The 121,896-nt window shown below is 42.4% G+C and overlaps 4 protein-coding genes across 8 annotated transcripts in view; 1 reads left to right on the top strand and 3 right to left on the bottom strand.

Annotated features, from left to right (window-relative positions):
* Positions 1-807: 807 nt before the first annotated feature.
* Positions 808-13,267, bottom strand: LOC132867497 (uncharacterized). Of its 2 annotated transcripts, XM_060900446.1 has the most exons (8): positions 13,195-13,215; positions 11,866-11,965; positions 9,195-9,357; positions 7,036-7,140; positions 6,691-6,747; positions 6,461-6,562; positions 5,324-5,446; positions 808-1,172 (listed from the first exon to the last, which is right to left on the bottom strand). In XM_060900446.1, the coding sequence occupies exons 3-8, from the start codon at positions 9,351-9,353 to the stop codon at positions 1,143-1,145; spliced, it is 576 nt and encodes a 191-aa protein (XP_060756429.1). In that variant the 5' UTR covers positions 9,354-9,357; positions 11,866-11,965; positions 13,195-13,215; the 3' UTR covers positions 808-1,142. The 2 variants fall into 2 exon arrangements, with proteins under 2 accessions (XP_060756429.1, XP_060756428.1); XM_060900445.1 differs by lacking the exon at positions 11,866-11,965 and having other exon boundaries at positions 13,195-13,267.
* On the top strand, positions 13,236-21,517 carry si:ch211-269k10.4 (uncharacterized protein LOC100150242 homolog). Of its 2 annotated transcripts, none has more exons than XM_060900448.1 (6): positions 13,236-13,481; positions 14,231-14,404; positions 14,542-14,661; positions 18,716-18,772; positions 18,871-18,975; positions 19,797-21,517. In XM_060900448.1, exons 2-6 carry the CDS (start codon positions 14,243-14,245, stop codon positions 19,896-19,898), a joined length of 546 nt encoding a protein of 181 aa, XP_060756431.1. In that variant the 5' UTR covers positions 13,236-13,481; positions 14,231-14,242; the 3' UTR covers positions 19,899-21,517. The 2 variants fall into 2 exon arrangements, with proteins under 2 accessions (XP_060756431.1, XP_060756430.1); XM_060900447.1 differs by having other exon boundaries at positions 13,238-13,481; positions 14,236-14,404.
* A 363-nt stretch (positions 21,518-21,880) lies between these two features.
* On the bottom strand, positions 21,881-77,762 carry zgc:158766 (uncharacterized protein LOC100009641 homolog). 3 transcript variants are annotated; one of them, XM_060900442.1, is made up of 24 exons: positions 77,470-77,762; positions 71,384-71,581; positions 57,647-58,754; positions 48,365-48,598; positions 47,837-47,960; positions 47,290-47,383; positions 46,203-46,289; positions 45,275-45,391; positions 45,088-45,186; positions 44,801-44,943; positions 44,509-44,647; positions 44,200-44,322; positions 43,907-44,068; positions 38,933-39,744; positions 38,583-38,832; positions 38,337-38,426; positions 37,722-37,946; positions 37,455-37,625; positions 37,056-37,233; positions 36,058-36,174; positions 26,985-27,230; positions 25,969-26,183; positions 23,401-23,467; positions 21,881-22,209 (listed from the first exon to the last, which is right to left on the bottom strand). In XM_060900442.1, the coding sequence occupies exons 1-23, from the start codon at positions 77,518-77,520 to the stop codon at positions 23,420-23,422; spliced, it is 5,031 nt and encodes a 1,676-aa protein (XP_060756425.1). In that variant the 5' UTR covers positions 77,521-77,762; the 3' UTR covers positions 21,881-22,209; positions 23,401-23,419. The 3 variants fall into 3 exon arrangements, with proteins under 3 accessions (XP_060756425.1, XP_060756426.1, XP_060756427.1); XM_060900443.1 differs by lacking the exon at positions 23,401-23,467; XM_060900444.1 differs by lacking the exon at positions 26,985-27,230.
* A 38,271-nt stretch (positions 77,763-116,033) lies between these two features.
* LOC132867494 (NACHT, LRR and PYD domains-containing protein 12-like) overlaps positions 116,034-121,896 on the bottom strand; it is a 113,357-nt gene continuing 107,494 nt past the window's right edge. Inside the window, exons 21-23 of the mRNA XM_060900440.1 lie at positions 120,064-120,237; positions 119,136-119,182; positions 116,034-118,877 (exon numbers count right to left, since the gene is read on the bottom strand). Coding sequence (XP_060756423.1) covers positions 118,336-118,877; positions 119,136-119,182; positions 120,064-120,237 — 763 coding nt within the window. The 3' untranslated portion in view covers positions 116,034-118,335. The remainder of the gene's footprint in view (positions 118,878-119,135; positions 119,183-120,063; positions 120,238-121,896) is intronic.

The raw sequence follows: 121,896 nt of genomic DNA, 5'->3' as shown, positions 1-121,896 counted from the left end.
AATAACTCACAGATTGCTGAGACACAACATTTCTGACGTCTTGTTCAGAAGAAATTTGTTCAGTGACTGCACAGCTTCAACAATAACGCTTTTTCTGAGAGTCAATTCGTTTCTGATTTGAGAGATTATGTGTAGAGAATTGCTCTCAAAAGTTTTCTTTCTTTCTTTCTTTTGTTTCTGGTAAAGCACAAACCATTCCTAACCCTAGGCCTCTTGTAAAACCCTGCAGTAATATAACTGCTGCAACAATAGCTTTGACCACAAACAAGTGCAACACACACACACACACACACACACACACACACACACACACACACACACACACACAGAGTGAGAGAGAGAGAGAGAGAGAGAGAGAGAGAGAGAGAGAGAGAGCGAGCTGCAGCTTCACACATCGTCTGAAGTAAGTGTTATTTTCACGAAGCAGTCAGTTAATGTCTGAATGAGCCGATCTGTCGACTCTAATATGCAATAATGATATTAATACGCAGTAATTAACGCCTAACACATTTAAGCACAAATTTCTGTACATGCACTTGTTTATTGTTCTACATTCCTTCTATATTAAATCTTTAAAAATAGATTAAAACAGTTAAAATAGTTTGTGCCCTGTATGTTTATCTGGCCGCCATCTTACTTAAAAAAATACGCTGGAAATGTTGAGCTGATCTCCACAGACATTTTCACACTTCTCTCTCTCTCTCACACACACACACACACACACCTGTCCTGTACTCAACATACATTTTAATACTCAACACCATATAAAACTGAACAAGAATAAAAATATAAAACTCTAATTGTCAATTTAAAAATGTTGAAATGAGTCATATTTATTGTCTTTGCAATTCTTTCTTTATCATAGTTCACACTTGAATTAATATGTACAACATTTTTAAAATATATACAAGATTTTTACTTCACAAAATGTTAAATCAAACACAACAGGGTATTAACAAGCCGTTCCTCAAAGACACAAGTGAAAGCAAGTGCAAAAGCCTCGTTACGTTATACTTATTCGCTGAAACTCGGATGCCGGTAAATGATGAGTTGTTCAAAAGACGCGGCAAAGCTTATCTGATGTCAAAGTTCACTAAACATTTGCCTTATGAAGTCATCATCCAGTTTCAGTCCGTCGCAGCTCACATGTCCTGCTTCAGTGTGATCATGGGCTGAAGATAAAAGTAGGATAAAAAAGATTTTCATGAACAATAGACACATATAGATAAAGCATATAGATGTTTTGGATAAATGCGTCTGTAAAGAGCAGGACGTGTCCTTCTCAGGTCCTAATTCTACAGTAACGTAGCACTGCTGTACAATATTCTGATTAAATTGTGTATAATAATTGAATATCTCTGCATGTTTCGTAATATAAGTGATAATGTCTCAGTATAAGAACATTTTATTACATGTTTATATAAACACTCATCTGGTTGAGGGTTTGTAATTCATCTCCGCCAAGCACTTTATCAGCGCACAGGAAAATCATTTAATCTGAGGCTTTAATCTGAGGTCGTGCGATTTTATTTGATTTTCAAAGCACCTCTTTTCCTTTTTTGCATTACATTACATGCACATGTAAAACATGCCTGATTTCTTTTCTAACATGCAATTATTTAGTTTTCTCATCTTGTATTTTCAATAGTCCACATAAAAAAAATCAAGTGATGAAGCAATAAAATACACTACCGTTCAAAAGTTCGGGGTCACCCAGACAATTTTGTGTTTTCCATGAAAAGTCACACTTTTATTTCCCACCATAAGTTGTAAAATGAATAGAAAATATAGTCGAGACATTTTTCTGGCCATTTTGAGCATTTAATCGACCCCACAAATGTGATGCTCCAGAAACTCAATCTGCTCAAAGGAAGGTCAGTTTTATAGCTTCTCTAAAGAGCTAAACTGTTTTCAGCTGTGCTAACATGATTGTACAAGGGTTTTCTAATCATCCATTAGCCTTCTGAGGCAATGAGCAAACACATTGTACCATTAGAACACTGGAGTGAGAGTTGCTGGAAATGGGCCTCTATACACCTATGGAGATATTGCACCAAAAACCAGACATTTGCAGCTAGAATAGTCATTTACCACATTAGCAATGTATAGAGTGGATTTCTGATTAGTTTAAAGTGATCTTCATTGAAAAGAACAGTGCTTTTCTTTCAAAAATAAGGACATTTCAAAGTGACCCCAAACTTTTGAACGGTAGTGTAAATACCTAAATAACTGAATAATACACTAAAAATTAGGAAGCCTGTTATTACTTTAATTAAGCCTTAATCACATTCAATGTTGCTAAAAAATTATTTATAGTTAGTGACATTTCAGACACAATATGGCCAAATATTCTGTTTATTTTTTGCTCTGTGAACAGAAGGAACCCACACTCGCTTTATGACATGTCGGCTAGCTGGCGAGCTTGCTCATGTTGATTTATACTACACTCAGCATCCTTTCTTCCTTTTCATCTTCATTTGACAAACTTTCATATTTTAACTCAAAGGTTAAATTCCTGAATAGTATCATTTGGCATTTCTTTTTGCCAGCTACTATACAGAATTTTTCAAATGACCTACTATATCTCATCTCATCTCATCTCATCTCATCATCTCTAGCCGCTTTATCCTGTTCTACAGGGTCGCAGGCAAGCTGGAGCCTATCCCAGCTGACTACGGGCGAAAGGCGGGGTACACCCTGGACAAGTCGCCAGGTCATCACAGGGCTGACACATAGACACAGACAACCATTCACACTCACATTCACACCTACGCTCAATTTAGGTGGGGTTTACATTAGACCGTATCAGCGGATCATCAGATTAACGTTTTTAAAAACGATTAGCGTGCACACAGCAACGCCAATACACGGATACGCTAATCACATGACTAATTCGGCACGTAAGTTGAAATGTGTCAGTGCGGCTCATCGCTTCCTCCTCAGCGGCTGCGCTCCAAATCACTCCGCCCTGAACAGCGAGTGCCCTCTGGAGGGTGCGCACTCCGGCCCTGCGCAGCTCACAGAGCGCGCGAGTGAAGCGCACGAGCAGTGATTCGGGACTGAGCCGCTGTGCACAAGTCACTTACCACTTGCAAGTGGAAGGATGGCAAGCCTAAAGACCATCATAACTACACAATGGGCAGTATTTGCATCAGTATTTGCAGTATTTTCATACTTTTATACTCTTTAATGAAAGGTGATACAAGGCGGAAGTCCGCGCCGTTTTTCAGCAGTCGCGTCACATGACCAACGCCAGCGAATCAGGAAGGTGGATGTCACAGTGACGTTGTCCAATGACGACGCCAGCTAGAGCTCAGCACAGTGTATCCGCGTATCTCAATGTTTACACAGCACCGGACCAGACACGCTCTGGATTGAATACGTGGACCCTGGCGGATTCCCGTTTCCCGGCGTTTCCAGGCGTTTTAATGTAAACGGACAGTGCATCCGTGAAGAAAACGAGACAGATACGGTCTAATGTAAACTTGGCCTTAGAGTCACCAGTTAACCTAACCTGCATGTCTTTGGACTGTGGGGGAAACCGGAGCACCCGGAGGAAACCCACGCGGACACGGGGAGAACATACAAACTCCACACAGAAAGGCCCTCGCCGGCCACGGGGCTCGAACCCGGACCTTCTTGCTGTGAGGCGACAGCGCTAACCGCTACACCACCGTGCTGCCCTACAATACTGTATATAATAACAAAAAAGCTACTATACATAATTTTTCAAACAACCGTACTAACCATTTCAAAATAGGAAGTGGAGTTTTACCTGCCGAACACAGACAAGTGGAGCGATACACACAAGTAACACGTCTCCTTGCCGTTATAGTAAACATCGGCACTCTGAGAATGCTGCTCGACTAATCAGTTTAGTGGACTGGAACTGCCTGTTGTACTTTGTTGAAAGCTAACCCTTCCAGGCTTGTAGTACTCGAGTCCGACTCGTGCCCTAATTTTACGGACTCGTAACTTGACTTGGACTTGAGCGCTGATGACTCGGGCTTTAACTGCATCCGGACTCGTAAATTGGAGACGAGGACTCAGATTTTTTCTTTATTTTTTTGTAACATGCCATAATAATTTGGCATAAGATATTTATATCTACATTAATTTTTATACTAATTTTGTCCAAGAGAATGCAGTCACCTGTTCATACGTCATGTTCAGGAACAAACTAACGTTAATGGCGCTAAAACACCTGGAGAGACGCCGCTAGGATTGTCCGCTTTGCTTCTACAGACTTCTCGTGCAGTGGGAATAAATGCACTGCTGTGTGTGCCATATGTAGAAGAACTATCGAGGAGACGACGGGGACGACCTCGAACTTCAATTGTCATTTGGCGAGACTCCACCCAGAGAAGGAAGTGACACGCTATGGTCATTGCTCTGTTGATAGTGGGCGGGGCTTACTGAATGATGAACTAGCTTTTTATCTGTAGCCTGTTAACTAAAACGGGGCAGTCGAGCAGGAACGTTAGTCCAACACGGTAGCAGAGACGCTTTCACATAAAGGCAGCAACAGCCACCGTCACATGGTGCGGGTGGAGTCATGTTCTCAGACTTGACCCAGACTCGACTCGGATTTGACTCAAAATTTTCTTTAATGACTTGGACTCGGGGGCGGCACGGTGGTGTAGTGGTTAGCGCTGTCGCCTCACAGCAAGAAGGTCCGGGTTCGAGCCCCGTGGCCGGTGAGGGCCTTTCTGTGCGGAGTTTGCATGTTCTCCCCGTGTCCGCGTGGGTTTCCTCCGGGTGCTCCGGTTTCCCCCACAGTCCAAAGACATGCAGGTTAGGTTAACTGGTGACTCTAAATTGAGCGTAGGTGTGAATGTGAGTGTGAATGGTTGTCTGTGTCTATGTGTCAGCCCTGTGATGACCTGGCGACTTGTCCAGGGTGAACCCCGCCTTTCGCCCGTAGTCAGCTGGGATAGGCTCCAGCTCGCCTGCGACCCTGTAGAACAGGATAAAGCGGCTAGAGTTAATGAGATGAGATGAGATCAGACTTGGACTCGACTTGGACTTGAACACCGGGGACTCAGACTCGAGGTTTAGTGACTCGACTACAGCACTGAACCCTTTATTATACAACGAACAAACTCCAAATTATTGCTCATTATTTTCTTCTTAATTAACGCCTTCAACCTGCAGGAGTGTAATATTATTCTCTTGGTACTTTTCTTCGAAAAAGACATTCTTCAAGGGCTCTTTAGACGATTAAAGGTTGATATAAATTCCTTTTTTTTAATACTTCCTGTTTCTGCAGAAACTTAAAGTCTGAGTGTGTTTTAAATGAACATAAATAACTTTTGTGCATTACCAGGCTGTTGAAATGAGCTCGGCACACGGCTTTACTTTCCCAGTAGATCAGGATCGCTGAGAGGAGAAACTCAAACGCGTACAACCCGAGGATCACCACTCTCAGTCCGTAACACATCTCATTCTGTATAAAGGGTAGAAGATACAAATAAACAGTGTTGGGCACATTACTTTCAAAAAGTAATTAGTTATAGTTACTAGTTACTTTTCCCAAAAAGTAACTGAGTTAGTAACGGAGTTACTTTGTCATAAAAGTAACTAATTACCAGGGAAAGTAATTATTCCGTTACATTTTGTCCCCCCTCAAAAAAAATCAAATTCAATTAGTGTAATCATAATAAAAGTGAATGTTAAATGTGTTTAATGACTGAAATGGACACTTAACAGAACCAATTAGTAATGTTATCTACACTATATTAATATTTTTGTGGGACAATGTGAGATAAGACATCTATCAAATGTAATATATTTTTGCAGTTATTAAAATTATGTTACTAATTACTGGCCACTGACGAGGACAAACGCTTTGTTCCTCGACATAATGTGCATTGCACGTAAACACTCTTGCCTTTTATTTCAAGTAATGAAAAGTAATGGCTGTATTTCCAGTGTGAAAGCGCAGTGCTGGGCTGACCGCTCGCCATCGCTGGGTCTTCCGATTGAAAGAGCGCGCAGTAGTGCAGTAGGCGTGGCCTACCTATGTATGTTGCCCAAATCTACTCTGATTGGCTTACTGTGCCGTTGTCTCGTGTCTCCCCGCCCCACACGAAAGCAGAGTAAAGAAAGGCTGAACGAGCAGCGTGCCAGATGAGAACAGCGTTAATAAAGTAACGCATAGTATTTTATTGTAAGTAACGGGAACGGCGTTATAACGATGTAAAAAGTAATTAGTTAGATTACTCGTTACTAAAAAAAAGTAACGCCGTTAGTAACGCCGTTTATTCTAACGCCGTTATTCCCATCACTGCAAATAAATGATAAAGATAATTGAGAAATGCCTCTTTGTTGTACAGTAAGTCACGTGTATTGTGCTGATTACAGAACTGACCATGCGACAGAGGGAAACTATATGATGGTTCAGAGGTTCAGAGTGATCTTCTCAGTGTGATGAACTGAAATTGCTATTATTAATAATTACCTTAGTGTTATTCCAGCACGGTGGAGAGATGATCAGACACATGGTAACTGTGATAACCGCAAAGCAAAGGCCCATGATGTTGAAGACAAACGACCCTTTCATCTGTTTTCAAAAACAAATACAACATTTATCAAATTCCACACAAACTCAGTGCTGACTGGCAAAAAGCTTTCGATCAAATCCGTCACCAAATCATGAGAAATAAAAAGGAGGGTGGTGTTTGTACATACCACAGGCATCAACGGAGTGTGTCCGGCGGCGATCGCCAGAGTGCCACACACTATATACTGGAAAGAAAGAAAAAAAAATCTGTTTGTGGTATGTGAGACAGGGTAATCGATTCAAAACAAAATCTGCAGTTAGCGAATAATCTGTTTCTTAAATTCGGCTATCCATTAGCTATTCACTAGCACTGAAGAACTGCGTATAAACATATTTACATGGCTGTTTAACCTAAAATCATTAAGTTATTCACATATCTTTTGTTAACAAATACTTCAAACCAGACTCTAAGTGAGAGAAGTGCTTATGAACGAGGTCTTCTATTATAAACTTGGACAACATCACTATCTCACCAGGATGCTGGGAAGAACAAAGACAGTATTATGTGGACCGTCATTCGATTTGAGAACGATTCCTCCCAAACACAGGATAAAGACCGCGGTGATGATCTGAGCCGCCTTAAACACAAGAGAACCAACAAACACAACTGTAACGGTGCTTATTATACCAGAGACCATGTTTCATGAAAGGACATGCTCATATATCCAGTGAATGTGGATAGAATACTCTACTACTAGGCTATCAGCTCTCTCATATACCGTGAGTAGAGAAAAACAAAATGGCGGAGTGTGTTGCTGAACCAACCAAGGACGAAATAAAAACTACTCGAAAACAAAGCCCCAAAAAATAAAAAAGAGCAAGAAAATATGGAATAAAAGTATTTGATGGTAAGAACATATCCTTTTTTATTTTTCAAGAATTATTATTATCGCGTTTTTCACAAATTGCTCCTGTCATTTCAGCAGTTTGTTTACGGAAATTATTCTGTCGGATGTTTTGTATAAAGTTTTTTATTTATCGGATTTGCAAAAAAAAATAAAAATAAAAATGCTCTGGTTCTCAAAATCCAGTGAATGTGGAGAGAATAAAACAGTTATTCCACTCAATCTTGTCGTACATGGTTTATAGACAACTCGGTGCTACGCGCCTCATCGGCTATCAGCTCATGTACGACTCGATTTTGTGGAATAACTGTTAAATATCTCATTACAGTGGCACCTGTCGAGGGGTGGGATATATTACACAGCAAGAGAACAGTCAGTTCTTGAAGCTGATGTGTAGGAAGCAGGAAAAATGGGCAAGTGGAGCGTAAGGATCTGAGCGACTTTGACAAGGGCCAAATTGCGATTGCGAGATGACTGGGTTTGAGCATCTCCAAAATGGCACGTCGTGTGGGGGAACACCTTTCTGTTTTAGCCAGCAGTAACTTTTTCGGCAGTTTGTTCTACAGTAGCTCGTCTGTAGGATTGAACCATATGGACTGGCCTACATGCCCCATGCGAATCAATGAGCCTTGGGCACCCATGACCCTATCGCCGGTTCACCGGTTGTCCTTTGGATCCTTGGACCACTTTTGGTCAGTACTGACCACTGCATACCGGGAACACCCCACAGGATGTGGCATTTTGGAGACACTCAGACCCAGTCATCTCACCATCACAACTTGGCGCTTGCCAAAGTCACTCAGACCCTTACGCTCGCCCATTTTTCCTGCTTCCAACACATCAACTTCAAGAACTGACCGTTCAGGTGCCACTGGAATGAGATAATTAATGTAATTCCCTTCTTCACCTGTCAGTGTTTTTAATTTTATGGCTGATCGGTGTACACAGATAAATAGTTATAAACAATATCTAGAAGACAGAATATGATGATAATATACAAAATCTTTAAATATAATAAATAGTTCTAAAACATGCAAACAGAGTTAGTAACTGAGTGTCTTTCACATGAACAAAATAGCATGCACTGTCTCGTTTTGCATGTCTGCCTTCATGAATATGTGATTTGATATGAAACACAGGGCGGAGTCAATGCAAATTACTCCGTTTAGCATGTGCAAGGCGATTTAGTAAAACCGAATGTTTAACGGTGTGAATAAATACAACCCGAGAGCATGTATTACATTTTGCGGAAGACCGGTTTGAGCAAAAAAAGTCTGTAAAGATTACGCCTCGGTGTCGCAACATGATCAAAATGTCTGACAAAATGAAGTGTAATTAATGTTTTGAATCGATATTATCTGCATGATTTTTAAATTTGTCTTCATACCGTTCTGAGTACAGTACACTCACCACATTTGACCTGCATGACTCGATGCGTGTGAAGCGAGATTTATTTTCATTTTGACTCTTGAAGGAGTCAGTTAGAGATCTGAGCTCACCACAGAACAAACATCAGACGCAAAAGCCTATATCTTCACACATTTCCTCTTCTCCGACTTATCAATCTTAGATTTCCTCATGACTACTGTAAGTGTGTGCTCTGGGTATTTACCACTCACACACATCTCTCCTCAATCATAGCTGTAATTCAGTATCGAGAGCTTCAGTCATGTCTCTGTGCATGGATTGGCTTCGGATTCACTTCTAAGTCAATAAATATGAATGTAAAAGAAAAAATAAAAAGGAAATCTGATACACATTTCGAATCGTGTCGTGAGTCCTCCTACCCCGAATGCTTTGGGGTAACCCTGCTGAAACACTTTGTAGGTGTCCTTGAACCTGCAGGTGAATTTGTCGGGCATGAGCTGTCCCTCTCTGGCGTTCCTGATGCTGCCGAGAGGGATCGTGATGACCATGCAGTCATCCGCTTTGAATGTGTACCTCATGGTTCTGGAGGAGAGTCAAGGGAGAGAAAGCGAATTCATCTGTAAACAGTAAACAGCAGGAGACAATAGCAAGTGTCCAGAAACACGGCACTATTTTAGAGATGGCACAAGACTACTTTTTCTTTTCCAAGACAAAAATCAAAACCTTGGGTATCAGCTGATGTACAACCCTGATTCCAAAAAAGTTGGGACAAAGTACAAATTGTAAATAAAAACGGAATGCAATAATTTACAAATCTCAAAAACTGATATTGTATTCACAATAGAACATAGACAACATATCAAATGTCGAAAGTGAGACATTTTGAAATTTCATGCCAAATATTGGCTCATTTGAAATTTCATGACAGCAACACATCTCAGAAAAGTTGGGACAGGGGCAATAAGAGGCTGGAAAAGTTAAAGGTACAAAAAAGGAACAGCTGGAGGACCAAATTGCAACTCATTAGGTCAATTGGCAATAGGTCATTAACATGACTGGGTATAAAAAGAGCATCTTGGAGTGGCAGCGGCTCTCAGAAGTAAAGATGGGAAGAGGATCACCAATCCCCCTAATTCTGCGCCGACAAATAGTGGAGCAATATCAGAAAGGAGTTCGACAGTGTAAAATTGCAAAGAGTTTGAACATATCATCATCTACAGTGCATAATACCATCAAAAGATTCAGAGAATCTGGAAGAATCTCTGTGCGTAAGGGTCAAGGCCGGAAAACCATACTGGGTGCCCGTGATCTTCGGGCCCTTAGACGGCACTGCATCACATACAGGCATGCTTCTGTATTGGAAATCACAAAATGGGCTCAGGAATATTTCCAGAGAACATGATCTGTGAACACAATTCACCGTGCCATCCGCCGTTGCCAGCTAAAACTCTATAGTTCAAAGAAGAAGCCGTATCTAAACGTGATCCAGAAGTGCAGACGTCTTCTCTGGGCCAAGGTTCATTTAAAATGGACTGTGGCAAAGTGGAAAACTGTTCTGTGGTCAGACGAATCAAAATTTGAAGTTCTTTATGGAAATCAGGGACGCCGTGTCATTCGGACTAAAGAGGAGAAGGACGACCCAAGTTGTTATCGGCGCTCAGTTCAGAAGCCTGCATCTCTGATGGTAAGGGGTTGCATTAGTGCGTGTGGCATGGGCAGCTTACACATCTGGAAAGACACCATCAATGCTGAAAGGTATATCCAGGTTCTAGAGCAACATATGCTCCCATCCAGACGACGTCTCTTTCAGGGAAGACCTTGCATTTTCCAACATGACAATGCCAAACCACATACTGCATCAATTACAGCATCATGGCTGCGTAGAAGAAGGGTCCGGGTACTGAACTGGCCAGCCTGCAGTCCAGATCTTTCACCCATAGAAAACATTTGGCGCATCATAAAACGGAAGATACGACAAAAAAGACCTAAGACAGTTGAGCAACTAGAATCCTACATTAGACAAGAATGGGTTAACATTCCTATCCCTAAACTTGAGCAACTTGTCTCCTCAGTCCCCAGACGTTTACAGACTGTTGTAAAGAGAAAAGGGGATGTCTCACAGTGGGAAACATGGCCTTGTCCCAACTTTTTTGAGATGTGTTGTTGTCATGAAATTTAAAATCACCTAATTTTTCTCTTTAAATGATACATTTTCTCAGTTTAAACATTTGATATGTCATCTATGTTCTATTCTGAATAAAATATGGAATTTTGAAACTTCCACATCATTGCATTTCATTTTTATTTACAATTTGTACTTTGTCCCAACTTTTTTGGAATCGGGGTTGTACAATTCGATCTGATATATTTTTCTTTAAAAACTCTTAAGCTTTAAAGTGTTTGTTTTTCTTCTTCAGTGAACTGAAGCCCAAAATACAGGAAAAACACATAAGCTGAAATCATTTCAAATATAAGAACAAATCTAATAAAAAATAAATCCTAACAAAAATTATAATCAATTCTCTTGAGACGTAAACCTTTCCAGCTCCAAAAATAAATCTTTTCCAAATCCAACTCCAATCTTTTCCATTTGAATTAATGATGGATAATAAATGAAGGTGGGATTGATGTTAATTCTATTTCTGCTCATTTAGCTGACATATGGGCGACTCAACAGAGTGAAGATGCCGAATGTGTGTGTAGCGCTTCATAACAGTGTTATAAATGTGAAAAATAATTCAGTTGGCTGATATATGAGCTTCTTAAGTAAGTAAATTATTCACTTTTTTATTAAAGCGTTTCTGAATAGGTTTGAATGAAAACGCCTGGGTGCAGATGTGAAAAATACGTAAACGTAAAATGAAAGATAAATGCTGAGATAGATAGATAGATAGATAGATAGATAGATAGATAGATAGATAGATAGATAGATAGATAGATAGATAGATGGATGACATTTTTATTGAGAGATAGCACTTGATATCCTGTAGATAATATAAACGTGGCTCTCAGTTAACAAAAAAGGAAAAATAAATGACAGTAGTAATAGGAAGAAAAAATCTGTCATAAAATTGAACAAGAATTATTTACGAATTTTCACAGAAAGCCAGTCCTGGCGGCGCTTGTGAACGGCGTGAGAGATTTGCACTCTTTTACTTCCAGACGCAGTGAGTTCCACAGTACTGCAGCGCTGAAAGTGAACATTTTATCACTGAAAGAGCGACAAAAACGTGGCAGGATAACGTTCACGTTCTCACGAACACACTACAGAAAAGAGTCTTAAAGCTTCATAGACGTGTTATTAATAACCTGTAACAGAATATATAAAGAAATTTGACATATATAATATGAATTGAGCTTTCTTCACTCTTTTCTCTTTAATGTTAAGACAAAGTTGCATCAAACCTCCATTTTTACATTTATTTTAATATCAGCTCATTAAAAAAAATAAAAAACACATAATAAAGGAGCCACACAGTGCTTATTAATGTGTTATGAATTAAGGCTCCTTCAAATAAAGTGTTCCAGTTTATTATATTCACACTTCGGTAAAATTAGGACGTTGAATGTGAACTTTGGAGAGAGAGAGAGAGAGAGAGAGAGAGAGAGAGAGGGAAGGAAGTGAGTGCAATGTGAACTCTCAAATTGTGTATGTTTTTATCCTTCCTGCAAAAATGGGTAGCTGTGATTAAAGTGAAAAAAACTTATGTATTATATATATATATATATATATATATATATATATATATATATATATATATATATATATATATATATATCTTAGATTTATGTAATAAAAAAAAACTGTAAGCACCTTGCTAAATAAATACACTCAAAACAAACAATATTAAATAAATAAAAATAGTAAGCCATATGTAAATTCAATAAAACATGACATCGATCTTATGTTAAATATATTATACTGTAAGTTATATGATGTTGTTTTTATGCATATGATAAGACTTCAGAATAAACACTTTGATATTAAAATATGACAATGAAAAAAACAGTAAACTACAAGTTAATTTAATAAAACTGAACATGCGCGGTTCAGTCCATTGCAATTGTGTGTATAATTAAATATTATATTATATTATATTATATTATATTATATTATATTATATTATATTCCATTTTGTGTGATATAAATGTAACAGAATAATCTTGAACACAAATATACAGAAACATTAATTCATTAAACCTGTGCAGCTACAGAATGTAAATCTATAGAATATATATAAATAATCTTACATTTTTATGTAAATAATAAAGCAGCAAAAACAACACACGGATATTAAAATATTTATCTGAAAAAGTAGTAAGCTGGAACACACAAATAGAAAAAAAACCCCTGCGTCCTCCGAATTGTATAAAAAGTAGATAGTGAGATGTTTTGAAAGAGAAGTGTGTGACACTCACGGCTGTTGTCCAGCGCCTGGTCTGAGAGAGTGTGAGTTCAGTTGAACCGCCTCGCTTCTTTGTGGTTTCGTCAGTCCTCACTCCATTTCCTTGTTCATCAGAAGTGCAATCGATGAGGATGGAAATTATTTTCTCATCAGCTTCCCTCTGAACAACACACACACACACACACACACACTGAACCGAGGCTGCTCAGAAAGAGAATTTTACTGAACTGAATTAAATTTGACAGGATTGTTTTTGGCTGGCGGACGTTTCTCTGAGGACACGGGACGAGTCCTGATACGGTGAGACTCTGAGACAGAGATCATGATTTCAGTGTTTAAGTGTGAATGGATGGAGGTGGTGTAAATGTTTTTGTGTGTGTTAGATTATAATTAGAAAACTAACAGGACCAAATACTGACATAAAGGAAATCAAGACAGCAGAGACGATGAATTATTGACTTTAAATCATGTTACTGTACACAGCAAAATCCCCAGTGTTGAATTAACACCCAGAGCGTTTATATAGGTCCAATTGGACCCAAATTAACTCTGAAAGTGTGAATTCAACACTGAGGAATTTGCTGTGTATATTTATATTCATGCAAAGAAAGAAAGGAGGAAAGGAAAGAAGGATGGACGGATTATAATCTTGTATACAGAGCAGAAATTTTACACTTTTTCTTATGATTATTGATAGGAAATGGAACTTGGTCATAAATTTGACTAGTGTGTAATGTGACCTGTGTGTTGTTTTTTTTTTTCTTCTGCCAACCTTGTTGGAGGACGTTACCGTATGTTTTTGCCTACATTTTGTTCTCAGTGTAACTCAAAAAATCGTGAACATATTTTGATGAAATTTGGGGGAAAGACGGGCCATGGGCCAAGGGCCAACTGAGTAGATTTTGATGCAAATCCGAACACATGGCTTGGCTTGGCGGTGGGATGAACTCTACCGAGTGCCCTTTGAGTAACTGCGACCTGGTAAAAAATGACTTGTTTGTAATTCTTTGTTTATAAACGCGACTTGTCTGTGCTGAACTCCTGTTTAGCGTAGCTGTGTGATGGCGAGTGTTAATTTTGCTATGGACACGATCGAGGATCACCCACGTGGACATCGGGATGATGACGGTCCGCTGATTAAACATTACAGAGTCACTGAGCTCATTCCTGCAAAAAAGCTTCCTCTGCACCGGCTTCTGAAGAGAGAACCAGCTGTGTGGGCCGTAAGATCACTGACTGTACCAGTAACACTCAGTGATGGGTGTTTTCTGAAATAGAGACCTTCTTCCTACTTATTCTTCATTTCTTATTAATGAGTTAATCTCTCTCTCTCTCTCTCTCTCTCTCTCTCTCTCTCCAGGCGGTTCAGATCAGCAGTGGGATTTTGAGCATCGCACTTGGAATCATGTTTGCTGTGTACTTCCAGATTCAAGACATATTACTCACCTTGTTCAGAGTCCCAGTCATGAGCGGCATCCTGGTAAAATTACACACACACACACATACACACATACATACATACATATATATATATATACCATATATATATATATATATATATATATATATATATATATATATGAGTGATTCCACGCTTATGGGTACTGAAATGGGGACATGAACTTATTCACCTAAAACCATTTCTTTTTTTACCATCAGGTCACAAAACATGTAATCTTTAATGAATGATATGTTAAAAGATAACTTTAATTTTCTGAGATGTAATAAAAACATATTTATATGCCAAAGTCAAGCCTATGAGTTCCAAAATGATGTCTGTTACATTACTTCTGTTACGATTGTCCATCTCGCGTCTGTTACAAATTAATTACAATCTAGCTCTATACCATGTTAATCTTATTGAAAGAATGTGTATGTTTATTCTACTACACATGTTTATTAATTATATTTGCTAAAACATCACCTTCCTATGTTTCAAAAAGTAATTCTACATTGTTAAAATTGAGAATATATATGTCCACAACACTTCTGTTACGTTCTGACTTTGGCATATAAATATGTTTTTATTACATCTCAGAAAATTAAAGTTATCTTTTAACATATCATTCATTAAAGATTACATGTTTTGTGACCTGATGGTAAAAAAAGAAATGGTTTTGGGTGAATTTTTAAAAATAAGTTCATGTCCCCATTTCAGTACCCATAAGCGTGGAATCACTCATATATATATATATATAAAACAAAACGTCCTTTGTATGTGTTAAATATCTCAGAAAAAAACTGAATGAAACAATTTATAAAACAACAACACCAAACAAATGGGCAGGTTTTGGTGTTTGGTTCTTGTTTTTGAATTTCTATGATGTGGTTTAGGGCGCAGGTTGAGACGTTCTGTTGTCTACATAGCACAGTTTGGTGTCACTCCTCCCCCTACACCCCCAGGCCCCCCTCCGCAGGCCCCGACTCACAAAGCTGCTGCAAAAAATGATGCAGATGAAGACAAACTGCTCTGCCTGTGAAAGTTCAGACAACAAATCAGGGCTGGGTTTCCCGAAAGCCTCTTAACCTCCTAAGGCCCAAGCTGTTTTTTTACATGCATTTTTTATTTCTCTTTGCTATTTGGGCTTATTAGAACCTGATTAGAATAAAAACTAAGCATCATCTTTTGATAAGATGTACTTTTAGAGAAAAAGTATGTCCACATATGTGGATTCTTGTTCCGAATTTCCATAAAGTGCTGTCCACGCATGTGACCGCTGAGCCCTAGGAGGTTAAGGCCAAGAGTGTCTCCTAAGGTCCATCGTCAAGCTAACGTGGTTTTCCCGAACAACATCGTAGCCAAAGTAGTCCTTTAGTTTGCTATGAATTTACAAGGGACCCGGACCACTTGTTCAAAACAAAGAGTGACTCACTCGCTGCCGAACACACAGATCCCCGACGGACTCTCACAGTCAATGGGGGAAACTGGTGTTGAATCTGCTGCAAGTGTTCAATTATTTTTCTTGTATATTGGAAGTACATCGAGTTAATTATTAAATAAGTATACACAAAACATTATGAATATATTTCAATATGGTATGGAATCACGTATGGATATCGGAACATCGCGTTGATATCACTACATTTTAATCACACACACACACACACACACATATATATATATATATATATATATATATATTAGTGCTGTCAAAAATGTTGCGTTATTAACGCGTTAACTTGACTCAATTTTAACGGCGATAATTTTTTTATCGCGAGATTAACGCTCTGTGACATGATGCCACGCCCCACACAGCCAGAGTCCTCTGCCCTCCCCCGAAGAGCCACGGTGCTCGGCTTAAGTTTCGTTTTCCCATCGGCGGCTCCAGCCCCACTTTGCAGTGGCTGTGACAAGACGTGTTATGCTCTGCAATAAAAAAAAAACAAAACATTGGTACAACCAGTGTTCGAACTATGCCGATATTTTCAGGGGGTCCCTTTTTTTTCCCTTGGGGGTGCTTGCGCTTGTCTCAGAGCTCGGCCCTCCATCGCGCGCTCACTTCGGATATGCAAATGCTTCCTGTTACACACGATTGCTATGTCAATAAACATCAGTTTGACAATATTTTAGAGACCCCCCAACATTTCCCAAATCATGTTTTCAAGGGATCTCATGTCTGTTTCAGGGGATCTCGGATCCCCCGAGTACCCCTGTAGTTCGAACGGTGAGCAAGCCCATTCACTTTTTTATGCTGATAAGAGAATTACAATGGTTTTTCATGTGACAAAAATGTGCGATTAAATTGCGATTAATCGCGAGTTAACTATGACAGTCGCGACATTAATTGCGATTAAATATTTTAATCGCTTGACAGCACTAATATATATACTACCGTTCAAAAGTTTGGGGTCACCCAGACAATTTTGTGTTTTCCATGAAAAGTCACACTTTTATTTCCCACCATAAGTTGTAAAACGAATAGAAAATATAGTCAAGACATTTTTCTGGCCATTTTGAGCATTTAATCGACCCCACAAATGTGATGCTCCAGAAACTCAATCTGCTCAAAGGAAGGTCAGTTTTATAGCTTCTCTAAAGAGCTCAACTGTTTTCAGCTGTGCTAACATGATTGTACAAGGGTTTTCTAATCATCCATTAGCCTTCTGAGGCAATGAGCAAACACATTGTACCATTAGAACACTGGAGTGAGAGTTGCTGGAAATGGGCCTCTATACACCTATGGAGATATTGCACCAAAAACCAGACATTTGCAGCTAGAATAGTCATTTACCACATTAGCAATGTATAGAGTGGATTTCTGATTAGTTTAAAGTGATCTTCATTGAAAAGAACAGTGCTTTTCTTTCAAAAATAAGGACATTTCAAAGTGACCCCAAACTTTTGAACGGTAGTGGAGGTCAATTCTCTCTCTGTCTCTTTTTCTCTGCGTGCACGCACATATAAGGGAGAACATTGCCAACTTGACATTGTAGGTCTGAAATAATCCTGACTGCATGACTGGGTAACAGTGAAATGAGCGCGCATGGGGAACACATTTACTTAGTTATTTAGCTTATTATGTGCTCATTCTTTCGTGTGAACGTTTATTCATTTAATTAAAAAACACTCTTGGAATAAAAAAAAAATTGCCCCAAAATATCAAATAGTTTCAATTATTAATTTCCACATTATTTATGCAATGCATAATGACGGTACAATATATTAACATATTGTAAACATGTTATTACCTCCGCCAAGGAGGTTATGTTTTCGGTAGCGTTGGTTTGTTTGTTGGTTTTTCTGTTAGCAACATTACGGAAAAAGTTATGAACGGATTGCTCTGAAATTTTTTCCAGAGGTGTGACTGGGCACAAGTAACAATCCATTAAATTTTGGCGGTGATCCGGATCACCTTCTGGATCCTGGAATTTTTTAAAGGATTCTTGGCGGAGGTCTGCGCTCTCCGAGTGCTTTTCTAGTCTTTCATTGTTTTTGTTTTGTAAAAAACGAACACCATGTGACCTCATTGACTGGATTTAGCAACTGCTAATGCCTTTCACAACTACTCATGCCTATATAGGAGACGCATATTGCAAAGAAGCTCTTGATAATGTTGCCCTAAAGACTCCTACTTACGAGTGAAAACCATGTACAGAGACAACGTTGGTTTCTTCAGAGAGTCTCATCTCGCTCTTTAGCCCTAAAGGGCAACGTTACCGGGAACCCACCCCATATCTATAATGTTCCTTAAAGCAAGTGAAGACAGATGGCTGTTCGTAGTTAGCAACATTAGAATCTTCGTACCGGTGATGAATGATGAAGCAAACTTTGGATATAAAAAACATCAAACTTGCTTTGCGTGTCTGGAAATTCCACAACATTAAAATGTAACTAAAACTGGATTAAAAAAAAACTATGAAAAGCTGTTCTTTTAAAAATAAATAAATAGTAACTGCTGGCAAATTGCTGTGCTATTATCAGAATAAAACACTTCGTGACATGCTTTTATAGGAAAATAATCAACGTATGAATATGAATATAAATATCAGAACGCTTGGTGCTATAAAGCTTGTTTATTTTTGTTCTGTTTCAGTTCCTGGTTGCTGGCGTTTTCTCCATGCTGCTCTACAGACACCCTGCACTCTTACAGGTTCACGTGTCTGCGTTACACATGTGTAATATCGCCATTTATTGCAATGTTTTTCTGTTTCTTTCTCAAACACGCAGCCTGTTTGTTTTCTCCTGCAGACGTGTTTTCACGCCAACATCTTCTGCCTGACTGTGGCTACAATCGGAGCAGTGCTGCTGTGTGTGGATTTAGCAAAACATAACATCAGCAAGATTCAGCATGAGGTATTCAGATTCAAACTGAATATTTCCAAAGATGGAAATTTTTTAGTGATTTATATGATGTTTGGAGAAAAATGAACTTTATCTGAAATACAGCTGATCAGCCAAAATATCAAAGGTTTGATGTCTGACATTGTTGTGCTTCTTTAAACGCACAGTGTATGACGTACAAGGCGAATGTGGCTCAGTAATGGAAGCTGATGACCTCCAGTTTAGCATCACACCATCTGCATGCATTTCGTCCATCACAGAATGCATTTCGTGGGACGAAATGCATTTTGTGATGGACAAAATGCGTTCTGTCATCGACGAAATTCATTTCGTGACGCATCATATGCATTCCGTGGACGAAATACATGTTGTGATGTACAGAATGCATTCTGTGGACGAAATATACTGTATGTCATGATTGACACCATGAATTTCGTGATATAGGGAATGCATTCCGTGATTGACAAAATGCATTTCATGATTTCACACACACAAAATGACATACTGTCTTCATCATTTCGTGGACATAATGAAAAATGATGTGTGCATTCCGTGGATGAAAGGCATCACGGTGTTTTATAATTTCGTCTTCATTTTCTCCATTTTGTCGGACGAAATGGGTCCGGTGACACTTGGCACCCCATAGGCAGTGTTGCCAGATATTGCTGACGTTTTCCAGCCCAAAATATGTTCAAAACCCGCCAAAATGCACTTAAAACCACCCAATGTGGCAACACTGCCCATAGGATTTTTGTTGTAGATTGCATCTTCCAGCTGTTCATACACACAGGATGTGGGTGGGAACTTATTTAATGTGTATGTGTTTTATACAGGTGGAGATCCTGGTGCTGTGTGTGACGTGCTTGGACATACTGGTCTCCTTCATCCTCGTATATTTGATTCACGCAGAGAGACGCCGGGATGAGAAGAAATGACTCCGCTCTCGGCTTTTACCCAGAGTGAAACTTAATCTGCTGCAAGTAATTGATCAAAGTCGAGTTATTTTAAATGCCGGTTTTGTTTTTCATCAAAATATTTTTCTGAGAACAGGCTGTAGACCAACTTGCAGAAGAAAAACAAAACATCTCAGGACTTTCGACGCTGATGCAGCGATGATGGACTTCATAATAAAACAGCTGAACAGCTTCAAAGTGTTATTTGCAAGTGAGTCGAATCTGAGTCGACATTTTTAGCTGAATTTTAACCTGAGAGCTGATTTGAATACATTTTTTTTTTCCTCTCTCTTTTACTTGTTACTCCTGCAGATGTTTGTTGAAGCATTTGTTCGCGCTTTAGCTTGGTCAGGGTCACTGTGAAATTAAATCTTTTTGCGAATTAAATAAAACAAAACTTGTAAAATATTTTCATCTGTTCAAATGGCATGAGTGTCTCTGAGGCTGGGACATGTCAACGTTTATTTAAAAGAAAAAAAAGTAAACGTTTTTGAGTTTAGGACAAAATGATTCGTTTGGCAGCTGAAAGAGTCGACGCTTACTGGTGAGCTGAGTCAAATAATTAAATGACTCACTGAAACAAACTGGAATTCTTATCATGAATATTACTGCAGATGTACGATGTGTAAATATGGAGTGAAACACTGCGTGTGTCGTGCTGTTACAGTAAAATAATCAGTGACGCAGTGATGTAATGAAACAGCGTTCCTGTTACTATCGTGAAGTTGATTATTTTCCTATAACAGCATGTGCCTGAGTGTTTTACTCCTTCACGGCAACTTGTCAACGATGAGAAAGTTTCATTTATGAAAAAGAACGACAGCTTTTTATCCATTTATAGTTATGTTTAATTCTGTGGAACGCCCATCGAAACAAGTTCCTGTCCTCACTGACGTTACAGCAGATATAAATAATCATCTATAACCTGAATACAGAGCCTGGAATGTGTGAAATGGTTTTCACAGCCCTTAAATGTGCAATCATGCTGAGGCTTCTGCTTTTTTAGTTCTTGCTGAAAGACTAAATGGAACTCTGGTGTTTCTCATGGAAGCCTGAGTGAAGCAGTTCCTAAAGTAGAAGAATTAGAACAAGTTCTATTATTACTTTGATCAAAGCAGAAGTGAATCTTAACTTTTTTAAGGTTTTTAGAAATGTATGAATATCAGCGAAACAGTGTGATCTGAAAACAACCCAGCGTCAGTTTTACAGTTTACAATGTTGGGTTATTATTATTATTAATAATAAAAAAACACATTAAACACTGTATAAGACTGAAGCGGCTAATTAAACAGGAGAATTGCTAGAACGTTCTTTAAAATGGACAAAAAATTGATCAGAACCACATACGGCCTTCTGTCATATTCTGACCTCTTTATAAAATAGAATATTGAATATATTTACTGGTAATTGAATATTAATTCTAGAAAAGAATATTAATTAAAATATTCATGATAAAATGACATATTATTTTAATATATTCACTTATGACTTAATTAATGTAAGATATATAAATTGTCTGATACTTGTTCATCCAGCCTGTGTATTTTTTTAGCATATTAATCACTCATAGACTTTAGTAAAAAATAAACTTTCTAAACTTCTGCTTCTGTATTTTCTTGCTGCAATTATGTTCTCTCTGAGGTTGCAGCCTGTGGTTCCAATCGTGGTTGGGTCGAATACAGAAGTGAGAGCAGTGTCATAGAGTTTCTCAAGACTTTTGACTTCTTTAATCGCTTGCAAATTAATTTCTCATGCACGCACGCACACACACACTGTGTCCGTTTGTTTGTTTCATCTCATCTCATTATCTGTAGCCGCTTTATCCTGTTCAACAGGGTCGCAGGCAAGCTGGAGCCTATCCCAGCTGACTACGGGCGAAAGGCGGGGTACACCCTGGACAAGTCGCCAGGTCATCACAGGGCCCGTTTGTTTGTAACCAGATTAAAAAATATAAAACACAGACAGAAAGTTGGGAAATGATTTTATTAGTAGTGCCGGCTCTAAAAATAAGGAACTAACGAGGAAACACTTCTGTACAGAACACGCTTACAGTAAAAACAAACAAACAAAAACTCAAATTGTGCTTTTCTGAAGATAAAAAGGAACCTTGAGCTCACTGATGCGCTGGATGCCGAGTCTGCAGCGTAGCAGCGGCGTGACGGGGTTAAGAACTGCATAACAATCCACTTAAAAATGTAGTGTGTGAATGAACGTGTTTATACAGCAGAGTTCAGTGTTTAAACCGCTGCACGCCGCCTCGCTCACGTCCCGCCGTGTGGAAGTGATGTCACAGCTTTGGAGAAAAAAAAGAAAATAAAGAAAACATTTATTTAACATAATTAATCCGCATTAATCTGTGTGCAGCCAGAAACTGCAGCTCTGTTGTGTGCATTGCTGTTTGATTAATTTTATAATTGTAATAAACTTCTCACGATGCATTCACGACATTACAGTCTTGTTTTATCTGATACTTGTTTTTTCAGCTATAAAAGGATTTGTGTAAAAACAAAAATGTAACAAACAAACAAACAAACAAACAAACAAACAAACTCCCCCCCCCAAAAAAAAAAAAACATGTTCTAGTTAACTTTGAGGCAGACAGAAAAAATATAAATAAATATATAGGTTTATTAAATATAAAACTACATTTATTGACTGAAATAATTATACATTTCAATGTATCTATTGCAAAAATTTAAATCACTTTCTTGCAAAAAAATATACATTTTAACATATTTGCTTTTTGGAGGATATTAAAAAATATTTAAATCTATTTGTTGCAGAAAAATATCGATTTGCTGCATTTAACATATTTTTAAAATTTTTTTATTAATATTTTTATGTCGAGTGGAGAATTCTGGTATAAATATTCAACTGCAAACTTTTGCATTCATATTTTTTTAAGAGTCATTATTGTTTCAAACTGGTTTATTTATGACATCATAAAATTAAAAATGACAAAGACGTCTTTTTGTCTCTGAAAGTCGTGATGATTTATAATAAACTATGAAACAGTGATATCATGTGATTAGTCATTATAATTACTCATGAAAATACACCTTTATGATGAAAAGTTAATTTATGATGCATTGCGAATTATTGATTTAATGCATAATAATAATATTAATAATAATAATAATAATAATGTAATGAATGTGTACAGACACTGATGTAACACTCAGACACAGGAGAAAGAATAAAACATGCACATGAAGCAGAGAAAGTGACTCAAACACAAGCACCATGACACCCCCTCATCCCTTTAATACCCACACACCAACACACTGCTGGAAAGCGCACACACACACACACAAGTCCCAGGTGTATCAGAGTCACGGCGGTGATCTAGGTACTGATTATCTGAGCCTAGATCAGCACTCATGCAGTCGGAGCTCTGATAAACACAGCCAAGATTAAAAGGGGGCAGAGGCTCAATGTTAAAGGGGCGGAGCTTCACAAGCTTCACAGCTCACGCGTTACTTACTGATCTATAAACGTGTCACTCACACCACTGTGCTGACGCCAAAACACACGACATGACACGGAGCGTTCTGGCAAAATAGAGCAACACACACCGAGTAAATGTGAAGTGTAGAAGAGTAACCACATACACACACCACACCACACACACCCCCTTATTAATACTTACTGCACACACATATCCACTTTCACAGACCTCGAAACACTCACACACTTTGATTTCTACACTCGTACACAGGTCACATGACGGGTTGCTCTCGTCTTTATTTCCATTTGAGGATCGGAAAGGTGTGAATCTGTTCTTCAGGAGAGAGCTCAAGCGTGTGACCTTATCTGCGAGCGATCATATAGCCTTCAATCAGAAAGTGGCGTAGTGGGTAAAACGAGCTCCACACCTCGCAGTAGGATGTGATGCATTCGAGTTAACTTGAAAGAAGGAAGTCAGAAATTGAAAATCATAGGCTGACATTTCTGATTTTTGGGTGTTCGAGCTCCAGAGTGGGGAGAAAAAAAAAATCACAGACGCCTCTATGTTCGTCTTTTGTACACCACGTGCTGGCCAACTAACTAACGAGTGATGAATATTTACTTGTGTATAAATACGTCTGATACGTGTGCGTATGGTATTTGAAGGTAAGAAGTGCTGCTGTGTTACTGCTGATGCTCTGAGCAGCCATTTTGATTCGAGGTCACTTTCTGAACTCGGAGTTGATGAGACCGTTCTGAGGTTCTGAGTAGAACTTCTGAGTTGAGGAGGATTTTCTCTGTTTTTTCCTGGTCAGAGTCTGGGTTTGGTCTCTATCACATGTGACACACACTCACACTCAGTGTTAATACACACACACACACACTGTGTGACCTGTGCGCTGTATATACCGTACAGTGGGGCAAAAAAGTATTTAGTCAGCCACCCATTGTGCAAGTTCTCCCACTTAAAAAGATGAGAGAGGCCTGTGATTTTCATCATAGGTACACTTCAACTATGAGAGACAGAATGGGGGGAAAGAATCCAGGAAATCACATTGTAGGATTTTTAATGAATTAATTGGTAAATTCCTCGGTAAAATAAGTATTTGGTCACCTACAAACAAGCAAGATTTCTGGCTCTCACAGACCTGCAACTTCTTTAAGAGGCTCCTCTGTCCTCCACTCGTTACCTGTATTAATGGCACCTGTTTGAACTCGTTATCAGTATAAAAGACACCTGTCCACAACCTCAAACAGTCACACTCCAAACTCCACTATGGCCAAGACCAAAGAGCTGTCAAAGGACACCAGAAACAAAACTGCAGACCTGCACCAGGCTGGGAAGACTGAATCTGCAATAGGTAAGCAGCTTGGTGTGAAGAAATCAACTGTGGGAGCAATTATTAGAAAATGGAAGACATACAAGACCACTGATAATCTCCCTCGATCTGGGGCTCCACGCAAGATCTCACCCCGTGGGGTCAAAATGATCACAAGAACGGTGAGCAAAAATCCCAGAACCACACGGGGGGACCTAGTGAATGACCTGCAGAGAGCTGGGACCAAAGTAACAAAGGCTACCATCAGTAACACACTACACCGCCAGGGACTCAAATCCTGCAGTGCCAGACGTGTCCCCCTGCTTAAGCCAGTACATGTCCAGGCCCATCTGAAGTTTGCTAGAGAGCAGTTGGATGATCCAGAAGAGGATTGGGAGAATGTCATATGGTCAGATGAAACCAAAACAGAACTTTTTGGTAAAAACTCAACTTGTTGAGTTTGGAGGAGAAAGAATGCTGAGTTGCATCCAAAGAACACCATACCTACTGTGAAGCATGGGGGTGGAAACATCATGCTTTGGGGCTGTTTTTCTGCAAAGGGACCAGGACGACTGATCCGTGTAAAGGAAAGAATGAATGGGGCCATGTATCGTGAGATTTTGAGTGAAAACCTCCTTCCATCAGCAAGGGCATTGAAGATGAAACGTGGCTGGGTCCTTCAGCATGACAATGATCCCAAACACACCGCCCGGGCAACGAAGGAGTGGCTTCATAAGAAGCATTTCAAGGTCCTGGAGTGGCCTAGCCAGTCTCCAGATCTCAACCCCATAGAAAATCTTTGGAGGGAGTTGAAAGTCCGTGTTGCCCAGCGACAGCCCCAAAACATCACTGCTCTAGAGGAGATCTGCATGGAGGAATGGGCCAAAATACCAGCAACAGTGTGTGAAAACCTTGTGAAGACTTACAGAAAACGTTTGACCTCTGTCATTGCCAACAAAGGGGATATAACAAAGTATTGAGATGAACTTTTGTTATTGACCAAATACTTATTTTCCACCATCATTTGCAAATAAATTCTTTAAAAATCCTACAATGTGATTTCCTGGATTCTTTCCCCCCATTCTGTCTCTCATAGTTGAAGTGTACCTATGATGAAAATTACAGGCCTCTCTCATCTTTTTAAGTGGGAGAACTTGCACAATTGGTGACTGACTAAATACTTTTTTGCCCAACTGTAAACTACTATGGCTTTGGGTCAAGCTACAGGAATGACATTTTTAGTGGTGTGTTTGGGAGAATAAATCTGTGTGTGTGTGAAATCTCACTGCTGTGATGAAGCTGTTGGTGTCGTTGTGCTCCTTGTGAAAGTGGTGTGACGGAGACGAGGAGACGGAGGAGGAACACAGGAAGGATGACTCGCTGCTGAAGGAGTCCATGATGAGGGACGAGTGACGAGGGACGGACAGAGTGCTCATGCTGTTCACACTGTTCACGCCGTCACTCGAGGTGCTGTGAGAGGACGACTCGGAACCCTCTGTGACTGTGCACGCAAAAACACACACAAAATAGAGAACACATTAAAGAATAAGCCTTTGTGTGTGTGTGTGTGTGTGTGTGAGAGCCTGCAGCATGGTGTGTAGCGCAACTCGTGCAGTGTGTCACATCTCCCACTGATCATTGTTGCGGCTCTTGTATAAACCACACGCTGAAAAAATAGGTATGGGTTCGGCCGTTGCTCTGAATGCCTCCTTTCAGTGTTCACTCAGTTTGCATCAGTTTAACCACACACACACACACACACACACACACACACACGCAAAGCATCACCTAGATCCTTCACAGAGTGTCATGGTTTATTTAGAAACAAAACCCAGCCACGGGTGTAGGAGGTGTTTCCTGTTACATTTCCTCTGCTGCTGTACCACACACACACACACACACACACACACACACACACACACACAGCCAGCTCTGACCATCACACCGCCCTTCATCTAGCTGTGCTCTACTCTTGGATTTTTGCATTCAAATTGACTTCTGTAATTATAAATATAATCGCAAGCGGCGATCCGTGGGGTCCACGCACGTCACAAATAGCGCCCCCCAGTGGCCAGTTCTTCCTACAATTCCTACACCATAAATTAATATACATATGAAATTTTGTGATGATAGTTCAATGCTTCAAAAATTAAATATGCACTCACTTTTGGACACTTTTTCCACTACAAAGCACAAGGGGTGGAGCCAACAGAGGACAAAATGCAAATGAGAGGGCATTTGCGTCGTGCTAATCTGTTCGCTTGAGGACTCCATTGTGTGTGAGATGTGCATGCGGACTCACTCATGGACGGCTGTGCGTCGGTGTCATGCTCCAGCTCGTCCTCCTCGATGCAGTCGTAGTGCCAGTGGGCAAGGGGCGGGTGGGGGGCGGAGCTAAAGAGCGGCAGGTTGAGAGAGCTTATGAATGAGGACGAGGAGTGGCTACTGGAGGAGGAGGAGCTGCTGTTGGAGATGGTGGAGTGCGGTCTTTTGAACGGGCTGGAGTGATCGTAGGAGGTGACGGAGATGGAGGAACGAGTGCGTGACTCTGCGGAGATAAATGCAACGATCCATCAATTTTACCATCATCTGTTTATCTACATTATCTCTCTCAGTCAGAATAAACTCTCTGGTTGAAATGGCTGCGAGTGATTAAACACGGCATCCAATGAGAACAGAGAAGAGGCGGGCTTACCAATGACTCACGATGCTGTTATCAGAATATTTTTTAAAATATTTTAATACATTTACTGGAAGAGCAAAAGTTGGCAGAGATAGAGATCATATTATCTTAAATCTATAAAACTCCTAGCACGCACGCGCACACACACACACACACACACACACACACACACACACACACACACACACACACACACACACAGTCAGGTCCAGGCATGAAAGCACTTCTTAGGAGCATTTGAAAAGGAGGTATTGAAAGACAGCAGAGTGATCTTCAACCCTCAGAGTGCATCTCTGTCTCAACCAGAGCAAGAGACGTAATTACAGAGTGTCTCACAATCAGACAGAGAAAGAGAGAGAGAGAGAGAGAGAGAGAGAGAGAGAGAGGTGAGTAAAAAGGAAAAGATCAAGAGAAACAGATAGGAATAAATAAAACAGAGAAAGGCAAAGTGAAGGAAAGAATGGACAGAGAGAGATAGGGAACAGAGAGAGACAGGGAAAGAGGAAGACAGTGAGTGACAGTTGGCAGAGAGAAGAGAAAGACAGGAAGAGACAGACAGGGAGATAGAGAGACAGAGAATGGAGAAAAACAGAAAGAGTGAGAGAGAGTGAGACCAAGAGAGAAACAGAGAATGAGTGAGGCAAAGAATGGACACACACACACAGAAATAAAAACAGAAGGGTAAATATTGGAGGGAAAGAATGGGCGAAAGACACACAGAGAGAATGGTTGTCATGCGTGACATATTTTTCTAGATTACTTTAATAGTACACAATAATAGTATGGGCGCTGTGTGAGACGGCTGCCTCTCCAGTAGCTCTGTAGTTTTTAGCTCTTTAAACCTCTTTTTTTCCACCTTTTTTTACTTTTCTGCTTTTCTTACAAAGACATAGTGTGTTTTACTTATATAACATGGATATTTTTAACTTTAACACGCAACCAGGGGCCAGTTTTCTTGTTTATTCGAGAGAGGAGCTGCTGGCCCTGAAAACAACGGGACGAGCCGGGATATGACACCCCATCCCAGCGGAGCTGAGGAGGAAACCCAGGGGCTGCAAAGCTGGAGCTAAGCTAAAGACTAGGCTAGCGGACAACCGGCGGCGCTACAAACCATCCATTCCCTCCGTTATCATGGGGAATGTGAACTCGCTGCCGAATAAAGTCGACGAGCTTTCCACTCTGAACAACCAGCGGATTTACCGGGAGAGCAGCTTATTTATCTTTACGGAGACATGGCTAACACACCTTGTACCGGATGCTAACATGAACCTGCGGGATTTCACTGCTGTGAGAGCCGACAGAGACACTAACACATGCGGGAAAAGCAAAGGTGGGGGACTCATCATTTATGTTCACAACCGCTGGTGTAACCCGGGACATATCTCTGTAAAGACAGTTTTATGTTGCCCGGACTTGGAGCTGCTAGCCGTTAGCCTGCGGCCATATTATCTGCTGAGGGAGTTCAGTCACGTGATCACCGTCTGTGTTTACATCCCTCCGAGGGCAGACGCAGCCGCTGCATGTGAGAGAATTCACTCTGTCACAGCAAGGCTGCAGACACAGCACCCTGAGGCATTTATCATCATTTCTGGGGACTTTAATCACGCTACTTTGGACTCTACTTTGGCTGCTTTTTACCAGGCTGTGGATTGTCCAACAAGGAACAACAGGACAATTGACTTGCTGTATGCTAATGTGAGGGATGCATACAGAGCCACACCCCTCCCCCCACTAGGGAAGTCTGACCACAACCTGGTTCTTCTACAGGCGAAGTACACCCCCCTGGTTCAAAGGCAGCCTGCAACAACTAGCTCCATCAGGAGGTGGTCCCCTGAAATGGAAGATGCCCTCAGGGACTGCTATGACATCACGGACTGGGATGTGCTGCTTAGCCCACACTGTGAGGACATAGAGAGGCTGACACACTGTCTGACGGATTACCTCAACTTCTGTGCAGACGTGGTCTCCCCCGCTAAGACTGTACGGTGTTACCCTAACAACAAGCCATGGGTAACACAGGAAGTCAAAGCTGTCCTCAACAGGAAGAGGGCCGCCTTCAGGAGCAGGGAGGCGATGAAAGCAGCACAGCAGGAGGTGAAACGCTGTGTGAGGGAAGCTAAGGACAGCTACAGGAGAAAGGTGGAGCAGAAGCTGAAGGAGAACAGCATGAGGGAGGTCTGGGAAGGTGTGAAAACCATCACAGGCCACAATACAAAGACCAGATGGCCCTTTTCCACTACCCTTTTTCAGCTCACTTCAGCCCGACACGGCTCGCGTTTCGACTACCTTAGAGCAGCACGACTCAGCTCGCTTCAGCCCTGCTTAGCACCCAAAACTCGCACGGTTTTGGAGTGGGGCTGAAGCGAGCCAAACCGAGCCGAGTGGGGCTAGGGGCGTGAGGAGACACTCCCCTGTGCACTGAATGGTGAGGAGGAGTGTCCTCACACGCCCCGCGAGCACGCTGGGATCTGTAAACACCGTAAACCCAGAAGAAGAAGAATTACGAATTACGAGAATTTCTGAAGCCTTATGCGCCTCGCCTCATCTATACGCTCTTGCCAGTATCTGTTGGCGTTGTCGGTGACAACAAGCCACAGCACCAAGACCAGCAACACTAACGACTCCATGTTTATTGTTTACTATCCGGGTCGTGAGACTACCGCTTAAAAGATCACTGATGTCACTGTTTGCGCCGCCTAATGACATCACGTGATGTCCACCCACTTTCGCTAACTCCACCCAATGTGTCCACCCACTTCCAGCCAGCACGGTTCAGCGCGGTTGTAGTCGAAATGCAACTCCAACAGCCCCACTCAGCTCGACTCAGCCCAACTCAGCACGGCACGGCTCAGCCCAACTCAGCCGCGTTGGTAGTGGAAAAGCGACAAGAGTCATTGAGGGGACAGTGGAGAAGGCGAATGAGTTGAATGACTTCTTCAACCGGTTCAACCAGCTCACGTCCCCCCCACCCTCTCCCTCACTGCAGCCATCTCTCCTTCTTCCCTCAACACACCTCCCCCCAGTCATCACAGCAGCTCCCTCCTCCCCCTCATCTCCCACCTCAATACAGACTCCTCCATGCATTACTGCAGACCAGGTCAGAGGTCAACTGAGGAAGCTTCACCCCAGGAAAGCAGCAGGCCCGGACAAGGTGTGTCCCCGACTACTGAAGACCTGCGCTGCTGAACTGGGTGAACCACTCCAACGCATCTTCAACCTCAGCCTGCAGTTGGGGAGAGTGCCCACCCTCTGGAAGACATCATGTATAGTTCCAGTTCCCAAAAAGAATCGGCCCAGCGAGCTGAACAACTTCCGATCGGTGGCACTCACTTCACATCTGGTGAAGATGTTGGAGCGGCTCTTTCTCAGCCTCCTCAGACCCCAGGTACAAGATGCCCAGGACTGTCTGCAGCTTCCGTCGGTGTGGAAGACGCCATCCTCTACCTGCTACACCGAGCCCACTCGCATCTGGATAAGGGAAACGGCACAGTGAGGATCCTCTTCTTGGACTTCTCGAGTGCCTTCAACACCATCCAGCCCCTATTGCTTCAGGACAAACTGAACAGGATGCGAGTGGACCCCTGCCTGGTCACCTGGATCTCCAGCTACCTCACTGACAGGCCGCAACACGTCAGGCTGAAGGACATCACGTCTGACACTGATTAGCAGCACCGGAGCACCCCAGGGCACGGTGCTGGCCCCTCTTCTCTTCACCCTGTACACCGCGGACTTCTGCTACAACTCGGAGCTGTGTCACATTCAGAAGTTTGCCGATGACACAGCCATCGTGGGGTGTATCAGGGACGACAGAGAGGAGGAGTATAGCAGGGTATCTGCACATTTTTCAAGTACAAATTTAAAGACTTTTAAGACCTTTTCAAGACCTCTAAATGGAAAAATTAAGACTGTACCATGGCAAAGAAAATGATAAATACGACAACTTAAAACTGTTTTCTGCAATAGTTTTTTTTACTAACTTTAAGAAGAATGCACACAGTTGGTGAACAACAGGGTGCATCAATGGCAACGGTTAGACATGCAAACAGCTGAAGCAAAGTCGTGTGTTCTGGGCTGCAGAACTACTGTAGCAGCAAGGAGAAGACTGGAGTTTACTGGAGAAAACACCATGAATCATTTCAAAAACCAAAACAATAAACAGCAAGTAGAACCAGCTGAACAACCTTAGCCGGCATTATTTCAATCCCCAAAGATTATCTTTGATGACGTGCGATTTTGTGTCCGACAGCAAAATCAGTCTGAGTGTCGTACAGCTGGCTGAGGAAGTTCTCGAGTATCTTCTGCATTATAGCAGGTAACAGCGTAAACCTGTTTATGCAGCCATACAATCATCAGAGCGTTACATTAAACACAGAAAAACAACTGTCACCTTTCATAACCATTATCAATATTAATCAATCAATGTGTTGTAATAACTGTAAACTAATTATCGTCAGTGCAATTGTTATATCAATGTTCATTATTCAAAAATAATCATTAATTATTATATATAATCCATGAATAATTGTTTGTATTACTACTACTAACTACTTTTTTAATAACAATAAAAAAATTAATTCAATTTTATAACATTTTAATAATCACTACTTATTAGCTATATTAATTAATAATTAATAGAGTAGCAATTATTATAATTCAGCATTATTAATTACAACTTAATTAATAAGCAGTGATTATCAAAATGTAATTTAATAATTAATAAGTAGTAATTATTATCAACTACTAATAATTAATAAGTTGATTATTAAAATGCTATAAAATTGAGTTATAAGATTAGTTAAAATTATTAAAAAAGTAGTAATTATTATAATTAGTAGTAGTAGTGATACAAACAATTATTCATGGATTATAGATAATTTGTTTTAATAGTGAACATTGATATAACAATTGTACTGATAATAATAACATTAACAACAAGTATTACTAGTAGTGTTATTGTTTTTTATTATTATTATTATTATTATTATTAGTAGTAGTAGTAGTAGTACAGTTATTTTATATCAATTTTCACTATTTAATTTGTTTGTATTCTACCAATTACTACTTTTTAATAATTATTTGTAATAATTTTTAATAACTTAATTTTAAAACATTTAATAATCCCTAGTACTTATTAATCACTAATTCATAAGTAGTAATGATTAATAATCAATAATAATTACTACTAATAATAATTATTAGTGGTTGTTAATATTCTTATTATATTAAAAACACTGTTGTAGACGATAAGTAATAAAACTAAAAAACTTTTTATACAAATTATTTATATTGTACTATATTTAGAATTATTGTATTTTCTGTAGTTCTTTTTAATTGAGTTTTGAAATAAAGGTTGTTTATATATTATATTAAACTTAGCACAATAAACAATTATGTAAAAAAATGATGCTAATCATTATTATTATTATTATTTCCTATACAGTAAGTCCCATTTTCCACCTGACTCTTGTGCGCATGCGCGAACCCCCCCTGCATTTCACTCCGGAGTGCTTGACCTCTAACACACACGCGCGCGCGCCTCGTGTCCGTGAAAAGCCAGTTTCTCAGTCCGCCGTGTCCCCAGCGCTGCGGTACCGGCTTTAAACACATTTGTGCGATCCAGCGCTTTTTATCACAAACGATTCTTCTCCTTATTTTGGGGGTATTTGTCATCCCCCAACCACTTGTCGTTAAACAGACATCTTCCCATAATTATCAACGCTTTCTAGCGCCCGCGTAAGCTACCCGCGCATCTCTCAGTCCACACCGCACCACACTTCCTCCAGTAGCCTCCTAACGTTAGTTCTTGATCTACGGAACGCACAGAACCAATGCTGCCGGTCACTTTTAAAATTACAGTTAAAAAAATACCCCAAACCGGATGGAGACATTTCACTCGTTCGGTCCAATATTAAATTTAATACCTCCCTTTCGAAAATTCCAGTCATTCCAAACAATTTAAGACATTTTAAGGCCTTAAAAACCGAAAGTTGTATTTAAGACTTTTTAAGGACCCGCGGGAACCCTGTATAGGAGCCTGGTGAGGGACTCTGCCGTTTGGTGCAACAGGAACCATCTGCAGCTCAACACCTCGAAGACCAAGGAGCTGGTCATTGACTTTGGGAGGTTCAGACCAAGGTCACGACCAGTTCTGATCGAGCGAGTCGAGGTGGAGGCTGTGGATTCCTACAAGTACCTCGGGCTGTGGTTGGACAGCAAGCTGGACTGGACTTGCAACACCAAACACTTATACAGGAAGGGACAGAGCAGGCTATACTTCCTTAGGAGGCTGCGGTCCTTTAACATCTGCAGGAAACTCCTGTGGATGTTCTATCAGTCTGTGGTCGCCAGTGTCCTGTTTTACACCGTGATGTGCTGGGGGGGAGCACATCCAAGAAGGGCACATCCAGGCTGGACAAACTGATCAGGCGGCCCGGCTCTGTGGTCGGCATGAAGCTGGACTCTCTGGTGACGGTGGCAGAGAAGAGGTCTCAGGGCTCTACATTAACTTTTGAAACCACTTGTCCTGTCGGGCAAGTTGAAAGGAAATTTACTTGTCCGAATGTGAAGTTGACTTGTCCGAAGAAAAATTTGAGAAAAAAAACCCACAAAAACTATTTGTAATAAACTAATTTCACTAGAATTACTTTAACACAATCTATTCACTGCAGAAAAAAATTGGACTCCATCAATCATTAATTTATTTATGAGAAATTGAAAACCAGAAGATTAAAATTATACAGTATATTTTCATTTTTAAATTATTAACTTTGAATATATATCTTCCACTGATTAACTGTTGTTGTCTAATTATTCATTGTGGCTCCTGTATGGTATTTAATGGTTGCGATGAAAGTTGCGGTGTTTTTTAGGTTTTTGTTGCGATTACATTGCGGGAGGAAGTGAAAGTTGCGAGAAATTGTTGCAATTTTCTCTTTTTGTGATTAAAATTGAGTGATATGTTAAATATTAAGTTATTACCGAAAAACTATTGATTAAGAAAACAAAGACACTGAGAAATGGTCCTATAAACAACTTTACCAATATAAAAGATTACCAGGACTACAAAAATGCAGAAAAATAGGCTTTACTTATCCAAATGCTCCTGCTGGTTCAAAAGTTAAAGTGCAGAGAACCTCACAGCACAACATGAAGTTACCTTAAAATATAATATAAATGCCTCAGCTTTCATGTAAGAAAAAAAAAACTATTAATACTAGTACTGTGTGCAGGCAGTCTCTCCTGAAGACTAAATTAAACAATAATTATAAACTAATAAAATAAATGGCTCAGGCTTCATAGAAGGAAAAAAAAACAATTTGAACAGACTCTCACAGTATGATGCTGAAGCTGCCTAAACAATGGAAAATAAAATACCATTTTGGCAAAAATGTTGGCATCCATTAATTTCTTGTATTAAGTAAAAAAAAATGTAAAGTGCACACAGTGCTTCACTGAAAACATAACACACTTTCAGTAACAGAATTTAAGCCTACATAAACACTGACTCGCACATGCTGCTTCTCTTGAACGGAAACACGGAAGTAAGGCGGAAGGTAGTTTGTCGACGTCACCTCAAGACGACGCCAACGATTGGTCAAGTTTGCGGGAAAGTTGCGGTGATTGGATATAATTGCAACACCGCCCTGAATTCACGGGGATTGGTTGAATTTGCGTTGAAGTTGCAAATCACAACATCGCAAAATCCTGGAGGGTCTGGTAAACAACCGTTTACTTTTCAGCTCAAATACACGAAGCGGTATTGGCCGGTTTCGCGAGCGGAATATTGCGCATGCGCACATCGCTCTTTCCGAAGAGAAACATCCGGCGATTCATCAAAACAATATGTCGAGTGAGATGCTTTGGAAATCGTGTGAATAAACTGATAAATTTGATATGTAACCCAAATATCGGCGTATTTTGGCATTTATCCGATCGGACAAGTAACTGAGACGATGAACTTGTCCGACATAAAGAATCATTTGTCCCAGACAAGTGGACAACCGTTAATGTCGAGCCCTGGGTCTAGGGACAAACTACTGAACAATCATGGACGATGCCAGTCACCCTCTGCACACTGTCATCAGCAACCAGAGGAGCCTGTTCAGTGACAGAATGCTCCTTCCCAAGTGCAGGACGAACAGACTCAAAAACTCCTTTGTCCCTCACGCCATCAGACTGTACAACTCCTCTCTGGGGGGGAGGAGGGGGAACAGGAGGACAGAGGACGGGAAGGAGCAGTAGCCTAGCCTGACAATAAGCAATACCGGACAATGTGCAATATAATGTGCAATATAAAGTGCAATATCTCTCCTGCCACCCCCCCCTTTTTTTTCTCCTCCTTCCCCCCTCCCCCTTTCTCTCTTCCCCATATCTTATTCTTTTTATATTTGTATATGTAAATACTTAATTTATTTTAATTTATCTAGAAGTTTTCCTCTATTCCTTTTCTCTGTTTATCTGTAATGATGCTGCTGGAATCTTAATTTCCCTGAGGGAACCCACCCAAAGGGATTAATAAAGTTCTATCTAATCTAATCTAATCTAATCTAATCTAATCTAATCTAATCTAATCTAATCTAATCTAATCTAATCTAGTAAACACAACAGTAAACACACAGAAAAAGAAAGCGAGAGAGAGAGAGAGAGCGAGAGACAGAGATTTGAGGAGAAGAAGGATAAGACATGGACGTACCTGTGCCTTTCATGATGTAATCAACAGCTCGGTCGCTGATGGCTGCGTCGCTCGGTTTGATGTCCATGAAGGGCTTGTTGCCGATTCCCATAGAGACCATCTCCTGCATCCGCAACTCTGATGAGCAGAAGAGGTGTGTGTGTGTGTGTGTGTGAGACAGAGAGAGAGAGAGAGAGAGAGAGAGAGGCCACAAATGAAATAGCAGGATAAATCTACGGTATATGATATCTGACAGAGGGAGATTAAGATATAATGTAGGTCTATCAGTACAGATGATATACTGTTCCTGTCCACTAGAGGGCGCAGTCTCTTGCATGCACAGTATAAAACCACTTTACCACTAATCATTGTGAATTGATCATATACTGTCATCTAAAATTAAATCTCATCTCATCTCATTATCTCTAGCCGCTTTATCCTGTTCTACAGAGTCGCAGGCGAGCTGGAGCCTATCCCAGCTGACTACGGGCGAAAGGCGGGGTTCACCCTGGACAAGTCGCCAGGTCATCGCAGGGCTGACACATAGACACAGACAACCATTCACACTCACATTCACACCTACGCTCAATTTAGAGTCACCAGTTAACCTAACCTGCATGTCTTTGGACTGTGGGGGAAACCGGAGCACCCGGAGGAAACCCACGCGGACACGGGGAGAACATGCAAACTCCGCACAGAAAGGCCCTCGCCGGCCACGGGGCTCGAACCCGGACCTTCTTGCTGTGAGGCGACAGCGCTAACCACTACACCACCGTGCCGCCCTCTAAAATTAAATGTAGCTACAAATCATATCACTTCCAACATAAAACTCTTTAGGCCACGCCCCCAGCTGAGTCTGACACCAAGCTTAACCTGATGCTGCTGTGATTGTTCTAATGTCTGTGACGTTATCTTGTTAAACCGGTGTCAAAATGCTTCTCCTACTTGTTAGCTACACTAACCTCATAGCCTCCAGTACAAAACCAAAACTTGCTAATGTGTACGTAGAGTTAGCTGACCTCTGTTTCTGAGCGCTTGTCTCCACAGGATCTTGCCGATGATGGAGGTCCAGGCCGCCTTGCTCTCGGCTGAGCTGGCCTGCAGGATGAAGGTGTCCTGGGACTTCCTGCGCCGGAACCAGATCTCGAACCGGAGGCCGCTGTCTCCCACGTTCTCCGTCATCCCAATCTCTGCGGTCTGCAGGAAAAGTTAATTCGTATAATGATCTATCTATACATTATAACCTACTAATGCTTTTTTGTGCTTTTTGAGTAAACCTTTCAGGAGTCAACCTTTTCACATTCAGGATTATTTCTGGAGTCATATTTCAGTCTAATCGTAGAAAAAAACCTCACCATTCCACCATCCTGACACAAAGCCAGGAAATACCATGCTTTTGAGAGGTTTAAACCCTTCACCTTAAAAGACTGTTTGTAGATGTAGATGTCATATCCCCCTTCAATCTTTTTGGTTTTGCTAAACAGGATGAGATCCTCAAAAAGGAAGACGTGCCGGAGGTTCTTCTTGCGTCCGCACCACACTATGAACTCGTCCTGACACCTGAGCTGGCCCTGTTCCTTCAGATTCACCTACAAACCGAACCAAAAAACATCGGTTTTGCGTGTCCTTGGAGTCTGAAAGGTCTGACGGAATCAAACAGGCACGATTTATATTGCGTTGCTTACATCACATCCTCGAATGGCGTCCATGGCGAGCAGGTCGTTGCCGTGGCGCAGCTGGAACTTGACCATCTCCTCAGCGGTCCTGAGGTCGGTGAGCTCCTGCTCCTGTGATTGGCTGCACTCTTTTATCAGGTCCTTCAGCAGCAGGGCGTATTTACTCATCCTCTGGATGGGCTTCAGCAGGTAGGATGCCAGGTCCATCTTGTCCTCCAGCTCCACCTGCTTATTCTGCATGAAAGACACATCAGGGACTTTTCAAAAATTATTTTCGACAAGTTGATACTCCACCATCTAGGTTCGTTTTTTGCTCAATCGAGAACAATCGATCTTCACATAAATATCGTGAACAAAATGACTAAAGATGAATTAGGAATATACAAAATAATAAATATTACTTGTGCTAAAATCAGTGTAACACACACCCTATAACAGCTTATTGATTTGTTTTCATACACTTGGCTTTTTATTAGCAAGCTTTATTATGGTAATTCATGTTAATTAGTGCTTTTGATAAATAATATTAAAGTGAGACGGTATGGAAGAAGCAGATCTCTGTCATGCTGCCTTTATTCTGTACCTGATGTGTTTTACGTAACGCCTCAGACAGGTGTGTCTCACCTTGAAGAAAGCGTTGCCGTGGCTGGTGAGCAGGGTGTCGGAGCACGGTTTATTCTTACTGTACAGAGCATACATTCCAAACTGGTCCTCCTGTCAGTTGCAAACACACATATGTTGTTTATTCTTAATGGCCTTCCTTACACGAACACACCCACACCACACATTCCTGTCATGCCTCTTGGATTTAGAATATTCCAGAAGAAGAAGAAGAGGGCTCATGATGGCGGATGTTTGGTAAAGACTCACGTGTCTCAGGAAGCAGGTGCTGACTGAAAGTGGGGAATGTGCACATTGCTCCAGATCCTTCAGGAAGTACTGGCTGTGGAAGTCGCACAGCTTCTCCACGTTTCCGAAGATGATGCTGCGCTTCCCTCGGAGGTCCTGCGGCAGGTCTGGCCTCTCCATCTCCGGGAAGTAATGCTCCATGATGTAGGAGAGGGAACGCACGTACTCTCTCTCTGTGGAGATCATCTCGTCCATGATGTGCTGGATTTTACTGCATGGAATAACAGTAAAAATTAATCAATTTGATCCATCCATCCCCTTGTACCGAGCGTGTGTGTGTGTGTGTGTGTGTGTGTGTGTGTGTATCCCACCTGCTGTGTCTCTTGTTCTCGCCGTCCCCTGATCTTCCCTGACTTATGGCGGGTGATGGGAGGCTCCTGCTCCGTGCCAGCACTGGACTCTTCAAATGTGGCCTCTGCAACTTCTTCTCCACACTTGTGCTGTTGCTAAGTTCCAGCCCTTTGATGTAGACTCCCAGGTAGCTATGGTGTCCTGAGAGCTCAGAGCTCATGGTTTTCTTCATCATCTTCTTCAGCGGAGGCCTGCGGTGCCTTGCTACGGGCTCCGAGTGACAGGAAAACGATGAGTCGATGGTGCAGTCGCTGTCTGTGTCGTCCAGTGGCAATGAAGAGAGTTTCTCTCTCTCGGAAGGGAAAAGAAAAGACCTGAAAGGAGAGTCGTTTTTCGAGAACGGACCCGCCGAGTGAGGTTTCTCGTCCTCGAACTCGAAGGCGTGTTTAATCTCAGGAAGAGAACTTCTGTTCTCTGCACATTGCAAATCCACACATATTACAGGTATATCCCGGGGTTTTGAAAAGTCGGAGGTAGGGTGAGAATCAGACACGGGTTCCTCTCGCACTGCCGCTCTCTCCAACACCTCCTCTAGCTGTTTACGGGTCTCCTGGCACTTCATCCAGATGTGGTTCCAGTGATGGAGCTGGCAGGGGCTGCCTAGCGTGGCCACTGTGTCATTCAGAGAGCTGAAATTCTCCAGGGAGAACTTGGTGGCCTCGTTGTGGTAGTCCTGCAGTGTCTGCAGAACTTCAGGAGAGAAGCTCATGACGTTCTCTTCCAAATTCAGACGCTCAAAATAGTCCTCGCAGTGCGCCATCCACTGCTGAGCCTGCAAGAATTCAGTTAGGTCCTTTTAATGCTTAATTATTAACGATTCGTTTCTGACTGTAACTTGAATTAAAAAAAAACAAAACAAACAAAACAAAACTGGTGACGTTTCATAGTGGCAGTTCATTTTATCACTTTTAACCAGTGCCATGAACATTTTATCTTAATGAAGTTTTAAAGTCGTAAATTTACAAGACAAGTCTCGGATATTGCGAGATTAAATCGTCATACATTTATGAGAAATCCTCAGAAAAATAATGGGTTATTTTTGCATTATGGAGCTGAGGGAGGGGCTAATATCCTGAGAAATAAACTCAGAATTTCTGAGATTAATAAGTCACAAATTTATGAGAAAAAAAATAGAAAAAATACTGTTTTTTTTTTTGTCAAGGAACCAGATCATTTCATGTTGCAAGGTTGTATCTTCGTCATCAAACCACAGACGCCAGGCGAGAGTTACAGGAAATGCAGTCAGAATAAAGCACTAAGAGATTGTCAACTACATTTCCCAGAATGCACTGCAGCTGGGAAGCATGTGATTGCTGTCTTTGAAAATATCAGAATTCTTTTCTTGTAAATGTATGATTTTATAATCTCTGAGAATATCCAAGTTTTTTCTCGTAAATTTACAACTTTAATCGCAGAAATTCTGAGGTTTTCTTCTGCAGAATGTTACCCCCCCCTTCAGCTCTGTATTTTTTTAACCTACAGTCATAATTGTCTGATACTCTTTCAACTGCTAATCAGCGTGGCATTAACCAGATGATGACGTTTGTAAGTTCATGTATGTGGAAGAGGGCAGATAACGCTTTTCTCCCAGAATTCGGCTGCCCTTCGATGTAGCATGAACGACAGTTGGAAAAGAGGTGTGGAAACAAAAATAACCAGTTTTGGAGAAAAGTAGGTAAAAAAACAGAGTTACTGAATGATGGTCATATTTTATCAGCTCTGCAACTAACTGTATTTCTTCAATTACTCGACTGAAATACGACCGAGTCCATATCTGGACTGTGTTCCATCAAACAATGATCCCCAAATTGGGCCAGTGGTTCCCAGTCCTGGTTCTGTGATAACTGCCCTGTATATTTACCTACTTTATCTCATCTAATTTAATTAACTGGTAAATTGATTCATTTCCATGATTTCCATCCTGACTTTAATCCTCAAGGCAGGGCTAGTCACGGACCTCGTTTATTGAATTACTGACCTTAACTCCATTTATTTTTTTTGCGGTCCGGTTTCCATCAAATCCTGCGCTCTGATTGGCTGGCGAGCGGGTCCGTATCCTACGGTACAGACCCCAGTTACGGACCCCGGTTACGGACCTCTGGTGACTCGCTCGTTCACAACAACAACAAATATAGTAGCAATTTTTGTCAACATTTATTTTCGCATTTCTCAGGAGAATAGCATTAATTTTACAGCATGGATAGCGATAACGACAGTGTTCACAGCGAAAGCGAGTTTTACTACCCTGAGGAAGAAGAAATAAAAGAAAACATTTCAGGAGAAAGCTAAAAACCTCTAACTGCTGCCAACGTCGAGCAAAAACATGGCTGAATCCTGAATGAATCCTCATCTCATCTCATTCTCTGTAGCCGCTTTATCCTTCTACAGGGTCGCAGGCAAGCTGGAGCCTATCCCAGCTGACTACGGGCGAAAGGCGGGGTTCACCCTGGACAAGTCGCCAGGTCATCACAGGGCGACACACAGACACAGACAACCATTCACACTCACATTCACACCTACGCTCAATTTAGAGTCACCAGTTAACCTAACCTGCATGTCTTTGGACTGTGGGGGAAACCGGAGCACCCGGAGGAAACCCACGCGGACACAGGGAGAACATGCAAACTCCGCACAGAAAGGCCCTCGCCGGCCACGGGGCTCGAACCCGGACCTTCTTGCTGTGAGGCGACAGCGCTAACCACTACATCACCGTGCTGCCCCTGAATGACTCCTATTTGTATAAATAGGGGACTACATAGGCGGCAAAATGTAGTTTTTTTCCTGCCATGGAAGTGCACTTGTATACCGAGGAGGAAGACATTTGCATCACAGCCGTGAATGAGGATTCAAAATGGCGGCTCGGCTCGGTTCTCCCTTTCGGGCGCTCTCGTTTTCTGTTAGAATTTGGTCAAGAAAAAAATAAATATATTATTTACCAGCTTAAGGTCGGTCCGTATGGTGAAATACCGTGACCTCGGCCTTGAATACTGACCTCAGCCCTCGGTCACGGTATTTCACGATACGGACCTCCCAGCTGGTAAATAACATATATCAGGGTTCTTACACTTTTTCACCAGTTTTTTTCCATGACTTTTCCAAAACCTTTTACTGAATTTCCATGACCATCGCTGGTTCATCACTGCTCATCGCATTTATAGCACAGCCCCCAACACTAGTTTACATAGCAGGCCCCCTCATGCACAATCGCATCATACACATACCTATTTCACGTCACCATTCACAACACTGTTGCCCCCTTTCTTCACACACACACACACACACACACACAGACAACTACAGTACTGTACCTCATGTCCCTTCACATCACATATGCAAGTACACACCCACAGTCCATGTTTCCCCAAATATCCAGTCCATCTGTCCCAAACCCATAGCCCATGCTCTCAGCAACCCACCCCCTGCCCAGGCCCAACCCCATAACTTTGTAATTTGTGCATTACAAGCATTTTGGTACTTTGGCACTATGACCCCCCCCACATATGCACACAGGCAGACTACTGAAATTTACAGGTGCTTTCACAATAGGCCTATATTGTAATTTAACCATTGCCTAAATGATATCGTAAATGCGGAAATGAAGAGTTACAATTTGAAGACAACATTGAATGTCTATTTATTTCTGTGTTCAATCAGTTTAATCAACAACATTTACATCCAAATCCAGCAAGGTCCTCAGGGCCCTACACTGAATATTAAGCATCGCCTAAATGGCATCATAAAAAAATGAAAACAGAGGGTGAAAATCTGAAAAAGTGGAATGTCTATTTCCATCCCTTTCCTATAAATTTAAGCAAAATAAAATCAATTGTGACATCCAAATTCAGAGAATACACAAGATTAAGAAATGGCTAGGCTAATATGGCTTCACCTATTATAAATTAAGTCTTTTTATCCTTTAAAACGCAAAACTCTCAAGAGTCATAAAACTGGGGATATTATCCAATCCAATATTTTATTTACCATCTGTACACGCAAAAAAAAAAAAAAAAACCCATCAAACATCAAACGAGAGCTCCAGGGCTCCAGCATCGTAATTCGCCCCGAGGTGAGCCGTGGCGCTCCGCTTAGGTTTCGTTTCTATCCCGGGCTCCAGCCCAACTTTGGACGCCCGTAGCTCGGGCAGGGGGGGGTCCCAGCCGTCCCACACTTGGCAGCCAGAGACCTCTGCCCTCCCCCCAAAGAACCAGCGCGGGCAGGGTGTGCTAGCCCCGCGCCTCGGGACGTAATTCGCAGCGGCGCTCCGCTTAGGTTTCGTTTCTATCCCGGGCTCCAGCCCGACTTTGGACGCTCGTAGCTCGAGCAGGGGAGGTCCCAGCATCCCCAAACTTGACGCACCACGCCTAGCACGCTACAATTACTAGCACGTCGCACGTTACGAGGAGGGTGTGGCCAGGGTTGCCAGATGTGACTGATGATTTCCAGCCCAAAAAATGCTCAAAAACCACCTGGAGGCACTAAAACCTGCCTAATTTGAAAACCGCCCAATCTGGCAACACTGGGTGTGGCAGTCAACAGGCATAGCCAGTAGGCTACGCAGACTGTGCTAGACAACATTTCCAAGACAACTCGTGGCGATTTACATTTTATTACAGCACATCAATTTTATAAAGATAATCGATGAAACACTAGATAGATTTCCATGACTTTTCCAAAACTTCTGAACAAAATACTTTTTTCCATAACTTTTCCAGGGCCTGGAAATTTAATTTTAAAATTCCAAAACTTTTCCAGGTTTTTCATGACCGTACGAACCCTGATATATATATGGACCTGTTTGCTTTCTGACAAAAAAATCATTTGTACTCAGTGGTGGTCCTATGGTGGTGGATTGGTGCCAAAACATTTTGGCACATAACTACAGTGAGTAATTGTACAGGTGTACGTGTCTGTCCACAGGCTGTGAGCGTGTTTACCGAGTCGTAGAACTCGTAGAGGTTGATCAGGATGTCCAGCTCGTTTCTGCGTGTGTGTGCTCGCTGGAGGACGGAGCTCATGTGTTGCTTGAGCTCCAGTAATGTGGAACTGGACACTCGTCTGGGGTCCTGCGTCAGCGCCATGGCCTGCTTCTGCTGGAGCTGAGCACAAATACGTAAAAACACACACGGTGACGCTGAGGTTAAAGAGAAGATGTACCATCTCTATAAAACAGCTGCATCACTGTGTATCTCTGTATCCTGCTGATACACACGATATGAAGATCTCTTACTGCTGCCTCCTCGGTGAACTGCTCCAGGCTCCGCCTCAATTCCTGCAGAGAGCTGAGGGTAAAACTGAGAGAGTCCAGTGGAGCCAGGTGTTTCTCTGCCTCCACGCTGAACCAGCGCTTAATCTGTCCAAACACATCAAACACAAATTAACACTGGGACTGGATTAACAGAACGATTCTGCATCCAAGAGGGTCTTTATCTGTCTTCAGCCTTTTAAAATACAGTTTAGCGCTACATTATTCCTCACAAGAATATCGCTCACAAATACGTGAAGTTAAAGAGTTATGTCTTTAATCCGGCCGTCTCACCCGCTCGGTCTCCTCCTGAAAGGTGCGCAGCTCCAGAAGGGTCTCCAGCTGATGGAGGGATTTGTTGGACAGGATGACGAGTTTATGAACCTCCTCGTCCATCTGGTTGTAGAGCGTGCATGCTGTGTCCACTGCGTCCCTGCGTTAATGTACAAGCGGGAGAGTTGGAATAAACTTCACGGTGATTTTAGATGAATGCGTGTGTGAGGTGTACTGTGTGTACGGGTGTGTGTATATGAGTGTGTGTGAGGTATAATGTGTATATGAGAGATGCAGTGTGTGTGTGTTGTACCTGTAGCTCTCGCTTTCGCTCGCCTCCTCTTTCCTGACACGTGCGAGGAACGTTCCTCCCTCCAGCCTGAGGCGGTTCAGCTGCGAGTCTTCCAACACACACTTCATCAGGTTCTTCTGCTGGCTGATCGTCTCTGACACGTCCTACACACACACGCACACAACTTGCAATAACTGGTGCCTTCTTTTGAATCCTAAATAAACATAATGTGCACTTGTACACGTATACTGTTCACTACTATCCAGTTTCTGTATAAACGTGACCTTATCGTCCAAACTGAGTCTGACCTTGACAGTGTCCAGGCTGCTGCTGCTGTTCAGGACGTCGATTGACCTCCGCAGAGACGAGATGGCGACGCTACAGCTGCTGCAAAACTGCTCTATTTTCTACACAACAGATACATGTTTAGCAGGATTTATCATTTCTCTCTCTCTCTCTCTCTCTCTCTCTCTCTCTCTGTGTGTGTGTGTATACCTGTCTGAACTGGATGTAGTGGTGATGGTCGTAGGGGAAAGTGCCGTCCAGGTCTCGTGTGAGCTGAGACAAATCGATGTGCTTCAGTAGGGCTTTCAGAGAAGTCAACACTTCACACTTATAAACACACACACACACACACACACACACACACGTACGTTACCGCTCGATTTAATCTTTTTATCTCTCTATTTTTTTAATCTCTGTATCTTTCCTTTCTGTCTGTCTTTCTCCCTTTTAATCTCTCTTTCTGATTTTGATCCCTGTCTTTTCTCTCTTTATCTCTCTCTGTCTCACATTTTCTCTTTTTTCTTTAATTATGTCTTTATCTCTCTCTCTCTTTTAAAATCTCTCCATCTTTTTGCTTTTATGTCTCTCAGGACTCTAAGAGAACTTTGATGAAGGCCCTCAACACCTAATCTCTGTCTTTGGAACAGGAACGTTCCCAGGATCCAAAAACTGGTCTGCGCGTTTTCTTCCTTTTAAGCTACAAGTCTAGTACCAAAGGTTCTCGCTATATAGGTTCGACGTGTGACGTAATAGTACTTGTCTTGTGGGCGTGGCTAGTAGCATGAGTACTATGTCATACAAACTGTAGTATCATACACACTGATAAAGCAGTGAACTATTAATTATGTTGTTTTTTGTTTTGTTTCTCAGCCTACTTAAATGATTACGTTTAATAATAAAAAACAAGAAAGAAAAAGGTAGCGAAAGGTTGTTAGCGCTTTAATAACATCCGTACAATACGATATTAATTAATTTTTTTTAATTTTGGTGAATTGTAGAATTTCATCCTGGCTTGGTTTATTGTTTTTCTCATCACTATGTCAGAGAAATGGACATTTTGTTCATGTCTTCCTCAGCAAACAGGAAGGGACAGTTCTATAAAAGCATCAGCTACGTGAATGCACAAAAATATACTCACTGGAACGGAGAAATCTCTCTCGAGCCTGACAGACGCCTCTTTGTCTGAGAGCAACAAAACCGAGTAAAGTGCGTTTGGCAGAGAAGCCTGCATGAGGGGAAAAAAAATCAATGATTAAAACACGATACGTGTGAATGAACTGTTATTGCTTAACGCATTATGAGAGAGCGTCACGGTAACGCCGTCTGATGCCTGTATGAGCCAGTATGATGCTGATTAGACAAGGTTACCGAGGGCTATGAAAAAAAAACAAACACAGTGAGGTTTGTCAATGCTCTGGATTTGACAGCTGGCTGTATGCTTGTCTGATCACTGATACGTGTCTCTGATCCGAGGACAAGCGAGGACAAGCCTGATCTCAAACGCCGCAGGACAGACTTCGGTGAAAATATGTGACAAATAGAGAAGAAAAGATATACACTCAGGGCTGATGGGTGTGAGCCAAAAACACAGACGACGCCCTACCTACCTGAAAATAGGGGCATGACGGGACACTGTAATAAGAACTGTAGGAATAGGTGCATCGTTAAAATTCGACGAAGCGATACACATTTCTAAGGTGTGGCCCACTGTTTCAAATTGCATAGCAGATTCTTAAGGTCTAAGGTTTATAAATCACAAAGCGAGTAATACTAACGTAAAAGACTCAGAAAAAAAATTAGTCGCTAACATAATCTAATTACATCTCACAAGCACATTTTCTAGCTAAATGCGTTAATACAGACTAAAAGAAACAAACAAATTCATGATTATTTTCCTCTTAGAACAAAGCTGCACAGTGTTTCGGATTATGATCTCTAACGTTCCTGCATAAAATATATTTGGCTTGTGCTCGATTTGTCAATCTCAATCTCCTCTTTTATTTCATCCATCATTTTATTCTTTTTCACTGTCTGTTTTTTGTACGATAAGCTTATGGATTTTCTACATTAGTAAACGTAAGGTCAGAGAATTAGATTTTGAGATGAAGCTCATGATGACAATCACGACAACGGCGGAAAGTTTTAAAAGAGGGACAGAGCCCGTCAGTGTGTTTAACGTTGTTGTGCATCTCAGGCAATGTGTGTGTGTGTGTGTGTGTGTTCACCTGAAGCTGAGACAGAGCTGAGAAGAGCACAGGACTGGCCTGCTGTCTCCGTGAGTCCACCAGCACAGTCAGACCCACATCCCTTTTCTCCTTCCTGATAACATGAAAGTACGTTACTAATCATACACTGTCTATCCCGCACACACACACACACGCACGCATGCACATGATACGCATTTTTACTTCAGCACAGCCCTCTGGCTCATGCTGACTTCAGATCTGTGTTTCTCAATCCTATGGCTTTTATTCTTTATCGCTAAGTGTAACGCTCACCTTATTAACCATGTAACTTCCTCTGCGAAAGTAAAGAAACTCACATCATTCACCAACCATGTGGCAACTGATCGACTATATTTAATGGCTGAGGTGGTCCGTATTAGTCACCTGAAGGGCGTGAGTTCAGATCCCAAAGAGGTAATGTTGAAAAATACCCTGACGTCATCACAGGAAGCTTCATGGTGATCTAAGTGTGTGTGTGTGTGTGTGTGTGTGTGTGTGTGTGTGTGTGTGTGTAGGTGAAGCTCCTGTCTGGATGTGTGTGTCTCACCGTAGTGTGGCGCAGTAGTAGCCCAGCAGGCTGGTGAGCTCTTTGGATGTGAAACGCTCGTCTGTCCACACTCGGTTCCTCATACACACCTGGAGAACGGAACGCCCACTGCGGTCTCGATTACCTGAGAGAGAGAGAGAGAGAAACACACACACAATGTGAAAATTAATTTATATTATTATTATTAGTAGTAGTAGCAGTAGTAGCAACGGTTGTACCGTAGTATTTACATAATTAACAATTATAACAATATGATAATATATGATAATATCTTATAATTATTAACAATTATAATAATAAATATAATTATTATTATTATTATAATATTATAATTATGATATTCATCATGTTCAGTAGAACATTTATCTTAAATGTAATCTGAATTATCTGAAATGTAATAATTAGTTTCATTATAATATGGAGTCCTTCAGTAATGGCGGTAAGCTGAGACCCACAGCGTGGAGGTAAAATGAGAGGAGTGAGACGCACAAGTCTCTCTCTCTCTCTCTGTCTCTTTCCATCACTCACCGGGCAGAGAGACGGCTCCGGAGGTGAGCAGCTCGGTGTTGAGATGTGTGAGTAATAAGGGCAGGGGCGTGGAACAGGCTGTGGGGGGCGCTGCAGGAGGAGGAGCTAAAGAAGAAGGAGGAGCTACAGGAGGAAGAGCTGACAGAGACGCGGAGTGAGACGAGACTTTCGGAGAGTCTTCACCAGGACTGCTGCTCCTCCTGGACTCAGAGATGGAGGGGGAGCTGGGAAGACCTGTTAAACACACACACACACACACACACACCGTTCCATCAGTATGGTATATTTATGATGGGAAGATCAAGATACGCATCATCCAGCAGTGAAGGAGGCGTGGCTTGTGTGTGTGTGTATGTTAGTCTCAGTGAAGTAGGCGTGGCCACCACTGATCAATGCTCACACTTTCTATACAATAAATATCAACTCTTTAAGCAAATGTAATCATTTCTATTATTGATTATATTGTAGTTTATCAAAAGAGCCTGAAATCATTTCAGACAGAATAACAGCTGCTTTAAATTGAACGTACACTCTTTCATTAACCATACATCAATATATGCATCACACACACATACACACCCTTAATTTCTACTTTAGAATCTGTACAAATTTAAAACACATGCTTTAACAGTAGACGTGAATAACACCGTAGACGTGTTGTTGGGTTACGGGATGTAAACACAGACAGACGTGACCTCAGTGTAGTCGAGATGTGGGGTCTCTAACACACACACACACACACACACACACACACTGTAGGCTTATGTGGGTGCAGATAAGACCTGCTCTATGCACTGACTCATCACAAACACCAGGTGTGCACCTGCCTGACACACACACACACACACACTTTACATTACATACGAGAGTCATAAACTCCACCTGGTGTGTGTGTGTGTATTTGTGCCCAGTAGCTTCAGCCTCAAGAACGCTGCTGAACTTTCTCCTGAACTCAGAGCCACAAGTCATTTCAGAAGCACAACACACTCCTCCTTCAATTCACATCAGAAAGCGACACGGAATAAAATACAGAACAAACAGCATTCCATGACCAAAATGATGAAGAAAACAGATGTCTTTTTCTAAAAATAAATCCTTTCTCTGTATTGTTTCAGACATTAAACAAATTCCATGAAAGGTACAGTGAGTGATTTTGGCAGAAGTTACCCAAACAAACTGTCAGATTAAAGACGCACTTTTAATATTTTTAGAAGATTCTTTTCATATTTTATATTAGTGCTCAGAATTAAAAATCACTGACTGCATCGTTAATCTGTGTGATGGAAAGTAGGGGCGGGCGATACGACAAAAATCTATATCGCAATACTCAAGAGACATTTCCAACATACACGATATGTACTGTAATATTTAGGTTTGATATCAAACTTCTAGTGAAGCAAATATAAAATATGCAAAAAATACGAGCTTGATACTATTTTTATTTTATGCTTAAAAGGATAGAAAAATAATAAATCCTCATAATTTAAACTTTGTTTTAATAATGTTAAATGTATCAAAATAATGTGAAAATCGATATTCGATGGTTGCGCGAAGTTTATCTTCGAGTGGTGAATATATTCACGAGTGAACAAAGCGAACAAGTGATATATTTTTCATTATATAACGAGAAAATAAACTTCACCACCGTGTAATGTTCTTTATATTATATAGACACATCCACAAAAAACCCCCCCAAAAAACCGCAAGTTAATCAAAATAATTTTAATTCTGAACCAGTTCGCCATTTTGACAACACACGTCCAGTCAGTAGGAAAACACTAGGAGTGACGTCATCGGAGTGAAAGATCAGGAATTATTATCCAGGGATCGAAACGGGCGGTCGCCCACTCGCCAACGCGAGTTGGAAAGGGTACGGGCAACTAGTGACAACATGTACTTGACCGAGTGGGTGACTGGCTCGCCACGCTATATATATCAAACTACTCACTGCCTCGATGGTTTCTATCAACGATTCTCGCCCATTTTAAGCAGAACTTGGTCTATTTTACCGTTTTTTACGATAATTTCAATAGATTTTGTGAGACATTTGTCAAGTTGGCATAGATGCGGGCGCCACCATATTGTTTACGTGCGCAGTATACACCGCTACATGCAGCATGGCTGCGCGAAGTTTCTTCCCGTTCATTTTCGTTGCTGCCCATGAAGACAAATATAACTTGAACCGCTATTGGTCATATAGATTAGACCCCCGCGAAGTTTAAAAGTCCTTGGCTTGACATTTCTGACAGCTATCAAAACAAACGGATATCGCTCAACAAGTATGATGAGCCAGAGCAGCCTGCAGGTGATGAGAGGGAGTATGTGGCAGGAGATGTAGAGCCCCAGGAGAGACAGAATGAGGAGGTGGAAGATGAAGATGACAAGGAGGCGCAGCATGATGTGGTGTATGACCCGATAGATGATGAATGATGATGATCTGGATGAGGGTTTCGAAGATTGTGATGATAATGAGATGACTGAGGAAGAAGTTTATAGACAGTTGAAATTGATCACTCGTATAATATGGTTGTATTATATGAATAAATATATAAAATCGGCTTGAAATTTGTAATTATAAATACGGACCAATGCTACTCCATTCGGACCAGTACCTTTGAGAGGCACTGGTCCAAATGGACCAGTGTTCCCAAATTCCCGTTTTGATCCCTGTTATCCCTACAGGACACTTTTTTGATGGAATAAAAACATTCCCTTCTAGCAGGTTTCATTCATTTGGTTCGATAGCATGCAATATTGTTAGCATATCGCTTATCCTACGTGTATTACGTCACTCTACCCAATGGAGAATGAGCGTTGAATATGGTTTACGATACTGCATGGTTGTCAAGACAACATGATGTCACACGTCAGAGACGTAAAACTTCCATGCTAGCGAGAGACTGTGACAATTTGTAAACAAACATGGCCGCCAGGTTTGCTTCGTTAAATACAGAAGAATTTGAGAGAATTTTGAAAGAGAAAGACGTGTTGAACACACGAAAGGAATGTGTATGTATTATAATAATAATAATAATAATAATAATATTGGCTGGATTTTTTCGTGGTATATCAGATATATTCCGTTCAGCTACTCGTCTTTGACTCGTTCAGTATCATGCTCGCTGAATGGAATATATCTGATATACCATGAAAAAAAGCCAGCCTCATATGTGACTCAGATCTGTGATGTATTTCGGATGAAAAATGCGAGTTTTTCAACACGAGAAGATACACTTCATATCTTCAAGCCAACGTGTGATTTTCTTTTCATTATATCGACATATTCACAAACAAAATGTACCGAAATTTATCAAAACAAAATTTATCGCTGATTTCCTCACGAGAGACAGCTAGAGATTTATGTCACGATTTTGGTTCTCCATGTCCCGGATGGAGCTCGGATGAAAAACACGAGTGGTGTATTTCCCAGTAAAACACTTGCGTCTATATAATACGTCATGATATCACCCTGTAGTGACACACGATGTTAATTCTGTGCTCCTCAGTCATCAGTTTCAGATTTTTTTTATAAACAATGAAAGAATCCCTACATTTCGAGGTTTACCTCATAACCAGCTTTTAAAAGAAGTTTATTTTAGAGAGTGATGAGTGAAGGAAATGTAGAAAGAGGAGGAGAAAAGGGCAAACCTAGACAAAGTTTGTATACGGTTGTGCTGTATACGAGATCTCGCTGCAGTCCAGCTCTCAGTCCCCTCGCTGCTGCCTCTATTGTCTTTCCCCGGCTCGGTTTCCTGTCTGACCCTCAGCGCCGCTACTGATGCACTTCCTACACGCCTCCGCTTTCGCACACAAGCCGAGACACGAAGATTAAAAAAGTCCCCAAACTCTCCAAGGGTCAAGTTCAGAAAATCATGCCCTCATTCTTGCATGCTTGATGTCATGCAGCTCCGTTCTGTTCATTTGTGTGTATAAACGTGCGCTCATTAGTGTGTCTTTACACTATATCAGACATTGAGCCTTATTTATCAATCTTTTACTAAAGTTGTGTGTAAATGTTTGCGTGAGCCAAACCAAAATAACATTTTCGGACAGATTTACAAACTTTTCAGAAACGCAGATTTTCTTCATACTTGCATGCGTAATTCCTGGTAAAAACGCAAAGTGCGTTCCTGACACACCTCATTTGCATTTCGAGACGCCCACAAAACTCCATAAAAGGTGAAATGCACAGTCAGCTAGGAGCACAAAATGAACAATCAGAGTAAAGGCTGAAAAACCGAAGTGGAAGTTATTTTGACTCACTTCTACGGCAATAAAAATATTTTATAATATATAATAGCAATAATAACAAATCAGCGTGACGTCTGTCATCAGCTGAGATGTTTATTTATAGTTTATGGCTCTATGCAGACAAATCGGCTCGTCCTCCATTTATACTGTGCCATTTCTTTTCTCATAATGGAATCATTGGTTTCATTTGTCTTAATTTACAGGTATGTGTTGGCTCGATTCCTTTATATTCTGTAATCAATGCCAAGAATATAGAAGGACTGGTTTTCACTAATCGTTCTCGATGGTGCTCTTACTCCCTGATTTAGTGAACTAGCATGAGGATGTATTTTAAATCGACACTCTAAAGCTCTTCTATAAGTTGCTCTGGATAAGGGCGTCTGCTAAACCCTGTCAAAAATAAACAGTTTAAACTTCACAGTATAATCCAGATATAAATGCGCTGTAATCCATGCAGATTATATGATATGAAGTCGATCGAGTCGAGGTTTACATTAGTTTGTCTTCTTATGTGTAAATTTATGCATGCTCAGGAGCACGAGTAGACTACGAACTTTTTTTTTTTGAATTTATGGGATCTAATTCTCCTGACGTAGACAGTATACTCATTATCTAATGCACTTGTTACATTAATTTGGCATTTTATAATCATAATCCGGGACACGCCCACAATTAAATCCCACAATGCACTGCAGTATGTTAGTGTCCAATATAGTGAGTGAGTGATAACTTAACTATCATATCATGATACAAAGGTTTGCAAGCAAAAAAGCTAAATTAGCCATGTGTGGGAGGGGCATACTCTGTCTCCTCTGTCAATCACAAAGACACCAACCAATAGTGTGTGTCTGTGACCGCATGTATGCGGAAGAGGGTAGATAGTGCTTTCCTCTGAGTGTGTACTTCTGCCCTGTGATGCAGCATGAGAACTGGCTGATATTATCTGTCATGCTCGAAAGGATCACGACACAATTCATCCCGATGTGGATATTCCATTTTTCAGATTGTCCAGCCCTATTGGGAGATCCCGTGCTCCTGTAAAGCACCTGGTAACTTATAGGGAGGAGGAAGACGTTTCGGCGCAAGTAGTCGACCTAGCAGACAAATGGAAAAGACATTTGACTTCAGAATAAAGTGTGTGAGATTTTAATGACTTTTTCAGAGAGAACAGACCTTAAATAATTAGAGTATGTGTGTGTGTAAGAAGTTTTTCTCTACACCCCCACCAAACTGACCACAGCACAAAGGCAGTCATTATGAGTGAAACGGCTGTGATTGTGGCACAACAGGCAACGATAGTGCACTGAGCCTCTCACAGTGGAGTCACCTGATCCTGCTGACTCTGTGGGAAAATCTCCAACTTCGGAGTTTAAAAGGGGGGGGGGGGGGGGGGGGGGGGATTCACCTGAGTCCATTGTTCCTGCGTGCGTGCGCGTGTGTGTGTGCGTGCGCGTGTGTGTGTGTGTGTGTGTGTGTGTGTGTGTGAGAGAGATGGAAATTATCACTAACCGAAACTAAAACTAGGAAGAAGCCTGCAAAATATAAAAATATACGAAAACATACGACTAACTCTGACATCTTCCTGACACTGAACCTGATATTGTCCTGACTCTAATATATCATCCAGACTCTGAATCTGATATCATGCTGACTCTGATATATCATCCAGACTCTGAATCTGATATCATGCTGACTCTGATATATCATCCAGACTCTGAATCTGTTATCATCCTGACTCTGATATATCATCCAGACTCTGAATCTGATATCATGCTGACTCTGATATATCATCCGGACTCTGAACCTGTTATCATCCTGACTCTGATATATAATCCACACTCTGAATCTGATATCATCCCGACTCTGATATATCATCCACACTCTGAATCTGATATCATCCTGACTCTGATATATCGTACTGACTCTGAATCTGATATCATGCTGACTCTGATATATCATCCTGACTCTGATATATCATCCACACTCTGAATCTGATATCATCCTGACTCTGAAATATCGTACTGACTCTGAATCTGATATCATGCTGACTCTGATATAGGGATGGCGAAAACTAAAAAAAATCTTGACCGACCACCGAGCCTCATTAGCCGGTTAAAGTCGGTTAACCTATGAGTTTAAACAGGGATGCAAACGGCGCGCCTTTTTCACGGCTCGTGCAGATCCGATTTTTTTTTAGGGGGGGCGTTGGAGTGTCTGAATAATTTCATCAGAGTAAATTCTGTATTCAAATTACTACATAAGCAAATGCCGTTACAGTCCATGAAAAAGCCGTGAAAAAGTCGGCATCTGCACCTTTAGTTTGTGTGGAGAGATATGATCTGCAATAACATGCATTGTTGGCTACAGACCGAAACATACTTTCAGAATGCACTGGCCAAGGCAGGACTAAACTCGATGTGCCTTCTAATAAAAAAAAAAAAAAAAAAAAAAAAACAATAGTAATTTGTAAGCTAAAAAGCCTGTGTCTACACTTTTTTCTTTTGCCGAGTGGCAGCTGTGTTCAACTGGGGCGGGACATGACTGAATGGGTGTTTCTGATTTGTCAGCTGTCTTTAACTGGGGCGGGAGGGCGGGACATGATTGAATGGGTGTTTCTGATTTGTCAGCTGTCTTTAACTGGGGCGGGGAGGGCGGGACATGACTGAATGGGTGTTTCTGATTTGTCAGCTGTCTTTAACCGGGGCGGGACATGACTGAATGGGTGTTTCTGATTTGTCAGCTGTCGTCCTTACACCCATGGCATGCCCCAAGCGTTTACAACACAGAATTCCAGGTTCTCCGCTCCAAAATCGGCAGCTTCAAAACGATTGATTTTATTTTTTTCACTGACAACCAAAAAAATTAACCGGTTGACGTTGATTTGGTCAACCACCGGTCAAACGGTCATCGGTTAACATCCCTACTCTGATATATCATCCAGACTCTGAATCTGATAACATGCTGACTCTGATATATCATCCACACTCTGAACCTGATATCATCCTGACTCTGATATATTGTACTGACTCTGAAATCATCCTGACTCTGATATATCATCCAGACTCTGAATCTGATATCATGCAGACTCTGATATATCATCCAGACTCTGAATCTGATATCATGTTGACTCTGATATATCATCCAGACTCTGAATCTGATATCATGTTGACTCTGATATATCATTCACACTCTGAATCTGATATCATCCTGACTCTGATATATCAGCCAGACTCTGAAATCATCCCGACTCTGATATATCGTCCACACTCTGAATCTGATATCATGCTGACTCTGATATATCATCCAGACTCTGAATCTGATATCATCCCGACTCTGATATATCGTACTGACTCTGAAATCATCCTGACTCTGATATACAGTATCATCCAGACTCTGAATCTGATATCATGCTGACTCTGATATATCATCCGGACTCTGAACCTGATATCATCCTGACTCGTTTTGACACTGAATCTGACATCATCCTGACTCTGATATATCGTTCTGATATCCATCCATCCATTATCTGTAGCCGCTTATCCTGTACAGGGTGGCAGGCAAGCTGGAACCTATCCCTGCTGACTATGGGCGAGAGGCGGGGTACACCCTGGACAAGTCGCCAGGTCATTGCAGATTGTTCTGACACTGAATCTGATATCATCCTGACTCTGTTATATCGTTCTGACACTGAATCTGATATCATCCTGACTCTGATACATCATCCAGACTCTGAATCTGATATCGTCCTGACTCTGATATCGTTCTGACACTGAATCTGATATCATCCTGACTCTGACATATCGTTCTGACATCCATCCATTATCTGTAGCCGCTTATCCTGTACAGGGCCGCAGGCAAGCTGGAGCCTACAGTCGTGCTTGAAATAATATTTGTCTCATTTGTTTAACTGGGTTCTCTTTATCTACTTTTAGGACTTGTGTGAAAATCTGATGATGTTTTAGGGAATATGAAATATATAAAATTCTAAAGGGTTCACAAATTTTCAAGCACCACTGTATCCCAGCTGACTATGGGCGAGAGGCAGGGTACACCCTGGACAAGTCGCCAGGTCATCGCAGATTGTTCTGACACTGAATCTGATATCATTCTGACTCTGATGTTGTCCTGAGTTTGAATCTGATATCGTCCCGACTCTGATATATCGTCCCACCCACAGGTTTGGGTTTCCTTCATCATATCAGACAGTGAGTCAACAGTTGCCCTTGATTTCTCCCCATCAATAGCAGGAAAAAGAAATACCAGCGCGTTTCCTCAGCGACCCACTCGCTGTGTTCTCGCCCGTACATCAACACATACTCAGGGGAAAGAAAAACGCCTGTGTACGTGTGTGTGTAAAGCCTCAAATCAACAGGGTTGGGGCATATCTTTCACGAAAACATCTCTGAAAACACACAGTATCGGCCCCGCACCCACACACACATACTGGCAGCGTGTAAGAAAATGAGTGGTGCATTAGTCAGAACACACTACGGTTGATAATTACACACTGCGCTGTGTCACGGAACATGAGATCGAGTTTTCAGAGCCTGAGGCTTCACTGATTCGAAACGAGAAATCTGGTAATGCAGACACACCTTAATGAGGGATTTAACACACTCTATACACTCCTTCAAACACAGCAGGTGCTCTACAGTATAACTTCATATTACATCAGATTTAAACAGGGCTTCACAAAAATCTTTGATTATTAAAGCATAAACATGGAAGACAATGTTTGTCTGGTGTACATAAACATGGCGTAATGGCAGTGCAGATGGATGTAGTACGGAGACTTTGCCCACCATATCGTCAAAACAAAACCTGGAGAGACTGTGAGAACTTGCACACTTGTGAAGGTATGTTTGATTTCATGAAAACCTCATCTCTGCACTGAGTATGCTGCGGCTAAGGATTCAGCAATTTCTTTCTAAATAGTCTTGGTAAATTTCTAAGAAAAACTTCTACGTAGTATTAACATATACAATTAATCATATTTAATATGGTAATATTTCTGTGTAACACGGTATCTACCTGCGTCTCCTTTGCTCCCGCGTCTCTCAGTGCTGTAAAATGCCATCTCAAGGTCGAGTCTGCCGAAGCGTATCGCGCAGCCGTTCATTAGCTTCTTGGGAGATCCTCCGCCAGAGGACGAGCGTATTCGGTGACCTTTGACCCCGCCTTTTCCAGACCGTTCCAGAGACTTGGATCGCCTCTCGGTCCTGATGCTGCGTTGCAGTGGGAGGAGGGGTGAGAGGTGGCGCTGGAAGGATCCTCGCCTCACCGAGTGTGTATCCGAGTCACATCTCGGCCTGGTCTCAATCTCGACCGCTGGCTCGCTGCCTTCCTCAGGGACTGACTCAGAGCTTGAGCCAAGGTTCATGGGGTTTTGCAAAGCTTCCATGTACGACTTGCGAAACAGTCGTCGCGTCTCGAAAACGGTCGAGTCTCTGGATTGGCGCCGTCTCGGCGTGCTGAGATCCGTGCTGCAGGAGAGACACTTGGTATTTCCTCCTCTCCTGTTCCCGCCCTCTATGTCTGTACTGGGGCTCAGGGCTTTTTCCTCTGACGGCAACGTGCCAGCGTTTGTGTACGTGTTGCTTTCGCTGGTTCTGTGGCTCAGGAGTGGCTCGGACACCGTGGAATCAGCTCCCTGCGAGCCCAGAGAGTCTCTGGAGCTCCTCCGGCTGTCCAACGTCCCCGTGGATCCATGGGTGCTGCAGGTGCCAAGGTGGCCGATGCTCAGCGCTCCTGGCTGCATGATGCCCTCGTTGGCGTTTCTCACACACACGGGGTTCACCACGTTCCTCCAGGGGGTTCGGTACACGGCAGCGCCGGCGCTCAGCAGACAGTTCTGGAGGGGATGCAGGTTCCGTTCGCGTGTCACATCCTGCAAGAAGTCGGCGGTGAAGACTCGGGGGTACATTCCCTCAGGCACGGTGATCTCGGCCAGGGCACGCCCGCTCCGCACCAGACATTTTATCACCAGCTTGGCGGCCTTGCGGCCCAGAGGCACCAGCTGCAGGTAGAAGTCACCCTGCCTCAGGCGCACTTTGTGCAAAGGGGCGAGTTGCAGGACAACTTTCTCGTGGATGCACAGGGGCCAGCCCTCGTGGTACAGCAACAGGCCTTTAAATCGCAGCTGAGGGACAGAAAACAGAAAGTTCTTTTATGAAGCCATTTTTCACTTACAAAACACCTCAATCAATGGAGGGTGACACAGGTACCAAACATCTCTGTTACTTCAGCGGTACCCTCAAGTGTACACCTTTTGTAGCTGGGAAGTTGCAAGTAACATACATTTAAAGTATCACTCTAAAACTCACAGATTTGAGAAAGAGCGCTTCTCTGAGGTTTCGAAATTTCTTTTTGTCTCTGTATGTTATGTTTTGGTTTCTGTTTCTGACAGCTAAAATCACTTAATCTGGTACCCATCACGTCTGGTACCATAAGTGCCGTCAGACGGATTATGAGGGACGAGAAAGAGAGGAAAAACAGCAGCATGATATAAAAGAAAGAAGATTAACAGTCATAACTAAGGTAATAAATTAACAGTAACTGTTATCGTACCAAATAAAGTAAATAAACTTGCACTTTTTTGTGATATGAAATTGAAACCACATTTAAAGACTTCTTAAATCTCCTAATTATTCAGGATTACACGCTGCGGTTACAGTCTGCTGACTCTTCAACACAACAAAATGAGCAACAATTTTCCAACACGCATGTGGCAACAGGGGGCGTGGCCAAGCGGCAGTTTGTGAATGGAGGGCGGGGTCGGGGAAGGTAAGCGGCTAAGTCATTACACCTGGTGTTGTTAATGTGTGTGGGTGTGTTTGTTGTTTGTCACAGGGATTGAGCATAAAAAGAGGGGGAGAGCAGAGAAGAGGAGCTCCCCGACCCCAACGCATGTGTGTGACCGAATGAATGAAGGAATGAATGAAGCAAGCTGAAAAGACAAAATAACAAAATAAAAAGTGTGTATGTGAACATCAACTCTCGCCTGTCGTGCTTCTGTGCTCCACCCACATCAGGAACTGTTACAGTGGTGCCGAAACCCGGGATGCACAGAAGGGAACCACCCCATGGAGCCCTCCCCATTCGAAGAGCTTATCCTTGGCCTTGCTACCGCCCAGCAGAACCCCTCTGACCGCCCTCCGAAAGGAACAAGAGCAACGCTTCGAAGCCTTGATGCTGGCCCAGCAGGAAGATCGCCAGGCGTTCTGGCATCTGCTCGCGTCAGCAGGGGTATCGACCATCACCGCAGCCGGCACCCTCACGAAGATGGGCCCGCAGGACGATCCGGAAGTGTTCCTCGCCCTCTTCGAACAAGCAGCCGAGGCGTGGGGGTGGCCGCTGGAGCAGCGCACGGCACGCCTCCTCCCGCTCCTGACTGGCGAGGCGCAGCTCGCAGCGCAGCAGCTCCCTGCTGACAGCCGACTGATGTATGCTGACCTGAAGAAAGCCATCCTGCAGCGTGTCGGCCACTCCCCAGAACAACATCGCCAGCGCTTCCGGACGCTGGCATTGAAGGAGGTCGGCTGGCCATTTGCATTCGGCCAGCAACTCCGGGACGCCTGCCGGCGGTGGCTGAGGGCGGAAGACCACGAAGCTGATGAGCTCATCAATCTGGTGGCACTGGAATAGTTCATCTCTCGGCTTCCAGAAGGAACAGCGGAATGGGTCCAGTGTCATCACCCAGCATCACTAGGACGAGCCATTGAGCTGAAGGAGGACCATCTGGAGGCAGCTCCAATGGCAGGCAGATGAGGCGTCTCTCCTCGCTTGTCCTCTCTCTCTCTCGCTTCTCCCCCTCTGTCTCTCTTTCCCCTCCCCACCCCGTTCCCCTACCACGGAGGCGGTGGCCAGCTCCATCCCAGCCAGCCCGTCGCACCTGTGGTGTCCTCCCATCTCCCTCTTCCATGTCTGTGTTGTCTCTTCCTCAGGTGAGTGACTCCCATAGCGCCGGTGCAGAGGGAAAGCCTGGGCCAGTGTGCTGGAGCGGCAGGGAGTCGGAGCATCTCCAGAGTCGGAGCTCTGCCAGGGAGGTGGGAGCTGTGATCCGGATCCCCGATGCACCAGAGACCGCCCCTGATCTGGCCGGAACGTATCGCATACCAGTAAATGTCCAAGGGGATACATATCACGCGTTGGTGGATTCCGGTTGTAATCAGACCTCAATTCACCAACGCCTGGTGCAAGGTGAGGCATTGGGGAGAGCACAAGCGGTGAAGGTGTTATGTGTGCATGGAGATGTTCACAATTACCCTCTAGTGTCCGTCCATATTCTATTCCGGGGCCAAATGCATAGAATTAAGGCGGCGGTTAACCCTCGTCTCACCCATTCCTTAATTTTGGGAACTGATTGGCCAGGGTTTAAAGAATTGATGGAACACATAATGAGAGGTGCGTCCTGCATAAATACGTCACGGGAAGCTCCCGGTGTGGCATTGACTGGGGAAGCTGTTGCAGAGCCGTTTACGTCAGCACCGTGTCAGAGCGATGCGGGGATTCCCTTGGGGATTTCCCGTTAGAGCAGTTGCGAGACAAGACGAGACTTTGTGGCATGCGTTTGACCAAGTGAGAATAATCGATGGTCAAACTCTCCAGCCAAATGCGACGCCGGCCTTCCCTTACTTCACTATTGTTAAGGATAGGTTGTACCGAGTGACGCAGGACACTCAAACTGGAAAACAGATAACTCAATTGTTGATCCCAAAGAGCTGTAGAGAACTCATATTCCATGCGGCTCACTTTAATCCCATGGCTGGACACTTGGGGCAAGATCAAACACTAGCTCGAATAATGGCCCGGTTCTATTGGCCAGGGATTCGCGGTGCCGTCCGTCGGTGGTGTGCGGCATGCCGTGAATGCCAATTAGTCAATCCCACGGCCACTCCAAAAGCGCCTTTGTGCCATCTCCCTCTAATCGAGACCCCTTTTGAAAGAATTGGGATGGATCTCGTCAGGCCATTAGATTGGTCAGCACAGGGATATTGCTTTATTTTAGTTCTGGTGGACTATGCAATGCGATATCCGGAAGCAGTGCCTCTCTGCAATATGTCAGCACACAGTATTGTGGAAGCGCTCTTCCGCTTTATCTCCCGGGTCGGGATTCCGAAAGAAATCCTGACAGACCAAGGCACTTCGTTTACAGTATGTCACGCACACTGCGCGAACTGTATGGGTTACTGGGGATTAAGTCTATCCACACCAGTGTCTATCACCCACAAACGGATGGCTTATTGGAGCGATTTAACCAAACACTCAAGAACATAATTCGGAAATTTGTAAATGAGGACGCACGTAATTAGGATAAGTGGCTCGAGCCCCTGTTATTTGCAGTACGAGAGGTCCCACGAGCCTCTACGGGGTTTTCTCCATTCGAATTATTATATGAGCATAAGCCGCATGGCATTTTGGATGTGCTACGAGAGAATTGGGAGGAGGGACCTTCACCTAGCAAGAATGAAATTCAGTACATTCTTGACCTGCGCGCAAAACTCCATACACTCATGCACTTAACCCAGGAGAATTTGCGGCAGGCACAAGAACGTCAAAGCCGTCTGTATGAGAGGGGTACGCGCCTTAGAGAGTTCATGCCGGGAGACAAAGTACTCGTATTATTGCCCACGTCGAGCTCTAAATTAATCGCCAAGTGGCAAGGAGCTTTCGAGGTCACACAGCGAGTTGGGGACATCGACTATGAGGTGAGGCGAGCGGACAGGGCCGGGGCATTGCACATCTACCACCTCAACCCTTTAAAACGCTGGAATGAGGGGGTCCCCATGGCGTTGGTGTCGATAGTTCCAGAGCAGGTGGAGCTGGGGCCGGAGGTAAAAAAGGTAACATCTCAAAACACTCCGGTCCCCTGTGGAGACCACCTCTCACTGATCCAACTCACGGAGGTGGCCAAGTTGCAGGAGGAATTTTCCGACGTGTTCTCGCCCCTTCCCGGCCGCACCCACCTCATAGTGTTAGGACTAGGACTGTTTTGGCCTCTAGAGGCCGCTGTTATTTCCTTTTCATGTCATGTTTATTTTGGCCTCTAGAGGCCGCCACTGTTCCTGTGTTTTTGTGTTTGTGTTAATTGCCTAATTATCTTCACCTGTGTCCTTAATTAGTTTGTCTATTTATACCCCTGAGTTCAGTCCTCTTGTCACGGAGTCTTTGTGCTGTTATGTTTATCTCCAGTTTCCTTTGTACTGTGTTTTTTGATCTTCTTAGCTTTTGTATTTTTGCACTTTGCTTTTCTTTTGGATTATACTCTTTGGTTTTTTTTTGTCTTTTGTTTTGCCCTGTATATAGTGTATTTAGTTTAAATAAACCTTTTGATTCTTTTTCTACTTCCGCCTCACGCCTCTGCATTTGAGTCATCCCCCTGGTGGCCTAGTGGGGGTTTGCTGGATTATCACACCAACGAACCAGGTTCGAATCCCAGCAAAACCCTAACAGAAAGACTCCGTCATGACCGACTCAGCAGAGGCTGCTTCAACTGTCTACCCGGCCAACCTTCAGGGAATTATGGCAGCTTTGACACGCTTCGGAGCGACCATGGACGCTCATGGACGTACGCTCACCAGCCAACGTGAGGCCCTCGCTCGCCACGAGGAACTGCTTCAGCAAATTGGGAAAACCCTGGCACAGCTGACATCTCTGCCTGCATCTCCTGCTCCTGATCCAGTTCCTGCTCCTGATCCAGCTCCCACTCCTGCTCCAGTGCCTCCTGCAATGCTGCCTTCTTCACCTCACGAACCCAGCCTTCCTGCACCACAGAGGTATGACGGCAAGCACAGTGAGTGCCGAGAGTTCCTTACCCAGTGTCAACTCACCTTTGAGCTTCAGCCTACCACCTACACTACGGATCGCCGCAAGATTGCCTTTGTGATCACCTTATTAGCTGGTAAGGCGCGAGCCTGGGCTACTGCTATCTGGCAAAGACAGGGACCTGAGTGCTTTGATTTCCAGCTGTTTTCTGAAGAGATGCTTCGGGTCTTCGATCAGGCAGACATCAGTACCGACGCAGCCCGAAAGCTCATGTCCATCCGGCAAGGAGGAAGCGTCGCAGATTACGCCATCTCGTTCCGAACACTCGCAGCAGTAAGTGGATGGAACGAGACTGCCCTGGTGTCAGCCTTCCACCATGGTCTGTCTGACCCCATCAAGGACGGTCTGGCCTCTATTGGATGCCCAAGTGACCTCGAAACCCTCATCTCACATGCTATTCGTCTGGACAACAGGATGAGAGAACGCCACCAAGCCTTGAGCCCCCCCAGCCTCCCTACCTCTACCTGGAGACCGTCTACCTCCTTCAGTGACTGTCCAGAACCCATGCAAGTGGGTCGTACTCGCCTCTCCGCATCTGAGAGGGAGCGCAGAAGGAGGGACAAGTGCTGCATCTACTGTGGCAAGCCTGGTCACTTCCGAGCATCATGTCCCGAACTCTTGGGAAAAGGACCGCCCCGTCCAGCCGAGGGAGGGTTGTGACGGGGCCTACCCTCTCTCCCGGACTCCCTGGCCAAGGAATCTACATCCCGGTCTCCATCTCCTGGGGTGAGTCTGTCCACTCTTGTCAAGCTTTGATAGACTCAGGGGCGGCTGGGAACTTTATGGATATTCACTTCGCCCAAAGCATCAATATTCCGACTGCACCTCTTGAAGTCCCACTGTCTGTGTCTGCCCTCGATGGCCAAGCGTTAGGTGATGGAAGAGTCACCCAAGTTACTTCTCCAGTTTTCCTCCAGTCTCAAGGTCACAAGGAAGAAATATCCCTGCACCTGATTCCTTCACCTGAGTTCCCAGTTATTCTAGGCCTTCCTTGGCTTACTCGCCACAACCCTCGCATAGACTGGGTAACAAGCCAGGTTGTGGAATGGGGCCCTGCATGCCATGCCTCTTGTCTGCTCTCTAGCTCTCCTGTGTCTCCTGCCGAGCCCCCTGATCTCACCGAGTTATCTCAAGTTCCCACAGAGTACTGGGATCTCAAGGAGGTATTCAGCAAGAGCAGGGCCGCCGTTCTTCCTCCGCACCGGGCCTACGACTGTGCCATCGACTTGCTCCCTGGGACTACCCCTCCTCGTGGCAGACTGTTTTCACTCTCTCAGCCAGAACGCAAGGCCATGGAGGAATACCTCAAAGATGCCCTGGTCTCTGGGTTTATTCGACCCTCCACTTCACCTGCTGGAGCCGGCTTCTTCTTTGTCGGCAAGAAGGATGTGGGGCTCCGACCATGTATTGATTACAGGGGCCTGAATAAGATCACTGTGCGCAACCGATATCCCCTTCCGCTGATGTCCACAGCTTTCGACCTGCTCCAAGGCGCCACCGTCTTCACCAAGTTGGACCTACGGAACGCATACCACCTCATCCGTATCCGACAGGGAGACGAGTGGAAGACTGCCTTTAACACCCCGTCTGGGCACTACGAATACCAGGTGATGCCCTTCGGACTCACCAACGCACCAGCTGTTTTTCAGGCCCTAATCAACGACGTCTTAAGGGACATGATTAACCTATACGTTTTTGTCTACCTCGACGACATCCTTATCTTTTCCAAGACCGTGCAGGAGCACCGCCACCATGTCCGCCAGGTTCTCCAGAGGCTGCTACAGAACAATCTGTTCGCCAAGGCCCAGAAATGCGAATTTCATGTTCCCGAGGTCTCCTTTCTGGGATTTATTGTACGGACAGGCCAACTCCAAATGGACCCTGCCAAGACCCTGGCCGTCCGGGATTGGCCTACTCCCAAGTCCGTTAAGGAGGTTCAGCGGTTCTTAGGATTCGCTAACTTCTACCGCAAGTTCATCAGGAACTTCAGTTCTGTGGCAGCACCCATGTCTGACCTCACCAAAGGGACAGGTGGATCTTATGGCTGGTCTCCTCAGGCAGAAAAGGCGTTCAAAGACCTCAAGGACCGCTTCTGCACGGCACCCATTCTGGTTCTCCCGGACACCTCCCAACCATTCATCGTGGAGGTGGACGCCTCGGACAGTGGTGTCGGCGCGGTGCTCTCTCAACGTTCGGAAGGAAAGCTGCACCCCTGCGCTTACTTCTCCCACCGCCTGAGTCCTGCTGAGTCCCGGTACGATGTGGGGGATCGAGAACTGCTAGCGGTCAAACTGGCCCTTGAGGAGTGGAGGCACTGGCTGGAGGGAGCACAACATCCATTCCTGGTTTGGACTGACCACAAGAACCTGGAGTACCTCCAGCAAGCCAAGAGACTGAACCCTCGACAGGCTAGGTGGGCCCTGTTTTTCAGTCGGTTTGACTTCACCCTCTCATACCGCCCCGGCTCCAAGAACACCAAACCTGACGCACTGTCCAGACTGTTCTCTGCCACTAACAGGGAGAATGAAGTCAGGCCTATTATCCCTGTGTCCCGGATTGTGGCCCCTGTCCGCTGGGGTATTGAGGAGGCTGTCCGACGAGCCCAACGCCAGGACCCCGGTCCTGGGACGGGGCCACCAGGCCTCTTGTACGTCCCACATCAAGCCCGGGCCAAGGTTCTCCAGTGGGGTCACTCTTCCCCTCTCACCGCCCACCCGGGAGCTCGGAGGACCCTGGACTTCCTGAAAAGACGCTTCTGGTGGCCTAACATGGAGAAGGAAGTAAGGTCATTTGTCCTGTCCTGTGAGGTTTGCACCAGAACCAAGAACCCACGACAGCGTCCCCAGGGTCTCCTGCATCCTCTGACCATTCCCCGGCGTCCCTGGTCCCACGTGGCAGTCGACTTTATCACGGGTCTCCCTGAGTCACAAGGTAACACGGTCATTTTGGTCTTAGTTGACAGATTCTCCAAGGCCTGCCGCTTCATACCACTGTGCAAACTCCCCTCTGCTCTTGAAACTGCGAAACTTTTGTTTAATCATGTCTTCCGAGTCTTTGGTCTTCCACAGGACATCGTCTCAGACCGAGGGCCCCAGTTCTCCTCCCGAGTGTGGCACGGGTTCTGCAAGGTCATCGGAGCCACTGCCAGCCTCTCCTCTGGGTTTCACCCACAGTCCAATGGTCAGACGGAGAGGCTCAACCAGGACCTGGAAACCACCCTGCGAGGCCTGGCTATGGATAACCCGACATCGTGGAGCACCTGGCTGCCATGGGCGGAGTACGCCCACAACACCCTGCAGTCATCGGCCACCAAGCTGTCGCCATTCCAGTGCCAATTCGGGTTCCAGCCACCTCTGTTCCCGGACCAGGAGGAGGACGCGGGGGTGCCCTCGGTCAACCAATATGTGAGACGGTGTCGCAAGACCTGGAGCAAGGTCAGGAAGACCCTCATACAGACCTCCAGAACCAACCAGACTCAGGCCAACCGCCATAGAAGACCTGCACACGCTTTCCGCCCTGGGCAGCGTGTTTGGCTGTCCACTAAGGACCTTCCACTGCGGGTGGAGAACCGCAAGCTTGCTCCTCGCTACATTGGCCCCTTCAAGGTGGTGCGCAGGGTGAACCCTGTCTCCTACCGGCTCCAGTTGCCCCGGACTCTGAGGATCAACCCCACTTTCCATGTTTCCCTGTTACGGCCCGTACTGACGTCTACGTATGCCCCTGCCCCTAGGAACCCCCCACCCCCCCGCATCTTCCAGGGGCAGACTGTGTTCACTGTGAATCGCCTGCTTGACTCCCGCCGGGTCCGCGGCGGGTTGCAATATCTGGTGGACTGGGAGGGCTATGGTCCTGAGGAGCGCTGCTGGGTTCCTGCTCGGGATGTCCTTGATAAAGAACTATGTCGGGACTTCCATTCGGCCCATCCGGATCGCCCTGGGAACGTCAGGAGACGCTCCTAGAGGGGGGGGTCCTGTTAGGACTAGGACTGTTTTGGCCTCTAGAGGCCGCTGTTATTTCCTTTTCATGTCATGTTTATTTTGGCCTCTAGAGGCCGCCACTGTTCCTGTGTTTTTGTGTTTGTGTTAATTGCCTAATTATCTTCACCTGTGTCCTTAATTAGTTTGTCTATTTATACCCCTGAGTTCAGTCCTCTTGTCACGGAGTCTTTGTGCTGTTATGTTTATCTCCAGTTTCCTTTGTACTGTGTTTTTTGATCTTCTTAGCTTTTGTATTTTTGCACTTTGCTTTTCTTTTGGATTATACTCTTTGGTTTTTTTTTGTCTTTTGTTTTGCCCTGTATATAGTGTATTTAGTTTAAATAAACCTTTTGATTCTTTTTCTACTTCCGCCTCACGCCTCTGCATTTGAGTCATCCCCCTGGTGGCCTAGTGGGAGTTTGCTGGATTATCACACCAACGAACCAGGTTCGAATCCCAGCAAAACCCTAACACATAGAACACCACATTGAGATGCCCCCGGGGGTGGTGGTGCGTAGCCGCCCTTACCGCCTACCCAAACACACAAAAAAAGTGGTCCGGGATGAACTCAAGGCCATGCTCGAGATGGGCATAATCGAGGAGTCCCACAGTGACTGGAGCAGCCCAGTGGTCCTGGTTCCCAAGAACGACGGGTCGGTTCGATTCTGTGTGGACTATAGAAAGGTCAACGCAGTGTCTAAATTTGATGCATACCCAATGCCTCGCATTGATGAGTTGCTCGATCGATTAGATGCGGCTCGCTTTTATTTGACACTGGATCTAACAAAGGGATATTGGCAGATCCCCTTGACTCCTCTATCCCGAGAGAAAATGGCCTTTTCCACACCGTTTGGATTACACCAATTTGTCACGCTCCCTTTTGGGTTACTTGGGGTGCCCGCTACGTTCCAGTGGCTCATAGACAGGGTCCTCCGCCCTCACACTGCCTACGTGGCCGCATATCTTGATGATATAATAATCTACAGCCATGATTGGCCGGGGCACCTAGAACATCTGAGGGCCGTTCTAAAGTCGCTAAGGCGTGCGGGCCTCACAGCTAACCCGAAAAAGTGTGCAATTCGGCGGGTGGAAGTACGGTATCTGGGGTTCCACATGGGTCATGGGCAGGTACGTCCCCAAATTAACAAGATTGCAGCGATTGCGGCCTGCCCGAGGCCCAAGACCAAAAAGGGGGTGAGACAGTTCCTGGGGCTGGCTGGCTATTATCGTAGATTTATACCTAATTATTTGGATGTCACCAGCCCTTTAACCGATCTCACTAAAAAGGGGGCTCCAGATCCGGTCCAGTGAACGGAGCAGTGCCAACAGACATTCTCTAAGGTAAAAGCTGCACTGTGTGGGGGGGCCACTTTTGCACTCCCCTGACTTCTCTCTCCCCTTTATTTGACAGACTGACGCATCGGACAGAAGGTGGAGGGCGAGGAGCGCCCCGTGCTATACATCAGCCGTAAACTCTCGATGCGTGAAAGCAAGTACAGCACCATCGAGAAAGAGTGCCTTGCTATCAAGTGGGCGGTCCTTGCCCTCCGATACTACCTGCTGGGGTGCCCTTTCACTCTCTGTTCGGACCACGCGCTCCTCCAGTGGCTCCACCGCATGAAGGATGCCAATGCGCAGATCATCCGTTGGTATTTTGCCCTCCAGCCGTTTAAGTTCGAGGTGGTCCACAGGCTGGGGACGCAGATGGTGGTGGCGGACTTCCTGTCCCGTCGGGGGTGGGGGGAGTCTGCTTCAGGCTGGACGGCTCCCCGGCCTGAGTTGGGGGGTGAGGGTGGGATCGGGGAAGGTAAGCGGCTAAGTCATTACACCTGGTGTCATTAATGTGTGTGGGTGTGTTTGTTGTTTGTCACAGGGATTGAGCATAAAAAGAGGGGGAGAGCAGAGAAGAGGAGCTTCCCAACCCCAACGCATGTGTGTGACTGAATGAATGAAGGAATGAATGAAGCAAGCTGAAAAGACAAAATAACAAAATAAAAAGTGTGTATGTGAACATCAGCTCTCGCCTGCCGTGCTTCTGTGCTCCACCCACATCAGGAACTGTTACAACGCAGTTACAAAAACCTCGGCCACGCCCACTACACAACTTCACTCCTTGCACCATCAGAATGACTCCCTGTATGACATTCTGTCAACATTTTTTCTCATAAAAGCTTCCATTTTAAAATACCTACATAAGGCCTTCGTAAGACATTCATAACCTGTAAGATGGCAAAAATTTACAGTGATCCAAGACAGAAGATGCCGTAATTCATCATGACTGTTAGAGCCTGCAGAATATGTGATGTTTTTATCTTATTTTCGAGATTATTTCATCATAATAGCTCATTAATCACATAAATCTACAAAATGTTCTCCTGTCATCTTAAAGGAACAGTCCACCGTACTTCCATAATGAAATATGTTCTTTTCTGAATTGAGACGAGCTTATCTGTACCTCTCCGAGCTTTGCACGACCTCCCAGTCAGTCAGACGCGCTGTTACTCCTGTTAGCAATGTAGCTAGGCTCAGTATGGCCAGTGGTATTTTTGGGGGCTGTAGTTAGATGCAACCAAACTCTTCCACGTTTTTCCTGTTTACATAGGTTTATATGACCAGTGACATGAAACAAAGTTCAGTTACACAAATTGAAACGTAGCGATTTTCTATGCTATGGAAAGTCCGCACTATAATGACAGGCGTACTAACACCTTCTGCGCGCTTCGACAGCGCATTGATACCTTCACTCAGGATTGACGGTATCAATGCGCTGTCGAAGCGCGCAGAAGGTGTTAGTACGCCTGTCATTATAGTGCGCACTTTCCATAGCATAGAAAATCGCTACGTTTCAATTTGTGTAACTGAACTTTGTTTCATGTCACTGGTCATATAAACCTATGTAAACAGGAAAAACGTGGAAGAGTTTGGTTGCATCTAACTACAGCCCCCAAAAATACCACTGGCCATACTGAGCCTAGCTACATTGCTAACAGGAGTAAACAGGAGTAACAGCGCGTCTGACTGACTGGGAGGTCGTGCAAAGCTCGGAGAGGTACGGATAAGCTCGTCTCAATTCAGAAAAGAACATATTTCATTATGGAAGTACGGTGGACTGTTCCTTTAAGCATATTTATATATTTACATTATCGACTTCCTGGACACAAATGGAATCGAATGTTCTTCACGTTTATGAAGATCATAATTCAGACAAAAGTCTCCAGGAAACGTCTTGAGAGCCGTGATTCGATTCTGTATGTTGTCTTGTTTCCTTCGCAAACAGAAAGCTAGAACAACATCGTACCAAGGCGTATGACTGGCTTCCACAACAGCCAATGGCGTTCGAGATATGCCACAGCCCCACCCACTATAAACAAACTTCATCAAGTGAGCTAAATCTGGACAACGAGTTTATAACGAGAGCCTTTTTTGAGCTGTGGAGGATTTCTCACCACACGCCTGTCCACTTTAACCAGGACGATATTCTAGATGTTTCTGGAATACGTGCTTGAGCCGAAGTTGAACGTCAGAAGGACGGGCGCAGAGAGCTGCAGGGTCATCACTGCGTCAGAGTGGTGGATTAAATATCGCCGACTCACGCTAATGGAGATGGGGTATAAAGACAGGATTCTCTTTCAGTCTGAGAATTTTGTAAAACACGCTTCTGAAAAGTCACATGACGGCACAAACTTTGCCCTCTTCCAAATGAATAAACTCTAAACTCTCAGTTAGACTCTCAGTTAGAAATCGTCCTACTGCTCGTTACTGCTAATGAGATTCTACTGTAAAGCATGACACGCCCCTGGATGCAGGATGTATATGCTCTAGAGAGCATTTAATTCAACCACCATGAAGATTATAATCGTTTTCCCTGGAATTTTCCAGATATACTGCAGTATCCAAGTCCATAACACGAAGGGACAGGAATAAAATGTTCATTGATTTGTGTGTGTGTGTGTGTGTGTGTACTCACACAGCTCTCTCTCTGGATGGTGTGTAAGATCCTCTTGGCAGGCAGGAGGAAGTCGATGAAGCAGCGCAGGCCGTCTCCACCGTACTGACGCTCCACCACGCTGAAGAGCTGCAGCAGCACCGTGGACGCCGTCGCCCCGAACGGAGCGTACACTGATGACAGAGCGCTCTGGATACAGCTGTCTAATGACTCTGAGTCCTAACACACACACACACACACACACAAACTTAAACAAGTAATATCACTTTTACATCATGTGGAGCAACTGGACAGAAATTCAGATGCATTTTTCTTCCAAGTGAAACAGCATATTTCAGTGGGCAGGGCTTTCGTTTTAATTGTCAGAATTTAACTGGCTTGTAAATAGTACAGATAGTACAGATTACTTCTGCTAAATTCAACCAAGGCCTAAGACTAACATCGAAAAAAGCTTTAAAAGGTAAAAGCAATAGAGGGTTTAGTTTCTATCCAGCATCAGCTTGCATAAATGTACGGTAACATGTTCACTTAAAACGTGCACATCTCTTCCTCTAATAATTACAACTAAAAAGATTTTACGCAAATATTTTTTGGCTAATTACTCTCACTCTCGCATAAAATAAATTCAGGATAAGCATCGCAGTCAATACATAAAAATAAAAAGATCTTCCTTTCATTAAAAACAAAGAAAGTGAAAAACACTGAGAATCTCATTTCTTCTTGAAGTGTTTAAAAGGCTAGCTCAATTGTTTAAGCACGCTAGCATCTTGTCATGCTAACCTCCTTTAGCCATCTTAGACATATTTCTTTATAATCGTTCTTATTAATGCCCCGCTAGCTTTCTTTTCCAGTTTGTATCATTAACATTTATCATTTTTAAGCTTTTCATATGTACACATTATTTCTTTTTCTTAGCGTTAAATTTTAACTCTGGTGCTAACAAGAATGAAACAAATATGAACGAGGAGAATTCATCAGAGTGGAAATGTGCAAAAGCGAGGCTAAGCGATGTGACAGACGAGTGTATTGTTGTAAATAATGAGTCAAAAGAAACTTGTGCATCGTTCTATTTGTTTTGGCGGTGGTGAATGTGAGAGGCATTGACTTTCCGACCCCTCCTGTGAAACAAACGGGTCGCATACATGTACACGCGTGCGCGCGCACACACACGATAGGATGTCAGGAGGTCGCAGGCCATGTCCCGTACTCTTAGCGCATGTCAGAGGAAACACCTGTCAAGTGACGTCATGGTCTGGACAATAACACAGCAAGAGTGGAAAGTCTGACTTTTTCCGGGATTTTCTGCCGCTTGGGCCGTGACCTCTGACCCCGACTCTGACAATGAGCCAAAGGTTGAGTTCATACAAGCATTTTAAGGAAGTTGACAACTCTGACTCGACTCACCTTGACTCTCAAAGTGACGAATCTGATTCGACTCACCTTGATTCGCCAAGTCACGATTCTGATTCGACTCACCTTGATTCTCAAAATGACGACTCTGAGTCAAATCACCTGGGCTCTCAAAGGCTTCCATGATTTAATCGCTACTTCTAATTATCATATCTATTATCTCTGTCTATCTAGCAAGGTAGCCATAGCATTTAGCTCTTGATCACATTCTCTTCACATTAACATTAGCGTTTTAAAAACGTATCCTGCTAAAAAAGTGACTCATGAATCAGTTCCTTGGCTCAGGAAGACTTGCTTGTGACTGTGTCCCTGTAAGGAAAGCTGGAGGTGATTACGACATCGTGACCCCAAGACATCAGAGAAAAAGTCGTAAGATTCTTACACTTGGCTCAGGTGTGTGTTTGATGTAACACAGTGTGTGTGTGTGTGTGCGCTGATCTGCATGCCACAGGGAGGAGGAAAACTCAGTGCTGTTTACTGGAGGAAGGACAACAATGGCAGGAAAGTCATCGCTACGCATTTTTAAAAGTCTCCGAGAGCCGTTCTTCGGGTTCTGCTGGCGCCGTGGATGAGAAACGCATGAGGGGAACCTGCTTTGATCAGGAAAATGTTTACAGAGCTGAGGAAATGCCTGCACACACCACTGAGCTTTGACCTCAATCAATCAGTCAAAATACTGAGACGAATCCTTTTTCACTTACAGATTACACATATATAGATTATACATATTCACTCACTCAAAGCCCAGAGACACACACGCATGCACACGCATGCACACATACTGCTCTAAAGCTAGACGTAAAACCCCTGTAGACCAAACATGAGGCTCAGAAGTGTCTCGTTTGAAGAAGGACTTACAAAGAGACGGAGATAAATAAAGCGACTGAAGCAGAACAAGTGCAGCTCGAAAATCATTCCTATAAAACAGAAGACGCTCTTTCACCTGGTCAGTCAGGAGTACCATGTGTGTGTGTGTGTGTGTGAGAGAGAGAGAGAGAAAGAGACCCCCAGGTGAACAGTGTGTCCCCTCTGCTGCACTGTATACACAGTGCTCTCTCATTAACCTCCTGAGTGGACATTAATCAATCACACACACCCTATTCGAATGATGTTTAAGCTCAGAGGCCATGAGAGTGGCTCGAGAACTCTTCACAATAAGGTCTGATGAAAGTTTCAACATGGGGAGGTGAGCACGATACACTCGATTATCAAGAAGTCGAACCATCAGCTGGGAAGAACTGGACGCAGATAAAAAGTGGGCGAGTGACTGAGTCTCTCATGCACACGGTGTAAACGTGAGTTCCACCGCAATCACGTCACAACTCAGGAACTCTGGGAAGCTCTGGCTCTTCTTGTTTCTTTAATATATTCAATCAAAGCATGCGCATAATAATTATTTTCCTTTTTATTTCTCATCAGCAGCTGCACAGTAAAAAATGGAGTGTCAATATTGCAGTGTAAACCTATTTTCCTCTGGATAGAGTAGTTATAACACTATGCAGAGTAAAATCGTCTAAATGGTAGTGTCAAAAGTGAGAGTTAATTCCCACTTGCACACAACGACAAAATCTACTCTGCAGGGTGATGATTCTCCGCGAAAATACAATATAGAGTCAGATTAACTCTGAAAATCTTACACTATCTATAGTGTTAAATATTTTTACACACCTCATTGTTAATTTTGACACAAAATAGAGTAAAATTAACTCTAAAAATCTTACACTGGCTATAGAGTAAATTTTACACTGATTTTGAGTGGGACCAAATGTTATCTGACAGAGAGTTAAATTCAACTCTTAAAGAGTAAAATTGACACTATGATTTTTACTGTGTGGTGATATTTTTAGACCACACAGCTGTATGATCCATATTCGTGTCTCTTTCTCTTCATTCTAATCGGCTTTCCAGCCATTACAGCATCTCAGAAGGCGGTACTACATTTCTTTGCCATTCTAGAAGGGTCCTGTGCATCAGCAGGTGGATGGATGCAGGGGGTCGGAAACCCAAAGCCGGTTGCGGTCCAGACCTCCAGCAGTGCGTGACTCTGTGACTGCACCGTTTCTGAGTAACGTGAGAACGACAGCATTGAAACCAGCCGAGCGACGGAGCTTTTCACTGCGGCACGGAAACAAAAAGTCACTTCAAGTCCCTGGAATTAGAGACATTTTCAAAAAGCGGCGCAAAAGACAGTCTTGGAAGGCACTGTGGAATAAACCTGTATGTGTGCTGCATTTACAGTAAAATAATCAGTGTAGCAGAGTTTCCGCTGGTGTTCTGCACAGCTCTGAGCGTTTTATTCCTCTAACGCTACAGCAACTTGAAAACTTATTAAAGAACAATATCATTTTTTAAAAATCCATTTGTCGTTACATTTCATGTCCTGAGAAACTAGTTCTCACTTATGTTATAGCGGTTCACTCTCTTTTTTTTCTTAAAGTTAAGAAAGAAATGTGAAAAGGAAACCACAATGAAGTGTAAACTTCTCAGTGGCGCTGACACTGGAGACTCCTTCCGTAAATACCAAATGAACACATTTCTCCTTACACAAAACTTCACTACATCAATGATTATTACAAGTGTTAAAGCTGAGCTGTTACTATAGAAACAATAATGTATTAGAAAGAGTGCATTAATAGAAACATAAACCCATAATTTGCTGCTGTTATACTTTAATCAACACTTTCCGACCAATCAGAACCCAAGAGTTCATCAGCGCTGTGCAATTCTGTCAGGTTCAAAGGCTCTGGAACTACTCCTGTTACGATCAGGGGCGTGGCATGTTCCCTCGGCGACAAAAGAAAAAGTGCTGACCCAAATAGATCAAAGACGGAACGGCGGCTGAGTTTCGAATGAAGCGTCGTTTTCCTCCATTAATGAAACGACTGGTTGATGAGATGATTCACGCAGCTGGTTGGGGGAGAAATGGTGAGAGTTGTAGACTACCGGCTGTGCAAAGTAATTTAATTAAATGCTTTTTTTCTGTGCAATTATAGTGATATGAAAGTGCAAAGTGTGCTAGATGTTTAGGAGAAGATATTTAGAACAGACTCCGCCCCCTCTGCCACCACACACACACACACACACACACACACACAGTACATGGACTGTAATTAGGATTTGGGATACGACCGTGCAACCGGCGGAGACAATTACGGCTTTTTGATTGAAGGATCCACTTCGCACTCAAGTAGCACTTCAGTGGCTATTGTAGTGTCTGCTTTCGTGTGTGTATGTGTGTGTGTGTGTGTATGTGTGTGTGTGTGTGTGTGTGAGAGAGAGAGACGTTTTCAGACTTTTTCAGAGGGGGGAGTGTGAGCAGATAGAGTATACACTCTCTTTAGAGGAAAGCAAGCAACAAAAGCTGCTGCACTGAATGATGGAGTGTAATATATGTGTGTGTGTGTGTGTGTGGGGAGTGGTCACTTAAGAGCCTTTAATATGTTACGGATTGAACAGCAGTGTGAATGCAAACACACTGTCAAGGCGCGAACACAGCAGAAATGTGAAATGCAAACAGATGGAAAAAAAAGTCTTTTCGATTCGTCTTTTCAGGATGCTGTAATCGCATACAAGACGTCAAAGTTTTATCCATAAACGTACAATTTTTAAACTTGCTTTGCTAAATATTTGGCAAACAAGTCATGGAAACCGAATGCCGAAAATGGTTGGAACTTAAGTTGAATCTTAATCACATGACTTCACCATCCAGTTGTTTCACTACAGCATGACATGTCAGATGCTTAGCTACGTTGTTATTTGCTCATCTAAACAGGTAGCTGGGTAACGATAATTTAGTTCCTCGCTAGCTTTTATATTCTCTAATTAAAACCTGTATGCATTAAATCAAACCTGACAATCTTAGTGGTGATATTCACATCCGGCTCGTGATTGGCTGGTCAGATTTAGTTTAAGCTCCGCCCCTGAGTTGACACAGGAGGGCTCATCAGTCAGCAACCTCAGGACATTAACACAGTGTGTTTCTTTAATTCTGTTCACCAGACAACCTTCAACAGGACTGTAATCTGGGATAAAATGTCGAGCAAATGTTACGATATAAAAACATTGAGATAAAAAAAAAAGCCCACACCCATGTGTTGAATCTGTGAAGGACAGGAAGCTTTGAATCGTTCCTTCTTCCATTCACATGATAATTAACAAATGCCTAAAACAGTTCATGAAAGCAAAGAGCTCTGATCTTTCCTTTCACTGAAAAAAATAAAAACTTCAGAAATACGTTTATTACTTTTATAATGATATTATGTTTATTTATTCCGCAGATGCGTTTATACAAACTGACAAAGTGCTGGGGTCGCTCTCCACTAGGCATGTGCTGATAATTGGTTAAGCGATAAATTGAGATATTGGACACGATATTGTTATCGTCACTACGTCACAGTATTGTAGATCTCCCTGTTCTTTGTTTGGGAGCAGGCTCCCTAAGTAGGCGTCATGCTTTAACAAATTTGTGGACTGATTTTTTATTTATTTTAAATGTACCAATGCTCTTTTGCTCACAAACCTTCCATAATCACATATAGTGCAATGTGCGACTTAAGTGGTACTTTTTCCATTTTTTGCCAAACGTACATACACACCCACACACACCCACACAGATCTATACCTAAACAGCAGGACTCGTACTCAGGACTCATAACATTTTGGTTGAATACAGTGGGATGTGACGCGGCGTGTCTCACCTTTATGCCCAGGTAATTGTCACAGCTGCGGGATTGGGCTCGCGTGTGCATGCCGTCCTCCTCAAATAAATAACGCACAGGGAATGAATAAATAATCCGAATCAGGACGAGTGCAGATTAAAATCCAGAGAGTGCTACAGATCCGTCATGTCTGGAGAGGGACGTGGGTCAGGATTGTCCATGGCTGGGACGGTGTGTGTGTATATGTGTGTGTGTCGAACTCACGCTCACAAAAACTCAGAGAGTCAGCTGTGCGAGTCGTCCTGAGGGAGTGTGAGAGCGGCAGTAAAACTCTCCTCCCTCCCTCCCTCTCTCTCCATCTCTCCACCCCTTGTTCACTCCCATTCACTCAGTCATTCAACTTCCTTCACTGCTGAAAAAACACACAATCTGACCTGCACACAACAATGACAACACCACCCACCTCCTCCCCCCCCACACACACAACACCCCTTTTTGCCCCGCAGGGTTCCCCCCACCTTTTTCTCTCTCACTCTTTACCCCTCAACCCCTCCCTCGTTGTCCGGGCCGTACCAATGGATTATTCTACTGCTTTTGTCAAAGGAAAGGGGGAGAAAGACACTAGAATTCCACTGGTGGAACAAAGGCACACTCCTGAATCTCATCAGGGGAATCCCTAACCCACACACACACACACACACACACACACACACACACACTCTCTGATGGATGTACGCGGCTTCCCGCCTCCCTCCTGAGTTTGAGAACGTCCCCAGCTTGCCTGTGGAATCTCACTTCCAGAAGAATTAATGAAGTATTCAGGATTAATCTGCTCTTCTGTTTGTCTGTTACAGGTTCTGTGTAGAACCCGACAACAGAGAGGTGACATTTCAGGGTAAGCTGGAACACTTTTGGATGATAGAGAAATATCAACAAGTTGTTTTTTGGGAAGGCGTGGCAACGTCTGATTTCGTGAGATGAACAAGCAAAAAAAAAAAAAAAGGTTTGTATCACATGGCACATGAACATATTTGTTGGCAAATTGTTTGCTGGAGCTTTTACACAAGAAATGTGATGCTCATGAAATCTAGTCCAGTCGGAAAAAGTTTAAATCACTTACTCGCAACTCACCATTCAATTAGGACAAAAGTAATGGCACCCTATAAAAGGAGGAAGAGCTGGCGCAATGGCTGAGCTACACTATTGAAAGATTTTACACACACCGCACTGAGGAGGCGCTCTTTCACTGTTTAGTTGCTGTTTTGTCATTTTCAGCAGATTTGTGGGCGTGGCTAAATGTAAATTAGCTTGGTAATTAATGTCTGATTGGTGTTTATGAGAATACACATGAGAATAAAGAAAATCAAACTTTTGTAAACATGGTGAGAATTTTTAATTCAGTTTGGATTCAAAAACATTTACACGCAAAAGTGATGAATGAGGAATTTAAACAAATTCTGTCTGTCTCTCTCTCTCCCTGTCTATCTCTCTCCCTGTCTATCTCTATCTCTCCCTGTCTGTTTCTCTGTCTCTCTCCCTGTCTGCCTCTCTCTCTCTCCCTCTGTTTCTCTCTCTCCTTGTCTGTTTCTCTTTCTCTCTACTTGTCTGTCTGTCTGTCTCTCTATCCCTGTCTGTCGCTTTGTCTCTCTCTCTCTCCCTGTCTGTTTCTCTGTCTCTTTCCCTGTCTGCCTCTCTCTCTCCCTGTCTGTTTCTCTGTCTCTCTACCTGTCTGTCTCTCTCTCTCCCTGTCTGTCTCTCTCTCTATCCCTGTCTGTTTCTCTGTCTCTCTACCTGTCTGTTTCTCTGCCTACCTGTCTGTCTCTCTCTCTATCCCTGTCTGTCTCTCTCTCTCTATCCCTGTCTGTTTCTCAGTCTCTCTACCTGTCTGTCTCTCTCTCTATCCCTGTCTGTTTCTCTGTCTCTCTACCTGTCTGTCTCTCTCTCTGTCCCTCTCCCTGTCTGTCTCTCTCCCTGTCTGTTTCTCTGTCTCTCTCCCTGTCTGTTTCTCTGTCTCTCTACCTGTCTGTCTCTCTCTCTGTCCCTGTCTGTCTCTTTGTCTCTCTCCCTGTCTGTCTCTCTCTCCCTGTCTGTTTCTCTGTCTCTCTACCTGTCTGTCTCTCTCTCTGTCCCTGTCTGTCTCTCTCCCTCTCCATCCATCTGTCTGTCTGTTTCTCTCTCTCTCCCTGTCTATCTCTCTCTCCCTGTCTGTTTCTCTGTCTCTCTCCTTGTCTGTCTGTCTGTCTCTCTCGATCCCTGTCTGTCTATCTCCCAGTCTGTCCCTCTCCATCCATCTGTCTGTCTGTTTCTCTCCCTCTCTCCCTGTCTATCTCTCTCTCCCTGTCTGTTTCTGTTGCTCTCCCTGTCTGTCTCTCTCTCTCTCTCTATCCCTGACTGATTCTCTGTCTATCTCCCTGTCTGTCTCTCTCCCTCTCTATCCATCTGTCTGTCTGTTTCTCTCTCTCCCTCCCTGTCTGTCTGTCTATCTCTCTTTCCCTGTCTGTTTCTCTGTCTCTCTCCCTGTCTGTCTCTCTCCCTCTCTATCCATCTGTCTGTTTCTCTCTCTCTCCCTGTCTATCTCTCTCTCTCCCTGTCTGCCTCTCTGTCTCTATACCTGTCTGTCTCTCTCTCTATCCCTGTCTGTCTCTTTGTCTCTCTCTCTCCCTGTCTATCTCTCTCTCTCCCTGTCTGTTTCTCTGTCTCTCTCCTTGTCTGTCTGTCTGTCTCTCTCGATCCCTGTCTGTCTATCTCCCTGTCTGTCCCTCTCCATCCATCTGTCTGTCTGTTTCTCTCCCTCTCTCCCTGTCTATCTCTCTCTCCCTGTCTGTTTCTGTTGCTCTCCCTGTCTGTCTCTCTCTCTCTCTATCCCTGTCTGATTCTCTGTCTATCTCCCTGTCTGTCTCTCTCCCTCTCTATCCATCTGTCTGTCTGTTTCTCTGTCTCTCTCCCTGTCTGTCTCTCTCCCTCTCTATCCATCTGTCTGTTTCTCTCTCTCTCCCTGTCTATCTCTCTCTCTCCCTGTCTGTCTCTCTCTCTATCCCTGTCTGTCTCTTTGTCTCTTTCTCTCCCTGTCTGTCTGTCTCTCTCCCTGTCTGCCTCTCTCTCTCCCTGTCTGTTTCTCTGTCTCTCTACCTGTCTGTCTCTCTATCCCTCTCCCTGTCTGTCTCTCTCTATCCGTCTTCCTCTCTCTCTCCCTGTCTGTCTCTCTCTATCCCTGTCTGTCTCTTTGTCTCTCTCCCTGTCCGTCTCTCTCTCCGTCTGTTTCTCTGTCTCTCTCCCTCTCTCTCTATCCCTGTCTGTCTATCGCCCTGTCTGTCTCTCTCTATCCATCTGTCTGTTTGTTTCTCTCTCTCTCTCCCTGTCTATCTCTCTCTCTCCCTGTCTGTTTCTCTGTCTCTCTCCCTGTCTGTCTCTCTCTCTATCCCTGTCTGTTTCTCTGTCTGTATCCCTGTCTCTCTCTCTCCCTGTCTGTTTCTGTCTCTCTCTCTCTCTCTCTCTCTCTCTCTCCCTGTCTGCCTCTCTCTCTATCCCTGTCTGTTTCTGTCTCTCTACCTGTCTGTCTCTCTCTATCCCTGTCTGTTTCTGTCTCTCTACCTGTCTGTCTCTCTCTATCCCTGTCTCTCTTTGTCTCTCTCCCTGTCTGTCTCTCTCTCCCTGTCTGTCTCTCTCTTTCCCTGTCTGCCTCTCTCTCTCTCTACCTGTCTGTCTCTCTCTCTATCCCTGTCTGTCTATCTCCCTGTCTGTCTCTCTCCCTCTCTATCCATCTGTCTGTCTATTTCCCTGTCTGTTTCTCTGTCTCTCTCCCTGTCTGTCTCTCTCTCTATCCCTGTCTGTTTCTCTGTCTCTCTCCCTGACTGTCTCTCTCTCTCCCTGTCTGTCTCGCTCTATCCCTGTCAGTTTCTTTGCCTCTCTCTCTTCCTGTCTGTTTCTCTGCCTCTCTACCTGTCTGTCTCTCTCTATCCCTGTCTGTTTCTCTCTCTCTCTGTCTGTCTCTCTCCCTGTCTGTCTCTCTCTCTCCCAGTCTGCTTCTCTGTCTCTCTCCCTGTCTGCCTCTCTCTCTCCCTGTCTTTCTCTGTCTCTCTACCTGTCTGTCTCTCTATCCCTGTCTGTCTCTTTGTTTCTCTCTCTCCCTGTCTGTTTCTCTGTCTCTCTACCTGTCTGTCTCTCTCTACCCCTGTCTGTCTTTGTCTCTCTCCCTGTCTGTCTCTCTATCCCTGTCTGTTTCTCTGTCTGTATCCCTGTCTGTCTCTCTCCATCTGTTTCTCTCTCTGTCTGTTTCTCTCTCTCTCCCTGTCTGTCTCTCTCTCTCTCCCTGTCTGTCTCTCTCCCTGTCTGCCGCTCTCTCTATCCCTGTCTCTCTCCCTGTCTCTCTCCCTCCATCTACCTCTATTCATAAATTGTTCGCTGGAGCTTTTACACAAGAAATGTGATGCTCATGAAATCTAGTCCAGTCAGAAAAAGTTTAAATCACTTACTCACAACTCACCATTCAATTAGGACAAAAGTAATGGCACCCTATAAAAGGATGAAGAGCTGGCGCAATGGCTGGGCTACACTCTTGAGATTTTACACACACTGCACTGAGGAGGCGCTCTTTCACTGTTTAGTAACCGTTTTATCATTTTCAGCTCCTTGAAGATTTGTGGGTGTGGCGAAATGTAAATTAGCTTTGTAATTAATGTCTGATTGGTGTTTATGAGCATACACATGAGGATCAGTAACAGTGTGGTATGACGAAGCTGATTATTTTCCTATAACACAACGTCCCCAAGTGTTTCATTCCTCTTACACCACAGTAACTTTTCTACTGTTACATTTTTATTAATTAAACAAGACACCTCCTACTTTTTATCTATTTATAGCTACATTTAATGCATTGTGAAACAAGTTTCTATTGTCCCTTACGTTACAGCAGCTAATCAACAATTTTCACTCTGATGAAGTAAAAAATGCAGCTTGTCAAATTACAGAGAAACTGCAAAGAAGCAAAGAAAGTTACAGCTTCAACTCTGACTGTTACAAAGCGATGACACTGGAGACTCGTTCCATCAATGTTAAATAAATGTCTCTTAACAAAAAAAACTTCTTGTTTATCCAAGCACAATAAACACACACATGGAAATCACACATCAGATCTGTGGTGGAATCTGCAGCAATAAAAACTTCAAAAACAGTTCATCATTTTCCTGTTGTTTGAAAAAAAATCACTTAAAATAACTTTTACTTGCGCAAGCTTCGAGAAAACTCCTGAAGGAGGAGATACAGTGCTCCCCGGAGAGACGCTCAGATCTGATATCAGGGATTGATGCTAATTAGGCCGCCAAGTGTGTGCCCTTTGGTCTGTTCCCATAATGGTAACTCAGTTGTATGTTGGAATAAAAATAAGTGCTCTGTGTGTGTGTGTGTGTGTGTGTGTGTGTGTGTGTACAGTTTGGACTCACTGAGTGCTTGCAATAAACAACACGCTCATTTGCTGTTGTGTAAGGAGCTTGTGACGTCTGCTGTAAATATTTTTCTCTTGAAATGACAGAAGTACGATGTTGAACATTTTACTTTAAACTCTTTAAATTGATCAAACACAAATGTAATCGCTGAGCCGAGTGAGCGTTTGTTTTGAACTGGAGCTACGATGCTAGTGCAGCTAAGCTAGCCCCTGACAATAGAGTGTGTGCTGAGGAAGAAAGCGATGGAGCTGCGAGTGTTTATTCTCTCTGTGATTTTGTCCTTTGGTCCACAGAGAGTGACCGATTCAGTGCCGGATGTTAAACTGAAGTCTGAATGAGTTCATTAATTACTGCTGCAGCACAAAACACATCTCAGCTTCATTTAGATGGAGGAACTAAAGCTTCATGGAACTGGAGTTGATCTCACTGAACGTGTGTGTGTGTGTGTGTGTGTGTGTGTGTCAGGTTCAGGGCATCAGTGTGTTTGCTGAGTAACACAAAGCCCAGCTGTGTCCTCCCTCCACACACACACACACACACACACACACACACACTCACCCAACTGTGGAATGTAACACCCCGATCTCACAGCAGCATCTCACACACACCTCTCTGCCTGTCTGTCTCTCTCTGCCTCGCTCTATCCCTGTCTGTATCTCTGCCTGTCTGTCTCGCTCTTTCTCTATCCCTGTCTGTCTCTCTGCCTGTCTGTCTTGCTCTCTGTATGTCTGTCTCTCTCTCTCTCCGTCTCGCTCGCTCTCTCTCCTCGTCTGTCTCACTCTCTCTTTCCCTGTCTGTCTCTGTGCCTGTCTGTCTCTCTCTATCCCTGTCTGTCTCTCTGCCTGTTTGTCTCTCTATCCCTGCCTGTCTTGCTCTCTCCCCGCCTGTCTCTCTCTCTGCCTGTCTGTCTTGCTCTCTATCCCTGTCTGTCTCGCTCTCTGTTTCTGCCTGTCTCTCTCTCTGCATGTCTGTCTCTCTCTATCCCTGTCTGTCTGTCTCTCTGCCTGTCTGTCTATCCTTGCCTGTCTCTCTCTCTCTCCTTGTCTGTCTCTCTCTATCCCTGTTTCTCTCTCTCTCTCCCTGTCTGTCTCTCTCTCCTTGTCTGTCTCTCTCTATCCCTGTTTCTCTCTCTCTATCCCTGTCTGTCTCTCTCTATCCGTGTCTGTCTCTCTCCCTGCCTGTCTTTTTTCCTGTCTATTTCTCTCTCTATCCCTGTCTCTCTCTCTCCCCCTCTCTGTCTCTTTCTGTCTTTCTTTTTCTTTCTGTCTCTGTCTTTCTCTCTATTATTTCTCTGTCCCTTTATATCAGTATTTCTTTCTTTTACTTTCATTCCTTCTATCTATCTATCTATCTATCTATCTATCTATCTATCTATCTATCTATCTATCTATCTATCTATCTATCTATCTTGTATAAAATCACAATCTTGATTGATTTATCAGCTGAAGATTCTGCCGCATTTCCTCATAAACCTGACCAATGACCAATCAGTGTCGAGTCTTGTACCACATGACCTCACACTCATACTCCTGAAGTGGAGGGAATCTGTGTGTGAATCTTCAAATGTCCTGCTTGCAGTGAGATGTAATAAAACACGTTTACTGTTATGTCCAGAATGAAGAAATAAACGATGACTAAACATATGAAATGAATGAATGGAGCGAGTGAGTCATGGCCACATGTGACGTCTCGCTCAGACAAGTTTATCGATGTCGATTATCACCCACAGGTGGTGATGAGTCGCTGATCAGTGCAGCCATAATAACACAATCAGACAGCCAGCTTCGCACAACGTCCTCAGAGCCGAGAGCAGTCCCAAGGAACTCAAACACACGTCTCATTACGCTCAATCCACAAGCTCGACTCTAAGCTCTAACCCGACTTGTTTTTATTACACAAAATTATACAACTTAGCATGAAATGGGTATAAACTCAGAAAAGTAGAGAAAGTGTATAATCAGGTGTTTATTTTGTCACAAAAGCTCTGACATCATTTATGTTATGAATTAATATTACAAACATTGCTCTATAACGAGTGTGTGTTACTACGTTGAAATATTACAGCTACAAACATTATAAGCCACATTTAAATTAAAAGTCTTCATGCTATTTTTCATCTTTTTCTGCTGCCGTGACACACTGCACTAGCGCAGCAAAAAAACTAACACATTTCTCCATCCAGCTACCTCCGCTAGTACCTCAAAAACATCCAGGAGTCAAGAAAACGAAGATGAAACAAGCAGAAATGTTTACCGAAGGTGGATTTATGAGTGTGATGTCAGCGTTACTCACTCATGTTACAGACAAATGAGAAAATGTTTAAAATGTTACAACAGTCCGATATTGTACAAATGGAATAATTAAAAAAAAAAAAAAGAGTCAAGGAAAATTCACAAGGTTTATTTCGGAGTCATTTGAGAATCCCTGAGCTTATAAGCTTTGTGAAATTAAAGAAGCAAACTTTAGCTAACATACACGCACTGGCTCACTGACTACACTGGGAATAAAGTGTGTAAATAAAGATTTCTAATCGCAGCCCTCGCCAGGAAGCAGCTAAAAAGCAGACTCGGTGGTGATCGTGAAAGAGAAAAACTGTGAGAAAATTTTAAAAGACACACTGAAAGGAGCCGAGGCTCAAAAAATGAGTATGCAGGATAATGGCGTAACGATAAGAAGAAGACAAGAGTGCAAAAGTACAAGTGAGATTACCAGAGGATGGAGTAAAGGCCTGGTTAGAGAAAACAGTTGAAAAACATTAATTTGTACAAAAAGAATTCCAAATGTGCAAAGTTCCTTCAGTCACAAGCTCCACATTACACTGCACACTGTCATTAGACAGAATTATCCCAGTCCTACTGAACACCACAATGTGACTCGACACTGTTAAGAGTTAAATTAAAAGTGTGTGAGAAGCTTACTGTGTTGATCAGAGATCACTGAAGGAGAGACAGACGGATGACTCGACTGCTTCGTTCGCTCTGGAGCTGCGTGCGATCTGACACAAGCTGCCCAGGGGAAGAGTTAATAGAGCTCAGGCCACATCTCACGGCCTTGAAGACGCGCACACACACACACACACTCTGGGACTGAGAGTGAGTCTGGCCCACGGTCCCTCCCTCCCTCCTTCACATATACACACAGCAAGGCAGTCTAGGAATCTGTGGTGGGAGTGAGGAGCTTGAGATAAAGACGACACACCACACACACACACACACACACACACACACACACACACACACACACACACACACACAGTGTCTTGCTACCAGTCCAAGGTCTCTGATACACACACACACTCGGTGCAGCCACTGAATCAGTGTGTATTGTATATTTTTGATGCTAGGACACTGAAAGTATATTGTAACCCCTCTCCTCCTCCTCTCTCTCGCTTTCTCTCTTACACACACACATGAGAAACCATGCCCTTTTTTTGGATTCTACTTGACCCCGCAGTCAAACAGAGATAATTGGAGGCTAACAGGGCCATTCTGGTTTATCTTTAACCCCTGGAGTTTGGTGCAGTTCGACTCCAACACTCCTCCATCAATCCGGGTTTCAGCAGCTCTGAGACGAGCGCTCGGCTGTGATAATCGTCTCAAAAACAGTCACACCAAACATTATCGCCTTATCAGACAGACAGAGGGCATGGAGGGAACCTGCAGCGCTGACCCTTTGTGGGAAAAGGAGATGGACGCAGGAACAGGTGCAGAGCGTGTCAGCGGATGATATATGGAGCTTGGGCTTGGACGCGGTCAAAAGACTCTCAATTTTAACATTTTTGTATGCTCGATACAAACCGCATTAAAAAGATTTATGTCTGTGGTGTATTTCATGAACGTACATGTTTGCCAATGCTTTTGAACTTGCTCGGAGTAAGATTTGTCTTCCAAACAGATTTTATGTCAATCAGACCAAAACTAAAGCATCCAGGACTCCCATGAGGAAAAGTCAGACACTTTCAGAGCGATCAAACAGGTAGAAAGTTTTACTCAAATAGCAGGTGATGCTAAGGGTTTGATGCACTAACTATTTAGGTCACGTTCGAACAATTGTTAGCTAGATAACAGCCGAACTTAGCTGTTTAACAGGAATTGAACTACTTCTGTAGAACATTAAGATGCACTTTAGATTAATTTACTTCATTACGGTTCATATCTTCAGTTTAGTCTCTTTTCACGGACACGAGCGTGAGACACGACTGTGAAATGTTTAAGAGTTTGATTGTCTACTAGCAGAATTTACACACAACCTTCTCACTATTTGTGAGATCTGAGGCTCCATACTATGAGCAGAGATCTCAGCCGAATTCACGAGCATTAGTGCTTTATTTGGCAGTGTGGTGTCCTGAGATATTTCACTGTCCTCGGTATCTGTAATGTGCTCAGTGATTCCGATAACATCTCCTTCACACCAGCTTCCTCTGACTCTGAATACAGTTGTACAGCTATATTTTGCTCCTTTGCTGTTTTGCTTCACAACTACTTGAAATCTGTGTCTTAAAATATCATTGGAGCACACGCCCGAATTATCGTACATCCATATTTCCTTCAAATTACACCCTTAAAGTCCATAATATTCTGTTTGAAATAAACATACTGTATGTGTGGTGGCCTGGAAAAGCCCCTGACATGGTGATGTTTTCTACTATATATAATTCTGAAATGAAATATGAAACCTTCCTGCATTTTAAAGTCGGGTTAAAGTCAACAGGGAGAACACTGCATTTAATTCTATTTCATTCTGACTGCAGCGATTATTATTCAGATTCTTTCCAACAGCTTGATCTAAACGTGACGTTCGCTGTGTGAGGAAATCACACTTAACTTGTGGGGCTCTAGTCTTTAGACAGAGTGACTTTACTAGAAAGAGAAAGAAAAATTATTTTTAAGATCTGTGATTTTAAAAAATAGCGCAACTATTCAATCTGGCAACTCTGTTCCAGAAACTATTGAGAGAGAGAGAGAGAGACAGATAGAGAGAGACAGACAGACAGAGAGAAACAGAGACAGATAGAGAGACAGAAAGAGAAAGACAGACAGAAAGAGAGAGAGAAACAGATAGAGAGACAGAAAGAGAAAGACAGGGAGAGAGACAGAGACAGAGAGAAACAGATAGAGAGACACAGAGAGAAAAAGACAGAAAGAGAGAGACAGATAGAGACAGATGCACAGAGAGACAGAAAGAGAGAGAGACAGACAGAGAGACAGATGCACAGACAGAGAGAGAGACAGAGAGAATTATAACAACATAATTATATAAATGAATAGAAACAGCAACATTCTATTCCTTGAGAAATTTACATTCCAGAGAAAATTAGTTTTTAAGGATGGTGTTATTACTGTAGAACGGTTAGAAATAGGAACTCTTATGATTATTTAAAAAAAAAAAAACAGCAGCAGCAACGAGAACAAAAACAAACAAACAAACATATAAATTACTAAAAACATGACGACTAATAGAGAGGTGATTATACCACTTCCCCAAAGAGTCGAGTTCACATCTTTTACTGCAGAGGACTTTATGGTGTGTGTGTGTGTGTGTGTGTATTTAAGGAAGGGGGTTCCCTCCCCTTTGTCCACCTGTTGTGTCCCTTTTCCATGTCCTCCTACCCCATGCTGAGTGTGTGTCTCGGACCTGGGAACACAGAGAGCCTTGTCTTCTCTCAGATGTGTGTAAGCACAGGTGGAAGCTCCTATTACAGGGAGCTCTCTCAGCGTGCACACACACACACACACACACACACACACACACACACACACACACACACACACACACACACACACACACACACACAGACCTCCCACACACGTGTGCACTGTATCAGCTGATTGATCTCCATGAAGATGAAGTGAGTCACTGACCAAATGGTGAAGGGGAACATCCTGAGCTGAGTGCAGGGAGTGTGTGTGGGAGCGTGTGTGTGTGTGAGTGTGTATGTGTGTTTTCCTAAAGTGTTCCTAAATGTCTGGGGATGTCAGACAGGGCATGACCTCTATCACCACTCACTCGGCTGAATACAGGTGCAAAAACAATCCAGTCAAAAATGAGGCTGAGTAATGTGTTAATGAGCCGCAGAGGAACAGACGAAAATGTGAACAGCAAAATTCTCAAAGCCGCTCGGAAATATTGTCTGCCATGACAGAAAAAGATCCTAATTTCGTTTAGTATTATGAAACGACACCCATTTATTTTCATCTGATATATTGGATCCCTTAAACATTTACAGCTACACAAGAACAGTGGCAGATTAAACACACAGGAAATAAAAAAAAAAAAATTCTTTTAGTAACTGAGCTGATATCGGAATTTTATAAAACCACAGATTTATACATCTACAAATTATGGAGTTGCTCATGTCACTCACAGTTTGTTGCTTGTGGGCGTGGCCTGTCCAATGATTTTTTTCCCTGTCACTGTATTTAGCTCCCAAATCTAAGACAAATGACTCCGTATGAAAATGTCTTTTTTTTTTTACATTCATTCATATTTACTTCATTCTCTGATTAGATTAGAAAAGAATGCTTACTGTCCGAGCTACACACACTCATCAGATGCGCCAACGATCTCTATTACTTCTTTCCAAGCTTTAATTTTCTTCGTAACATCTCTATACATGTTTAATAAGAGGAAACCACAGTTATTTAAGTTTATATAGGTTTTTCTGCCCTTTTTTCATGCATCATGCTTGGAACTAAAGTTGCTGATGTGTAACTGAAAAACGACGGACCACACACACACACACACACACACACACACAATAGGATTGGTCTGGGGACTCGATCCAGTCAATCATTTTGATTTGTTGCTTTAGGTCACCTCATTTGCATAGAATTGAGAAAATCGATATCACGATGTGGCTGAAATCGCGGCTCTGTGTTGCACACGTACTGCATTTGCCACTCGTGAGTGTGAATGTAGGGTCATGTGACATTTCTGAATCCTTATTCACACATCAAGGTATTAGGTTTGAAAGTCTATAGTCATGACATTTTTCGGTTTATTAGTTTCAGTTAGTAGCTATTAATTTAGTTTTAGCCTTGCTCTCTCTCTCTCTCTCTCTCTCTCTCTCTCTCTCTGTGTTAGCTCCGCCCCCAAAATATTACAATCAGAAGCAAAAAAATCCTTCAGTTTCTTTGTAAGTAAATTATGATTCATAATAAAAACAATTCATACAACTATATCAACATCAATGAATGTCCTAAGGCTATATTCACATTTATCGTTATGGTACGTTTACATCACACCTTTAATCTTTGTCTTTTGTTTGAAGAAGTATCAAATGTTCACAGATGTTTTGCCCAAGCCTGGAATATAAACCAAGTACATCTTCTTAACTCTTATTAGACAAATCCCAACAAGTGTCTGAAAAGACGAGGATATTATATGATAAACAAGCTTCTTATGTATTATAATTCTCGCAAATTAACAACCAGGCTGAAAGAAAGAGTGTCTACCAGTCTCTGGATGCTCTCCAGATTCAAATCTCAAGATTTCCTCTGACAGATTTCAAAGGATGTGAAGGACTAATGAAGGTAAAGTGGTTCAGTAACAAAAGCTCAAAGATGGTTGAAACAGAAGCCCTCCAAAAAAAAAAAAGGAGAAGAAGACGAAAACAAACGAGTCAAACTAATCTTCTGGAAATCTCAAGAAAGCCCACGTTAGATGCTTAAAGCAAAGCTTAGGCTGTGGAGAATAAACAACAAATGAAGAATCTGATTCAGGTTCAGACCTGCTCCGACCTTCATATGACAAAGAAATGATATAAACTGTGAACAAATAAGCTGAGATCTTCCCTGAATAAAATGACAAGACCAAAAAGGGAAAACTCACTTCCACCTCTTCAAAGTGTATGAACGTCTAGGAAATTGAAGATAAATTTCCTCATGTAAACATCACTAATGGTTCGATTTTCAGTTTTCAGTATTGGTCCACGTTTCTCAGACTGCTATTCTCATCTCATTATCTCTAGCCGCTTTATCCTGTTCTACAGGGTCGCAGGCAAGCTGGATCCTATCCCAGCTGACTACGGCGAAAGGCGGGGTTCACCCTGGACAAGTCGCCAGGTCATCACAGGGCTGACACATAGACACAGACAACCATTCACACTCACATTCACACCTACGCTCAATTTAGAGTCACCAGTTAACCTAACCTGCATGTCTTTGGACTGTGGGGGAAACCGGAGCACCCGGAGGAAACCCACGCGGACACGGGGAGAACATGCAAACTCCACACAGAAAGGCCCTCGCCGGCCACGGGGCTCGAACCCGGACCTTCTTGCTGTGAGGCGACAGCGCTAACCACTACGCCACCGTGCCGCCCCGACTGCTATTCTGTTAAATATAATTTTCGATGTTCATACTCGACGAAATCTCAATGCGTCATAAACATCTTCACATTAATAAACATCTTTGTGTTCATTGAGAAGAGCTGTATGACTAGCAGGAGAAATATTTCCCAGAGAACCAAGACAAGATAAAATGATAAGAAATATCAACAGACGTTCCTCCCAAATGTCCATGGCTTCCACAGTTTTGAGAAACATGAGTATTAAGTAAAATGAACATGAAAACTTTAGATGCTCCAAGAAATATTTCTGAAGCCAAAGTGAAGACCAAAAAACCGAGGTTCTTACCTGCTGTTCTTTGGATTAGCCTTAACAGGACTGAGATGACAGCAGGGAACAGAGTGTGAGAGAGAAAAGAGAGAGAGAGAGAGAGAGAGAGAGAGAGAGAGAGAGAGAGGACACCAGTGACAGCTGTCCAACAGGAGAGAATTCCAGGCTCTGCTTGATGGTCTGATGTATCCCACAATTCTCAGCTGCTTTGTTATAACCCGGTGTGTCTCAGCGTACAGATATCTTCAAAAGGAGGGTCATGCTTTAAACATGGGAAGCTGAACACACTACAATCACTGGTTATGGGGTTAAAGTTATGAGAACCCTGTTGCTAGGCAACTGGGAAATATGGACGTCAAGCATCAGTTAGCAAATATCTGAGGTTAATTTAGCTACCTAGATTGTATCTGTAAAATCTTTTACATGGAACATGTTCCTCAGATGTTCCTGCCCAACATCCATTGGATCCAATTTGGATTCGGCCATATTGTGAAAGGTGAGTGTTGGGTTACAGCTCATCAACTCAGAGCTGTCAATAAAAATTCAACTTCTGAAGTTGTGAACATTACAGAAGTGGAATGTTGACCTTCTTTTAGCAAACCCAACTCCAGCAGAATGTAGAATCAGCTGGGACAATTCAAGAACCATCTGGACTGTCAGAAGTGACTGTGTTAGATCCAAATGCCCTCAAGCGGAACGAAAGAAAGTTTATCAGCTCTTCTGATCTGCTCTTCTCTGTGCACTCGTCTCACATAAGCGAGGGGGTTGGAGGAACATGAAACAGAAACATGGTGTCCATTCCAGTCTTTACGCCATTATTAATGCAGACGTGAACACTGAGCCTGAACAAGCACAACAACTCCAACACAGCTGTGCCTGTCCCAATAATCAGGTGTGTGTGTGTGTTATTATTATTGAACATATTGCCCGTGTGTTAGGCTTCATCCTCCATGGGTTTCTATGATATTACATTCTGGAACTGACCAAAAACAAACTGGGGAGAAGAATGAGGGAGGAAATGTCAGACCCTAAATGAAACTTTCTGGTTTGTCTTTCTGATGAAAGCCTTAAAGGTAAGTTTCTTTTTTAGAACATTTTCCAACCAAAGTGCTTTGAACTATCCCAAAAGCCTTGAAGAACTTTGTTCCCCAAGCACTGACATTGGTCCCCATGCATTCCCAGGTCAGTGAAGCCTGGACCCGTCCTGGGCTCTCACGCCAAGTCATTCATGTCTAGTGTATCTTCAGTGGAAGGTATCCAGGAGCCAGGTTTATCAACATGGAGAAGCAGCAGTTCTACTCTGAGCTCCTCATGGGCTGCTGAACATCTCATCCTACTGTGGAAAATGCAAGGAACCACCATACAGAGAAACTGCTGCTTCACAATCTCATTATTTCCATTGCTATGCAAAGATCATGAGCATTGGTGAAGCACTGGGGTGAAGATCTCATGGTCCTTCTTCCCATCACTCATAAATAAGACCACAAGCCTTGAAGAACCTCCATTTCTCCAGTTAGAGGTTCCTCAAGGAGATAAGTCATCTTTTTTCATCCATATCAGAGATGACAGTAATTTTGTGTGAGAATGATTGATACTATTTGAATAAACAAACAGGGGTCACAGAACAAGTCGACGATTTCCTGTGAGGAATTCTCAGTCAAGAAGACTGTAAATAACATACTCTGATGATGATATAATCTTATCTGGTGTGGAGAAGAGGACTGGAACGCACACATTGCTGTAACGTGTGATCCTCCCTCTTTCCATCAGACCAGGTGTGTGTTGTTTTGTCCTCATGGATTACAGGCCAAACACTCCCAGGTGTTGAGAGGGTGAAAAAACAGCTAGTGAGAGTTCCTCTTCTGCATCAAACTCTAGCGAAAAGGAAAAGGAAAAGCAAAATAGGTCACGATGAGAGTTTCGTAAAAACGCTTGGGGTGGTATGTCATGACACACCAAAGAGTCCAGGAATGTCCTGTCAAGGAAAGAGGACTAATCGCAGGTCTGTTTTTTCCACCTGGAGCTGGGCAGCTCTTTCATCTGCACAGGAAAGCTTTTAAAAATTATAGGGCTTCTGGTGCAATAATTCACACAGAGCAAGGAAAAAAAAAATTCTGCCAAGGGCTTAAACGCTGTTCAACGTAGAATGAGAACCTTCTGAGGAAATGAGAAGAAATGCAGGCGATATGAAAAGCATACAAGGCCTTGACTTACGAGTTCAGAAGCTCGTTCAGCATCACTAACAGGGTGAAATGACATCTTACGATCTGTTTTGATGAACTGGAAAAGAACTAAGAAGAAGAAGAAGAAGAATCTGAGGCTACAGTTGGCTCAGGCCCACCCAAACTGGACAACTGAACATCGGAAATACTTCACCTGTTTTTTTTTCCCAATCTGCAACTGTCTAGTATACAATTAACAGTTATTCCACGAAATCGAGTCATACATGAGCTGATAGCTGATGAGCTGCGTAGCACCGAGTTGGCCATAATACACGTACGACGAGATTGAGTGGAATAACTGTTTTATTCTGTCCGCATTCACTGGATTTTGAGAAGCAGAGTATTTTTATTTTTTGAAAATTCGAGAAATAAAAGCTTTATACAAAACGTATGACAAAATAATTTCCGCTTAGAATGTAAACAAACCAGCGAAATGACAGGAGCAATTTGTGAAAAATGCAATTATAATAATTCTTGAAAAATAAAAAAAGATACGTTCTTACCATCAAATATTTGTATTTTTTTGGAATTTTGTTTTCGAGTACATTTTTTTTATTTCATCCTCGGCTGGTCCAGCAACACGCTCTGCCATTTCCTTCTTCTTCTTCTTTCATTTTTTTTTTTTGGCAGTTGGCAAATCAACTTAAAGGTGTATTACCACCACCAACTGGTCTGCAGTGTGGAACAGGAGATATGGGGGGGGGGAATATATTCTTTTAGCTATTTCTGTTTCTTTTAAATACTTGATAACAAAATTATATATCTGACTTGATGCGCTCCACCATTTTGTGTTTCTCTACTCACAGTATATGAGCTGATAGCCTCGTAGTAGCCAATCAGAGCACATGACTGCTCACATCCAGTGAATGTGGATAGAATAATATACAATAGTTCTAACCATGCAATCTGACTGGCTGAAACATGTCATATCCAGTAACTATTATTATTATTATTATTATTGTTAGTAGTAGTATATGGTGAACATCCATGAACATAAAGACAAATAGAGGGATAGAGTCAAGTGTCTCTGTAGTACAGTACAACCTGACTTTGTCATCAAATATCACTGTGAAGCTGTCAATACTAAACTTTGGCAACTAATCCTCTTTTAGACTTCATGTTTATATTATATATATTTATACAAATTTATACAGCTAGCATAAAAATAATTTAAAAAACTTTATCCAACTTGATCTGGCTGGTCAAATGATTGAGATGCTTTCAGATTTCTGAAGGTACAACGAGAACGAGTGAATGCTCTCTGAGACGCAACTGATTTGTTTTTCAGGAAGTCGGGGCTTTTGTCATTTCCAGTAAAATCTTAGACACACATGGGACACTGCACTTCTATCTCACCATAAAGCAGCAGTTAGTAAAAGCATATCTCTATACACTAGAGAGAGAAAGAGAGAGAAAAGAGGGAGGGAGGGTGAGGTTTTTCCTGTTTCCACTGGGTTAATTATACACTTCTTCAGAGGATGGAGCGTAAATCAGGATGAACAATGGCTCTCTCGTGAACGGCTCAAAGTCAGGACACATCCACAGCTCTCTGCTGATCTGTCGCTCTCAGGCATGACGCTTAACTCTTAATGCAGAGATTTCTTGAGCAAAGACCTGACATCTGATCCGTTTCACGTTTAGAGACAGATGAAATTCACAGGCAAGGTGAAAAAGCTTCTATTTAAGATTTCATAAGGAAAGAGAAGCAAGGAGAGAAAGAGCGTTCGTCCAGCTGAGAGCTCATGAGCATGGACTGACGCTGGTCTTTGGTAAACGATGTCACTGTGTTGTGTTATCTGCATAATGAGCTCTTCCTGTTGTGCTAAGTTGGAGTTATCTGACTTTTTGGTCTCGTCCCTAATCTCCTTCATGACCAAGTGCATTCCTTCAAAAGAGTACAAACTCTTGTGACACTGCTCATGCTCCACAACTCCACTAGGGGGTGACGTGACAGGAACAAAGCTGCTGGATGATCCTCATCACAGGTAACCTTCACCTAGCCTGGGCCCGCCCATCCTAAGCATGATGCAACATGAGGGCCTGTTGCGAGCTTAGTCTGGCCAGGCAAGCTATCTACAGCTCTTCCAAGCTCCCGAAAAATCGGGAGCCAATCAGCTTTGAGCATCTCCAACGGCCCTGGGTAGAGGCGTGTTCAAGGCACTGACGTAGTAGAACTGTGACCGGAAGCCATAGATTGTTTACAGAATCTATGCCGGAAGCGCTTCATTCACTAGAAACATTACGAACATGGAGCAAGTTCTCATTGAAAACGGAGCAAAGAGCAGCCCTGGAGGTATTTATTGAAAGGAAGGACGTTTTCGCCTTGCTCCCGACCGGCTTCGGTAAGAGTTTAATCTACCAGTTAGCCCCGTCGCGTCGCATACGTCAGAGGAAAGAGCGATGTGATTGGTTTAAGCTTCGTCACAGCCTTTTCTGGCTTCGACCAGTAGCAAACTGAGGCATTTCAGGGAGGCGGGTCAACCACACACTTTGGGAAACGGTTGGGCTTAATATCTTTGCCAGACCAAATGCTCGCAGAGCTTTGAAGTCGTGTTAGCCAGACTAACCTTCACCTGCTGTTAGTCAACCGTTGCTTTATCACAGGTTTAAGGAATCCTTAATCTTCTTAGGAGTGTTACATAACTTTTCAAGCATTATATATCATTATCATTACATTATATATCCAGTTTGTAACCAGTTCAAACTGCACCAGTTACAAGTTTGTAACTTGGTTTGACCACAATCTGCCACTAAACTTAAAGTGCATATCACGGGTAAATTCAGGAGCAAGATCAATGTAATTCTCCTATTTTATATTAAACTTTGGTCAAATATCTGTCACATTTTGTGCAATTTTTTTACCTTGCGCAATACCAGAAAAATTCAGTTGAAATCGAGCCATTTGAGGCGAATTGGTCCGCCTCCGATAAAACTTGGCATTTGGATTTCCCGGCAAACATTGATTTTCGTGACGTCGCGTGCGGGACGCCTCCTTCTGAATCCTACGTCAGCGCTGGTTTGTTTATGAGAAAACGACCTGGTGGTTTTCTGCAAATTTCTTCAACATTATCACGTAATTATTAAAAATGGTTAACAGACGTATCGTAGGAGGGTGTAGCAACATTGCATTCTTCATTCAAAGGTGAAGTAGCATTGCGCTCAGGTGACAATTCCATATTTCAATGCAAAATCGCTAGCTGCTAAACTTGGTCTACACAGGCTGTGCACTGAAACCGTGCGAGCTCGCGCAGTCTGCTAGCAGTTCCACAGGTGACATCACGAATCTGGCTCCAGACTCCCTTGGGATTTTTCCAGACGCGTTTTATTTTTTTCTGCTGTAGACAGATGGCCTTGTGCAAAATTACCCTTCTGGATGAGTGTGTAAAGGGACAGACTTTCATATTAAAAAAAAAAAAAACGAATTTGGTCCGGGATATGCACTTTAAGTTTACAAAGTACAAAATTTTAAACAGTTCAACCTTAACGTGGTGTAAGTTTATAACTAAAACTCACACTTACCTTTAAGCAGACAAAAATTCTAAACAAACATCACGAAAACAAAATAGCCTACATCACTGTGAAATACAGGCTCCTTCTAAAAAACTAGTGGGTGAGATGAGGCATGCTAAGCTACACGACACAGTTACAGGTTTGAGAATCGAAACTTAAAATTAATTCCAAATTAGAACTGAATCCAAAATGTCAGGTATGGGGTACCCATTAAAAAAAGAAAAAAAACCCAAACAAACAGAATTTCGGGTCTGCGATAACCCATCATTACTGCAAAGAAAAGCTACATATCTGCAAGGATTTACGTAGCTCTATTCCAGGAACTGTCTACATGACTACGTCACAGACTAATGCAACTGTATGCCCGTTTGTTAAAATATGCGCTAGCATGCATACCTGTAGTTAACGTCACATCAGTGGGAATGCTGGAACATGGTAAACAGTCAAGTATGTTTTGCTATCTAAACAATTTACCTTGGTTTTTTTTTATTACCATTTTGGAATTGAAACCAGAATTGATAAGAAGAAATTGAATTGATCAAATTCAAACGATACCCAACACTACACAGCTAGCTAGCTTTATCCTGGATAACCAGCTAGCATGAGTGATTGTAGTTATTTGAGTTACAACATCTGATTTTTGTTTAGCAGATTAGGATCACTGTGGCTTATCGCTGAATTGTTTAAATTTCATTTGTTGCACAACCTCAAGCAACAGAAACAAACCCATATTAATATAAATACACAAGATTGATATTCAAAACTGCAATTTACCATCAAACACAATCCGTTTGGATTTGTGTCTGTTGTTTGCACTACAACAGAGGAATTCTAGCTTCCTTTTTGCTTAATACTTATTAAAACAAAACAATGGCTGTAGTGCTTCCTGTTCATACTGATCATGTTAGCGCTGGGAAAAACATCTGTCTGTGTGACAAGTTTTTAATCTCTCATCTTTATAGGAAGTTGTGGTCCACATGAAGTGTCGTTGGTGCAAGTGAAATTCTACACAGTGAAAAAAGCATTAAAAAAAGTAAATGTATATCTAACACCCGACCTTTGAACTTCAGTTCAACTCTGTACTGCTACTAGTCTACAGCCGGAAGTGGACAGGAAGAGGACGTGTGTGTGTGTGTGTGTGTGTGTGTGTGTGTGCTGTACAGCCACTAAATCTCTCTCTCCCTCTCTCTCTCTGGTGTAAAACCGAGGCATTAGTATTCAAAGCACTGAGGTCTGAGAAAGTGAAGAGTTCAGTCGAGAGGGAGATCCATCGTCCGGACTCACACTGGATTATCCCGTCCTGATCCATGGCACATCACTAAGCAACTGCTTTAGCGGGTCGAGAATTTGGACAGCGAGCTCCAACACCATCCTTTCTTTGTTAGCAAAGAATCTCCTGAATCTCCCTGTTCGCTCAGAGCTCTGTTTACAACTTTCAAGTTTGCGGTTGAAGTGTTTTGGTGCTGATAGTCAAGTCAAGTTTATTTATTACAGCCAAAATCACAGCCATGTCTCAGCGGGCTTTATTGGGCCTGGACGAGGACCAATCCCCCAGCTTTAAACTGCCAAACGAGGAGAAAATAAAAAGCGAAAAACTTGGAAAGGGCACGAATGTTGGAACAAGCAACAGACACAAACACAGCTTGTGGTAAAAGATGCACCCATACATCATTTACACTGGTTTTGAGCTACAGCTGAACAAAAATATAATACTATATACACTACCGTTCAAAAGTTTGGGGTCACGCAGACAATTTTGTGTTTTCCATGAAAAGTCACACTTTTATTTCCCACCATAAGTTGTAAAATGAATAGAAAATATAGTCGAGACATTTTTCTGGCCATTTTGAGCATTTAATCGACCCCACAAATGTGATGCTCCAGAAACTCAATCTGCTCAAAGGAAGGTCAGTTTTATAGCTTCTCTAAAGAGCTCAACTGTTTTCAGCTGTGCTAACATGATTGTACAAGGGTTTTCTAATCATCCATTAGCCTTCTGAGGCAATGAGCAAACACATTGTACCATTAGAACACTGAGTGCGTTTACATGCACACAGAGAAAATCGAATTTCTGCCCTTGCTCGACTGAAATCGAAGTTCTAAATGCCATGGAAACACCTTAGCTCGGCTGAAATTGAACCGAACTTGATTTCTCGTAATCGAGCTACACGACCTAGATTATGCGATTTTTGCCGAGCTACTTAGTGCATGTAAACCCTATCGAGCTACGTAGTCGAGCTACTTACTTCAGCACTGCCCCTTCCGGAAGTGACGAGTGACGAGACCACAAGCGGGAAACACGACAGCCTCGGTCGGCATGACAACAGTAGTAGCGAGCAGCAGAAGAGGTCAGGAGGAACAAACGAAGAAGAGAAAATGGCGAGCAGAAACGTGCACTTCTGGAGCAATGAGGAGACAGAGTTCATGCTCATTCAGCTTAAGGAGTTGAATATATTAAAATTCATGGACGGGAGAAAAACACGCAATAGAGAACACAGAACTGATAACTTTGTTTACACTCTTGAATAGCTCTTCTTCATGACGACAACCGGAAGTGTAACAACACGATGGGGTGTGTAGCGCCACCTGTGGCTCGGGTGCACAATGTACCTCACACAATAGCTCGATTTCCTTGTGTGCATGTAGGATTGGATTTCTCTGGCACCCCTGCTGGGACCCTTAGCTCGATTACCGACAGCAGCTCGATTTGGATGTGCATGTAAACGTACTGACTGGAGTGATAGTTGCTGGAAATGGGCCTCTATACACCTATGGAGATATTGCACCAAAAACCAGACATTTGCAGCTAGAATAGTCATTTACCACATTAGCAATGTATAGAGTGGATTTCTGATTAGTTTAAAGTGATCGTCATTGAAAAGAACAGTGCTTTTCTTTCAAAAATAAGGACATTTCAAAGTGACCCCAAACTTTTGAACGGTAGTGTATATTATATAAAATTCCTAATTACCAAAAACACAAGCACAAACAGTCATGGCTACTGTGTGTGCCGTCTCGCTAAAAACCAACGTATCACACAAACAGTGCAAATTTGTCAACACTAATTTTCCCCAGAAGTTCCATATGACTAATTATTTAATCACATACATATTGTTGCTTACAAAATCTCATTGTGAGTGAGAATCGTGATCTCAATTCTCTAAAAATCTAAAAAGAATTATGATTATATATTGAAAAGACAGCAAGTTCCTGGATATGCAACGTTAGCTATGATGAGTGTACCTGAAAAACACACAGTTCTCTTTTTCAGGTGTCAAAATAAAGAAGCCCCATAAACAACGTGCTGCATGACGCAAATTTGGATTTCTCCAGAGATGGAGATTTGGTGAATTTAGTCTTGTGAAGGAAATTTTAAGTTTGAGACTTAAAATCATGATGTGACGTTTCTGTTCTAAAAGCCACACTGGGTAACATTTGGTCTCTTATATCAGTGGGTTCTGAGGACCTCCAGGGTTCTTTGTTACATTAATGAAAATCACAATGATCCAAGGTATTATATTAATTATTGAGTTCTTATTGAGTTCTTATTAACCTGCTTGACTTGTCACGAAAAAGTTCCCCCTTAAATAATGTCAGCTTGAACTTGAGGTTTTCACTTGGTGAATATTTCAGGAATAAAACGCTCTATGTCTCTAATAAAGACACAAAATATTGTTTGTACACATTTAAATGAGTCGAATATTTTAATATATGAATTATGTGAAGGAATAATGAGATTATTTTACGGGTAAAGGGGTCTCAGGCTGCAAAAAAGCAATCCTTTTATTATATTACACATTGATCACTTAAAGGTCTCCTTGCATCGTTTTTTCATTAATTGTGCGGTGGTCTCTAGTATGAATGAATGCCCTGTGAGCCGGTTTTGGTGAAAAAAATGCTGTGGTTCTCCTGTTTGAGGCTGTTCTAGTTTGGTGGAGGAGTGGGTGGGGAGAGAACGACAGGATTTCAGCTGTTACTCATGAATATTCACGACATGTAAACATATCGCTACTGATTGGCTAACAGCACTGTGACGCTCCCTCCAGTGGGTTATGGGCGAGGCCATGACTACTAATTTTCGAAGTGACGTAAGTTCGTAGGGCTTTTTCTGATTTGCTCGTTTTTCCGTCTATTTTCTTTCAGAGGCTAATACAGGGAATGGGGGTAGAAGAACATTTTCACATGCAGCATGCATATGCAACTCGGAGTGACCTATGGTATTTCAAAAAGAGCCAGTATTAAACGGTTTGTTGTGGAATGACACCTTTAATATTTCAGCAGATTGTGTAACACAGAAAAGCAAGCACTTTCCGGACGCTGCAGTGACACCTACAGATCTATAAAGGTCAGCACATCATTCTGGAGCTTCAGTAGAATGAGTCTTTTCTAGAGGAACAGAAGTCATTTTCAAACTTGCTTTATTTCTTAATTAACACGTTATTCAATTACATTTTCGGTTTTATTAACCTTATATCGTGACTCGTATTTGCATATTATATTACACTTATCAGCCTTTTCGGTTTTTAGCCATGTTGAATGTAGTTCGTTTGGTCCACAGCAGGCGTCGCTTATCCGCACGATCTTCACGAGACTTCAAACGTGAAGTGTCAGCGCCGCCATTTTCAAAACTGTTTACACAGCAGCCAGATCGCCAGACCATTCCAATTTAGATTCATTTCGAGATTTGCCAGCTTCATCAGTGATGGAGTGTCAGTCCTGCGTGCTGGCATGTGCACCTGAAGGCACGCCTTGGGCTGCGCGCGCCGAGTGGACTCCAGCACACGCGCCGTGAACAAGGCGCACCTGAACTCAATTAAGGAACTATGTGTTTGCCTATTTAAGGACTGTGCTGATGCATTTGCATAGCGAAGTACGCATTACCGGGTCTTTCTACCCGCCGTCTTGATTTCCTGTTTCTCGTTCTTGTCCTCATTTAGCCTTTGATGTCCTGTTGGTGCCTCGACCGACCTTTTTGCCTGTATTCTGGTTTTTGATCTAGCCTGCCGTTTTGGATTCTTTGCCTGACATATATATATATATATATATATATATATATATATATATATATATATGAGTGATTCCACGCTTATGGGTACTGAAATGGGGACATGAACTTATTCACCTAAAACCATTTCTTTTTTTACCATCAGGTCACAAAACATGTAATCTTTAATGAATGATATGTTAAAAGATAACTTTAATTTTCTGAGATGTAATAAAAAATGCCAAAGTCAAGCCTATGAGTTCCAAAATGATGTCTGTTACATTACTTCTGTTACGATTGTCCATCTTACGTCTGTTACAAATTAATTACAATCTAGCTATATACCATGTTAATCTTATTGAAAGAATGTGTATGTTTATTCTACTACACATGTTTATTAATTATATTTGCTAAAACATCACCTTCCTATGTTTCAAAAAGTAATTCTACATTGTTAAAATTGAGAATATATATGTCCACAACACTTCTGTTACGTTCTGACTTTGGCATATAAATATGTTTTTATTACATCTCAGAAAATTAAAGTTATCTTTTAACATATAATTCATTAAAGATTACATGTTTTGTGACCTGATGGTAAAAAAAGAAATGGTTTTAGGTGAATTTTTAAAAATAAGTTAATGTCCCCATTTCAGTACCCATAAGCGTGGAATCACTCATATATATATATATATATATATATATATATATATATATATATATATATATATATGTGTGTGTGTGTGTGTGTGTGTATGTATGTATGTCTCACAGTATATACTAGTGCATCTCAAAAAATTAGAATATTGTGAAAAAGTTCAATATTTTCCATCAGTTATTTAAGAAAGTGAAAATGTTATATATTATAGACTCAGTACACGTAAACTAAAATGTTTCAAGCATTTTTCTATTTTAATTTTAATCAGTATGGCATACAGTACAAAAACATAAAAAAACATCTAAAAATATTAGAATATTTCATTTTGAGTTTGAGTAAAACAGTATGAACATAGTGTATCTCTCGGTCTGGTTCAGTACACACAACCACAATCATGGGGAAGACTGCTGACTTGACTGTTGTCCAGAAGATGATCACTGATGCCCTCCACAAGGAGGGTAAGCCACAAAAGGTCATTGCTGAAAAGGGTGGCTGGAAAAGGTGCACAAGCAACAGGGATGGCCGCAGTCTTGAGAGGATCGTCAAGAAAAGTTGATTCAAGAACTTGGGAGAGCTTCACAAGGAGTGGACTGAGGCTGGTGTCAGTGTATCAAGACCCATCACGAACAGACATCTTCAAGAAAGGGGATACAACTTTTGTATTCCCAATATCAAGCTACTCCTGAGCCAGAGACAATGTCAGAAGTGTCTTATCTGGGCTAGGGAGAGAAAGAAATGGACTGTTGCTCAGTGGTCCAAAGTCCTCTTTTCAGATGAAAGTACATTTTGAATTTAATTTGGAAATCACGGTTCTAGAGTCTGGAGGAAGAGTGGAGAGGCACAGAATCCAAGGTATTTGAAGCCCAGTGTGAAGTTTCCACAGTCTGTGATGATTTGGGGTGCCATGTCATCTGCTGGTGTTGGTCCACTGTATTTTATGAAGTCCAAAGTCAACACAGCCATCTACCAGGAGATTTTAGAGCACTTCATGCTTCCATCTGCTGACGAGCTTTTTGGAGATGCTGATTTCCTTTTCCAGCAGGACTTAGCACCTACCCACCACGGGCGATTGCTCTAAGACAACGAGGGAGGCTCAGCCTCCTCTAAAAATGACGAACATCGTGTAGGATGAATTGCACTAGGCTTATGTTATAGCCGGCCTTATAACTTTGCTATTTCAGATCCAGAATCATAGAAATATATGTGCTCAACCCACTACAGTGCGAAATCATTCCCTTATAACTTTAATGTGTGTGTGAGTTTTTCCCCCTCGTGACAGCGCGATGCAGCCCAGCCTCAGTGCACTTCAATGGCATTTGGGAGCTCTGCGCTTTTCAATCTCAAAATGCAAGACGATTATTGGACAAATACTGCGAAAACGCCCGCCCACGGAGTCCCACGGACTCCCAGCTTCAGTGGACTTCAACGGCATTTGGGAGCTATGCGCGTTTCAATCTCAAAATGCAAGACGGTTATTGGACAAATACTGCGAAAACGCCCGCCCACGGACTCCCAGCCTCACATGGGAGGGACATGGCAGTTTCCGCGAGGAGACTGGTGATTGGTGAAAGCGGCTGGATATTTTCTTTGATTGACAGCTTGTTTCAACTATAGACAGGCAGCGGTGAATTTCAGTTCAGTCCCATGCGGATTCGCAAGTGCTGTGGTGTATTGTAAGAGATCAGCTTACATTCCGAATTCATTCATTACATATGGTTTCTACCAGCTTTTTTAGTTTGTATATATTTTCATTGTAAATAAAGTGTAAATATAGTGTTGTCAAGTTTGCTATCTTAGTTCCAGAAATTTCATTTATTTGAGTGACTGAACTTGAACTTGAGGGGACTAGTCAGCTAGCAAGAAAGCTGCGCACGGATGCCAAGCATTGCTGATTTAATTTTGGCGAAGCCATTTGCCAGTCTTCCTTTCGAGGAAAAAATTAAAATTAAAGAGCAGGGTAGACCAACGCCTCAAATTGACTTGGTGAAAAAGGTAGGGAATAATACTCGTTCCTTTCAGCTCTCCTGGTACGAGAAAGTGAATTGGCTAACAGCAAGTGACCCACATCAACAACAGTAAATAGGCTACTTTAGTAATATGTCATGGATGGACCAAAAATATAGAATCTATTTAAAATGTTTATGCTGAGTATATTATATTGGAATATATATTTTTCTGGATATGAATTAAACACAGCTACAATTTGGAAAACATTTTTAAATAAAAACACAGCCGAGAACATTTCACACTACAGACCTGGATTAAAAGTGAAGGGTTATCAAAATTGTCAATAAAACATTTCTTAGTCAAAATAAGTAAAATATAGGGAAAGTGTCATTGAATGAAATGTGTGGCACCCAGCTCTACTGCTGAGGTTCCTGACAAAGAGCTGCTTTCAATAATGATCAATTTTTAAACAACATGCCACAATTTTAAAATATAAAATGTTAAAATATACCCCTCCCCCCCAACACCACCATCATGTATATTGGACAGTAGGCTAATGGGCCAAAAGAACCTGTTATTTCACAGTTTGTGATGCTGCCAACAATCAGCCAGATCAGAGGCAAGAGTATGGGCAAAATTGATGTTTTTTCTTTTAAAATCTGGAAATATCATAACCGACCAGCCTCCCCTGTTTGAAAGACTACCAGCCGCCACTGCTACCCACAGTGCCAAAACTACTACCAAATGGTTTGCTGACCATGATATTACTGTGTTTGATTGGCCAGCCAACTTGCCTGACCGGAACCCCATAGAGAATCTATGGGATATTGTCAAGAGGAAGATGAGAAACACCCGACCCAAAAATACAGATACGCTGAAGGCCACTATCAAAGCAACCTGGGCTTCAATAACACCTCAGCAGTGCCACAGTCTGATCACCTCCATGCCACACCGCATTGATACAGTAATTCATGGTAAAGGAGCCCCAACCAAGTATTGAGTCTATAAATGAATATACTTTTCAGAAGTTGGACATTTCTGTATTGTAAATCCTTTTTTGATTGATCTTAGGGAATATTCTAATAATTTGAGATAATGGATTTCTGATTTTCATAAGCTATAAGCCATAATCATCAAAATTAAAACAAAAAAGGCTTTAAATATTTCACTTTACATGTAATGAATATAGAATATATGAAAGTTTACCTTTTTGAATTAAATTATGAAAAAAAGGAACTTTTTCGTGGTATTCTACTTTTTTGAGATGCACTAGTATATTCTGCACTTTATTAAACTGTATACTTCTGCACATACATCCGCCTCCCTCGCATACGTGACATGGAGATTATTCCATATGACTTCGAACCAACGTGGAGTAGAGAAGAGTTGGAAAGATGACAGGATAAGGACGAGACCATCACGCTGGTATTTACGTCATTACTGTCGCACAATTAAAACGTCCCAGATCAGGCAGCTGGTGGGTTTTCAAAATGATAAATACATATTATACTGAATGCATTTCCCACATAATCCTCACTAAGGTTTCGGACAGCACTACAAAATGGCGTCCACACTATATCGTGCCCTACATAGTGAGTAGGGAGCGATTTCAGACACAGGAAAAACTTCCGGCTTGATTACGTCAGCATTCGAAAGAGGGCGCGCATGTCTTTTGACAACATTGGCAGATGTTGGTCATTTTGATTTCCGCTGTACGTTTTACTTCCATCCTACGATGTCTCGCACAGGTCTCAACGAATCTTGTTTACGGCCATTGCTTTGACATACGGACTGATATATTACAGAGCATATTTCAAACACTCATAACTTGTTATAGCAGCGACAAAATAGCTGTCAGAAATGCATTCCTACATTTTATAAAATGAGATAAATAGAATTTTGATAATAAAAAATTTGCCTTCAGTTCCCTTTTAAAGTCACCCAGAAGACTTTATTTTTACACACCATGCACTTTTCTCTTATGGATATAAAATAGCCTGATGTGTCCACTCCACAAAAATTGTTATTAGATTACAGAAAACAGAAGAGAGACGCCACAAATCCAAATTGTGTTGTTATGCATCTTGGAAATGCTGCGGTTTCAGTGAAGTGGATTGATTCACAATCATCTGAAAGCTTTAATCCTGCAGTGTTTAATGGTGTGTGTCACGAAGAGTTAAAACGTTCCTTGAGTTAAAAAGAATCTTGAATGCAGCTCAAATTGTGTTCGCCAAGTTCTAAAGGTTAAAAGCACTTTCTACTACTACTATTAATAATAATAATAATAATGTAAAAAAGTGTCTTCCAAATGTTTAGGAAATAAACGCAGTCGGCTGTTTTTGTCTCTCACTGCTACTTCAGAGTTAGTGAAGCGTTTTTCCCTCTTGGACTCGAAAAGCTTAATCAAGTGGAAATTAGGGATGTGGGGGGAGGCATTAGTCGGGGGGAGGGTGTTGGGGGTCACTGGGACCGGGCAGAATAGGCCAATTGTTCAGTGAGCTCTTTGAGGAGCAGAGTGGTGCTAAACAAAACAAAACAAAAACTGCACAGGCATCAGAGAAACCGTTAATGAGACACGAATGTAAAACACAGGTCTGCACTCGCAAAAAAACAAACAAAAATAAAGCATTTTAAAATGTTAGCTTGGTCATGAAAAGTTTACTGAACTATAAGAAGAAATCAGGAGGTGGTAGAGACAAAAATTTGACCATACTGTGGGTCACATTTCTCTTTCAGAAGCTTTAAAGCACTTTCATGTGTGTGAGAAGAGACACTGCAGCACACAATACAGCGATAAAATTGTGAATTATATTATACTCCAGATACACTTGTTGTATTTATATTTATCTCTCATTAAAGGAATAACGACTCCATATTAAAGCGTATAAACTCACTAAAGTTTTCAATACAAAAACCAAAAAAGCTTCAGTGTGCAAAATAAGCAAGCAGTTTTAACTATACTAGTAAACTCTACCCTATACTAGGGCTGTGCGATGTCCCCTTAATTGGCATCGACGATGTTTACAGTGCAAACATCGTGATGGACGATCATGTCGTGGGTGGGGGGGTGGGGGATTTTAATACCACATTATTAAATATATTATTATTATTATTAAAAGTATTAGATACTCATCCGAGGCTTTGGCACGTAAAAAAAAAAAAGCGCTAGGTGATGTGGAATATTTGGCCTTGATAACGGATATGTGGTCCAGCTGCAACATGATGCCCTATATGTCAGCTACCGTACATTATGTGGACCGAGAGTGGGCAATGCAGTCCAAATGCCTGCAGACGAGTTTCATGCCAGAGACACATTCAGCGGACAATTTAGAAGATGCATTGCGCGAGACACTTGCTGAATGGAAAATAGAGGAGAAAAAGATCGCCTGTATAACAACGGGGCGAATATTGTCGCAGCCATCAGGCAATTGAAATGGCCATGGTTAAGTTGTTTTGGGCACAATTTGAACCTGGCCATAACCAACTCGCTTGTGCAACAGAGGGCCAGTACAGACCGAGCGTTTGGAGTTTGCCGAGCAGTCAACACTGCGTTTGCGCACAGCTGGCTTCGGAGAAATGAGCTGCGCAAAGCGCAGGTGGAAATGAACCTCCCTGAGCATTCACTGATCACGGCAAGATATTAATCTGCTCTAACAATGAAAGACTAGTATTCAAACTATGAGAAGAAACTACACTTAAGCTATTACTCATTGCTTATTTACACCATATCAATTGAAGATGCGTTTCGGCCTTTAGTGCGCACTTGAACGCGCTAATTTTTCCAATTTATTAGTGTTTGAATTATTGCACCAGCTTTTAAAATCATGATTTAATATTGTTGTTTTTTTTACTGTCTTTACATTTGTCAGAATCACCTTCATTCTTCCATTTGGTTTGACATTATGGCTTAGAGTGGACCATTTTGTGTCTGAAAGTAGGCCTATTTACCAGATTAAAGTTATTTGACTTCTGCCGAAGTCTGCGCTTCACTGCCGTTTGGGGTGCAGTATTTCCCGACTGAAGTCGTTAATAGTGGCTATCTGTTTGAACAACATGACAAATTTTACATAAAAAGTATAATGTAGGCTAAAAAATGAAGTCAAAATTTATTATTAGTAGCATACTGTATTTGTGTAACCACATGTTATGTTCACTAGCACGTCCCTGCACCATAGCCTACGTGAACAAGCGGTAATAGGATATTACTTTATAATGATTTATATAATTATGTATTTATAATTATATGCTATATAATATATTTATATATTAAACAAAACTAACTAACTAAACTAACAAAAAACTAACTTTTTAGGTTAAATAGGCCCAGATGATACCGTATACGCATGATTATGACAGGAGGGGGCGTGGTATCACGATGGTGGCTCTCCATCGTGATGGATGACCACCATCGTCGATGGACGATGGCATCGTCTATCGGCACAGCCCTACCCTATACTATCCAACATCATTATACTCTACTACTACAACACACTTTATAGCACAACCACAAATCAGAAAAAGTTGGGACGGTATGTTGAAACTGAAATTAAAACTGAAAACAATGATTTATAAATTATCTTTAACTTGTATTGCACTCAAAACAATACAACAGCACATTATTTGATCTTCTAACTCGTGAATTTTATTCTTTTTTTCAAATAAACACATTTCAATTTTGATTCTTGCAACACATTTCAAAAAAAGTTGTTACAGTAAAGCATTTACCACTTTATAATGTTCCCATTCCTTCTCACAACACTTAAAAGATGTTTATGAACTGAAGACTCCAAGTGATGAAGTGTTTCAGGTGTTATTTTATCCCGTTCTTCCTGCAAACAGGTCTTGAGGTGTGTAACAGTTCGGGGTCGTCATGTCATATTTTTCATTTCTAAATTCTCCACTCATTCTGTATTGGGGACGGGGGGGACACGCCCTCTTCTTCCACAGCCACGCCTTTGTAATGTGAGCAGAATGTGGTTTTGCATTGTCTTGTTGAAATCTGCCTGGAAAAGACGTCGTCTTGAAGGCAGCAGACGTCGCTGCAAAATCTCAGTGTACTTTTCTGCATTAATAATGCTCCCTCACAGAAGTGTAAGTTACCTTTGTCAAGGGCACTGACCCAACCCCATACCATGACACACCCTGGCTTTTGGACTTGTTCTTGGTAACAGTCTGGATGGTCCTTTCCCTCTTTGGTCCAGAGCACATGGCGTCCATTTCTTACAAAAAAGAGAGACCTGGAATACTGGTTCGTCTGACCACAACACACGTTTCCACTGTGTGATGGTCCATCCCAGACACCTCCGAGCCCAGAGAAGTCAACGGCGCTTCTAGACACAGTTAACATGTGAGGCTTCCTTTTTACACAGTAAAGTCTTTACTTTATTTGCAGTGCTGTTTGAGGGATCAGAAATCACAGGTGTTCAGCTTAGGCTTGAGCCCTTGGCCTTTACACACTGAAATTCCTCCAGATTCCTTGAATGGTTTAAGATTATACACCATAGAGGGTAAAATATCCAAATTCTTTCCTTTCTTTCTTTGAGGAACATTGTTTTTAACAATTTCAATAATTTTCTCATGCATTTGTTGACAAACTGGAGATCCTCGGCCCATCTTTGCTTCTAAAAGACTAGACCTTTCCTCGATACTGATTTTGTGCCAAATCATGATGACAATCACTTGTTGACATCACCTGTTTCAAACCACATCGTTATTTAATTCATCTCAACACTAGACCTAAACTGCCCCCATCCCAACTTTTTTTTGAATGTGTTGCAGGTCTGAAATGCAGGAATGGCTGTATATTAACAAATGAAATGCCTGGGAGAGGATGTCTGATGTTGAAAGCCCTGAAACACTCGATGACAGGTTACATCACTGATGATGCATCCTAACGCATCCATGAAATGTATCTTTCATCATGGTGCTTTCTCAGATGTACAAGCTACCCATGCCATGTGCACTAATGCCCCCTCATTCCATCACAGATGCTGCTTTTGAACTGTGCACTGATAAGAACCTGGATGGTTCCTCTCCTCTTTAGAAGGATGATGCAGTGTCATTGATTTCCAAAATGAATTTCTACTTTCGATTCATCAGACCTCGGGACAGTTTTCCACTTCGCCTCAGTCCATCGTAAAAGAGCTCGGGCCCAGAGAAGGGGGCAGGGTTTCTGGATATTGTTTATATCTGGTTTTAACTTGCGTTTGTGGATGCAGTAATTAAGTGTTTTCACAGACGATGGTTTTCTGAGGTGTTCCTGAGCCCATACAGTGATTTCCACTACAGACACGTGTCTGCTTTTAATGCAGTGTCTCCTGAGGGCCTGAAGATCACAGGCATCCAATGTCAGTTTTCAGCCTTGTCTCTTGCATACAGAGATTTCTCCAGATTCTCTGAATCTTATAATGATATTATAGATGATGTGATGCCCAAATTCTTTACAATCTTACATTGAGAATGTTTCGTTATTCTTAAACTGTTGCACTGTTTGCCTACGCATGCTTTCACAGAGCGGTGAACCCCTCCCCATCTTTACTTCTGATGCCCCTTTTCCACCAAAGCAGTTCCAGGGCTGGTTCGGGGCCAGTGCTTAGTTTGGAACCGGGTTTTCTGTTTCCACTGACAAAGAACTGGCTCTGGGGCCAGAAAAACCGGTTCCAGGCTAGCACCAACTCTCTGCTGGGCCAGAGGAAAGAACCGCTTACGTCAGCGGGGGGGCGGAGTTGTTAAGACCAACAACAATAACAAGACCGCGAAAGATCACCATTTTTAAGCGACGAGAAGCAGCAGCTGTACAAACGCGAAGTCATCCATTATTATTGTTGTTGTTGTTGTTGCTGCTGCTTCTTCTTCTTCAGTGTTGTTGTTATTTCGATATTCGCGCCAAGGTTTATGCGACCGTAGCGACGTAACTGACGTATACAGCGACGTAATGACGTGGCTTCCCTTAGCACCGCGAGCTATGGAAAAGCAAACTGGTTCTCAGCTGGCTCGCAAGTTGAATGACTTGTGAACCAGCACCAGCACTGGCCCCGAACCAGCCCTGGAACTGATTTGGTGGAAAAGGGGTATGAGAGACTCCGTCTCTCTGGGATGCTCTTTTTACACCCAATCATCTGACTGACCTGTTGCCAATTAACCTAATGATTTTTTTTACATTACACAACTTTTCCAGTCGTTTGTTGCCCCGTTCCAACTTTTCTGAAATATGTTGCAGGCACTAAATTCAAAATGAGCATATATATATATATATGAGTGATTCCACGCTTATGGGTACTGAAATGGGGACATGAACTTATTTTTAAAAATTCACCTAAAACCATTTCTTTTTTTACCATCAGGTCACAAAACATGTAATCTTTAATGAATGATATGTTAAAAGATAACTTTAATTTTCTGAGATGTAATAAAAACATATTTATATGCCAAAGTCAGAACGTAACAGAAGTGTTGTGGACATATATAGTCTCAATTTTAACAATGTAGAATTACTTTTTGAAACATAGGAAGGTGATGTTTTAGCAAATATAATTAATAAACATGTGTAGTAGAATAAACACACATTCTTTCAATAAGATTAACATGGTATATAGCTAGATTGTAATTAATTTGTAACAGACGCGAGATGGACAATCGTAACAGAAGTAATGTAACAGACATCATTTTGGAACTCATAGGCTTGACTTTGGCATATAAATATGTTTTTATTACATCTCAGAAAATTAAAGTTATCTTTTAACATATCATTCATTAAAGATTACATGTTTTGTGACCTGATGGTAAAAAAAGAAATGGTTTTAGGTGAATAAGTTCATGTCCCCATTTCAGTACCCATAAGCGTGGAATCACTCATATATATATATATATATATATATATATATATATATATATATATATATATATATATATATTATCCTACATCATTACATTCTACTACAATAACGCAATCTATACTATATTATTATAATCTACTAATTATAATACAGTGTTCTGTAGTCTACTATAATAAACTGTATTATACAGCAGTTTATTATTATACTACACTAGAGTCTATACCTAGTCTATACCACTATAGTATATTAAAATCTAATACTACATAATGCCACTGCAGCATATATTATACCTTCCTGTACTATACCGTATCATTATGCTATTTTATATCATTATATTATATTGTCTACTCTACTAAACAACTGTAACACACTACAGTAGGCTGTCATACAATACTCTTTCATACAATCCTTTGGCATTACTCTGCATATTATTATACTATACATTACTATCTCTATAACTATAGAAACGCTGCCAGCTTAACGTCTCCTCCTCACTTTTATCACAGAAAACAGGTGAATAAAAACCTGAATCATACCTTAGTGGGCTGTTCTCTGCAGGTGGATCCTCCTACAGTGCACCTGTGTCTGTCTTCTCCTGCATCACTCTCTGACTTCCACTTCCCGTTCGGAGAGAAACAGCGATCTGCGTGTTCTTGTAGGGTTTCTCTGAGGGGAAACGGAGAGAGTGAATTTGCATTTCGACGACCCTCCCCATCTCTTACCCCTTCTCTTTTCAGCTCTGCCATTGTTTGGCTCAGTTGGGGTCCTTACTCGCACAAAATCCTCAGCTCAAAGCCCTGAATGGTGATGTGGGATGAGCCAGAGGAGCCAGCTGTTCACATCCAACAACAAAATCATTTCATTCATTCCGGAGTGGGAACAGATTTCAAGGAATTTCTGAGAGTTTCTTTCGATAAAATGTTGAAAAAATTATAATATCAGAGTATCGCATCTAGTATAAGATTTAAAGAGTGACAAAGAAACTCTGGGGAAATATGAAATTAATTTTCAGACTTTGGAAATTCAGAAAAACTTTATAAAAGCAAAAAGTTGGATATTCCAAGATATATAAACTTAGAGCAGTTTATTATGCTCTGCTCTAAAACGTCAGAATTTCTGTTTTAATCATATTTTCAAACCAAAAAGATAACCCTTGAAAATCTGTAAGTTAAAAAAAAAAAAGGCCTGAAAAGTTCTGGATTTTTCCAGGACCCTTACCAAGCCGTGATTAACGAGATGGAGACATCATTATGAAATGAAATAAATAAGTAAATAACCAAACATACTTGATCACAGATTCTACATTTTACCAGGTTTCTTGCTGCACGATGTAGTTATAGCTTGCATACAGCATTTTGGTCGAAAAGACAAAAAAGGGGTTAAGTATTTCGTAAACCCAAATAATACATTTCTATAATGCTGTTAATTTTCGCTCTAGTACCCTGTATCCATATCCATTTTAAATCTTGTGAACAGGAAGGACTTTACACTACCGTTCAAAAGTTTGGGGTCACCCAGACAATTTTGTGTTTTCCATGAAAAGTCACACTTTTATTTCCCACCATAAGTTGTAAAACGAATAGAAAATATAGTCAAGACATTTTTCTGGCCATTTTGAGCATTTAATCGACCCCACAAATGTGATGCTCCAGAAACTCAATCTGCTCAAAGGAAGGTCAGTTTTATAGCTTCTCTAAAGAGCTCAACTGTTTTCAGCTGTGCTAACATGATTGTACAAGGGTTTTCTAATCATCCATTAGCCTTCTGAGGCAATGAGCAAACACATTGTACCATTAGAACACTGGAGTGAGAGTTGCTGGAAATGGGCCTAAACCAGACATTTGCAGCTAGAATAGTCATTTACCACATTAGCAATGTATAGAGTGGATTTCTGATTAGTTTAAAGTGATCTTCATTGAAAAGAACAGTGCCTTTCTTTCAAAAATAAGGACATTTCAAAGTGACCCCAAACTTTTGAACGGTAGTGTAATATCAGTCCTGTTCCTAATAAATGCTAGTCTTCTCTAACAGCTCATTGTGAATGAAATACTGCCTTTAACCACAAGATGGCGCTGAAAGCTATCACAAATGAGCGCTGCAGCAGTGAACCTGCTGACCGACGGGCCGCTTCCGGTGATCTGCGGGGCTCAGGAAAACTCCACCCTGAAATACAATAATTATGACAACTTTATTAAAATTCATTGATAAAAATCTAATTTACAATATATATAAACTCTTAAAAATTAAAAAAACACCATATTTACAAATACCAAAGAAAGAGAAAAAAAAATTATAAAATAAAGAACAAACTGGAAAAGAAAAAAAAACTATCTAATATCAGCAAGATTGGCATTAACAGTAAAATCCAATAAAAATTCATATTCATTGTTTTTAAAGAAAGGAGTGCGTGAATACAATAATTATATTAATACACACACTGAAGTGCATTGTGGGTAATGTAGGAAATGGTTAAAAAAGGTCAACACAGCATGTTAATTATAAATGATTAATAGGTGGATTTTTCCTTTCACTTGACTCGTAAATTATTTATCTTAACCTTTTAACGAAGTTAATTTCGCACCTCAAATGTGACAATCGTACGATTTCTCACATTTAACCTAAAAATATAGTTTTCCCCCCTTTTAAGTATAAAACTTAAAGTTTCCAGACTTAACTCAAACTAAATACAGAACTTGAAGTTTACTTGTGTGTGTGTGTTTCTCCTCAAGGTATTTTTAAATAAATCTATTCGTCTTCAGTCAAAAATACAAAAATAATAATTAAAATCACCGAGTTTAATTCAGCACCGGTTATGCTAATGCTCAGCTTACAACAGCGCGTGCAGTTGCTAAGCTTCAGGTCACAGTTAGCTACTTAGCTTAAATTAAATGCTAATATAAACGAGCTTAAAGTTGCCCATTTAAAGTTTTCTTAGCTTGATATAAATATCTAATATTAAAAATCGCAGAGATTAACTAAAATAATAACAGCAGCAACCACTTTAACAACTTTTTTTTTTTACCTCAGTCTTACCGATGCTTTCTCTGAGGTAAAAGCTCGTTACGAATCGATTCTGAGAATCAGCTCTTTTCTTTAAATCAGCTGTATGAGTCGGATCTTTGAATCATTTCTGTAATGTTTGAGGTGAACACTGGGAGTCGACTCACAGTTCAAAAGAGTCGTTTTGGTGATCGAACAGCCAAAAAATAACGGTCAAAAGTGATATACATACATTTATGTGTACTGTATACACACAAACATTAAAAATGATCAGAAAATGGTTTGTGTAGGACTTTCCAAAATTAGACACATGAAAAATGAGCATTTTAAAGGACATATTTTATTCTGTGTAAAAAATACAAATGATTTAAGATAATAACAGTACTGGAAACTGATGAAAGTGCATCAAAAATGTATTCCATAGACACAAATAAAGTACACACAGGATGAACATTAGTTATATAATGAACAAAATAGCCTTATATTCTGAATAAACAGGTCATAGAGACATTATTAATTATTACATTTTCAAAACTAAAAGTGAAATCATGTTGAGTAAAGGTATGTTGAGAAGATTGTTCAGAGCTAATAACATACAAGTAGTTTTCGCAAAATAATTTACTGGCCTACAGTCAGTCCACATCAAGATCGATCAATCATGTGAAGGTTTATAGGAGGTTTTAACTGGTGGTTAAAAGCAGAGATGGACAAAAGCACAGAACTCCATTACTCGAGTCCAGGTCTTACTTTGACTGATCAAATATTACTCCAGTACAAGTGAAAGATGTTCAGAGTATTTTTTGTTTTCAATCTTTAATGTTTTCTTTCAAATGTCAAGGCATTGTACAGTATTGTTGCCACAACATAATGACTCTGAAAACAACCTACTGAATGCACCAACTTGCTTGGAGAACCTGTAGAATAAAAAGCTTATAGAATATGCTACAAAGCCTATGGACCCTTTTCACGTGACGTCACAACAAACGCGGCCGCCATTTTGGACGTGTACTACCAGTAGTTTACCACAGCCAGCATTGAGGAATGGCAGCAAAGAAAGTTTTTACTTTCAGCAAGACTTCCATCATGCCACTATATTGTTGTGCACCTGGATGTAGTAACCATCAACAAACAAGGCAAGGGTTATCATTTTATCGGATCCCGACGGAGAAGATGGATAGCGGCCATTAACAGATTGGCAGCCCTCGGCATACCAGCGCTTGTGTAGTGACCACTTTGTTGGAGGTAAGACGAATAAAATTAGCCAGAAAAGGCATTACATTGCTGCTAACATTCTGTGGCGGCGAGTGTGTAACCAAATAGGTTAAAATAACCCATTGTAACCTCTTTGTTCTCCTGTAGTAGCTATTGTTGACTAGCTAATGTCAACAATATAGTAGCTAGTATGTTACTGTAGCAATGTTTACGTTCAGTCATTTGGATGACTGTTAAAACCTTTCAGTCTCAAGTTTTTCCTTTACTGTATTTACTAGTTTACTGTAATTATGATCCGGCAGCTATTTACACCGGATCCAGTATAAATAGCTGCCGGAGCCAACGTCCGAGGTTCCGGAGCGCGCTCCGGCTTGCTCGCCCTCAAATTAAGCAGCGCGCGCCGGCTTGCTCCGGAGTGCTCCGGCCGAGGTTGCCCTCAAATTAAGCAGTGCGCACCGGCTTGCTCCGGAGCAAGCCGGAGCGCGCTCCGTAACCTCGGCTGGAGCACTCCTGGAGCAAGCCAGAATGCGCTCCGGAACCTCGGACGTTGGCGTGTATGTGTATGGCGATGGGTTTTTAATGACATAGGTATACAGATCATGTGGGCCGAAGTCAGGTAAAGACGAGGGCTTCGTGTACTTCCGTACGTCAGTGAACAATCCTGGTGGAAGCAGGTAAACGTCGTTCTCTAAGCCTGCTAACCTCAATTTTTGCAAATACCTCTCCCTCTGCTCGCCCTGTAAATGCCCTACGTCGCTGGATAGTGAAGGTGTTTTCTGCATCTCGCTCCTTTTTCTTTTATGTTTTTCGTTTGTCGCCTTCCTCGCATTCAAACTGATTCGAGCCGAAGTCCACTACATGTCCAAAATGGCGGTCGCGTTTACGAAGGTCACGTGACTGAAAAGGGTCTATAGAAACACCTGAAATCAACAAAAGGACAACCATTGTCCTTATTTAAACACCCCTCACCCAACCAACAAATGTTTCCCTTCCTCGACATGCTTTCTCAGGTTGGACAGGGAATTTTTTGAGGCAGTGAAGAAGTTTATGCATGGTAAACAGAGCAAACATTTAAAACAATATAAATCTTCATTTCAAACATCTAAAACATGGACTTCAGATACGGCCCTGGGTGTTCTGGTAAGGATTCGTCATTTTTATCTGCCATAGTCATTATTACAACCACCAAGTTCTTTTCTATCAGATTTTAGAAAAGAAAATTCATCCACTGATTCCAAAGCTACGCTTCAAAGTAGCCAGTAACCTTCATAGAAATGTAGTGAAGTCAACAGTACAATATTTGTCTTTCAAATGTAGTGAAGTCATACGTTTCCAAAATAATTCCTCACGTAAAGTACAGACACTTGAAAAATTTCCTTAATTACAGTACTCATGTAAATCTACTTCATTACTCTCCACTCCTGGTTAAAGCCAGACTAAATTCTCTCCAGTTAATTCCTTTTAATGAATGCTCTTATTTTATTTGAGCTCACACAGTGTAACCGTGTCATCATAGTTATACACCCGGATGCCTGGATACAGGGGCTCAGTGAACGTTGTGTGAAATGTGTACGTGTGATACACCCTGTCAGATGAGATGATAAAATAGGAGAGTGTACCAGCCTGCCAGTCTAAATAGATACCCATTCTTTTAGAGGGATTCGGTGGCATAGATACTACTGTTTCCTTGTTATTGTAACTGACATAATAACCATAATCATTGGAACAAAACAGAATCCAGGATTTATTATTCATCCCCAGTTTGCAGTCTCTGCCACGACCTTTTCTGTTGATACCTTTGTAAGTTACCCCTATGTAAACAACATTGCCAGTCCACTCAGTTTCCCAGTAGAAGCGAGCATCACTCAGGGTCTGTCTGCACAAAACCTCGGCGTAGTACTCAAACCGATCGGGGTGGTCCGGATATGGCTGCTCACCTTTAGTCATCGTCACCTTTTTGTTCCCACTCAGAGAAAGTGTTCTGTGTGCCGTGTTTGGGTCGAGGGTGATCTCACAGGCGTCTGCAGAAAAATTGGCTCAAAATCCATTTTCAACAACATTTGGTCTAGTTCACTATAATATACGTAGGTCTACAGTAAATAACTTTGCTATGGCACTTGAGATGTAAACAGAACTCAAAAAACCATGCCTAATACAAAATTAACAACAAAAATAAGTCTTACAAACTTAAATATATTAAAATGTCCTTAGGAATTGCCTTTATATTGGAAGATGCACTTCTGATGAATGAATTAAAACCCGCTTGTATATGTTCTTACATTTCTTTAGTCCTGGTTTGATCCTGCACTCGCCACTGTGGTCCACACTGTAAAAACAACAACAAAATCAACTAAGAGTCGTGATAACGTATTCATTTAGCACGCTAACCTTTTCTTTATGGGCTACAAACTTTAAATAAATACATGAACTCATTTTTGGGGGGGTTTCGCTGAAGACAACCTTAAAAGCAAAACTTGTATCTTGGTCATTTATGTCCTCACTCATACTGTTTGAGTATGAGTCATCAATACACAGTACATAGTCATCAATACTAACAGTAATGTACAGTCTTGTATTCAACAAAGATTTTAATCATGCAACCTAACTGAGCCTGAAACATGTCATGAAAAGTTTAGTCTTGTCACATACACAGGTTCAGATGCAAGTGCAGGTATACAAGACTTTATTAAACTTGGCAATCAATATAAAGGCATAAACCAAAATCAGAGTCGAGGTGCAGGCAAGGGTCGAGTGAACTTAGCAAACAACATTAACGAGGACAGGCAAAAGCAAGATAAGAAACCAGAAATGAGATCAAAACCACAACAAATCACTGAACAAAAGGCTTGGCAACGACTAGAAAAATCACAGCGTATACTTCGCAAACTGGATGCATGTGGAGTGCGCTTATATACTGTGAGTGTGGTTATAATTGAGTCCAGGTGTGTAATCAGCAAGATGGTGAGTGTGAACATGACAAAGTCCGTGTGTGTGCTGGAAGTGTAGTCCTCAGGGGCCATGTTTGTAGGCTGTGCGGTCATGTGGGAGTTGAAGTCTAATAACATTTTTATGACAAGTACACAGTAACTGACCCTGAACTGGGATGGGACTCCGACATTCATCACATACAAGTTTGGGGTTACTCCAAAGTTGTTTAAAAATGGTTAAAATAGATTTTTGTTCCCTTTCTTCCCTTGCTCCACTCACCTCAGCTTCTCCAGGTTACAGCGTGGATTATCTCGTACAGCAGACAGCTGTCTCACTCCTGACTCTCCAGGATGATTGTAGCTGACATCGAGATCTTTGAGCTTCGAGTGATCTGAGCTTAAAGCTAAAGCTAGAGCGGAGCATCCATCCTCTGTTACACAACACCCTGAAAGACTGCAGAGGAACAACGATTACACTTCATTCACAATGAATAAATACGCCACCAACACACACCTGATACAGTTCCAGTGTGCTTGGTTCATTACGGTCCGTAAATGACAGGTAATATCCTGTCCTGTTCAATGCAATTTCTGGAATTTACTCTAAATCCTAAATTGTGCAGGATTTTTTTCATGGGTCTTTCTTATAAAAGATTTGGCACTACATTTATTTAACAGTGCTCCATTTTAACATCTCTGTAAACTAGATATTAAATATTTATAAATTATACGTTAAAAAAGTAAGGTTTGTCTTTCCGTTTTTAAGAAATACAATTCAACAAGCATACATCTTTGAAACGCAGCAAATGTATTTCTGTATTCATTTTTTTGTCTTCATACTATGCATACCTATGTTTTTATGTTTCACAGATCCCCTTTGAAAAGTGTGATTTCAGTCAGTCAGCGAAAGGTACTCCAGTAAAAGGACATGGATGGGTTTGTCCTTTCACTGCACTTAAGTTCAAGTTCAACCTTCCATCTTTAACGCTTACCACAGAAAGTATGTTAAGTCAAGTTTGGGTTTAAACGATTTAGCAATGTTCAGCACTGCAACAGTTCAACAGAACTCCAGTTCAACAGAAAGAGGAACTAAAATCAGTCATGACTCCTTCAGTGAAAACAAGCCTAAAGTTTCTAACTTCCTGTGGCAGCAGGGGTGTGATCGAGCATCGGCAGTTAATGGTGAGGAGTCAGGCTGAACCAGCAGGTAATAAGTGATGAGTTACACCTGTGTCTAATTACTGGCTGTCTATTGATGTGTGACTCTGTGTGTCTTTCAGATGGCCAATAAGTAGCAAGAAAGGTGCGTTCCCCAACGTGTATGTGTGTGTATACACACACGTGTTAGTAGTCACTGAAAAGTGCAAGTAAAAATAAAGCACACCTTGAACTATGGCACCTGTCTACTGTTCCTCACTACCCTAACCTAGGAAGGTGCTACACTGGGGCTGAAATCCGGGAATTTGAGGAACAAATGCTGCCTTGGAGTCCAAAGCAGTCAGAGAGCTCCCCTAGACACTCGACAACAACCTCCAACACCACCACCAAGAAATCATCACACCGTCCACCAAGCAGGGGCAGCGTTTCTGGGCTCTGCTTGAGGCCCAGGCAGAAGACTAGCCAGTGATCCAGTGCTTGGTCCAGTCAGCGGGTACTCCAGTGGTAGCTCCTGTGGCCAGCATTCCCATTCAGATGGTCAAGATGGGGCCGCAAGATGACCCAGAAACCTTCCTTGAGCTGTTTGATCGTATTGCGGAGGAGAGCTCGTGGCCAACCTCACAGTGGGTGACCCGTCTACTACCACTCCTGCCAGGGAAAGCACAGCTCACGGCTCAGCAGCTCCTGGCCACCAGCATGCTGGAATACCCAGACCTGAAGCGGGCTGTAATGCAACGGGTCAGCTGTGACCCAGAACATCGCCAGCATTTCTGCACGCTGGCCTATGGCGGGGTCGGTCGCCTGTTTGCATTTGTGCAACAGCTCTAGGACGCCTGCTGATGGTGGCTGCTAGCAGGCGACTGCAATGTGGACGTGATTGATCGCATGACATTGGAACAGTTTGTTACCCAGCTGCCAAGCAAGACCTCAATGTGCATCCGGGAGATTCCATCGA

Source organism: Neoarius graeffei, chromosome 19, assembly GCF_027579695.1.
Source record: "Neoarius graeffei isolate fNeoGra1 chromosome 19, fNeoGra1.pri, whole genome shotgun sequence".
NCBI lineage: Eukaryota > Metazoa > Chordata > Actinopteri > Siluriformes > Ariidae > Neoarius > Neoarius graeffei.
Note: the sequence above shows the minus strand (reverse complement) of the source record. Positions and strands in the feature narration are given on the sequence as shown.

Coding starts and splice junctions, on each gene's coding strand:
- LOC132867497 (XM_060900445.1), bottom strand. CDS start 9,353: ATGAGGTACACATTCAAAGCGGATGACTGCATGGTCATCACGATCCCT. Junction 7,141..9,194: donor GTTACCCCAAAGCATTCGGG/GTAGGAGGACTC, acceptor CTTGTGTTTAAG/GCGGCTCAGATCATCACCGC. Junction 6,748..7,035: donor TTGTTCTTCCCAGCATCCTG/GTGAGATAGTGA, acceptor CTTTCTTTCCAG/TATATAGTGTGTGGCACTCT.
- si:ch211-269k10.4 (XM_060900448.1), top strand. CDS start 14,243: ATGGCGAGTGTTAATTTTGCTATGGACACGATCGAGGATCACCCACGT. Junction 18,773..18,870: donor GACACCCTGCACTCTTACAG/GTTCACGTGTCT, acceptor TTTCTCCTGCAG/ACGTGTTTTCACGCCAACAT. Junction 18,976..19,796: donor TCAGCAAGATTCAGCATGAG/GTATTCAGATTC, acceptor TGTTTTATACAG/GTGGAGATCCTGGTGCTGTG.
- zgc:158766 (XM_060900442.1), bottom strand. CDS start 77,520: ATGCACACGCGAGCCCAATCCCGCAGCTGTGACAATTACCTGGGCATA. Junction 58,755..71,383: donor CCATCCAGAGAGAGAGCTGT/GTGAGTACACAC, acceptor TCTGTCCCTCAG/CTGCGATTTAAAGGCCTGTT. Junction 38,427..38,582: donor GCACCTGCTTCCTGAGACAC/GTGAGTCTTTAC, acceptor TGCAACTGACAG/GAGGACCAGTTTGGAATGTA.